Genomic DNA, 112,073 nt, shown 5'->3' on the forward strand with positions numbered 1-112,073 from the left:
GTGGTTGTGCAGCAGATCACATTAATAAACCCCCTCGATGCATCATTCTCCGGCCCTCTGGCCTGGACCGCTGCCCAGAACAAAGAGATTGAAAGTCATTTGAATCAGGGGGTGCAGAGCAGAACTTACACGAAATGAGAGCTACATGACCGCACCGCCGGTGAATACCAATCAGGCAGCGAAGGCCATCAACGCGATTGGTTGAAAGAGATGGGAGACACCGAGAGGCAACCTATTCAGGTTTAGAAAACATGCAACCCTTCGTCTTTTTAACAAAACGTCATGCAACACATTTACGTTTGAAGTTTGAATCCTGCATTCTTTACATGCATGCTTGCCAGAAGTCTTCTTTTTCACTACCTTTGTCTTTTTGTGCACGTTTTCACCACCAGAAGAGAAGTGGGATAGTTTCAAACTACAGGCCAGTTTCACAGCAGACATTTTGACATGTCGCTGCAGTGTAACTAGAGGAGGTGCACTCAGCAGAGTGCAGATCTCCGGCAAGAGTGTCTGCAACGACCACAACAGATACGCTCACATTGTAATTCATGCAGATGTCTGCACCGGCTCTGTGCAGGAGAGCGCGTCTCAGCTCCGTCTGACGGGTGTAGCCGTGACTTGAAGCGTTTATTCTGGCTTCAAGTCTATTATTTTTCCGACAATATGCATGTAAATGTGAGGTTGATGCACAAAATATAAAAAAGGTACAGATTAACTGTGTGGCTCCGGAGCAGCAGACCACAGAGCAGCGGCTGAGCGGTGGCGATGCAGTCAGCTGTGTGTGTGTAGTTCCGTTAGCCAAACACACCATCCAAAACACAAGCACTGTGTTATTTACTACCGGCCCCTACCAGCCAGGGGCCGGTTAAGAGCAGTGAGTCAGGAGTCAGCTAAGGCTTTAAAAGGTGTTTTGAGAAAGTGCGAGTCACTGCAAAGCCATTAAGGGTCTTTGAGCATGCAGCCATAACTGACTACCCAAAATATTGTGCATTTTGCTGCAGCAGAATGTGAGATCAGCCTTGGACAGACACGGAGGTGCACACTCACTCACTACATCACATGATGATCCTCCTGACAGAGACAATAATAACAACATGAATTATGACCCTGTTCTGTACAGGTGGGTCAGGGAAGGACTACATAGACCAGGACTATAATTAATTGCATCAATTACTCCTGTGTTTACCCTTCATGTCAAAATGGCTGCTGTGAAAATCGACGATGGTTTCATCTGTGTGTGCAGAATACAAACAAAATGGGGCACTTTAAGTGCTTAATTTTATTTGCTTTTATGTTTCCGACTGCAGGTTCTCTTGTTTTTATCTCTATGCTTTTAGAGACATTTAAAGACTCCATACAGCATTTGAGTTTATCTATGTAGCCCTTTAAAGAGCAAACTAACGTCCATAACAAAGACAAACACATATGCATAGAGACAGATGTGGTAATAGATTAGGTGATTCAAATAGAAACAAGTTTAACCACAATTTAAACCCGGGGAATAGGATGAAAACAAAGAGCAGTGGGTTTTTAACATGCATCAACAGACTCGTCCTGTCTTACGGCCTCTCAACAGACTATTCCAAAGCCGAGGAGCAAAGACTCACCTGTTTATAAACCAGATATAATGTCACCCATCATTAGACACGACCCTCGCTTCTCTACCACTCTAACCCCAAAACCATCAACCAAACTTCAACAAATGTTCCTCCTTAATGCTCATCCTTCTGAAATGCTCTGCAACGTGTTTTATGACCCTGATTCGGACCGCTGTTCTTCACTATCTGTGAAGGCTCGTGTTGAACTCCGAGACGGTTCTCTGAGATGAACTTTCAGCTCTGAGATCTTAAACAGGTGTGGGACTTTTCCCCAAAGTCTGTCTAATCAGCTGAATTCATCACAGGTGGACTCCAATCAAGGTGGAGAAACTGCTCAAGAAAAAAAAAATGGGAGACACCTGAGCGGAGTATACTTCTTTTAACGTGATATTTCAGCTTTTTATTTTTTAATAAACTTCCCGACTTTGTCTCGATGGTGTTTTGAGTGAAGGTTGATGAGGGGAATTATTCATTTAAATGGCTGCAACATAACAGAACTTAAAGAGTGAAGGGGTCTGAAAACTTGAAGGCACTATATTAATGCTTCCATGCTTTAATGAGGCACTTTCCCCACATATTCATTTCTAAATGTATGTAATTGTACTTCTTAAAGTGCTGGATATTTTAAACCACGGCTGCTGGAGCACAGACTCTTCTGCTTTTTAAACTATTCTAGTATCCATTAAGCTTGCTACATAAGTGCACTCCTCAGACTGTTTTATCTTCTCCAGCTCGTCATCGACTTCTACAACAAGATGAAGTGCACTGATGCCGTGTTTTTAATCCACGACACTGAAGAGTAAGTAACTAAACTCTGTGGAGCTAATTGCTCCACAAGGTCCAACACAGACTGTAATAGCTCGTTTTGACATAAACAAACACTAATTACTTACAGTAGATTTGCTAGATCTGTAGGTTTTTTTATCCAAGATATTCTTTATTATGTATCTGATTTACTTTTCTTACATCTTCACCAGCTGAGTCCTCATCGCACTTTCTGCTCAACATTCTTCCATTTAAAGTCTGCAGGTTCCTCCAGACAGCAGCCACATGTTTAATCTAGCAGGAAACCTCAGAGGAGCAGTTTAGGAGGAAGAAGAAAAGCGGTGTTTGTTTACACATGCTGAGACCGAAACCTCCGTCTGTCGCGTAAATCACAGTGTCGGCAAACACTGACGACCTAATTCAAATAAAGAAGAGGCAAATTAAGCTGATGTAATTTCAATAGTTCCGCTGCTCCAGGTTTAGTTGCTTTTCGTTAAATTGCCGACCCTGTGTAAATAACACGAGCCCCATTTTAAAAGAAAAAGATCAAACTAAATGATCTTTTTGGAATGGCCATTCATCTCAGAGTTAATTAGCAAACATTACATCCGCTTTCACGTTGCACAGAGCAGTTTAACAATTTATTATCACATGATTCAATCCAGTGAAATTAAATGGAGACTCGGGAAGGGGCTTGTTCTCTTCAGCAGACGTTGGAGATAACATTTGCACAAAACAAGACTCTTGTTGTAGATTCTCGTCTCCAAAACAGAGACACAAAAACATGTTTCAGAGCAGATAAAATGGTCTGTTGGCGTCATATATTCGGGTTTTTAGCAGCCCTTCAGCTGATTGCATCTCTTGTTTTTTTTGGTTTCCCACCGTGCTCCTGCTCTGATGTGTCTCAGGCCGCCCGCTGTGCACTCTGCTCTGATTCAGTATCACTGAGAGAGGATCCCCAAATTTATTTATTTATTAATCCAGCCCTCCCTTCCATACTGTTGCTTTGTTTTCCAAACTGACAAACGTATTATAGCTAATTGAATATGACCCAGTGACAGCTGTCTGAAATAATAAAGCCTCTTTCCTTCACTTTCTCCCCCCCCCCCCCCAGGATGGTCTCTCGCTCCTCCACTTCTGTCCACATCAAAGTGCCTTATCAGTGTTGAATCTGCGGCTGAGGGAATTGTTGATCACACTGAGAGCCCGGGCCTCCATTTTACTCTGCACTGGGGAGAGACGGCATTATGGAGCCAGAAGCCATGCTTTCAGAGTCAGGAGACAATGGTCCGACATTATGTGGGTTTTTCTTTGGTTGTTTTTTTTGTTATTTTCGATAATTCTAGCGAAACATCAGGGTGAGTGAAAGGGAATGTAGCCAAACATGTGTGAGCCGTAATGGAATCTGTTTACGATATGATTGCTTGTAAATATGTTTGTCTTTGAAGCACAAACTGGGGTCATAATTTGCTCCAAAATGTGGACGCAGCATATGATGTCAAAAGTAATCTCATTTATACTGATGACGGCTCTCTCAGTAAGTCAGCTGATTGAGAGAAGATTTCAGATCGTCAGGTAGAGTCCCTATTTTACTAAGCACATCCTCTTGCACAATGTTTTTAACTATTGTACATTTAATACTTTTATTGTTCTAAGATGCCTAAAAACATCAGGCAAAGGGACTGCCGATGAAAACTAGCTTTCCAGTTAACTCAGGGAAATTTAAATGAGTTTGAATGTTGATTAATGTACATTATCCGTTTTCAAACAAAACAAGTATTAAATTCAAAAGAATTCATCATTTTAAGCATGTTAGCATTTAGCTTAAAGCCTTGCTGTGCCCAAGTACAGCCTCACAGAGTTTGCGGTGACTGTTCGTGGTTCCCAGAGGATGATTTATTATATTGGTGTTGTCCCTCTGAGCTCTTCTCTATGGCCACTCTCTGTAACACATATCCACTTGTACACCAATAATATCAAAAATAAAGCAGATGAATTGTGAAGTATACAAAGCACATTCATGCTTCCCAGAGGATGACATCTGTCCATCGTGAACAGTCCCATGTCCTCCACAGCGGCCCAGAGTAATGAACCTCTTTCTGTACGAGCAGCTCTTTGAGGTTCAACGGCAGGAATTCTCCGGGGAAAAGCGTCCGCCATGGAAAAATTCAATTACTGGAATATATGAAGCAGTATTACGGAGCTGTGGTCGGACAGAAACCTATATTATGAACCACCATGCACCATATCGAAAAGCAGGGACTAATTGTTATTCATTTGGCCAAAGTTTGTGTTCGTGGTTTCCAGTTCACTTAACATTGAACCACAGCTTCGGCCCTGGGGTTGGTGATCTTTCTCCACTCTGTGGTTCACCAGAATATTTATAATGAAGGCTGACTGGTGCTTCCATGTGTGCTGGATTAATGCGGCCCAGTGTCATTTGTTTATAAGTGGAGATTGGCAGAAGAGGCTCTTGACATCTTACACAGTAATGAAAATGTAAATCTGCAGATGATTAGCCATACTGCTGGCTGACAGGGTTTTATAATGGCCTTCAGATTATAATGAGGTTACAGTATGTTAATGGACTGCAGTACAGCAGGGATACACCGTTCTCTTGCTTTATGATGTTATAGTGATATTAGACACTTCCTACTATACTGCAAATATTCCAACTGTAGGTGAGGAACTTTTAACTGGTTACGAAACAGACTTAATGTAATGCTAATGCCTACATAAGCAAACAAGACCATCAGCGAGAAGATCGGCTATTTCTATATTCTTGTCATTGGGTCCGACTGCCTGCAACATCAAGGGAACAATGTGTGGCATGCAGGTTCATCAGAAACTCCTTCAGCTCAGACTCCAGCAGCAACCAGCCCGCCGCGAACAGACCAAGGTCTGGTTTCGGTGCCGACTTGATGGGAGGGGAAGAGATCCGCTACAGTGCCTCCTAGGAGCCGACACCGACACCACGCTGCTGGAGGCCCAGTCCGTATTGCTGGGCCCGCTGTGGGGAAGGGAGGCACGGGAGAACCAGAACCAGGACTGAGCGGGGCAGACTGTCGGACCCTGCTGCAGCAAAATAAGTGGTTTTATAAAGATGCACTGGCAGCGTCAGATCTTCACGTCACAGACTGCAGGGGTTCTTATTAAAACTTCTGTGGTATTAGACTCTGTTTGTTTATTTCTCCAACAATCTGTTACCACAAACAGGACCCAATATGGCAAATAATGTCAAAGGAATGCTTGGTGTAAAAATCATATATTGGGATCAATACTGGTGGTTATTTTGACTCTTTTTATTTGCATGAAACTACACTCTTGGCCAAAGTGCCAGAAACCACATCATCGTACAAAGACCCCAGAATAATAATATTTCATGTATGAATGTGTTCTCAGTGTGAGAGCTGATGCAGCTCAGAACCCCCGATGCGTCTGCTGGTTAAGAAGCAGCATTGGGGACAGAGAGGAAGTTATAAATTAAACAATCAGTTTATCAGTCTGTGATTATGACAAGAAACGTTTTTTTCTCTTCTACTTTTGAACCATCTCATAATTATTGTATATTCTTTTGACCTTTCACCATCAGGATTTAATATAAGTGTAAAAATCACATACATGCCGTCCAACCCAAGGTTCTCACTTTCCACCTTGCTGTTTCACCGTCACGCCTCACCGAGCTTTCTCTTACTGTCTGCGGACAGAACATGTATTTGCATTTTAAAATGTGCTTATTCCATAAAAGATGTACGAGTCCCGACATTCACACAGAATGCAAGAAGACTTCGGCTCAGACGCTCGTAGGTTTACAGCCCCAGATATTTAGCCCACATACGGCGTCTTTTTAATAAGGGATGGGACCCACATCGGAAAGATGTGGATTCAGAGTTCGGAGCTCTCTCTCGTGAACCCCCCCCCCCCCCCCCCCCCCCAATGTCTTTAGAATTGATCCAGAAAATGCCATCCACCACCTTGCTCTTATTCTCCCTCTATTGTGTAGAAGTGTATTATTTATAGGTACTCTGGGCAAGAGAAAAGAAATACAACCCCATTCATTACTTGTAAAACTTGAGGAATGTCCCTGCCAAGCAGCAGAAATACCCTGCAGACTGTGAGCCGTGTCAGAGTGAACGGTTTCCCACACGGGGCATTTTCAAAGCACTGTATCTTATTTTATCGATTTACAATACGACAAATCATTATACAATCAACACGACTTTCAAACCTGCCCCCGTGACTCGTGTACTCGGTGGGACAAACCTCTCATCTATCCAGATATACTCAGATTGATGAGGGGATATATCCTCACGCTCTCACTACAACTCACTCTGCTTTTCACAGAGATTATTTCCCTCCGCTCAGAAGACAACCTGTGCAAGAAGGGAAGCAGGGAGGCATTCTCCGAAAGCACATGTCTGCAAACATGGCAGTGAACTTTAAAAGTAATTTATTCAGCAGACAGGAGCTGAGAAAGATTGATGTTCATATTTCATCCATCAATGGTTTTCATAATTCACTAGCCTGGTGGACGGCTGCTAGTCAGAGCTTGTCAAGAAAAGAATGGCAAGTACATTCTCAATGCAGCAGGCTTATTGATAATCAAATCTCAGCAGTGAGCGTGTCTCGTGGTACATTATGATCGGAGCAAACGTTGGTGTCTGGGGACAGCGGAGTGAAGAGGCAGCGATGCCAACAATGCAGTCAGTGACTCTTCTACAGTCTGGAACTGCACAAACCTCGACTGCCACGATGCCACGTCCTGGAGATAAATGCCTCCAATGATCAGTCAAAAGTATAATTGAATACATAAATAAATAACACAGTCAGTTAAATTATTCAAATTCATGTTAAAATGTCCCATTTTTGCAGTGGCTTATATGATAATGAGAGGTTTCCAAACGAACAGACGGTTTCTGATTCATCACTGGCTGATATTCAGTTGTATTGTAATTCATGGGCTCGTGTGGGTCTGTGATAAGACCAGAAGGTCAAGATTGTCCCAAAAATGATAAGATCTGGACTCACAAAGATCAAAAACCCCTCGGCGTCGAGGCAGCTTTTCGATTCTGTTAGTGACGCACTGCGCTTTCAACTGACTCCAGTATAAACCCACCACGTCACTATCAGACGCACAAAGGAAATGACGTCGTCTAAAGAGAGAGAGAGGCCCTCTTAGGGAGAGGAGGTAGGACGGGTCAAACAAACTCAGGACTTTAACTCAGGAGACCGTACTTTGTGTCCTGAGAAACCAAGTCAGCGCTATTTAACTTTAGATTTGTAACTTACTTAACGCGTAACCAAGTTCTTTTGTTGCCTATTTGTTTTTTTAAAGGATCTCCATTAGTATACAAACTAAACCAAATCTTGTCGTTTTGTTGCATAAGTAAAGGAAAAAGCCTGCGTTGAAAGTTTATATTGAAAATACTCTGCATGCATGTGTTTAACAGAAACTGCACATTTCCTGTGAACACGTCAGTTTATTTTGAAAATAAACTGTGAATTTAACGAGGTGAAACTGACACGTCCAAACCTGATGCTAGAGGAGTACCGACGACACGTTAGCACTCCCACATTGACACATAGCTACGCTTGGTCAGTGGCTCTACGCTTCAGACTACGAGGCTCTTCGTGCCCCTCTAGGGTCAATTTTGGACGTGTCAGGGACGGCGTGCCAGTTTCCATTCTGGTTTTATTAAATAAACAAGTTTAGGAATCAAAACCGCTTAGTTAGATGAAGAAAAGAGCGTGGATGACTTTAAGTTGACTGACTAAAGACTTATGTCACTACAGAGTGACTAACGAGTCACGTAAATGTGACTAATGACCAAACGACTCGTGACAACTTGTCAACGTTTACTTTAAGTTTCTCATGGGACACTAACGGCGGTCTCCTGTGTTTGTTTGCGTAGTTGGTAGGGACCAAAAACAGCTAAAAGTGAGAACAATTTGATTTTAATACAAAAAGTACTAAAAATTAATGATAACGTTGACATTGACACAAAGAAAACCAATCTCAGCACACTTAAGAAACTCATTCTCATCATTATAATGAACAGGGACAACGAGAAATATTGTCAGAGAAGTGAAAATGTTAGAAGAGATAAAAGAAGAAGACGCAAAACTTGATAATTCTACGCACCACATCACATATTAAATTCACTCTTATTACTTATTTATCTTTCTATTTATTTATTCAATTACAAGCTTGACTAATCAAACTGCCTATTAGAGTCACCTCTGGGACTCCATACAACCTACAGCGACCAGCCATCCCTGTTGTCTCTTGGAGGTAAAGAATCATTCTTGCCCAGATATCACTTAGAGTCAGAAATCTCTCATTTTAGGTGAATTATAAAGCAATTATGATTCAGAAAACATCTAATTGGTTGTTTTGCTGCTTTTAAATGTGCTTCAATGCAACGGTCTTATTGACAGTTTTAACCGGCCAGCCATAAATAATTATATAACAAAACAACAATCAAAATGCAAGGAAGCTCAGGCCTGTCAGTTAATATTTAATGAGCAATAGAAAATGGAATTACTGATGGAATTGTTCCCCCCTCCTCCTCTTCCTCTCTTAATTTCATAAAGGGCAAAGAAAAGCAGTCAGGAGACGACTTCCTCCTCAGCCAAACTCGGATGCAGAGAAAGTGAGAGAACTTTTGCAGGGGACGAGGTCAGCGTTCAAACCCGAGCTGTCATTGATTTGGCGATGCCACCACCGATGCCGTCTGGATTCTTGAGTTTCATATGTTCACCAGCAGCCTGTTTGTACCACACAGCAGGTTTCCAGCATCCTGGGGCTTCTCGAACAAATAACCGCCTCGATGCAATTCCCCTTGACGTTTTGTGACTAATTGCTTCCCGAATGTTCTTCCTAGCCGCTCGCTTCGATTTGTAGCCGGGCAGACACGTCCTCAGACAGTGCACTACCTCCAGATGACCACGGCTGACGGTTCATCATGGCCCACAACTTTTGTTTTCCTCGTTGTTCATACTTTTGTCAGCGATGGATGACTCAGTAAGGCGTGGAAGACAAATGATGACAAATCCAACCCGGAACTTGAATATCCTGCAAACTGCCAAGTGTTAGAGATGTTTCATCTCTTGTTCTTAATGTATGTTCTTACTTTACTTCGATAAGGAAACACAGAGATCAGTCAACTTTTAAATAATAGGATATTTAGTGAACAATGGTGGAAGAAGTATTCACATCCAAACAAAGATGTAGGAAAAACAAATACTCATCAACGTGATAAAATACTTGCTTTGCAAAACAAGCCCCATGTGACTGATTATATCATTTGATTTGTAGCATTCACCAAGAAGCATTTTACTGTTGTAGCTCAAAGAGGAGCAAACTTTGAACTACTTCATACACAATTAGCTGGTTTAGTCCAGTGGTTCCCAACCTAGGGGTCGGGCCCCTCTAAAGGGTCAACAGATAACTCTGAGGGGCCGTGAGGCGATTAATAGGGAAGACAAAGAAAAAAGTTCCTTCTTTTTGCTTTTAGCAAATATTTGCACATTTTTGGGACTTATTATAAACTTAATTTTGGGGAAATGTCTCTTTGGTGGAACTGCTAACAACTGAACAACAAAATATGACATGAGGCCTCAACTAGACAATAGGTCACAAACATGTGGGAACAACTGGTTTAATCTTCAACAATGCGTTATATTTTACAAGCTTTTCATAGGTTTTTTAACTCTTAATGTCAAATATAGTACAGTTTAAAGGGCAATGTTTCCCCATGAAATGTAGTGGAGTATAGCTGAAAAGTACAAGCAAACATGTCCTGAAGTGTACTTAAGTAAATGTACTAGAATCTAATTAAAGTAAGTAAAACAACAATGAGTACACAGTTCTCGCACTTCAGAAAGTCTTACAGATGGTTGCGTCAGATCAAATACTTGAAAATAAAAATCCGGCAGACTGTCGGTCAGATCAGCGGACTAAAGCGTTGTAAATAAAGGGAAGTAAAATGAGTTATATTAAAGTAGAACAGCTAAGTTCCTCATGCCCTGCATGTGATAACACATTTCTAGTTTTCAAATGGCGACATCGTCAAAATGTCCAACACCAAAAGAATAACAACAAGTAAACAAAGTATGTTTACTGGAGTGAAAGGGGCTTTTATTTTGACACCGCTGTAATCATCTGTAACTCCTCCGCAGGCAGGCTGTGATAACAGAGCAGTTCAGAGTGAAGGTGTGATGGGCTCCAGCTGCAGCGTGGTTGTTCTCCTTATGGACAGAGAGCCTCTGTGACAATGCACCCAAGACCATAATGCATTAGACCTGTGAAGGAGGCCTGCAGCTACTTCTCAAAGCTTAATTTGCACATTAATTCTTGCTGACAAGCATACAGATAGCCAGCGTGAAATGGCTCAGAAAATTAACCCGGTGAATTTGTTAATAGGCCCCTAGCACTTTAAAAATAATACAAGTTAATGGAACATCGCTGCACAGTATTCGTCATCCCAACTATTATTCGGACAGATAATAGCTGTTCATGAGCAAATGTGGAAAGAGGAGCTCTAACTGTGTGTTTCTGTGAAATATTTACTTTTATTTCATTTTGATGAAATCGATTTTTAATCTCTTTCAACATTTTTTACCCGTTCTGTCAAAACTCTACCATGAACAAAACTCAGCCGATTACCTTTCAGTTATTTAACATTTTTGGGAGGACTTCTCTCATAACTAGATAAATGTATTGTTCAAGCACTTAAGAAAGCCTCTCTTTACATTTTCCTGAGTTAGCTCTACGTAGTCGTGAACCAGGACAGGTGACGTCGTATGAAGAACGACAAACTCTGTCGGGAGGAGGCTGAGGTGGATTTGTGCAGAACACAGGACTTTCACCCAGGAGACCGCTGTTGATGTCCGGTCTGTCACGTTTGTCACACAACTTTCGTACTTACGTCACTACTGTTGTTATTTTAACCCAAACGCTGACTTATTTTCTTTGTAACTTTTGGACTAAACTCACTTAAATTACAACCCAGACATTAACTTATTGATCATAAGTCTTGATTGATTGAACTTCTGTACTAAACCAACAGCAGTTCGGTAGTTATTTTTATCCAAACGCGTACTTATTTTTAAACTTCCTTACTTAATTAACAACACTTGATCTTTTCCTAAACTTAACCACGATACAACCAGAGGAGTCGCCCCCTGATGGTCATTAAGGAGAATGCAGCTTTAAGACACTTCAGCTTTGACTTCACTCTTCAGGAGGTTGCCGCTCTGTGCTGAACATGTAAAGAGAAAACTGATGTATTTTCCCATCTAAATGTCATTTTATGGCAAACCACAAAAAAAAAATCCATAATTGTTGGACTATTCCTTTACAAATAACCAAGTAAAGAGAAAGACATAAACAAACATGGTAATGGGGCCTCTTGAAGGTCGTCCTGATTCCAACACATGTTGGATGCAGTTTTTAATTGAGCTAATGGTGGGGTGTGTGTGTGTGTGGGGGGGGGGGGGGGGGGGATAATGGCGTCTAACTACATTCTCTGCATATAATCACTTTTTCTAATCACAAGTCTTTAACATAAGACATTATGAAGCATTTCAGCCTCCTGGCGTCAACATCTTGTGCAGTTCTCCGTCTGCAACTTGACACATGAACTTATGTTGAAGGTACTTAAGCACATTGTTGCGTATACATGGGGGGGGGGGGGGGGGGGGGGGTCGCTTGATTTGACAGTGCAAATGTGTTTTTTCTTGCTATTTCAGTCGTTGTTTAAAACAAACTGCTTACATTTGTTCCCCCCAGTGCTCTCAGTTCGGATGCTTCAGAGTTCTCAGAGCTGCTTCTGATTCAGTTACAAGTCTAACAAATCACTTATTACATCTTTTATTTCCATTTTTCTAACTAACAAAGAATTTCCGTTTTTTGAAATGTCAGCCTCAGACTTTTAGTTCATGTAATATAATTATTCAGAAGGTTGTTACTTGACAAACTCATTTGACTGGAGACAGATTCCTCGACTCCCTCAGTGGCAACAGTTGCTTGTTCTTTTCAACCGCACGTCTGTTTTCATTGCTTAAACCAATGAAAGAGCAACCTGTGACCTGCAGCTATATAATGTAATTATTGCTTCATAATTAAAGTGTAACGTGGTGTGTTTCCCCTTTTCCTTTTCAAACTGGCTCTAATTTATACTCCGAGGCACATATTGTGCACGGAGCCATTGTATTAGCCAAGCTTATTACACCCACACATAGCTCATTCATAATTAAGCTGCGTATCTTAATAGCTCCAGTTGATTTGTCTCACTTTACTTTGTGGATTTTTTTATGGGAGTGGGGGTGGAGGTTGATGTTTCATTAGTATTTGCACATTTGATGACTTCTTGTAGCTTGAATACGGGAGAAGAATTAAGCTGTTTAACAAAATGCCAGAAAAATAGAAAGACAAAGGTTGATGGAATGAAAAGGAAATGTGCACACCAGGACGTGGCCAATAAATCATCCTCGTTAATCAAAAACAAAGAGTTGTCATAAAATCTCTCTTCTGTCGGTCGATGCTGTCAAATAAGTCAACGTGTTTTCCTGCCTGGTGCTCTGGGGTCTAAAGCTAAACCTCCATTGTAATTAGGAGATGTTTGCAACCTCCCCCGTTATTTCCCACTGATTAAAAATGTATCCAATGCTTGTTTGTGCATCTGCCTGCATAGTCACACCGAACGGGCTCTTCCTCAGCCTGGCAGCTCGAAAAGCTTTTCGTAGGCAGCAGCGGCGGGCCTGTACATGAATACTATGAATGAAGTTGGGAATGGAGTAATGGAGCAACGGTGTAGGACGAAGGGAACGGCCTCCGGGCCTCATCCCGGCGTTTATCTCTCTGCCATCAGTCTGAGGAAGTTGCCCTTCAAAGCTCTCAGGGGGCGAAGCTGAGAAGACGCGCCGATAGATAAAGCCGGCAGCTCTATTGCGCCTGTCATCCGACGCCCGTCACCGCGCGCTCTTCCTGGAGCGCCGATAAAGATGGATGAGGTTGCCGCGCAGCATCCCCAGCCAGTCAAATCACAAGTCGGAGTGACACTGATGGAGAGCTCGCTGAGGAAGATAGGACCGCTGTCCGTCTCATACAGTTGTGTTTACTCCCCTTGTTCTATATGCATCCTGACGTCACTGCTTTGTTTGCAGCTCTTTGATGCAAAGGGTCATAATGTTGGCTGTGCTGGTAGACTGTGTAGTTTACCACAGTGGATAGCAGTAAAAGTAATTTACAGTTGTTCCTTTTTAAAGAGGTGCCAACGGCTCATCTATACGTATAATGAAATCTACACGATCCCGAGAAATGAGATTTCACATAAACTCTGAGCCTTTTGCACCTGTAATCGACCGCACTGTTTTCACAACGTCAGGGTCTAAGAGAAATAACGCTCGGGTGAAAATGGTAATCCATTCGTAGTGAACGTCATATTATAAAACTTTATTGTTTGTACGCACTGCGGATTTGAACTTTTAATTGCATTTCTGGAAGCTGGTGTTGTAAATTTGACAACAAGAAAAGCATATCGGGGGTGAAAAGACATTTAGCCACGCAGAACGTTTCATTTTTATTTGGTTTAAAGATTTCTGCCAATGGGACTTCTGGCTCCACCTCAGTACAATGAAAGAAATGTCACTTGTGGAGCTGAATGCATTGAAAATTAAACAAAAACCTCGAGAGGAACAGCTTTCATGAACAACACTTCATTTATTTGTGTTTTGGATGAGTTGATTCTGCAATAACTGACTTATTTAGAAACTTGGAGGAAAGCTGGTTCCACTGCGACTCTTCCTCTCAATTAACTGTTTAGTCAGTGAGTTGATTAAGAGATGTACGACTGGCAGTAATTTACCACTTCATCACAATCACATCTGTTATACTTATTTTTTCATGCTGTTTATGATAATAGCACGGGGCTGAATTATCATCGGACTCGTTTTAACTCAAAGCACCGACTGGCCCAGAAGAACTGTTAGTAGCCTTTGAAGGAGCTGAAATTCGTTGTTTTAGAGGCCATTAAATACAAGCTTTAGGTCATATTTTATCAGCCAATACACAAAGCCCAGGTATTAATATCAGGACAGAAAGAGTTAGATGGCTGCGTCCCAGCCCAGTATCATGGCCAGCCGAAAACTTTAGTTTTTAACCTAATTTTGTCCCAAAGAGAAGTTGTTCCAATCCGGACTATTCTGTGACTATTTCACGCACTGTTGTGAGACTGCGTTGTGCGTTCATAACTCAAACCAGACATTCTTACGCTTACATGCTGTAGATTTGGGCCATCAGGCAAAAAAAAAAGCTAAATCGTTTTTTATTAACAAATGAGTTAAATTATCGATCTCACTTTGTTTTGACAAAAGCAATGAACAATGAGCGGAGCAGCTGTTTCCTCTGAAAAAGTTTGCTAATTGGATTTAGATGATTCATTGAAGCAGGTTTCTCTAATATTGTACAAACTATCAAATACAAACTAATCACCAATACTTTTAATAACAGCTGAGGATGGACGTGTGTATCTGTGTGTGTGTACAACACATTCCTGCCCAGTAATGAGAATGCAGCACTATTGATGAGCTGTTTTCTGTCCAGAACATCTGGCCTGACCTTGTATTGCAGAGACAACTAAATAAGACTGAATGATAACGATATGTTCACTGGCCCCGGTGCCCACATTAATCTCTATGAGCAGGTGCTCACACAGGCAGGCCTGTGTTTACCTGCGCTCTGTTAGCATTGTGCTAGTCATCTAACTGCTGTCTTGGGGCTGCACTGTTTATTCTCCTCACATAATGCACTGTGTAAGCTGCACTGTGGCTCTGTGGAGCAAGCACAATTACAGACCAATATTTGAGTCTGATAAGAAAATGGACCACAAGAGAATTTGCTACTTTTTGCAGTACATGTACCTGCATACTAGTCTGCTTTAAATGCAGAACAGCTTGAGTTAAAACTGTCAGGTCAGAAGTTACATTAGATGTTAAAGTACATCAAGATAATGAAATGAATGTCCCCATTTCATCTGTGGTAACAAACATTAACCGAACAGGTCCACCTGTAGTGTTTTGTTCCATCAGCAGATGGATAGATGGATGGATGGCTTCTCGGGAACAATAAAGTCATTAATACTGAACCTTTTTAGTAGATGAGTCCCTCTTGGCACATTTCAGTGTGTAGTACTGCTGGCAGCAACAAACAGGGTTGTGTTTACAAGAAGAGTGCAGATGAACAAACAACCTTTGTTACTAAAGGTCTGTCTTTAAAAGCTGAGCTACATCAGCTCTCACACAGAATCATCATACAGTACGCAGTTCAGAAGGTCTTCTGGATCCGAATTAACCAGGAAACCAAGAGAGATTCAATTGGTTTGGACTTCATGGTGTCCTCCTGTCTGAAACACTGGACCAATGACGTTGATCTGAATCTGAACTTAACGATGGTACTCGCCGAGATGTTTCCTTGCCCACACAAGTATTGACCTGGAGGTCCGTCCACTCTCCCTACGTGCTTCATGCAGAGCAAGCGACATTTCTCCTCCCACGGATATTCCCTATCGCAGCAACCAGACGCGACCGAAGCGTCTCAGGTAAAGAGAAACGTTCTTAAACACTCCAACTGGATGTTTTCAAAGGACATTTTCAACTGAGGAGACACTTCGGTGGACACGGCTTCTTAGTCTTTCTCTACACGATCCATTCTACGATCCAGGTGTTGTCATTCATCATTTTGTTTGTGCCGTCACGATGAGTGCAGAGCCACAAACTAGCAGTGGATGGAGAACAGAGGACAGGGTGGAACTCTGTCCTGGTTCTGCCAGCTCACTGTGACAAGGAGCCACATTAATCAACCCCATCCAGTAGAGATGGGGAGAGTCCAAAATGAACACGTCACCAAATTTAGCCCATTTTGACGACAGAGGTTACTAGAACCCTCCGCAGGAATACCCTGGCCCAAATATCCCTCTCTGGCTCCGTCTGAAGTGGAATAAATCCTTCACCCACGGTAAAGGTTAAGGTAATATGAAAAATAATTGGACTCTGGCACTGGAATTGTTTTGGATAATGTTAAACAGGAGATATATCTCTGAGCATGTTCTATTTTAGGAAGGTCAAATTAATTTATTACAGAAAGCTAATTAAACGGACATCGCTCCTAGTTTGACTGGCTGATTGCTGATAAAGCCCAGACACCGCTGCAGAAGACAGACAGCTCTCACACGGGGAGACAATGGAGCTCGCTGTATTGATTCAAGGTTCAAGACATGGAAAGATCTCCACTACTTATAACTCCATACTTTTTTTTGGGGGTGAAGAGGAGAGCATTGCTGCAAATCAGGTAAAGTTGTAAGTGAGACAGAACCCAGTTTGGATGCAGCGGGGGGGGGGGGGGGGGGGATTTAGCACTGGTGATGCTGGGATTTGGCTCTCATCCCACCGGCCAAAACAAGGCGTAAATTTGTCACGCCAGATTGAGCACCTCTCCGTCGACCTTATGTGCGGCCGGCACTCTGTTAGATAGTGTGTGGCCATTCATCAACCCAGACGATTCCTTAAATGAGGACGTATTGGCAGGCGCCCAAGCAGCACGAGGCGGGATGAGGGCTTCACGTCGGCTGCAACCGAGAGGTGACATCCTCTCTGGTTTTAATAAGGGAGAAGGAGCACCGAGCATTTGTGGCTAAAAACAACAAAGTCGGTAAATGGTTGTTTGCAGAAATTTGCCTCCAATGCATTGTTGCAATGCTGCACGCTGAATGCATTTTAATTATGAGTCGATGTAGAAATACAAATGATACACAAGGACATGTAGAAATATGTCATAGGCTGCCTGTTCAAATATGATAACAAGACATTTCTTCTGTATAAATCAATAACGTTTGCCTGTTCAATTATAATTCTTTTTTTGCAAAGGAGGCAGTATAGTGGCAGTCAGACGACATCACCTAGGCCACATGATGAGAGATGGGACACGCTCACAGATTCATTCATAACAAAAGAGTCAACAAAGGAAAGAAGATTGTGCGTCACCGAGTGCAGCACAGGGTCTAAATGATATTTGTTGAGATACAAACGTAGATGGATTACCTCTGTTCCCTGAACACTAAATTAAAATGCAGCATATTCACCTCAGCAGGCGCCTCCTCCTGCTGCAAGAACGGGGTTTTTTTTGCTCTCTTTTCATTTATTTGCTTATTTACTTTCCTTCAAGCGGGCAGCAGGGTGGAATAATAAGTCGTCGTCTTTGGTGGTTGGTTTAAGACTCATTAAAAATCTCTATAAAGCGCCGCAGCCAACTGAGACTGTGTGCCGTGTGAATAGCCTGCAAAATAAATATTGTGCCTCGGCCATATTTTCTTTCAGGGATTTACATTAATAAGATAGTGGGTGTTGCAGTAATCAGCTAATGGCAAGCTCGGCCATGGAGGGCTAATAGCGGCGAGGTTGTTCTGCAATTAGCTGGCGATTGCAGGCGACAGCTGAGACATCGGAGGAGGTGCATCGAGAGGCCGTAATAAGAAACAATTTCTCAGGATAATTTTGTTTTGAATCTGTTTTCCCCAATTTGTAAGCAAAATGCAGCCCATTATAGATAGTACAACTGTGATTTCAGACATCTAGATACCTCCACATAAATAACTTTATCACATTAGCAACAAGAAAACCGAGAGTTCTTCCTACAGAACAACCAGCCAACAAAGACTGAACACAAAGTGCTCTATGATCTCAAGTTTGTGTAGTTTTGCGTATTTAGCAGTAAAGAAAAGGCTGTCCGTCTCCAGACCTGTCACATAGCTCCAGCCCATCCAGCTCTTTTAATTCAGCGGTTAAACAAAGAGCCCGTCTGTGAGCAGAGGACCTGACCTCCATTCAAAAGGACATCATGTAAGCCCTCGCAATAGAACAGCGTGTAAAAATAGCAGCCTCCCGGTCCTCCTAACTCATCTCACTTTGCTGCGTTTCTCCAACATTTAGTGAGTGAGTGATGGATAAAAAGAAGAATCACCGCAGATCTGACCAAATACCCCAGATGTTTAATGTATTATCGGCATTCAGGATCCAAAATAATACTGAATTGATGTTCAGTGAACACCACTCAGCTTAGTCTCCTTAAAATCATCTTCCCATGCAACCAAACTGCCTCGTCAATTACATTTTTGAGGGAAACGTCTGCGGAGGAGGAGGAGGTTGGGGTGAACGGACGGGTCAGCACAGGACTCTCAACAAGAGACTGCTGCTCGGGTCTCGTCTGAAACCAAAAGTCAATGTTCACTCATTTTAATTCATGTCTGGAACTTAAAGAGCGTAACTTATTTAAACCAAACCATAACGTTTCTCCTCAACAAGAACAAGTGGGTTTTTGTTTTGATTTAGTACGTTAATCACATGTTTAAAACTGCCACCGTAATCCAAAGCATGCTAACATGCTAAACTAAGACAGTGAACATGACAAGCTGAACATCAGCATGTTAGCATTTTCCTTATTGCATCTTAGCATCTTGATGTTAGCATTTAGCTCAGTCTTGTGACGTTAATGTCATGTTTCACAGCAGTATCTACTGTTTGGCTTACCTAGCTAATAATAATAGTAGCAGTGGGTGTCAGCAGGGCCACGGCAGGATGCTGGACCACGGTCCAGGTATAACCAGGATCCATGGAACCCTGCAAGGGTTTCTCCTTTCTTTACACAAACCTTTTTATCCTGCTGATGGAAGCCTGTTTGGGCTTGTTTTCTTGCGCCTTCAAGTATCTAAGCTCATGTGAGCTTGTATGCGTTTGTTCATTTGTTTATTCAGAACCCCAGTCAATACTTGGCCTGTTATACTCTTCCTGGGTTCCAGACAAACATTAAACAAATATCACATGAATACATTAAAAACAAAAAAACAAAAACAAGAATGCTTCCGTTTCCGTGGGATTTTCTTCCTTTTTGTCGTTCAAAGATGTCTGCTACTTCCTGTCAGCAGGGAGGGAAACTGATTCCCTTCCACTCAAACCTTCAACTTGGCTTTAAGAGACCTTTACGACCTGACCTCCTCAGACCTCACATTAATGCTGATCGTGAAGATTGCTTAAAAACCTTTGTGGATACATGGTCACGCTTTCGATTGAGGCATTAATACAATGAGTGCATAAGACGGTCTTAATGACAATCTGGGCCAACAGAGTTATAGATTATACTAATTTATAACCCGAGCATCTGCGTCACTTCGGCTCTGATTCCGTGATCTTTGTTCCCGACGGATATTGAGGGCAAGACAGTCATTTAATGCCAGGCGTCCGGGAGGGAATTAAATTCATTAGCTTTGCATAAATACATTATTAAACCTTGAATACACTTTTGTAATGTTTTCGTTTGCATTATGTATTTTGACGTTTTTATGATCCAGCTCGACGGTGAGAGTTGAGCAGCAGAAGTTTTGACTGCTCTGCTCCAAGTGATGAACGAGGAGACGCAGCAGGGTTAGGACCCACTGAGCGGCGCTTTGCCCTCTCCTGGAGAGCCATCGAGGACGATTCAAAGACTTTTGTTTGGTTTTCATTCCTCGTTTCTCGACTGTGTATTGTTGTTTGTCTGTATCTCCAGAGGGCCATACCGAGGTGGCAGAGGTACCAGCTGCATTAAAAGACCGAGAGACGTTTCCTTTCCTTCCCCCAGCCCCTTTATGGTGGATTAATGATTTATTGCTCTGGCTTTCTCGCTCTTCTCATCTTACTTGGAGGGGGGGCAGTTTAACAAGCACGCTCATTTTCTCCCCCGGCCTTCAGATAGTCCTCACTCATAGAGAAATGTGCCACGGTGCCACTGTGTGCAGCACAGCTGTGACCCAGTTCAGAGACTTTATTTCACCAGAACAGCCTCAGCGGGGAGCAGAGAGATCCAGCAAGAAAACCAAACCCGACGGGCACGGCTCGCCCTGCAAGCTGCTCCAAAACCTCAGTCCTGCTCCATATCGCTGTGCCATGGAAACAGCATGCTGATGCACACCTTGGGCGGACACAATAATGAAAACACTTCATGAAAAAGCACTTTGAAGTAACTTAATTACACCATAATGATGTGTGAGATGGGTCCTCGTGTTACTCCGTGATTTGGAGACATAATGTTTTCTTATGCAAACTTCAGAATCAAGACTTTTCATACCCGTCTTACCCGTTTCAACTTGTGACCACTGTACTCGTTTGTCCTTGCAGTTCGTCTGTACTCCCATTACATATCATACACTCCATTGTTTCCAAAGCTCCTGCAGTTTGGGCCCTGGTCTTACTTGTATCAAGCTCAGTTGTTCATCACCTATGTTTGTAAAGTCGAGATTAATGTAAAATCAAATTCAAACACGTCTCTTTTATGTCAAAAATCCAATAACTTCTCTTCCTGTAAAACTAAATATGAAGTGTGCTTATGTAAGCTAGTACCAACCAGTTTAAACCAATCATATGACATCCATCCATCAATCACTCGACAAGGGAGGTGTGTGTGTGTAACCACCGTCTTCTGTAGCTTCGTATCAGGCTACACTCTCAGCTCGCACATTTCTAGCGGTCCAACCAAATGCAAAGGATTTGATTAAAATCCCTCTTTGTAACTACACCACTCAAATATTCTGTTTCTCTGGGACTTTAAAATCAATATGACTCATATCAACGTGCCAGTCTCAAAATCTCTTTAAGTTTGCAAATGCTACTGATTTGGGGCAGGTAGCGCCACCATGTGGTCATTTAGAAAGCACTGTTTTATATCAGAACTCCTGAACTGGCAAACTTAGGATTCCTCAGACAAAATCATGTATCTCATCATATAGGAATTGTTTTGTACTCTTTATCAAATTTGCTACAACATGCGCTTAGATAAATGAAATAGTATGCGTATGTGTGTAATACATGACATATCGTGCTCATTTTCAGGTTCATACTTCATACTCAAAAAACTCTTCTGTCTGAATGTTCATTTTAGCACCTGTCTCTTTAAGACCCCCTCCCGAAACAGCCCAGTCTGCTCTGATTGGCTTGCGAGAGTGCATTTTTCATGTTATGTCCCCTTTAAATATTATTTAAATATCTTATTTTTAATGCAAGAAACTCATTGAAACACATTTTGAACGTGTTCTCTGACTCCTCGCGAGCTTACCTATATTTATAAGACACTTACTTTTAATTTAGTTTTTTTTACGTTTACGCCTCGATAGAAAAGGAGTGCACCCAGACTTCAGCAGCCATTGTATTAAAGCTGCAATAACCTTCAGGATGTTCTCGGTGATTACGGGTGCTGCACCACCATCATAGCCATCCCATGAAGAACATCCTCCTGGCTATTTGTGCTGGAGGCAATAACAAAACTCATAATCAATACAGTTTGAGTTTACACCACTTATTTGCCTGTCAGGCGCTCATAGAAGAAAAAGTGTGTGTATCTGGAAAGATATGGTAAATATATGTGTATATATATATATATCTGTCTCACCTTCGTCAAATGTGACATATTCACATAGAACTCTGCATGCACGCCACTTATATTCCTGTCCGTCACACCATCACTTGAATTACATGAAAGAGGCAGCGATCGTCTGAGTGACAGGCGTCTCTTCAAAAGATAACGAGACCGGAATAAGACGACATGACCTTTACATGAATGTTTGAATAAAACAATATCTCTTTCTATTTTCATGCAGAGTTGATCCACTCTGGTACAATACATATCAATACTATTCCCTTCCATTTATAACTTGACCAAACATTTAAAAATGCTTGAGGTTGACTTCATGGCGCCAGCTGATAGCCATCGTAATCCTTTATATCATACGATCTAAATCAATTCGTTTTTAATTCTTTTTTAAAGCAGTGGGCCTGTTCTTTACTCTCCCGGGTATTCACTCTCTCACTTTCACTCTCTCTTCAGGCGTTCACGTCACTAATTTATGATCTGCAGTGTCTTTGAAACAGCTGTGAAATGGCATTAACTCATTTTATTCACAGCGTTGTCTATTCAACCTGCACAGTAACCTTCAATCTTCACTGAGAGAAATCACCAAAGATCCAGTGAGCAACACACACGGCTAGAAGTGGTGTCAGTCATCCAATCTGTGTTTTAACCTAAATAAATGGGAACACTCAGCTGTTAGCAAAAAGCAGTGATGTAGTTTACCACAGTAAGATAATCAATATAACTATGAATAATGTGAACGCTAGCACAAGTCAGCATTAGCTGTGCTACGTTTGGAAATAACTGAAAGGGTTGGTGAAGTAAAGTGACTGTTTTTGTCAGTGTAGTCTTGTGGCTTTGAAGACAGCGATATCACGGCTAAGCGGCTGTGGACAGGAGCAGCAGAGAGAGAGTTAAGCTGGGTTTGTTTTAAACACAATGCTGATCAGATATCAGTGATGAAACCACAATGTTATCATCAAGAATATCAATGGGAACTCATAGGAAAGCGTATCAATAGAACCCCCATTTCAAGGATGTTTTGCATGTCTGGTTTGGGCCAAAATAGTATGTTTAGGGTCACGTTTAGGGTCCGTGTTGAGAGCTGTTCAAAATGTTCCCAATCTCGTATTGTGCAACTTAAAGTAGTCTTCGGTTGATTTTTAGGTTTCACACTGGACACGCACAGCGGTCTCCTGGGGGAAGCCATGTTTTCAGACGCAATCCTTACAACTCCGCCCTCCTTCGAAATGCGACACACACGACGACTTCAGGCTGAGAAAAATATGTTTAAAAGAAATGTGAATTTTCCTTTAATAATGACGCATGGTGTTTGTCCACCTGGACTGTTAGCTCAGCTGAGCCATGCTGACAGACCTGCTTATGTGACTGTCACACGTAGAGCAGCCCACCCGGGAACGATGCCATCGGCACGGGATGTCCCGCTCGGGTTTCTTGTTCAATCACTGCTCTCGGCTGCCGGTGGTGTCGCCTGTGGCATTTTGATTGAATGTTTTCTATTCACACACAGAGCTCCCTTTAATGGCCCTTTTCATGTGACAGTGATCTATATGCAGGTAATTACAATGGGCTATGATGGATAGTGCTGTCCGATTTACCGTGATTATCCTGAGATTAAACATGTTTCAGAAATCCCAAATGTCAAAAACTGTTACAAGGTGACGGGAGGAGTCGGTTCTGCGGTTCTTCACGTTGTAATGTATATGAAATATGACTGCAGTGCTAAACATGTGTATGAATTTATCTTTAATGTAAAATATTTAGAATATTGTTTGTAAGAAATGCTCCAACTGCCACGACATCTGACAGCATGTAACTTGTGTGCCTTGTTTATGACGACTGAGTGTCTCAGCATGGCTGTCACGCTGCAGAGTGTGAAAGCACACGTTTGATGTTTAGACCGACAGGTTTCACAGGCCTGTCTGAGTGACTGAAGACTGCCAGAGCGCCGACGGATGCTCTACAGACGAGATGACGGAGCCAGCGAGTCTTCTGTCAGTATACCTACGAAGGAAACTAAACTGAGAAAAATGGATAAAGTCTTGCAAAACTTAGTTGTTCAATAATCTTGTTGGCTGTGTGTTGTTGTGTTTTAACCCAAGTTCTTTTTAGACCCTCAAGAGGCATTTATCTTTGTCATAGTGAGAAACATTCTCTTCTAATTTGACCTCCCTTGTTAAATAAAGGTTATGTGGAAAATAAAAAATGTAATATAAATTGCTGAAGGTTGTTCTCTGAAAGCTTGGCTGGGCCTGCGCCAGAGAGTTTCCTGAAGGAAGAGGACATCCCGCCAGAAAGACAAGGCCTTAAAGTCTAATTGGTCTGATTAGAGGGACTCCTAAGCCAGCACTTCTGATTAAGTGGAGTGATGGCGGTGATAAAGGCCGACTGGCAGGTGGGGCTGGACCGTTAAGTGGGCAAAATGAAGCAGGATCTCCAGCCAGCCAGGTGTGAACTTTGTCTTATATTTTATCCTCCGTGAGCAGTGAGATGGGACCGTGTCAGCCATCATCTTATGCCAGCGCTGGCTCCGTGCGTCTTCCTGCTGCAGCCATTCATAGACTGACACATGCTCAAAAGTGTGAACAAAAGAACGAGAGGGCAGAGGAACATTTCTGCTTCCAGAGTTTTCACATTTTCGTCCCCAGCCGACGTTTAATCGCCTCGTTCTTTTTCATTCCTTTACGTGTTTTCATGCTGCTGGACCCAAACATTCTCCCCGCACCTTCTGCAATATGCACAATTCAATATTTGTACTTATATATATATATATATAATAAGCAAATTAGATTTCACTTTCCTCTGGCGAAACACCAACAAGTTGAAATTCGGTTTAAAAACAATAACTGGGGAGAGGAGATGAGAGGCCCATGTGGCTCTGCAGGGCGTGTGCTGTAACTCAGTTATAACAAAGCACACAGAACCAAGTAGCACTTCCTGTTCCTGTTGTGTTCAAAGTTCACTCACTATCACAAGGCTCAACACTCTTAGGCACTAAACACTAAATATGAAAAAATAGAAGTGGATATGCACATTGGGCGAACACAAGGGGTACTTCATGTCTGAGCAGTGTCAGCCTTGCAGCGTCATTTTGGGACCCAAGTCTTGATAAGGAATTAGATTGTTTGCGCCGGGTAAGGAGAAGACGTCGCATGCCTGGAAAATATTATTCTTTATTAATGCTAATCCTCACTGCATAAACCTGGATTCATCAGTGTGGACGAGTGGGAGTCACAGCAGTCGATGCCAGAATGAACATGTTGTAAAATCACAAATAAAAAGGACGTTCTCTCATCAAACCATCTCTTTTTGTATCGGTTTGTTTGTAATTTATTTAGATAAACATTGAGTTGAATTAGTTTTATTTATTTTTCAGTTGGGACCGTTATAAAATACATGCTTGGGAATTTAATTAAATAGCATTAGCGCTCAAACATTGTCATTACTGCTATGCATAGTGCGAGTGCACCATCTAATGAAAAAGTGCAAACAAGCAATGTTCGTGGCCTTGATCAGCAGCACGTGTGTTCTTAGGTTTAGTTGAGGAAGAACATCATGATGGGGCTTTCTCTGAGCGCCTCATACAGACCCTGAAGGGTTCCTTGTGCGTCAGAATCAGACGTGGCAAAACGGCCGTGTTTTGACGAACTGGTATCAGAGACAAAAACTGATCTGCGGTATGAGACTCACACTACACTACACTCGCCTGCATCTAGTCTCATAATGGCGAGGCGATATCGCAGAAACCCAGTTACACAGCTCCACTGTTTTTGCAGCCTGGATACAATATCTCTGAATGAAGTCAAGGCAACGGCTCCAATCTGGTTTGGACTGAGCATCCGCCCTTCATCTCTCTTCTACAAACACTGTCCCCTAACCGTGTGAGGAGGAAGAAGGCTTAACAGATTCCCATGCTCATAATACACGCCAAGTCCTTATTGCCTCTAGGTTATTAAAAGTTAAAGTTATATTGACATTTCAATCACTCGGCCTTATTGCTTTCTCCACAGTGACGGTGAACGCTTGGATCTGAGGACACTTTCTTTGGACTTCTGTTTCGATTCAAAGCTTACGTTGCCAAAGGTCATCCATAGTCTTTATGGTGTTTGCCTTTGCTTTGCATAATTAGGTTTTTATGATACCTTATAGGATTTACACATTAGAGTCTCTGGGGAGAGTTTTACTTAGTGGATTTTCCATTTCCTATTTCCTCTGCAACGCATATCCAAGTGAAAGATGATAGTTTAATTGGAAATCTATCTTTTTTGTGCGTGTTTACGAAACCTTCAGCATCTATTCCGTCCTTAAAGCACCGGTTCCTCTCAGTCTCTGCCCGGTGACAGTTTCCAAAGCTGTGACATTTATTTCCAAATGGTAATTGATTCAGAGGAAGCTGTTAGTATGCAGCTACAATTTAACAAGTGTCCTGTTGGGGTTTGGGGGAGGGATCAAACCCGGGGAAAGGGGAGACAAGATTTATATATTTATTTGTTGTTGTTTTCTGTGTTTTAGGTACCCCCCCCCCCCCCTTTCTCGACATGGGAGAAAAGATTGAAAAAGAGAGGTGGCATGTTTTCCACGTTTTGCTTCCTTGCTTCCCACACACACACGCACACACACACACACACACAGCTTGTGCAGTGGGATGCTGCCGAGGCCGTTATTGATTGGAAGCCACTGACAGAATGGACTTTGTCACAGGCAGTGCTCTCCACTCGGGCTGCAGGCTGTGTTTACTGGTGCGTCCTACCTGCGAAGTCCAGGCACCAACACCAGAGTGGACGACAACAACAATAACAACAAACAACAACATGAGGGACCGACAGGCAGCAGTAATCCTCCCCAGATACTGTCAGGCCGGCTTGACACAAAATAATGGCATCGCATCCAACGTGCCGCCCGCGTGAAGGCCCCAGGAAAAAGAAATTGCCGGGGTTGTCACTCATGATTAGTGCTCGTGAGGACCGGCCGCGGACCGTTACAATTCTGACACAAGGAGAACAAATGAAGCGATGATTGGCCACATACTGTGACCCCTAGCTGCTGCCATCAGGGGGGGTTCATTGTGTGTCCTCACGGTGCGTTTTTCCGTCGGCAGTCGCTCACGCCGATGACGGTAATCACTTACCATGAAAGCCGCTTTTAAGAAAACACGGAAAAAAGAGAGCAATGGCTGCGCCCAAGGATGGTTCCGTTCATTACAGAGATTCAAGGCTTCTCCTGAACACAAACAATCGCCCTGGCATGCAATTTTGGAGTTGGGGCCGGAGCAGGAGGTGAAATGAGTTTAGCACCACAATCTTAGCCTAAACAAGACAAATGCACTCTTTTCTACAGTTTATACCCTTTAATCTAGTACCCCCCCCCCGCAGATCGTTAGAGTTGTCCAAGTGATGAAAAGGAGGAAATCATCAGCTCTCTCAGTTGTAAGGCCTCCGTTTCTTCTGGCATCTTTTATCACAATCATGCAAACCAGCAGGATAAGGATGCACGATCATGACAAGAAGTCTCTCCTTCACTGCAATAATCAGACTTTTTTGTTGTTATTTGATTTGACGTGTAGAGCAGAAATGTATCGGTGTGCTGCAATGTCCCTCTAAAAGACTGTGTTCACTCTTTAAACAGCACTTCACCAACTCTGACAGCCAGATGTCTTCTCATAAATACAGCACAAAACACCTGCGACGGTGTGATGCACACACACACACACACACACACACACAGACAGTCCTCGGCTTCTGTTTTTATATTTACTTTTCAATCATTGATCTCCTCTGAGAAAATCTCAGCAATCTTTTTCCTCCTACCTAAATTCAGCTTTTATGCAACATCTCAAAAACAGACATTTAGACAAACAAAGATGCCAAAAGTTTTAATTTCCCCCGGCCCTCCTTTGCATTCTTAAGGAATTCATTACGCATTCTTTAAGGTGCGACTCATCCAGTCACTCAGGTCCAAATTAGGAGTGTATTTTTTAATCCCCTTCTATGCATCACAGAGCAGTGAGGTGTGTTAAATAGAGACAGAACACAGCATTCGACCGGTCTCTCTGGCTGCTCGGAAAGAGTTTCCTTCGTATTTATCCGGTCTGAAGGCTGCTCCTGATCCCCTCAGACTGAACATTTTTAGAGATGTTCATTAAAACGTGGAGCTTGTATTCCTTTAATTAGGTTTGTCCACATCGTAACAGAACCATTAACCCGCACACTGCAAGGAGTATTACAAGGACTGTGAAACAGAAACGACAATAAATCTATTGAAGATTAGACCCTTGTCATTTTGGTCAATGTGGTTATTTAAAATAAAGAATGCCCAATGTTAAAAATAACCCATAATGCACTGCACAATATGCAAGTAAAAACCGTATGTATCTTCCAAGCTATGTGGCCTTCCAACATTGTTATATGTCCTTTAGGCCCAAAATCATTGCAATGATCAAATGATCAGTGATATTGTATTTGTTTGATGGAACACTTCTGAAGTGGGATGGGTTTAAAAAGGCTTACAGAATGCTCATCACTGACAAAACACAAAATCTTACCAGGTACAATTGTCTAATTACTCGTCAACATATCTTGTAGCACTTAATATGAAACACAATCACCCAACAAGTATCAGTTCAGTGAGATAAAGGGACTTGTTTTTCGACAATGCATCATGTTAAAATGTGAAAAAATAATACTTTTGACAATTATAGGCTTATTATGGTGGAGTGGAAAGTCGGCCATCATGGAGAGGGATGGGGGGGGGGGGGGGGGGGGGGGGGCAATTTTGTTTAAAAATGGGGAAAAAGGCGGAAATTTTCGGAAAGTTTACCCTGTAAGACATTCATAGTGTTGCACTTGATCGCTCACACAAAGTTAAAGGTAAAGAAGTACGTTTGCAACGTATAATAAGTTTGTTACAAAACTGGCATTAGCTAAAGTTATTTCTATGTACTGTAATAAATCATTTTCATGTTCATATAGCATGTAGCTGCATTCAAGACTAGCAAGAGAACTTCATTCGTTTTCTCAAATTCACATATCCATCTCGGGTGTGAGGAGCTCTCTCCATGAAAAAAAGGCAACAAATCTGAGTTTTTCCTCATATACATAATATTTGCTAAATAATTCATCAGACCATCATCTCTGCCACATGGGAATAAAAGTTGTGTTGGCAGGTGAGTTGGTAGAGTTGAACGAGCTCAGTCAGAGTGCACTGGCTCCCTGTTATCACTTTACATTTCATCTATTAACTGCAATATTTTGTTCTGCCTCAAGAGAGTCTTGTATTTAATAAATAACATTTTGCAAGTAAAATTGTCAAAACCTTTTTTTCTCTCTCACAGCTGACTAAAAAGCTGTCATAACTCTTGAATATTTCATGGAGGAAGCATCACTGACATAAAAGTGTTTATACGGACCCTTTTTATGGAACCTCGAAGTGTAGAAAATATATTATGAAATAAATAAACATGTGGATGAATTGTGTAAAGTGAATAGATGAACCAAACATGTGTGAAACTCAAATCAATAATGTTACTTTGCGTCAGTTGAGTTATTCAAAATTCATAATGCCACTTGACTAATCTTATGTCAGTGGTGTTGTCCCCGCCCTCTTACCTTTCAGCCAATCACACGCCCTCATGAGCTAGCAAGCTCAACAACTGCTACCAAATTTAGCCAGTTAGCTCCCGTTAGCTAGTGCTAACTACAATGCTAACGTTGCTATGAATGTACCAACTAGAGGCTGCTGCTGTAAATAAACACAGTACACAAACGCAGTTAGTAAACATTTGTAATTTTTAATCCTTAGCTTAACAACGCTACTGATGCTACCTACCTAACATTAGCTGGCTAACTAGCAAGGCTAGTTTGTGAGTCTGTATTATTAGCATCAGCATCAAAGTGTAAAGCCAGTATTAGCAGGGTTAGCTAGCTCATTTGGGCTAGACGACAGAGAAAGAACATCATTAGAACCAAAACATGGGTATATTTTAATTAACAACCTGACGTTAATTCACTTTTTTATTAACATTTTTTAAATGATTTGTACTACTCTGACCTTGATGTAGCTGAAAACATTTCCGACTCCGACACAGCTTTTAATCATTTTTTACATAACTTTTAACAACATATTCAATAAACTCAACATTAAAACACTTTTCTATCCGGTTCTCCCCAACATATTGTAAGAGATGCAGCTTTGAAGACAGACAAGATCATCAATCATCTGACTGACTGGCTGAATTTCAGGCATCAACGGAAAACTGTCTAAAACTTATTATAAAGGCCAAATCTGATTTTTGCAAATAACTCATCGGAGTTTTGGAAAATTATCAAAACTCTGCCTCGCATATCAAACAATTCATGTGTGTGAAGGTTTTCATCATCATTTAATTTCTTCTGTCAATAGATTCACCAAACTGTTCACTACGACTACCTTCAGTGCTGGCTCACCATCTGCTGCTTCTTTACCAAATATTTGTTTGTTGATGAATTTACAGTCAACAAATCTAAGTTGGGGACAATTAAGAGCACATGTTTTACATTTTTAACGTATCATTTGCATCAGGAAAAATCTGAAAATCTGGAAGTCTCTACAGGTTATCTCATCACATTAAGGTGATGATCCGAGTGATTAAAAAAAATCACCAAGCAATCTCAAAATTGTCCTGCTCAGCGGAATTGTAATTGACAATATTACAGAAGCCTTGAGTCCTATTTACTCAGATCAAACAAACCCAGCAGACCGTGTCCCAAAGTGTTAAGTTATTTTGAAGTTATGCAGGTTTTTTTTTTGTACTTTTGTTGTGTTGTTTACGTTTTACAAGCAAGTCTTTTGGTTTGAATTTACAAAGTTAGCCACGCGTTTACTGAAACACGTTAGTATGTAGGGTTATCTCCCTATGTTAACTGTTTGGTTTATTCATTTATCTGTCATTACATGCTTTGACAATTGTTATATCAGGAGACTTTTTTCTTTTTGTTAAAAGTGTTTAATTTCTTGTTCCATGATTTATTTGATATTAACTCTTTTGGGCTCCATACCTTTTATGTTCCCAACTTTACCTCTCACTTAATATGCTCTTTATCTGTTGCTCATACCTTTAACAACATACGCTTTATATGCTGATAACCTAAAAATCGTGGCTATGTCTTCAGGCCTGTGTGCTTGATGTAAAGTTAAGATTTAAATGGTACCACTTAGAGTCAACGGGTCCAGTATGGAGCGTCAGACACCTACAAGGTCGATATGAGCAGCGTGGCCCCTTTAGGGACACACATTCGTACCAAAATGGTGTTAAGATTCACTTTGCATCGAGTGTTGAGCTTTTGAAACACGTCGAGACTGCCTGGCTCATTAACAGAGGCGACGGAGCGGACCCTTGAACAGGGCCGGTGTCAGAGGAGAGCAATTCCCCTCTGCACCAGAACTGGGGCAGACATTTTGGTTGGTGCTCTGAGCTAAGCCAAATCAAGACCCACATAAAATCTCTGATTGAAAGACGAAATATAGACCGACTAGATACTAGAGAGAGAATGTGGGACAAATATCTGTGATGCTAATCAACCTGACAATTACAAGGCGAGTGCTTTCAAGAGCCTTCCCACAGCGAGTGTAAAGTGCTGTATTACTTTCCCTGTGTCATTGTTTTGTGCTGTTGGCGTGGAAAGCCACCGCCGAGCTCGAGATCTCTTAGCGTCATTCATTATTTCATTCTTCTGTCGAAATACAGTCTCATTATTCTCCAGCCAATGTCGACCCCGGCGTTACCTGTCAGCACTTTTTTGCTGAGGCCAGCTTTGTGCACTAATGGACGATCGCTCTTCCCTTTGTGCTCAACATGCTATCTGATGTGCCGTTTTGACTGGCAGAGGAATGGAGGGGCCAATTTGCAAATGCTGACTTCCAGAGCATCCAGTGTGGAAAGACATTCATCAAAAGCGTCGTGCCCTTTTTCATGTCTCCTTGTCATATTATCTGTGCAGCGCTGTCAGGGGCGTCGTGGAGTTGATCACACTTTATTTCTAAGGCCCGCTCGAGTAGGTCGCATGACTGGTGTAAAGTATGGCTGGGCAATTAAAGTCCACTTCCTCTTCTGTCTGGGATGTAAAATTACCAGCGAGAGATAAAGAACAAGTTGAGAAGGAAAAGTATAAATCCGCCAGGATTCATTATTGGAATGACTTTTGAATCCACCTGTAATAATGAGGAGCGACCCAGTGGCCAGAATCTTTTTTTTGGCATCGTATGCAAACCAAGGATACGTTGGACGACGTTTCTGAAACAAAACAAGGTTTCATATCAGCCTTGTATCACGGTTGCAGAAACGCACAATGCCTACTCGAGAATCTAAAATCCTTTCTACGTCTACAGATATTAGATATGAAAAAAACAACAACTTAATGGAGAGGATTTTCTTTTTTTCTTCTTCCCTAATTTATTCATCATCTGTATGATTGATCGTTGTTGTCACTGCTGTCGCCATTATCATCACGTCCTCATCGTCACCCATCATCACTGGTAAAATGCAGAATTATAGTCGTTTTCTGAGCTTTTGACCACATCTCGTTCGCAAATGAAACTGGCCCATCTGTCATCGAGGTGTGGACCTTCAATCATGTGATAACAGGTGGTTGTTAAAGGGTATCAAACATGGTCCTTGCTATCAGATGTAATATCTATCTTTGAAGCAACAGGACACTCCTTTACAGACAACCTGCTTGAGGAAAAGCCAGTATTAACGTGTGCTGTGAATCCTAACATTATTCAGAATTATAGTGAAGATAATAAAGCTTCCAAAAATGCTTTGGAACACTTTTTCAGACCCTTTTTTGGCGGAAAAAAGGGTCTGAAACGATGCACAAGACATTGAGAACATGTCCAATGTGTGAAAGGAACAGCCATAAAAAAAACATGAAGTCTTGTGTAAACATCGTGTAGCTTCAACAAGGAGCTGAAACAAGAAAAATGGAATATATTTGATACTTTCAGACAGTGGGGAATTAGGGAAAAAGATGGTTTTACCGCCTGTAAAGCAACTGAAGTTGAAAATGTATGTATTTGATAAGGTGACAAGCAGTGATGTCATTTCTTCTTTCAGCCAATCACATGCTCTCTGCCTCTTGAGTAAGCTCAACAGTTGTCATTGGGCTACTTTTACGTAATTGTGTAGGTAAAAATTGTTTTGGGCTATATGTGATTATTTTTACATTCATCAGTGTAATAACTTCAATGTAGTTAAATGTTGCAGAGAACAGTACGTATAATCACCTTGCCTTCTGGGGCGACATGAAACCCCTCTGCTATAAAAGTAATAACAGCAGACCTCGGTCAAACAGCATTCACCTTCATCAAATAGCACTCCGGCCGACTAAGACAAATAAATCTTGGCAGTGGTTTTTCGTCTGGACACCAGATGGATGAGCTTTGACACGCCGGATAATAACTGAGTGAATGAGGACAGCGGAGTTGAGGCAATGACAGCAAAGTATTTGAAAGTCAATTTGATATGGTTTCCTTTCGCTGTCAAATTACCTGTCTGGGATGTTTTAATGTGGTCATTTTCACCATCTGGTACAACCAGATTTACCAGATTCAAACACATTTGTGAATACGATTAAACCTCCATCCAAAAATACTGGACCTTAATAATTTCCACTCCCAGTTTTCTCCTTGTAATGCCTTTGTGGAGATGAACTGTTGCGTCATGGAAGGAACGGATGCGTTAACTGATCTATAAATTAAATGATGGTTGATGTTGGATGAAACAAGAAGACGTGTCCGATTCTCAGTCTTTGGAGGAAAATAAAGGATAAAGGCTTTTTTTTGGTCAGATGTTTGAATTCAATCTACAGAGGGAGCTGGCTTCTTCACAGAAGCCGCCGTATTTCTACAGTAGCCCAGAACGGACAACCCAAAAACTGGCCCAGATAGGGCCAATTTGAGTTTTTGAAATTTGACATTTGTTTATTTTACAGTTTATGTTTCTACAAACAAACTGTAAAAACAAGTCAATAGTAAAGGTGCTAAATTTGAAAGTCAGAGCATTTCTATTGCCTCCACATGGCGACGGCTGAGCCGGCAGCTTGAAGAGTGCTATACTTTAGCATTATCAGCTCTTTAAATACACAGTTATTTGCTGCTATAATTATTCTCTGGATATTGTGTAGAGAATCTTTAAAGTCAAATTTCAGGAAAAACCTAATTTCTGACAAAAGTCAGAATTTTGTGTATAATATCAAAACTTTTTCCCCATTGCTCTTTACATATCCAGTAATAACTCATTTTACTTTAAAAGTCAGAATAACAAAATTCCCAATTGGCATCAGACCTTTTTGAAGCAACCAAATCCTTTTCCACCTCCCCCTCGGCACTTGCATGCATGGCATTTGATTTATAATTCTAAAGTAAACCAGCTCGGGCAGGTTTTCACATTTCCCTGAACACACACACACACACACACACACACACACACACACACACACACACACACACACACACACACACACACACACACACACACACACACACACACACACACACACACACACACACACACACGAGTGGATCCAGCTTGTGTGCGCACTGATGCGTAAATGTACACCAACAGCAGCGCCTCGCCTCTTGCAGACAACTTCTACACTGTTATCTTTTTTTTTTTTTTTTTTCTTCCTCCTCCTCCGCGAGTTATCGAGTGAAGCATATGACCAAAAGCAGAGGGGGGGGGTGATGCCGATTGATAATTAACTGAGGTACCGAATTGGTGACGTGTGTGGAAGGGTGACGAGAGAGAGGGAGAGAGAGGGAGAGAGGGAGGCGGGCCGGAGAGGAGAGAGAGGTCTTGCCTCTTGTCTTGCTGAGGCTCTTTGATTCAGTGGCAGTGGCTGAGACAACCCCGTTACCGGCCACCGTTTACCCGGTAAGTACTGCTCATCTTCTGTCTTTTTTATGAGTTCATTCATTCTCAAAGAAGAAATATAGAAGTTAAAGCTCCGTTTCCACAAGTCGGATAAAAGAAAGTTCATGCGTAAAATCGAGGCGAATGAGGCAAAGAAAAACGCTGCACGGTGGCATTTGTTCCTTCTTGTGCCATTAAGGAACACGACTTGTGTCTGTTCTCGAGTTAAATAACCCGTTTTTTTGTTTGAAGAGAAATGAAAATCACAAAAAGATCGAACCTTTTTTACTTTTTGATGCTGAAGCGCTCCAAACATCCAAATGGAAACTTGGGCGCTGTCCGTGGTGCTGTAAGTGTTCGCAGGTCTAAACAAATCTAGTTTCCCCCAATTATCTATCAAACCTGCTTATTAATAATAAGGTTTCTCAGGGATACTTGGCCATGATATGAAGTCATTTATTACAGACTAAATCCCTCTGTACATGCCTCTCTTCTCCACAGCGTAACTACGAGCTTCGATCATACGCATGGTGAAGACTTCCGTGGAGGACATCGCGTCTTCATCTCTGTAGACGAAATAAAAAAAGGACATTTTGTCCAAAGCAGAACTTTTATAAGAAAACCCGATTCACGCTGGACGACAGCAAAGTCAGAAGATGCTTTGCGTGTCCGATGAGCGCAACATCTGCCAGTCAAAGTCCGTCAGTGAGAGCTTAGCACACAAAAAGGAGTAGCCTACCTGCGATGAAGAAACCCGCAAGAAGCTCCACGCGGTAAGAAGTGGAAGAGAGACACTGAGAGGGAAAGATCAGACGGAAGAGAGTGGCGGCCAAAGAACAAACACCAGCGCGTCCTCAAATGATGGGGATAAAGCACCTTCTGCTTCTTTTGATTTACTTAGACCCGCTGAATGTCCTGTGCGCCGCCGCCACCACCAACAAAAAGAGCAAAAACCCGCCGAGGAGGAACCCAAAGGTGAAGGAGGTCAACGGCAGCACCACCGCGGTCCCGCTGGCCGTTGCCGTCCCGGGGAAGATCACCCAGGTCCAGGCTCCCACGGTCCAGCACGACACCTGCATGGGCTACTACGACGTGAGCGGGCAGTACGACAAGGAGTTCAGCTGCAACAACACCGACCACCGCTTCTGCTGCGGCAGCTGCTTCCTACGCTTCTGCTGCGCGGACCGGGGAAAGCGGCTGGAGCAGAAGAGCTGCACCAACTACAACACACCGGACTGGATCAAGACCCAGCCGCCGTCGCCGGCGCCGACAGGTGACACGTACGACCCGGAACTGGACCAGACCAACACCACGGTGTACATCACCTGTGGGGTCGTGGCGCTCGTCATCGCCATTGGGATTTCTGTTAAAGTTGCCTATGATAAAGCCACCAAGCCCCCTCAGGAAATGAACGTGCACAGGTAAGTCTGTCCTTGGTTTTTTTTCATAGATGATGAAAAAGCATGATAACATGTCTAGAGCATAGGTTTCTGTATGTCAGCCTTAAAGGGACAGTTAGTTATACATGAAACTGCTCACAACAAGGTTTGTGGGTTATCGTGAGTAACCGGGTTATGATTTCTGGAAAGAGACATTGCTGTTGAGTTTTTCAAATATATATCTTTCAAGCCGAGTGTCAAATAGTCCCATCATTTTGGAGACATCTATACGGCTGATATCTCCAAAACTAAATAGCACTTCAGGTAAGAGCGGTTTTGATTTTGGGGTGAACTGTGCCTTTAAGACGCAAACAGGGATAAACCCATCATGTATTCCTGGAGCTTTGTGTCAAGTGTGGTCACTGCATTGTTTCTCATTTTAGCAAGAAAACATGTTGAATTGATCTTCATTTATAAACTGTAGAGAAATACTGTCACGTAACGCTGCATGTGTTCAGCTAAACTCGTTTTTCTGTGTAAAATCCTGACCGACACGACTCAACTGACTTACAGCGGCCTACTTAACTCGCGGGCTCAATATCACGAGTTCAAACAAGCCCATGACCTTTAACACAGTGCCATTACAATCCTGCCTAGAGCTTCCCGTTCACAAAAAATAAATCTCGATTGTAAGCCTTTCTATGGTACACACATGCCATTCAATCTCAGGAGGGGGAGCGGCTGGTGTTCGGCATCCGTTCAACCCGAGAGGGATAAAAGTAAATGGCACTGAAAGCCATTATGATCATGTTCATCCTGATGGGAGTGGTCTCTTCTACAATGACTGTATGTTTAAATCCTCAAGGCACCAGCAGTGGTCACTGAATTGCTCGATGAGCGTTAAGGCAACCTAATGTGTGTATATATATATATATATATATCCCAGAGAGCCTCGTCGGTTTTGAATTAAGTCCGTCTCAATGGATTTACACTAAATCTCCTCTGTGGCCCCAAAAAACAACTCAAAATTTCGGGCAGATTTTTCCATTTGAAAGACTCCTCTTCTTTTGATGAACTGAAGGGAGACATCCTTCCATTCAGACAGAAGCTTAGTTATATATCTGAGTTTCTTTCTTGATGACGTTAAATATTCGTGACAATCAAAGCTTGTTACTGTCACGTTATTGACAGTAACATATGCAAACAACCCCATAACTGATTTATGATGACAATGTGGCTCCATTCTGATTGGTGCTCAGAAGTATGTGACATCATCCTTTTCCCACTGCGCCCCGCCTACTTTAAACCAGTAAAAAAAAATACAAGAAAAAAAATGAACATATGCAATCAGGGCCTTTAAAAGTGGACGAATCCTGTAACCAAAGCCGGAGCCATTCAACGATTAATTGGTCGCCAGAACACTTTTTCATAAACTATTGATGATTTATTAGTTGTCGTTCTTTAACTCAAAAGGCCACACATCTGATCGTCCTAGCCTCTCAAAAATGAAGACTTGATGCTTTTCCTCGTCTTTCTTCATCGTAAACTGAATATCTTTGTGTTTTTAGACTGCTGACCGGACAAAACAAGCAATTTAGAGATGTCAGCTTGAGCTGTATAGGTGTCCGTTATGTGCAGCTTTCTAACATCTTATAGACCAGGTGATTAATCAATAATAAAAGAATAATCATTGGTTGCAGCTCAACTAGTTCAACGTCTGGCATAGACTTAAGGTTAGTGTATCGCTGAGGCAAGGTTTTTAAACTCTGGTTTCCTCCCACAGTTCATTCTCTCGATGGCATAAACGGCTTTATAAGTGTCCAGGCTGTCTTTTATGTGATGCATGCTGGGATACTCTCCAGCCCCACTGAAGCAGGTGTTGAAATTCTATTTAAAAAAGTATAAATGGGTTTTTAATTGAGGTTAGATCTGACTAAAATTGCATGTTTTCCACCCACTGATTTAGAAAGAAAAATCACTTAGTCATCGCTCTTATCCAAGAGTCACTTGAGTCACCTGCCATTAAGCAGAGGCCATCCCGGACAGAGCAGAGGAGGAGGTATTGCGTTGACTTAACAATATGTATATAATTAAGCATTGTTATCCCTCGGTCATGACACTTTGGCACCTGCTGCTTTGAGAATGTTAGAGTGGATTACTCAGCTTTCTGAGAAACACAGTGAGAAGTTCTTTCTGATAAAAAGAAATCAAAATTCTAGCCCCGACAACAACACAAAGGAGCTCTGTTGTAGATTCAATTCCAGCTCCAGTGATTGCTCTAAGTGTCATCTCAAAAGTTGGCACAGTCAGCTTTTTAATATCCAGATGGACTAGTGAGACTTTACAATACAGTATTTCATTTGAAACAACAAAAAAGAACAACAGAGCTCATGACGCAGCACTTTTTCCATCTCTGCTCGGAGAAAATGAAGAGATGGTGAAGTTTGTGTCTCCTTGCTGTGCTTCTATCCTCGCCGCGGGGCGTACTTTAAAGTGGAGCTGCTTAATGCCACCACTCCGGTGTGAGCAGGAGCCATGAGAGTGGAGCGAGAGGTCGATTAAATGAGGAGGCATGGCTTGCTGGCTGCTCAATGGTGTTATTTTGTATTTTTTTATGATTTGTTTATTTTCACCGACCATTTGGCACATAGCGCTGTAGTAATGATGTCTGCTGGAATAGAGCTCGGAGGCTGGCAGCAGACATTCACGACGACAGCCGTGACCAAAAAGAAGTAGTGGAACATGGGATTAGCTGTATATTTGGCTCGGGCCTGCTGCTAAAAAGTGGGTGCTTCTCTAAGGCAATCTCGTCTCATACCTCTGCGACTGAAGGAGGACTGTGAGCAGAATACTGAGCTGTTGGCAGACCTTTGCCGGTTGGTCTGTGACCTTCACCGAAACACAATAAATGCAGAGTGAGAGCTGAAGCCAGTGGTTTGAACAGGCTGTATTGATCACATTCTGCAGGCTAAACAGAGAGGCAATGTGTGCCGGCTAGGTGGCGAGAATAAAAGACTGAGAAACTGAGTTGAAAGGAAAGACGACTGAATGGGCAAAAATAGCTGCAGGTGACTGAAAGTTCAATGCAAAAGGGAGAGAGAAGCTCAGTTTGTATGAGAAGTCTAACTCAGAATGTAATGTCAGCTGATTTTAGCTCATCAGAGAAATAATGGTGTCAGCAAAACGTTTGGACAATAAATCACAACAGATTGCAGAGCGATGGCGAAGATCTGTTCTAGACGTCATTACATAGTTTGTCCACAAGAGAACGATGACATTTTTGTTTCTGCTTTTGAGTAGATGGATCACTCTGTTGGCCTTATCTTAACATGATACTGCTGGTGGTCTTCTGTACTATAAACAAATCCCACGGAAAGAACAAAACCAACAAAGTGTGTCTCTGTCCGAGTTCCCGTCCCTCAGACTCAATCCCATAGGTTCCTACTGGAGATCTAAATCTTTACAATTAGATTTTATGTTTAGTTTTTTCCTAAAATAGTGAGGCACTGTTATTTTTAGTGAATGTTAAACAAACAGGAAGAAAAAGCACAATTGTTGGGGTCTATTTTCAGCGCCGATTAATCCACATTTGCTGCTCTAGTGAGTATTTGTGGCAGCAGGACGTTGTGTGTGGCATTGAGTCAAAGTGTTGGTGAAGGAACACGTCACCCAGTGCAACAGTGATGCTCATTGATACGTTTGTAATAGTGTTTGCACAACAATGGAGCTCTATGGCACAGAGGAAGAAGATACATCCGACTTTGGAAACACACAATACTTGTTAGAAGGGTCAACTCATTGTTGCTTTGTTGGTCATATAAAAACTGTTTAAGGTACTTTAACACTGTTGTGTTCGTAGCTCTCAGAGGACAGCACTTTATGTTGTTATAGCAGACGTCTGTTTCTCTGTAAATCAGTTCAATTGTGGCGTTCCCCTAGGGCCCATTCTTGGCCCCTTGTTGTTTTCAGCTTGCACGCTTTTCGTCAAAAACGGTTTTAGGATATTAAAAAAAAGATTGGCTGTATTGTTGACAGACGTTTTGAACTCCCAAATATCGATACTAGTATAAACCCCCAAAATGCAGTATTGATCAGGCTCTGTTGGGATTATTAACAGTCACAGCGTGTCTGACAAATATTTCTGCAGTTTCCATGCGACTTGAAAACAATCAAAAGTGTCTTTTACTTTTTTTGGTTTTGTTTCACAGGCAAAATGTTTATCTTTCTCATTAAAACATTCAAAGTTCTGCAAACTATTGTAGCTCCTGCTGCACACGACACAGCAGCCAACTGGGACAGTGCAAAATCAGGTCGCCTCCGTCTGCGAAAAAGAAACGGCTAAAGTGTTCTCATCCTGGAAGGGAAACGCTATTAATATACTGTATATCTCCCAAAGTCACAGAGTTATAGAGAAGTGGAGTATGTGGTTGCTTTAGGTTGACATTGACACACTTAAATTGCCCTTTCATTTCCTTTAAGGAAAAACGCGGAGCCGGCACTCCATCTCACAAGCGGACACTCTTCCACCAAAAGTTGGAAATGGTGTTGGTGAAATATTGCTTTTATTTTGTGACTTCAAGAGAGACACTGACTTCTAACTCCTCGTGTGTGTGCCTTGAGCTCGAGTCCGGCAAGCATAATAGGACTGGTCTGTACCTTGTGTTCAGCGCTATTGAAAAGCTAACTCCCTTGTGGCTCTGGGTGTAATTAGGATTTCCTCTCTGCCTTGTCCCCGTACCTCAATGATTCAAATTGGAGCTGGAGCTAAATAAATTAGGAAGACCTTCAGGGGGATGACGGGGAGAAAAAGGAAAAAAAAGAAAATGTTGGTAATTGCTCTTTTCTCATTTGTGTGATTTCTTTCCAGAGCCCTGGCAGACATTCTGAGGCAACAGGGACCAGTTCCAATATCTCAGTACGAACATGAAAACATTGCAGCGATTGATGGATCACCCAAAGATGAGACGCCGGTCAGAACCTCGAAGAATCATTACACACCCGTTCACACCAAGGCATCAAACCACGGTAGGTGACACTGCTCTGCTTTTACACAGATCAATAGCTCCGACTGTGAGTGACTTGTTCAAGGCCAAATGATTTGTCTTATGTAGCTTCCACTACATAAATACAACTTTATGTTATTACGATGGTAAAGCTTAAGTATCGTAAAGAAAGACCCCATTCGCTCTCCCTAATCTGCCACAACATTCTTTGATTGACATCCACTGAAATAGATGGACCTTGAATCTTAAGCTTTTCCCCCTCAATCTTTGTAAAGACGAAACACATCAGGAAATACACAGAGAATTAAATGCAAGGCCCTGGCTCCTTACGCTGCGGTTCCCATAAGCCTACTCGGCATTGGCTCAAAATTGAGACGCAAATTATCATCTTCTGCGGGAGACGCAAGCTTTTTGTCCAGAGATAATTCTTTCGTGTGACGCCGTTCCTCCTACTTTTATCCGGTCGGTCTCCAGATCCCTGCTCCAGGGATCAGCTCGTTTGCTAAGTGCCCTAGTATGGTGTCCCAGATTGTTGTGTTTCACTCTGGTGTCACCCTGCCTCCACCCTCCTCTCCACCGCCGCCGCCACCACACGTGTCAGAAGAGAGCTGATACAGACTGTACTGAACTGCACGGTGTGAGCAACGTTTCTGCAGCATTTTGAATATGTTCTCGTTCTACCAAAGACAAGTAGATTACTCCACGCTTCGTCACCATTCCGGTTTTAAATAATCTTCTGTTTGTATTATGTCTGCGATATTTAAAGTATCATCTTTCTTATATAAATCAGATCTGCTTTTCCGCTGAAACCGCTGATGTTTTCAGATTTTAAACTTTGCAGAGTTTTAAAAAATCAATGAAAATTGTGAGGACATTTTGAGAATATGCTGTTGAGCGTTTTAACCAAACCATTGAGTTTATCTTTAACAAACCACGATGTATTCATCAAGGTGAAAGCTCAGTTTTGCCAGAATCTCTTTCCTACAACAGCAGTTTAGCCTTCAATATTAATGGGATTTAAGACAGTTAAGAAAGTCCAGGAATCAAGAAAGTTCATGTTTGTTTGCAATAAACAGAAGAAGTAAAACCACCGAGGCTGAACATACAAAAGGAGCCACCATGAATGGATTATCTAGCGGGCAAACGGTCCACCGCACCAGCGTCCCAGACCTCCTGGTCCACCAAACACTTTAAGTCGGTGTTAATTTAAGTCATTGCAAATTTGTTTGATAATCCTGCATGCACCACTAAAGCACATTATGAATTAAGATGATATGCAACACCTGCGGTAATACTTGTTGTAAAGGTCCCATCTTGGAGGTGAGTTTTGGGGTCTAAATGATTTTGAAAGCAAACGCTGAGTTGAAATTGTGCGTCTTAGTAAAAACATTGTGCTCGATCATCATATTCTACAGACTCAAGGAAACATCCTTGAGACACGTCAATGTTTTTCAATGAAAATGAGAATAATGCCGTAAAAATGATCATTCAATATCGCAACTGCAAAATCAGTCACCATTGGGTATCTTTCAAGATCATTCAACCCTCGTCAGCATTTCTGGGAAAATGCAGAAACATCATAGCATTGAATGTTCTGCAACAAAATCTAAATTCCATCCCCTCAGAATCATCCACATGAAACCTTGTACTAAAGACATTTATTACTCTTCTTTGTCCAGTGTTGAGCTGGAATCGGTCTTTATTATTTACTGGTACTGGCTCATGTTGGTGAAGTGCTGTATTATTTCTATCAGCAGCAGCACAAGTGTCTAAACTTTAAGCACATATCTGAGGAGATATGGGACACAGAGAGAGGAACAGGCTTTATGGCCATTTAGATTTTTATTAATAGTACTTTGACCTGGTGCAAATTTCTGTGCAATCATAATTATTAAACGTGATGTGTTGCTCATTGTAGTGCCGTGAGCGTAAGCAAATATCTGTGATTCACAAAGCCACACATCATTTAGCATGAAGCGCCCACAGAAAAGATGTCTTGATCGTCTGACCTGTGTCATATCAGCCTGCTGCCGTGTGCTGTGTGAGCGGGACGTGACACTGTTCGGGTGAGTGCTTTTGACGGGAGGGTGTCCAAGCGGAGATGGAGGCACTCCAGGGAAGACGTGACACCGATTTATGACAAATTCATGACAGTGATGTGAATTTAAAACAGAAGATGGCTCTGTTCTGTCTTCAGTGTGGAAATGATCAAAGCTCATTATATTTTTATGGCGGATTCTGGACGTTGTTAAAGCCGTTGTTGGGCTTCTCTTCGTAGATTTTAGTGTTACTACTGACATTTTCCAGGATGAGCTCTTATGCGCTGGGACACTGTTACTACTAAAGTACAGTATGCCAATGTGAATATGTAATCAGGTATGACAGAGGTCCGAGGTCTAAATATGTAAATTTGATTTCACACCTTCAGAATTTACTTTGGTTTTCAATGAATAGAAAGGTTAGGTGAGTAAAAGGGTTTAATTTAAAAAAATAAACATTTCCAATCAATATTGCATGTTTAACCCATTTGTGAGTTCAACACACTGGAAACAGCAGAACAAATTCTCCTTTCATGATGTTTCCCACTGAGTTGAGAAAGAATAATGTTCCATTATCCACATCTGGTTTCTAAGAGGTCCTTTATGAGATTGGTTGGTCTGAAACCATCTCCTGGGTCACAGATCAGTTAATGAGTGAAGAGGATAATGATGGATTTGTTTTTATGTAGCAGCAACAAGGAGGATAAATAATTGCTGCTGTCAGAAGCCACACTCAGTTGGTGTCCTGTATAGTGTGAAGCTTATTCCCTCTTTTAAATCCTATTTATTACTGCTCTTATATGCCCTCAGTGATAAAAAAAAAAAGGTGTCCTTAAAATAATAATTCAACAAAGACACTTTTATGGCATTTCTTCCAAATAGGAAAGTATTAACCTCGAGGGGGAAACAATAAAGAGACGCTAATGACAATGCAATGGTGGATATCTGGATTTAAAATCAAAAACATCAACAATGTATGATGTGAACTTCTCCCACTGGATGTTCCAGAAGAGTTATTATACCGAGATGAGATGCCGTTGTCTGTGGATGGTACTTCTCCAGGACTGTCCTTGAGTGGGCATTACCACTTCAATTTCCCAGAGTTCTGTTCTCTCATTTCGTTTTCTGCTCTAAAGTTTCGATGATGCTGTAAAACAAATAGGCGACAAATGTCTCCCACACTTTGCAGACAGAATGGACTCATCTCTGCAGGACACTGGGAGCAGCTGGTTCATTTGGGGTTTTAAAACCCTGCAGAAGTTGACTGACTATAAAATGACACGAGACAAACTTCGGAATGATATTTGGAAAGAATGATGTCATATTGCTGATGATAGTGAGTCTGGGTGTCTCAGTCTTCCTGTAAAGTCACGATTACAGACAAGTTCATTAGTATTGTATTAAGGGTAGAACGGTTCTGGGGTCTCGGTTTGTTTTGGGTTCAGCAGAGAAAATAATAATAATGATTAATCATTTTTTTAAATTCAAAAAGTGAAGAAATAATAAAAACACAAACAATAAAGCTGTAAAAGTCATTTCTTTATGGACTTGGCTTCATACATGGATGCAGTTTTATATCGAAACAGGAAAGTAACTTCCCCAAAAATTTGCCTCTTTAGCATTAAAGAGAATAGTTCAACATTTTGTACGGATGATGCATTGCAAACAGTTCTTCCCATTGGTTGGAGCCAGGCTTGTTTTTTTGAAAACCTATTCGTGATTTGTCAGAAACGAAACGTAAATCACAATGCAGATTATTGTATGGGCTGGATTTGTGCCGTCCACATCCGAGTCAAATATGCACAAAAACAATGATTTCAACAGTCTGGATGTTTGATACGACCATTCCATCTTCCGATGAACACGGCGAAATGTGGTGGAAAGTTGAGTTCGTAGACCTTAAGTTAACAGTAAAGTGATTTAGGGTTAACCCACGTTATATGACCCCCTTTGACATGAATGTGCACACTTCAGTCACTCATTTGAAAACTGTTCATTTTCCTCTGAAGGCCGAGTCAAATCGAAGTTTGTAAATTTCACTTTTATCCAGAGATTTGAGTTTTTATCTCTGAAATAAAACACTTCGCATTCATTTATAAATGTGTGATGAAAACTTTAACAGAATGGTTATTCCCCAACAGAAAAGGTTAGATCCGTCCTCATTATGCAGCGTCGATAAGGCAATTTTGAGGAACATTTCCGGAGATAATAAGCGGCTATATGTTTGTACTGCCACATGGGAGCAATTCATTTCACAGTCAGCGTCTCCAGCTACCTGATTCCAGCTCCACGGTGTCGTCCTTGGAGCATATAGAGGTGAATCATCTCTGCGTTTCCCCCCCGGGAGACATCACACACACACATATATACACTACTGCATCATCGGCATAGACACAACAGTGTGCTGTTAAAAATCACAAGATGCAGGGAAATACGTTTATTCCTTTTCTTTTCATATTTGCGGGATTTCTTCCAAGGTCCCACATTAACGGAGCGTGCGCCAGTAACCAGTTAATATTCTTCCTCTGGGTTTGATGAAAAGAAACAAACGGGCCGCGGTTCTCGGGTTTGAGTGCCAAACCTTGGTGTGATGAAGACCAGGCCTAAAGGTCCCAGGTGTTTCTTTTCATTATGATAATTTGAAATGCTGTTCGATATCGGCTTCCCGAGGGCCAAAGGTCTGAGTGATGTTATTGGCTTTGAAGTGGTTCCCTTGGAGAAAGAGGCATTTAACTGTTCGCCAGTTAATGTGGAGAGGGGAGAGAGGAGAGGTTTGATGAACTAAGTTTTTTGTCTGTATGTTTTCTGTTCTTTTTTTGCTGTTTTCGTCGACACTACATTCTTTTATTCCTTCTCAAGACTTGTCTGGGATTGACAGGGCAATTAAAAGGTGTCGGGGTGCTAGCAGGCACCTCGTCTTGCTGCTTTGTGTTCAGGACAGACTCTCAATTACAGCACTGGTGCAGAGGAGAGTTAACAGTGATGTGGTACAAATTGCAGGTGTATACCTGAGGTGTGTGCTATCCTCGGAGAAGGGTAACGTAAATCCCTTCTAAAATCAAGTGTATCCAACTCCAATCATCTTGCCTCTAAGAAGCCAAAAGCATTGCGGTTTTATTTTTCAATCAAATGTAATATTTCACTCACTGTGGAGAAAGCCCTGAGACCTGCAGACTGCATCTTTGGCATCTTTGAGCAATATTGACAAGCTGCTGATCCCTCCCTAGAGTTGGTTTCATCAGTTGTGCCATTTTAGCCCCGTTTAGTATTCTTGTCATCTACGGCTGGTCTGTTGTAAAATGGCAGATATTTCTGAGGAAATTGAATACAGACACTCGTCAGTATTAAGGCCCACGGAACGGCCACGATCGATGGATTTGCTCGTGGGAGCGACGTGCTGTAAATCCATCTGTTCACAACACAGTCGCTACAATAAAACATTGGCGTTGTACGTGTCTGCAAACCAAAGCTACGCTGAATCTCGAAGTTTCTGAACCAAACACTAAGCTACATATAAACATTTCCGCACATTTACATCAACGTTGTAGTGTTTTAACAGCTTGTGGTGCTTTAGCCGTTTAGAAAAACTCTTAAGCGTTGAGCCACCGTTAAAGCGGCACATGTCACAGAATTTTAAACTCAGTGACTGGATGTGTCTGATGTGCTGAAATGCACCTTGGGAGTTGTCGTCAACATCTGGGAGTAAACGGCCCACTACAGAGAAAATTCAAAGAATGTCAAGGCTTTCTGATGAGCTAGCACCGACATGTTTCTATGTTGCTAGCTAGTTAGCTTGCTATTATTCTACTTCACCAACTAGTAACACCTATTTCACAAGGATGGATTTCACTGCACATTCTGACGTGACCTTTCGGCAAAGACAAAGACTTTTTGCTGAAATATTAATTTCCCACAATCGTTTATCCCACCAGGACACTATGGGAAAGAAAACCTGCGCGGCGGAGGCCAAGACATGCACAACTTCATCTCTTCTGGGTTCGTGACACTCGGACGAGGCCACTTGAAAGGTAAAGTCCGTCCTCGTTAAGTGGTTTTCTCTTCACAGGATCCTGAAGTTCAGAATAACAATCGTTTCCCTCACAGAGCCACTGTGACATGCTGTCGTTCTCTTTCTGCCAAATAATAAAGTGACTGTGACTTTAGTTTCAGCTCAGTGGAAGTTGGACATGACAATACATAATGGCTTGAAGTGACATCTTGCAAAAGTCCACACAAACATTTATTATCTGTGATTAAATCCACACTTCCACTGACAAACTAACACTTCCCGCCAGTGTGAACGCAGCATGGCACAGTAGTAGATTTCCCGGCTATTGTCCTCCTTTGGAGTTTTAATGAATCCGAAGCAGTGTTGGAGCGAGAATGAGCTGTAAACAAGCGGCCCGTTGTTGTTGCGTTTTTGTTTTTACAGCGCAGCACTCTATAGACGAATCGGGGCAGATGTCCTGGCAGGGCGATATGGACATCCCTCTCTCCTACGGTACGTTCCACAAATGTTCCGCTTTCTGCCGGAGAACCGGCTCTCTGTTCGCACCCGATAGGAAAAGTCACTCACACTTCAACACACACCGACCAGCCGAGCGCCCTTGGCTGATAATCACAGAGCAGTCATTCGGTGCCAAAAGTCTGATATATATATATATATTTTTTTCCTGTTGGTGGTTTTGTGAGCCAAAATGTTTCCACTGGTGATTGTTTGTCAGCAGGTTTGAATGAATGCCGTAGAGTTTATCTGCACGGCTTTTATGAACAGATGAGGGTGTCAAAACAAACAGTGTTAATCTTGACGGCTGATAAACTCTTCTTAGGTGTCTGCAAGGTAAGTGAAAGTTTGATTTAAACACTCAACTTGAAGCATTTAGCTCTGCTGGAGTGACCATGCCAGTGGTGGTTTTGCTCTGTATCAATCACAGTGTTAGCTTGATGTTGATGTCTATTTCCTTGATGATATTTGAGGGCAGTGTATGTGTACCGTTACGTTTTCTTCACGGTTTGAAATCATTTTATTAAAGCTGAATACATGAGCCGATCGATCCAAATGCTGGAGGTCCTGATTCACAACTACTGAATGTATATAGGAAGTGGACGTAGTCAATGTGATGTCACCCATCGGTTTGTGGACTTCTGGTTTTGAAGCCTTGAGTTCGGCATTTCGGCTGTTGCCATCTTGGTTTTTGGTCGCCGCCATCTTGCTTTTTGCAACCAGGTAGAGACATGAAAGGGTGGAGCTAAGTACAACCGAACTCTAACAAGACATTTTTAGGCGGAAAAAATGTTACAATTAACTTTCATGAAGTGAAAACACAATGTGAAAGGGTTAAAGTTGATTAAACGAAAACACAGACAACTCGCAGACCGGACAACCATGGTAACGACCTGTCAATCACTGTGTAGCCCCGCCCTAAAGCATCCCCTTCTTTATGGTTTGACTCTAAATGGACCATAATGTACTAAATGAACATCATGCTGTATTGAAGAAGACTTGAAACTAGAGATTGAGACCATAAACTCATGTTTACAATGTTTACTGAGGTAATAAATCAAGAGAGAAGTAGAGTCATTTTCTCATTGACTTCTATACAACCAGAAGAGTTGCCCCCTGGTGGTCACTAGAGAGAATGCAGCTTTAAGACACTTAAAACTGAAGGCTGCTGTCTGACACCAACTAATACACTGATGAGCTTATATTATCGTTATAATATGAATTCATGTTTTCAACAACTTAAATGATCAGGACACATTTTGATCCTTGTTGAACTTCATAAACACGCCGTCCACCTGCAATTGAAGTGATAAAAACAAATATTTCTGACTGGTTTTGACTTCTCTCGGGTCTCTTATTGGAAAAAATAGATGCTTGTCATTTTTGTGTAGCTTCTCCATGGGTCTGTTTCAGATCAGGTCCAATAGTTTCTAAAGTTAATGTACTGTTGCTGCTGTAAGTGACATAGATACCCAGAGAACGCTGTGCCAAAAGGTATTTCTTCTCACGGGGTGTATTTTATTGAACCAATGATTGTAACATGACAGCTTTATTTTAGAGTGTCTGTGATTTACAGCAACGATCGTTGCGAGTAGAAGTTTTGCAGTCGAAATGGGTTTGCTAGATCACAAAATATGTCTGGTGTTGCTGAAAAGGAAAAAAGCCTTTCTTCAACTTGCTCCATGCGTTTTTATCCATCAATCCTCTCTGCCAGCGCTTTAGTAGTTTTACACAAGCATCTCAAACACAGCTCTTCTTGTAGGATCCCCGAAGCCTCTACTCCCCGACGTTTAGTCACATTGACTCGTGTGTCGGCTTTGTTGCTATATCTATATATATATCTATATATATATATATATATATATCTATATATCTATATATATATAGATATATATCTATATCCACCTCAAGACACCAAATAAGTGTGTTCTTCATTGATTATTTGCAGAAGACTTCTTAAAAATCTGCTTAAATGTGGATGAAATTAAAAGATTTATATTGCTATTTTTCAATGTGATTGAAAGTTTACAACCAGTTTAATTGAGGACCAAAAAACCCAAAACCATGCATTAAGAAAAGGAGGATGTATAATTGACTTTGTATAATTATCTATTTCTCAAGTTGGCCCTTTGAGACCGTTATGAGGCAAATCTGAGGACACCTATCTTCCTAAATTGACCCGCTTTGCTGATGATGAAATGACTGACATTTGCTGTTGGTGACATGTTAAAATGACTCAACCCTGAAGATAAATGACTATCACACGCTGAAGAAAGGCAAAACTGTATTTCATCCCCCTGCTCAAAACAGAAATACATACATACAGAAACTCTCGTACTCGCTGGATTAATCTCAAGAATTAAAATAAACAGAATTCCCCATTTTCAAAAGCAGCAAGGAAGACGAGTCGATGACTTGGCTGTGGTGAGACTTGGGTTATAACACGTATATATTCGTGAGGACTAAATGGTGTTCAAACGGCCTCAAGCAAAGACCAATATTTCAAAAAGGGGCCCGAGGCAGCGACCCTCTTCTTCTGACTGTACCCGTCACCCTCTCGCTGCACCTATTAGGGGCCACGCTTTAGCGGCCCGATGGCGACGGCTGTCACTTCAAAGCGGAGGTCCTGTCAGCCTCCGTCGTCGTACGTGTCTTAGTTTGACTGAATCCAGCGCTGCTGTACAGACGCCTCGTGTCTCCTGTGGATAACGTCTATATCTGCACAGGTCATGTGACTCACCTGCTCCCTCTAGGTTCGTCACTCTGCTTTTATGTGAAGAGCAGGACACTGGTTAACTGCTGGACGATTGATTAAACGTCTAAAAAATGACCTCAAAATAGTACTTAAAGATTTTGTGGGAAATATTGCACTTTGTAGACACTTTGTTGCATTTTTACTTCTTTTTTTCCTTCTGCTCTTTTGTCCTTCAGTCCTTTCAAAATACTTTCCACTCGCTACATATATCTGATGGCCGACAACTTCTATTTCAGGCTTCTTGTCCCATCTTCTTTTGCTTCATTCTTTGCTTTTTCTTCTCCCCTCTTGCATTCTTTTACTTCTTACCATCCTTTCCTTCCTTCACATCCTCTCCTTTCTTTGCTTCATCACCTTCTTGCATGGTTCCTTCTTTCTTTTTTCCTTACATACTTTCCAGGCTAGGCTATGCATTCCATCCTTTTTCCTTCCTTCCTCACTCTCTTCTATCTTCCCTTCATTTCATCCTTGATTCCTACTGTTTTTTTGACAGCAAAACCAGACTAAACCGTGAATAAATCAGCACTTTAATTTGGTGCAGAAGTGCCTTTTACGTCTGACATTTGTTGATTAAATATTAGAATTCATGACCTGGATTTGTGAAAGGGTATTTCCATATTGTGGCACATGTTCTTACATAAAAAGCTTTGAGTAGCAGCTTGTTCCGTCTGCTCTTATTTGCATTTCAGAGGTTCGGCGCTTTAGACAAACAAAACGTTTGCAATAGTTCCTTTAAAATCCACAGTTTTCGAAGACAAAGCACGTCTGAGCGCGAGCGGCTTCGACCTCAAACTCAACTGCGTGTGTAACATTTCATTGTTTGCGTGGGAGCGTCGTAGTGAAAAAGGAAAGAGCACAAACAGTACCGATTCACATGCACGTCAGAGGTACACAAGCTGCTAAGCAAAGCTCCGAGTAATGTCATTAATATTCATGCATCCGTGATATAACACACGGCACTGCAAGCTTCGTGTGGATCCACACAAACACCGCTGTTCCACCTGCTACAGTGTGTGAGGCCTTGGCAGCGAATATACGTCTGATACCGGTGAGTGTTGGGGGACGGCGGTGCGTTCGCTGGCCCCGGCTGTCCCTCCATGTTTTCCCTGTGATGGATTGTCTGTCGTGACGCTCTGGACCACAGCGATGTATGCTGACGGAAGGCGAGCGTCTGTCTCACAGGAGACCTTCAAACGGAATGAGACGCCTAATGCTGGATGAGAAAACTGTGATCTAAAGTGGTTTGAGATGCTTGAGATTCATATCTCGCCGACTGATTTGGGGAAGAAAGGAAGAATTATTTTCCTCACAAACCCCTGCATGTTCTGCATCTTTTACCCGGGGCCGAGATTTTTCCTTGAGGTCAACCAAGAGGCTTTAGAAACAGAGCCAAACCCTTTTCATGAAGGTTTACAAGAACTAGTTTTTAAAAAGCATGTTTTACAGATAGACTGTATAGAAGTGGACGTTTTCATACGTCTCTGGTAGAGACCTGTCAATCACCGTTCGATCCCCGGCTCTGGCTCTGCTAGTTGCATGTCCATGTGTCCTTGAGCAAGACACTTAACCCCAAAATGTTTAATTAAAATCTAAAACGTTAGAAAGGTGTTCAGTTAACAATCACATAACGCAGAGGAAAGCCAACCCTCACATTTGAGAAGTTGATATTGTGATTTAGTTGATTAAGGAAAATATTTGTAAAAACAAGCACACAAACGTCCGAGGTTACATGATCCTGTTGTGTGCATTTAGCGAACATCTTCCCAGATTTCCCAGATAAGTTGTGCACAAACATTCCCCCTCGTCCTCGGGGCTTATTCATCTCCCCCCTCGCCTTCTCCGCCTGTGGCATCCACTGATGTGCATCCTGCTTAATTACTTTTTCACGAGTTGCTCCCTCTTTTCGTCCTGAAGGAATTGCTCCCCCCCCTCTCATCCCAATTCACTTGAGGTGACCTTGCCTTTTTTGGGACGCATTGCTGCAGTGCTCCCAGCTCCCCGCGCTGTAATCCCTGCAGGCCGACAGAGTGTCTGTGCACGGCTGCGTAGCTGAGCGTGAGTGCGAATGGAGGGGGAGTCACAGCGCGCCAAGTCGGCATCACTTGCCCAGGTCGCCTCCATTACCGAGTCCTTATACGTCCCCCCGTCTTTAAAGCCAGTGGCTCTGAGCTCGAGCAGGCGGTGACTGACTTGAGAGTCGCAGATCGATAAACCAATGCAATGTGACATCATCAGAACGCTGCACAACTCATGTTTACCGACCAGACCATGACGCTTTCTATCGATTCAAAGAGATCGAACAGCGGTGAATCAAGCCTTTTTTTCTGGATCAAGAGCTCGCTCACTGCTGCTGCTCGAAATCCACTCTAAAGTTTCAGCTTCATGACTGTGTGCGGACGCAGAAGCGTCTGGATCTGCTAGCACGAGGCTCACTTCTGGCTGGAGCGGATCCTCTTTGCTGTTGATAAGATGTAATCATTTCCAATATCTGATCATGGTTCTTTCATTGTCTTGCTTAAATTGTAGTTAGTGTTTTAGTCCGTGTGTTGATGTGGTTGGCTGTGGCTCAGGAGGTAGAGCATGTAGTCCACTAATCTCTGGGTTTAAAGTTCGATCCCCGGGTCCTCCTGTCCACGGGTCTTGCTTCCTGGGCAAGACACCGATCCCTCATAATCCCGATGGATGAGCAACTTGCAGTGCAATACTTCGGCATTTAGACTTTAGCCCTGATTTTCCACTCGCCGAGGCAAATCGTCTTCCAAGCACTATGTTCAAAGACGCGAGTCGGTGCATTGCAGACACACTATTATTGTTATAATCAGATATCTAGCCGCTTAAATACCTGGATCTCCTGGTATGTATCCATGTGTGCTATGTGTTGCATTTGCAGCAAAGTTCTTGCGGCACCTTTGAGTAAAATAGATAGTAAAGTATTTTTGTGAACTTGTATGCCAACAACAACAAGCATGGCTATGGCCGCGGTATTAAGCCACTTCCTGTGTCACTTCTTTCGTGTTTTCGTGACAAAACGTAGTGTGGAAACCAGACATACTCAGATCTTGTAGCGTGTGACGCCCTGTCACCGGTCAGTCATGTAGTGTGAAAACTACTTCAAGCCTCTCGATTACAGGACAGACTTTTACAGTTGTGTGAACTTGGCTGAAAGAACGTAGACGAACTCAGTGATGCTGAGACCAAACCGGCTAATAAAGTCAGGAGATTGTTAGAGCTGTGTCCTATTTAACAGTCCTTAGTAAAAACTTAGCTGTTCCTGTCCTGTCCACATTAACGCTGCACCACATACAACACCAAAGAAAAACGGCTTCGTGTCTCGAGTCGATCAAAGCATCCACATGGCTCTGAGACTCAAAGACGAGGCATCAGACCGAGTGAACCAGCAGTGAAAGCTTTTCCCCCTCAGCCTCCTGTCACCAAACTATGAACTTTTCATCCCGGTGATCTGTGTGACAGGTGGAAGCTCGTCACGGCCCACGCTGGGCCCGATATGAAGCCAGACTCACATAAATCTAGTAAAGCTGGGAATTTTGGCCAAACGGCATCACTTTCGACTCTCGGATAGTAGAAAGATTTTCTCTCTAAAAATGCTGAAAAACAAGCAGGAGAGACTGAACTTGTCACGTTCGTTCCCTAAGACTTGAGGGAAAAGGTGACTTCAAAGTTAAATTAACCACTTTGTGTGCCTCTATACAAAGAAATCAATGTATATTTATTCCAAACACTAATTGGTGGATTTGCATAAAGTTTTTGGGCCATCATGGGACACATTTACATGAAAGAACCCATTAAAAGCATTGGTCTCTAAACTAGCAGCATTGCCCCCACCTCGCCAACATTTAGCCAGAAACCGCTCAAACAGTGAATTAAGTTTCCTCTGAGAAACAACTTCATGAATAAATGCATCCGTTCTCTTAAGTGTAGGATGAAGTGATGAAATACAGGCAACAGTCATTCTCAGTGAATCAGGAATAATCAGAAGGTCGTGTTGATGCAGGACTTATCGTTACTCCAGAAGAACAGCCGATATATATTAATATGAATATTTTTACAAAAATAAATATATCAAAATGTAGGCAAAATTACATTTACAAAGAATGAGAATGATGTTCAGTCTTATAAAAGGTGTTCTTGTGTAAATTCAGGCAGCTGTTCTAGTCTCAGTTTTACTTTGTACAGACGGAAATAGTCACATTTAAGTTATTTTTGTTTTAGTTGACGACGACTGAAAACGTTGTGGTCAAGAGTCTCTTGTCAGCTATTTCTTAAATAAGTCTTAGTCCTATGTCAAATGCTCTTTTCATCTAGCCAAAACAGTAATTTTGTCATTTGAATCAAACTTATTTCCATCAGATGTTATCTTGTTACCTGTTGAAACACAGGTTGAGTGATTAATGAATTTATTTATTCTAGTCTTTATCACAGTAAGTGTTCAATGACGTCTGTGCCGTATCGCCATCACAAAAAAGGTTGTAAATGAACATATTCTCAACATGATGTTAACGGCATCAACACCTCTTTTATGCACCATGCACACCTGCACAGGTGTTTTCATTTGTTGTGGCTGATTGGAGGTCTTTGGGTTCACAAATAGTGGAAACAGCTGTGAGGGTGAACTGTCGGTGTGTCGGGCCTTTAAGCTTTGCTTAAAAACACAACTCTTAACATTCACTGTACAGCAGCATGCTTTAAACATGGACATATCATCTCGTTGGGCTTCCACTGAAAATTCATATCCTGAGAGACAAATAAACTGTGTTTGGAGAACTGAGACAAACGAGGTTAAACACACACAATAAAGTTCGGCCAGGAAATAGAACATTTGGATTTCAACCATTTACATTATTTCCATCTATTTGTTAAGCTGATCTCCCACAATCATTAATGTGTTTTATTCTTTACCTATCAGAGGTTGAACATAGAATATTAGTTTTTAGTTTGATAGAAGTAAAAAGTTCAACCTGAATTGTGAAAATCCATGAAAACTCAAAACCCTCGTTCTGTCGCCGGGCAGTTTCCAGGCAGCAGCGAGCCTCTGATTGGTCTTTATCAGGTCATTTGAAGTCAGCGCAGCGTTCGCCGGAGTGGGTCATTTCCGCTTCCTTCTCAATGAGCGTGATTCGGAGCAGCGGGGAGACCGTCCTCTCGCGGCGCACAGATCCGCGGCCGCCAAATGCACAATATGAATTGATTCCTCTCCTTCTCTCGCCCGTCCATTAAATAGGAGGCTGATGAACCTGATTGGGTTGGTTAGATGAAACTCACACTCTTGAGAATCCCACAAGCCTTCGTACCACACGGCCGAGAGTGAACACTGAGATTCATACATCGCGTCCTGACACAAACACACACACACACACACACACACACACACGCAGATAGCCTCTTAACACCTCTTCTGATCCAGCCACTCCTCATGCATTATGTAGTGCATGTTTGTACACTGAAATCACATCTGAAGAGCTGACCGGACGGAACGTCGACCGGCGCCATCGCACATTAAAGCAGCACGAGCCCTCACCAAACATTCTTTATCTCAAATTGGAAATAAATATCTCATCCTCCTTCAATTTTCCTATCAAGGCTACCACATATAGTATCCGTATATATTTGTGTCAGGCATTTCAGAATATATTAGCATATTCCAGTGAATTCAAATATCAGCTCCGGTTGTTGGGGAATGTGATTTGAATCTGGACCGAAGTGGAAAAAAATTCCTCGTAAAATACGTGATTTAAAAATGTGAGTCCTTGTGTGTATTTTGAGATCACTCGTCAGTCTGGACGGTAGAGTAGCTAATTCATCTCGAAGCATTTATTGAACATCCAAATGCTTTTATTTTGCACAAGCAGGTTGGTGTGGAGGAAAGGAAGCACGAAGGGTAACCATTTCTGAAATGGCGAGAGATATTAGGAACTGGCAGACCACAGGCTGCATGTAGAAGTGGACGGAGCGTCTTCACGTCACCCATCGGTTCATGGAAACCGTTCTGAGGACTCGAGTTGCTTTTTGGAGCCAGAAGAGACCAGATAAGGACGAGAGAGAATACCCATATTATTTAAAAATCCATGCCTCCAGTTTGTAGGAGATTTGTTTACACATCTCTGTACATTGATCTTAGTGTTTAAAGTCCTGCAACATTAGAACATAACATTTGCATTTTTAGCCTCCTAGTTTGTTCACTAAATCTATTACCACTGCATTTTAGTGATATTATATCTATACATATATATATATTTTCAATAAGTTTACCTGCTCACCTCAGACAGCAAACCTGTGAACGAGTCAGGCTCCACTTTCACATCCTTCCCTCTGAAGCCTGCGCCACCGTGAAACGCTATTAGCTGTACAACAAAAGTTCCAAATTGAATGCGGCAGCGGTGAGAAAGCCCTACATGACACGTGCAATCCTGTTAGGAGGCAGATTAGTGTTATCTGCGCTGCACCTGTCAATGTCTATTATGAGAGGAGGGCAAGGACGGGGCAGAGCCGGACATGGAAATGCGTCTGTCAGCACAGTCGCCACAACCAAATACCAATACTTAAAAGAGGACGGCTTGTGTTGGTATGCAAAGCATTAGCTCTGATACAGTACGCAGAGCGAGCCTGAGGCAGCGTTGTTTTATCACAGGGGAAAGTAGTCCTTCTTTACAATGAGGACGGATTGCATTCAAACCAGGAAGCTGCCAGAAGGAGAGAATAATTCCCGAAAAGAAGCTGACACCCAAGGACGAAAAAAAGAAAAGAAAAGGCCTTGGAGAGGCGAGAGGAGGCTGAGTGTTAATGGCTGCTTGTGAAGGACAATCTCCTCATTCGGAAAACAAAGGAGGGCTCAGTTTCAGGACGCTTACATTCGCCTCGACGCAGGAGATTCACACTCTGATAGTTTGTAAGCAAAAGGTTACTACATGAGAACAGAAAACTACTAGCATACAAATAGAGGAGGTATATGTAGTGTTTTCTTTTTTACTACCGATACTCTCAATTCCATGCTATTAAACTTGTCGTTTCGGGGAGAAGTCTCCAGAATTGACCGCTTGCTAAGCAATACTGAGTATATAATTATCTTTAGGAGTGAAGGAACTACTCATATTGTAAACCATTGCAAATGGCGACTTGCCACTTCTGTTTTTTTGCGAAAACTCTGCCGTTGTCGATCTAAAATGAAGACCTCAAATGTTTTAAGAAACATAATTCAATAAATTTCCAGTTTCCAAAAATCCACCATGTTGAAATCCCGAAGCAGCTGATACGATAAACCTTTCTGTGGTGACAGCGAGCTCCACCAATCAGAATCGTTGCTGTTTAAGGATTGTGGATAAAAGAGTACTTCTCCACGACACTGTGAATAAAACATGTTTTTCTTAAAACAAGGTTGATATCATACTTCTACATACCGTCGTTTTACAATCTCATATCTCCTGGTGACGACATTATGGCCGATAATCCAATTCAGATTATGAATGGGATTTTCCCCTCGAGCTGTATTTGACAAAATGTAACTTTTGTTGACTCGATACACAAGGACAATGTTCTTATCTGGAGTGCCCACACATCTGTAATCAGAATACACACTCCACATACTCGCACCACACAAAGAGCTTGGTGAAGACACAATGAGCTCATCAGAGAGACACAAACAAATCAGCGCCCAGTTGGGCAGAGATGTGATTTCTGTTCCACATCAAACCTCCCACTCTCTCCCACTCCTCTCCACACAGCGCTGCTGCTGCCGCTGCTGCTCGAGTGTCAAATTGCGAGCATCGGCGAGCTCTCACTGCGGGCACAAGCGGCTGGTAATTGCACGCAGAACGGCATCAGAAATTCCAAATTGCGACTCATCTGCAGGTCGGCGACACCGCCGGAGTCTCTCCCTCTAAATCCTTCGTTTAGTCACTGCCTCTGAATGTGTTCTGTGAATGGGAGAAGCCGAGTGCTTCCAACACCAGCCCGCCGCCCACCAGCTTCCTGTGACCCTTTGGGCTGACCTACAATCGCTGGAGTGATGCATCCCACACACACACACACACACACACAAACCAGGCCTCATTCATAATTCTAGCTCTTTAAAACTAAAAGGCAGAGATGTGAAGGAGCCCTCGCCTGCACCACTAAAACATTCTGCATCCGTACAGCAGCACGCTGCGACAATAAGATCATTGATTTGCAGGCTCACTACTGTGTGAATCTGTGGTGTAAGACATAGGTGTAAGAGCTCTGATTAGCTCTGTGTGTTGTTTTGGTAAAGCACCCAGCATGCATTGCCCTGCCTGACGGATTGGCAAAGAGAGGAGAGCAAAGCGAAAGGGGAGCTGGTTGAATTGTGAGGTTTGGAGATTCTTTTTTTGGCGCCCTGTAATGTGAAACATCTATCAGAGATGTTTCAACAAGCAGCGTGGCCACTTTTCTCCAGCGCTCATTAAGAGTCGACACCAGCTGAGTGCCTGCAGGAATGCATGATGGTTCATTATAATATTTACCCATTTTGCTCTCATTCATCACCGGGTATAATGTGGTTAGCAGAGCGCCATCAGCATTATTATAACTGCGCGCCGCAGAGCAACTCTTGTGCCGCACGATATTAAAAAGGTTTTGGGGAGCTGGCTTCTTTCTGGATTTCCTCTGGGTGCTTTAGTTTCCTTCCATAGGTGAACCGGAGACTACGTTCTGCTCATCACCCAATGCATACATGCATGGGATTGGCTCCAAAGTACAGACATGTAGATAATCAGTATGGACAGCAGAGGTTTAGAGGCCATATCTGCATTTTTTTCCTCCTACTTAGCAATAAAAAAAAGGTATGCAGATCAGAAGTGGAAGGTCCCACTTGGAGTCTCAAGTCGTAGGCGTGCGGTAAAGAAGGTCGAAACATTTATCATGCAAATCTTTTTTTTATTAGCTATTTCCACAAAAATCTGGGCTCGTTAGCCTCGGTGCAGTTAGGTTTAGGTTATGGATGGTGACTGTCAGGGTTCCAACAGGAAGTGATGCCCACCCACAACTCCACTTTATGCCTCGCTACTATATACTTCTTGTTAACGTTAGCAATACGTTAGTCTTCTAATACGTAATTCACTGGACACTTTATATTATTATTCATATTAACGTCCTCTTCAAAAATACACTAATTTTTCAGTATTTTTTGAATCGTCATGTAAGCAGCTGGTCAGTGTTGGTAGATTAGGGTCCGACCGGTCACCAGTCGAGGTCTCTATTTTACACTCGGCCTCCTTTCTTTCTCTGTTTTTGAGTATGAGTGATATGTTAGTGTAGACAGTGATTGAGGGTGCCTCGCAGTCCAAATGCATTTCAAAAGAGTAACTGGAAAATTCTGATCCATTTTTCTTCTTCAAAGATGTCATTTCTTGCACTTTTCATAATGGTTTTTGTGCCACATCCTGCCAGAGCAGGCGGTGCTACTAAACATCTGTGGCTTGTCAGATTTGATGACACTGAAGGGTCGGCATTGAAAGAAGGAGCGATGGGTTGATAGATATTGAGTTGAGGTTGTAGTGCGTCATAAAAGACCTTATAGAATACTAGCAACCAGCTTCTGCCCGATGATAGAATGTCCAAGTAGTGACCTGAATATAAAATGTTTGAGCTTTGAACATAATTACAAGAACTACAGAAGTATTAATGTTGCTGTGTTTAACTTAATAAAATGCACTTGTGATCCTTCTACTAAAAAAAAAGGTGTCGAGTGACTTTAATCAGTCGTTGCAAGTCAGCGTCTCACCAACACACCTGCAGATGATTGCCTAATCAGAGGGTGACACCACTCCTGTAGCGTCTGCAGAGAGATACAGCAGCCTATGAAAATAAAGATGGCAAACCGAGGCCAGAGTATTGACTTGTTTTCAGGGTTTCGGAGTACTGCCATTCCAGTTTATGTGTTTTAACACGTCTGAAATGTTCATATTGCGAGTTAGTGGGAGACTCGGCCAGAGTCCAGGAGAGAGTTTATAGATTTTATGTGGAGCTGGACTTTATTTATTTGCATTCAAGACAACGTCCGACTGATATGATCTGTCAATTAACTCAACTCTTTGGTGAATTCAGATTAATTGTAAAATCTTCTGTTGAACAAGATGGAAAAGAGACGTCTCGATGGAGCAGTAATGATGCATGCGGCCCGTCTCGTCTCTGCCTTATCGTCGTGATGTGAGCTTTAATATGCTGCAGAGCGGTGGCCCTATCAGATCAGATCTGGCTCCGGGCGATTGGAGCCTTTCATGGGTAGAGGGGGATGGAGGCGAGGAGGAGAAAAAAAAGGAGCGGCTCCAGCTCGAGGTGCATCATATTCTTCCCGGTTCCAGACAACAGGCCCCAGCGAAATGACTGTGGGTGCCGCCAACTGTGAAATTAATTGAACTTGTGATCCGCGGGGTACAGACCAGCATCCGGCCCCGAGGAGGCGAGTGTGCATCCACGCTTACACTCGCTCGTGACAGAGGAACAGCCGAGCCCAGAGGCGCTGACTGACTGGATCCGTGGTCAGTTTCCTCGACAAGATGTCTCCTGAGCGCCGCTTGACTTGTGCGACGTTGCAGCAGAGTGTGCGAGACGTGCTGTCATGCTGCCGCCTCTTGTTAGAGGGCATTATTTTTGAAAAGAGCTCAGATTTGTTCACAGATCCATCTTGTCAAGCTGATAATCGTTCTAGTGATAATGATTCAGTGTTCCGGACAGGTTGGGTGGCCAGGGATTAAGGCCGGTCCGCCAAAATCCAGAGAGGGTTTAAAAGGATTATGTAATTATTTTTCGATTTGGTAGTTCAGGCCGTCATTTCTATCCATAATGATACAATTGCAATTCATTGATGGCAAGAAACGGGAGCAATTAGACCAACGAGATCTCATGGGAAGGCGTTTAAATAGCACGCCAGTTCTTGAGGACATTTTGCATCATGTCTTTGAATTTTAAGCTTTTTGCTTGCCAATTACGGCTCATTCTCGTTGCCATCTCACCACACATGGATGCACGGTTGTATTTTTGTGGTTAGCGACGTGAATTCAAAACAAAACTACTTGGTAAGGGCCAGGTAAAAGATCTGGTTGTGGATTAAAATAAGGGTGTTTGTTAGGTTGAGTAGTCGGCATCAAAAAACAGTTGACTTTTGGTTCCACATGGGACACAAACAGCAGTCTCCTGGCTGAAAGTCATGTTTGTTTTACCCACCTGACTTTAAACTACGTCACCTGACTTGTGGTGCACTTGCTCTAATCAAGAAATGTGTAGCGACAACTAGGGAAAGGATTTAAGAAACTATACAGTTAGAAACCGTAAATGGAGATTAGTATAGCGGCACTGTAAAGACTACAGTATATTACTGGCAGGTTAGCTACAGGATTAACACTGTAAAAGCATCAACCATACGCACCTGATGAAACACCGTTAACCTCACATTCTACTGCAGAATATCGTAACAAAATGAACAGTAATATACTGTTGAATTAAACTACGGCATAGACACTAACAAATAACAGCCGGATGATGGAGACCAGCTATCAATTTCAGATGTGCTCATTTATTGTTTTACCTCACAAAAAACATATTTAAATAATCTGGAAACTGAACTGTCGACCTTTTTATGAACCCAAAATAAAATGTTGTCATTCATCCTTTAAACCAGTAACTCGTATTCCTCACGTGTGGTCTGGGTTAGTTTTACGACCGCAAGATGCTTCGAAGTGCTGAAACAGAATCGGCTTCGGAAGATTATTTTTGTAATTTATGTCTGAAACAGAAAATCCATCAAATCATACCAACTGCAACTGGCCAAATGTGCCGAGGTGTGGAATTATGGGAGGGTATTAACTCTCTCTCTCAAGCTCTTTTTTGTAATCCTGCACACAGCTAAACTTCTGTCACTTTATTTGAGTACAACGATGCCGGGATGGGCTTCAAGGACTAGACTAACGGGACTGGTACCAACATGTTTGCCTTCATACAAGTCTGGAGCACGAGGGCTCTTCGCAGGCAGGTTTAACCTCAGATTAATGCTGAGTCATCGTGGATTATTTGTATTATTTTAATGAAGACGTTTAAAGAAACACCACCGGGCAGACGAGTGCACTGGCAGCAGCTGAAAGCACCTAAAGACACCAGACAGTCTCCACACATTCAAAGACAATGTGGTGGAGATCGTTTCTACTCCTGGAGCGCTCACTTGCATTAAAGCGTACTACTTTCTTGCTCATTATGTTGAGGTAGTGTTCTTTTTACTCCTCTAATTCCACCAAGTGATGAACCTTTCGTGATCCCCACTCAACTCATACCAGCAGCCTCGGGGCCAGAGCCGTGTGCAGGTAGTCTCACTAACGAGGACGAACACAGGTGGAGGGAATGAATCTCGTTAAACTTACTTCAGCGCTCCAGAGTCGAGAAATACATTACACTACATTCATTTAGCAGACGCTTACAATAAGTGTATTCAACTTCGGTTTTCAAGAGAACTACTAGTCACCAGAAGTCATAAGTGCATCTCCTTTTTTCAAACAAGCATCTAAGAGCATAAACCAGAGCAAAAGTACAGTGCAGATGCAATAAGTGCCACAAACTAATACGAATACAATAAGTGCAACAAACTAGTATGAATACAATAAATGCTAAGTAAGCGTTAAGTGGAAGGCTCAGGGTAGGCCTTCTTGAAGAGGTGAGTTTTCAGCCTGCGCCGAAAGATGGGCAGCGACTCTGCTGTCCTGACGTCAGTGGGGAGTTCATTCCACCGCTGTGGGGCCAGGACAGAAAACAGCCGCGACCGGGTCGATCGGCCGCAGGGACCTCTGAGCGACGGGGCTTCAATCGCCCCGAGGCAGCAGAGCGAAGTGGTCGGGCGGGGGTGTAGGGCTTGACCAAATAGCAAATACAAAGGTCACTTTTTTTTCACAATTAAAAAACACTTTTAAGTTAAGTTTTTCTGTTTAAGCGTAATTTAATTTGTTAGTGGCCGTTGTCAAAGAGGGTAAAGTAAAAGCAAAAAGGAAATGTGACAAATGTGCATTTTAAACAACATCTGCCTTCATGCTCCACACCGAGTGTCTTTCTGATGAAATTGAATCAATAGGGAGTAAACGAATCAATTACTTTTCTCTCATTTTATCCTTTTGGCCTGTGACCAGAGGCAGCGCCGGAACAGACCGGAGGCTCTCAGAGTGAAGAGAGTAGGCCATCTCTATCTGCTTTAAGCAGATTGTGTCCCTGAAGTTTCCCAGCTATGCACTCCCCGGCCCCGTGGATACAACGCAATCTGCGCTGCCCCAAATTAGATAAGCATCCCTCCAGCTCTCATCCAGGTCACATCGCACCGCAGAGTGCAGCGGGGCTTCCAAGGCTCTGCTGCTGCTGCTGCTCAGGTGGAGGAATCGCTGCGTACGTGACAAAGAGCCTTTTGGTCTAAGTGTTTCAGGTCAGCTCAGTTACACAAGATCTCAGTCCACTGGCTTGTTAAAAAATGTCTTGAATGAAGTCTAGCTTGATGTTCACCTCCGATGGGATTAAAGTTTCATCCTGAGTACAGCTACAGAAATGTTGTCAGCATCTGCAAGAAAATTTAGCTTTTTCTTCAATTTTGCAAAGCTGAAAACCATCTGAACACGGAGGCTTTCAAACATCCAGAATCAGTATCGTGTGAAACCAGGTCAAAGTAAAGCCAAGCCTCAAGTCCTCGAAGAAAGTCACAAATGATGTCTACTGAAGTCAGAGACGTCCTGTCTTACAAAGTCCAAATCAAGTTTCAAGTCCTTGGAAACAAGTCACACGTCCTGTCCAGACAAGTCTCAAGTCCTGTCCAACAAAGTCCAAATTCAGTCCTGGAGGACAAGTCAGAAGTAGGTTCCAATCAAGTCAAAGGTCCTTTTCAAGGAACAAATCAAGTCTCAAGTCCAACAAAGTCAAAGTTCTCGTGGACAAGTCACAAGTCATGTCCAATCGAGTCTCAAGTCTTGTCCAGCAAAGTCCAAATCAAGTCTCAAGTCCTTGAGGAGGACCAGTCGAATGTCCAAGTCAAGTCAAGTCCATAAATGACACAACATTTGAACATTTTGCTTGTAAAGCTTTGCAAACATTGTCCATTCAAAACTTATGCTTAATATTTAAAAATACAAGCTGCGAGTCCCTGAAGACCTTCGCGCTGACTCAAGTCTGACTCATTTTCAAGTCTCAAGTCATCCGCTCTGCAGCTCAGAAATCCCCACGGTCGAAAAGCAGAACGCATCTTGACTATTTTTCAAAACACTGTCAATGTTTCAGCCGCGGCTGAACCCTCAGCATGACGTTCATTTATTTATAGAAGTCAAAGTGTCTTGATATTTAATTAGAACTCTTTGTCGTTCAGATATCACAACCTTTAAAAAAAACAGCCTCCTTTGATACAAAGCGTAATGGCTGCCTGCTCCCCTTAATCAATTAGACGCGTAAGCTTTTAAGCTCATTCCTCTTGATATCTGTGATATGCATAATAATTACCTCATTACTGGAGGCGTCGCGCATTGTATTGGGGAGATTGGATGCAAACAGTTTTTTTATATTATTTTTAATTTATTCTTCAGAGGTGCTGAGGAGAAAAAGAAACAAATGGTGAGAGCAGAGAAACCAGGTGCGATATTGAAACTGAGTCATTCCAGGCTAGAACACACTTATGTGGCATCTGTACCGTCTGGCCATTGGTCGACTGCAAATGTGTATGAAAAGTCACTTTTCTTGTCTCATATAAAACATGTCACTGACAAAGCCAGCTGCCAAAGGGAGAAGAAAGGATGACCTTTGTTCAATGGAGAGCAGGCCTTGGACACGTTCTCTTTCAACTGGCCCCGTTTCCAAAGACGTCAGAGAGAGACCTCGTTTCGGTGGAAGGTTTATCTGGTAAAGGACAATCTTCCCGTTTTTGATTAGATGATTGAAAGTCTCTCTGTCCTGAGCAGAGCCTTCAACAGAGTGCAGGCTCTTTATTTTTACAGAAATGCATCCAGATTTCAGCACGATGATTCAAAGAAAAATATGAGTAGTTTCATTACACAATGAGCTCCCTGTGTCATAAAATAATTACTTATGAAATCTATAGAGGGGGCCTTGCATTCGGAGCCGTGTCGCAGATAAATAATTCATGATTTTTGTTATTTTTCTCATGCCAACAGACTGTCTGAATGTCAAACAGGGGTGTGAAAAGCACTGAGAACAGAGTGGATAAGAAGAGGAAAAATAACTCGGCTCGTTATTCAGTCCAGTGTTCTGTTACCATGAAGAGACGGTTAACTTCAGTCCTGAAGTGCCTTTAAAAACACATTTTTAACTTGATAGTTAAATTCAGAGTAATATTGTGTCTCACTGGAGAAACATGGATTATTTTGATTTAATTTAAGAGCAACACACATTGTAAAGTCAACCGCTTTCATGTGATCCGTCCCAGCTTTTAGTGTCAGCTTCCAGGTAGAATCATAACGAGGACCAGCACAGGTGTTTGAGATGAATCTCGTTTAACTCGGTTCAGGACAAGTTCATTTATACGACCCAAGAAGCCTTCAGCCCCGGAGGGTTCGTGACAACTGCTGTCATTGACCACTTCAAAGATTCTCTGGACCTCGAGTAGAGATTAAAATTACAATGCAGCGAAACAGAAATGCATTACAGCGCTCTAAGAATACACAACAGAAATAGATGTATTCAACAAAGAAGTGCAGAAGTAAGAGAAGTGGGAGCTTCTCTATGTTCCCCGGCTAAAGATCCTCTTATTGGCACATTAATGTTTTATTTTTGTTTTATGTCTCCCTGGGTCAATATGTTGAAATCACCAACAGCTTCCAGCCTTCTGATGTGATACTCCTCAAAAAATACGGCCTCCATATTGCTGCCAAAGACGGTTATTCTTGTACATTAATACGTCCACAGAGGCTGAATGGATTCTCACCATTCTAACTGCATTTGAAGCGTCCGTGTCCCTTTGTTCACTTGCTATTTGAACTGTAGGATAGCCCATCACCAATCTCTCAATGGTGGTTTATATCAAGAACACAGAGGGATGTTGAGTGTGTGGTTGTTCTGTTTCATAAACGCAAAATGTGGAATACTTTTAATTTTGCACAGGGTCCTTTTTAGATGCATCCCGTTTGAAGATTCCTCTCTCTCCTCCGGAGATCGATCTCAGACATCCCGTATTTCTGTCACGTCTCAGTCCCGTTCGACACGTCTTTACCTTTTCTCTGCATAACTCGAGGCACAAAACTAACTGCTCACATATTTATGAAACTTAAATTGTCATCACGCATTTTCTGCACGTTTAGAAAGAAACCACATTATTAGTGCGGGACAACATGATCAATCCGGAAAGCAGTTCTGACAGATTTCTGATGTTTCTGGCTGTAAAACTTTTTAATTTATCTAGAAAACTGTCCAGCAGCACATTAAATCGGTCCTATTATTCCACAGCATGAATTACATCTTTCAACAACTCGGAGATAAAATCTGATTTGTGCCTTGAAAAAATACTTAGTTGTTGTGTGTGTATCTTATATCTTATCTTCTGCAGGACTTTTTTCAGGTTTTGTAAATGTATTCGATGTCGTGGGAACTGTTTTGTGTTCGTCATGACTTGAGTTCTGCACAGAGCATCGGGTTCAAAGCGTGAGCGTGAGTTTATATGTTAATCGGAGTCTTCCCACCACTGTGACCTCTGGTGTTGGTAAAGACTCTAAATGTCCGGAGGATCTGAACGCAGCAGAAGTCCTGACGGGCTCGACTGCTGTGCACAGATGTTGTTTCCTCCCTGTGACTCATCAGGGATCCTTGTTCGCTTAAAAAACAAAGCGAGTTCCAGCTGCTCTTTCTGCTGCAGCCAGACAGGTTGGAGGCAGATGAACACTGTGGCTCCTCGTCAACCTCAGACAATACATACACATTCTCTTCAGTCGTTAGGGGGGGATACTGGACTGATGAGGGGCAGCACACTGGTTAACGAGTGCTTTAAAAGAAAAAGCATGACGTGAAGTCGGTCTATTGCCAACTTTTTCCTGGTGACCTGCGGGAACTTGAGTCGCTTTTATCGTCCTCATTTTGTCCCGTGGAGTAGAAAAACATCTTTACTGTCAGGAAATTACTGTTTCCAGTAAAGCAATAAATTAGATTATTAGAAAAGTGTCACAATAATGCGGTAAGGGTTTGATGCTCACCCTCTTAAAGAGTGATTACTTTCTGCCAGGTGAATTACAAAAAGCTTCTCTTCAGGAGCGGTTTTGTTCCCGGCAGCCACATGAACACAAGACTCTCCTTTAACTGCTGCACCCGGATGCATTTGTGATTATTACACACACTCCATCTCGTTTTGTTCTAGTTGTAGTGAAGCATCTATAATGTTCGCTTGTTTCTTTAGGTTTAAGATTTAAGCCTCATCTTAAATTACAGTAACTGAGGGAACAATATTTTTTTTCACACTTTTCACTTTCTGTAAAATGAAATGGAAATACTCAAGTACCTCAAAACTGTACAGTACTTGTGTGAATGTACTTTGTTACTTTCCACCAAGTTTCATCCACGTTAAAGTGTATATTTCTCACTACCCTAGTCTGGGTTTTGTGTTTCTTTGTTTTATGTCTTTTTTGGGTCGTTTTATATCTTTTTGTCGTTGTTTTGTGTGTTGTCGTAGTTGTTTTGTCGTTGTTTTATGTCTTTTTTTTGTGTTATATTGTCGTTTTGTGTCCCTTGGCGGTCTCTTTGCATCTGTTCCTGGTTGGCACTTGTCTCTTCGAGTGACATTTTCCAGGTGAAGGCCAGGGGGGCCCCCTCACACTCGGGGCCCCTGATGCCGGTGCTGGGTGTCCCTTTTTAGTAATCCATCCATGATCTCTCCAGATTTCAATGAAATGTAAAGTGACTTCACTCTTTGTGATCACAGTATTTCTAAATACTTGAGTCGTAAAAGAAATGTATTTGTCAGATGTTTTCTTAACACACTCCGGGAGATTTAGTCTTTTTGTAGTAGACGTGTTTTCATGGAGGAAAATGCAATTAGCCGAGCAGTCAGCGGGGATCTCAAATGAAAAGTCACATTTTTTTGATGAGTTCATTAGATTTCAGGGGAAAGCACCGCGGCAACGGAGGAACCCTTCGACAAACAACTGGCGTACATGCAGCTCGACAAAACAGAACTGGCTTTGAGTGATTAAAATATATTGGAAGAGGGATTAGAGAAGGTCAACGGATGCTCCGCTGGCTTTCACAAGATGTGCCACACACTTTGTTTTAAGAGACTCACGTGTGAGCGGTTGTCAGACAGAGAAATGTCCTCAGCCTTTAATTGGCTTTTACTGTTTGAGGATAAAACCTCTGCTGCTGTAATGTCACTATTCGTTCATATTTAGTCTGCAAATGACTGATGTCGTTGCGTCACGGTTAAAATGAGTTGTGATGTTGCACCGGCGATATATTTCAGCTATTGTGGCAATTAAAGTGTCGCAGAAAGAAGCGTGAGGACACAGAGAGGCAGCATGATGCAGATCAGATCTGAGGGAGACGAAGGAAATGAAACTCGGTCTGACAGGCGACGTATTTAACACTTGACCTCCGTGACATCATGGAGCGTGAGCACAGAGGTGCGTCTCTGCTTTGCCGATGACATGATCCTTGGTCGGGATTCATGGCCTACTTACTGCTCTAATATTAACACTGTCGAGATCAGGCATTGAATTAATAACTCAAATACCGATTACATTGCTTCTCTCCGCTTCCTCCTATATTAGATGTTTTCTCTCCCAGCATCATATAAGATTGTTTCCAAACGTAGCCTCGACTCGAGAGTCTCGTTCAACACTATAAACTTCTGACTAGTTCTAGTTTTTAACCCATCGCTAATTCTAAAAGGAAGCAAAAAAAGAAACGAGATGTAAGTTAAAATATCTTCCCTTTATCACAATTCATTACACTGAAACTAAGCTGAGAGAAAAAGGACTGCTCAAGAACTAATATTTTCATTTAGGGTTTGGTTTAAATATCCACACGTCAATCCCAATGTCATCCGCTAGAAACCACCGTGTGGTTCAACAGTTAGCTCACGTTCCCTCGGATGCGATGACATAAAATTAATCGTTTTTTGAAATGGAAAAAGTCCAGAACCAGAAGACAACCCTGCGTCAGTAAAAGTGAGGAAATATGACCCCGACTGCATTAAATATGGATTCAGATTTATTGTGTGTCATTATAGCTGATGGAGGCATGACACATTTTTACACAGTTTATTTTTTCTCATTTATTTGGGTGGGAAGGTGGTCCTCAGCATATTATTAACAATCCTGAAGTGATCCTCAGGTTACAGAAGGTTGAGAACATTTACTCCACAGTACCGACGATACTCGTTCTACTCTTTAGCTCCGATTTGGTCTCCACCAACTCCTGCGGGGAAATATCTGACTCTTAAGCGACTAAATGCTCCACAACACTCACCTAAACCAGCGAGTCTCTTGGTGCAGTTTGTAGCAGGGAAAGTCACATGAGAGTGCCGAGAGAGAACCAAACCAGTACAGATTGGGGGGGGGGCTGAATAACCAAACGCAGCTTTACACGTCATGAAGAAAAAGGTCGGCATACCGGTGTGTAATGCGTTAACCATGGCAACACAGCTTTTGTAAACGCAGTGGCCTGAAGGGAAGTTAGATACGATGCACACGTATGTGGACATAAGCCTCGTACTTCCCGTGCATGTTAATGTCCGGGCGCCCGGCTGGAGACGCCGAGCGGCCCTGAGGCGTTCTCCTTCAGTCTGTCGACAAGCTTCCTGTCAGGAGTGGATGCCAGATTCTCACGAAGCCGGAGGAGAATAAACACAAACATGGTGGGGAGGTGAGGACGGTGCCCTTAACACTGCTGGAGGAATGAATCCTTCACGGTCAGATAGCTTTAGGTGGTCTGTGGCTGGATTTACCTGGTCAAGGGGAGGGGGGAAGAAATCAAATCTTGAAGTGTGAATCGCTGAGCAAGCTGTTGTCCTCTGAGGAGAGTCCAGCTGGCTGAAGCATTCTCATTACGTCTAGGTTAAAGGGGCATTAAATGATCATGACTTTTAAGACCCAAGTACATTTGATTCAGTACAGCTCTGAATCTAGCACTTGGTGGCCAGACTGGTGATAAATGACCCAAATCTGAGCTGATCCGTATTTCTGGATGATAAAACCTGGTCTGAGTGCTGCTTGCTGGAGCTGTTTTTGGAGCCCGAAGTTGCTCAAGTCTGCATCCTCAATGACACAACCAAATGCGTCATTGGCCCACCTCCTTACACATGTCTGTACTCTGGTAGTGGTGCATTGTCAGCATTATGTGATTCAAAACTAATCACAGAATAGAAGGTCAGTTTTAGAAGATAGACATCCCAAAGATTTGCTCAAACAATAAACATAAACCTCCAAAAAGTTTGAAAATTTAAAAACACAATTTCTTTCCAAACGTCACTTTAGTGGAGATCGCAATGTTTCCAAATGAAACAAAATGTCAGGCTGCATGTTGGGCAAATGGTTTTTAAAATGTTGCATGAGACGTCTAGAATAGCTGTGTGTGTGCTATAATCTGTTTTTGCCTCTATTTGTTTTTTACATTTGGGGAACTGGCACCATTAAAAGTATGCCGAATTAGCTATTAGCGGTTCCTGTTTGCAGTGTACTTATGTGCACAGACTGCTATCACCAGATTGCTTTTATATTGAAGAAAAGTAAAAAACCTGCTGATTCTCAGGCAAGTTCAGGAGTCGTGTGGATCGAGCAGATCTGAGCTGGAGGGACGTTGTCCTCACTCGGAGAACTGAGGTTACAATGTAACCAAATGTCCTCTAAATTTAACGAAAATTTACTGGGGAACATAACGAGCAAATCACGAGTTTAAGAAGTTAATTGAAGACGGAGCTAATAGACATAAACATCATTTGTTTTCCACTGGCTGAACAAGGCTGCAGTTATGGCAGCGATTTAAGTAGCTGGGCGAGAACAGTTCCATTCAAAGTCTCCAGTTGAATTGATTCCGCGTTAAGCTCGGTCACCAGAGACAATCGGCACAAACGGGAAAGAAGGAGGAGATTGTGTCTGTAAATATTTAGCTCGTTCATGCCTCACAATGAACTTAAAGTTCAGCTGTTACTAAGAACTGAATTCCAGCACAATAATGTTTTTTGTTGTCGTATTCTTTTCTTCAGCTTTGCATTTTCATTATAAAAGTAATATTGCATCAACAGAAGAGCATCAAGGTGAAGTGATGCAGAATCGCTGGTGTTGCATTGTATAATGCGGACCATTACAGGAGCCGCAGAGACTATCATGACTCGCATTAGATTACACCGGGCTTCTCTCATTGTCCCCAGGGCCACATTCATCTTGTGGCAGTCACCAAATATTGACTGTAATGGTGACAAATGTGGTCTGCATAGTACAACACTTTATAGCTTATATTGTGCTCTCCTGTATAAGGCCAGTTCATTACTGGAATTCATTATATGTGCAGGACAGACTGGGGTGATGCTGCGAGAATTGAAAGGCACCAATTTACTTTTAACAATATGCAAGGCTCCCCTAATCCCTCGCCGTAGACCTCATCAGTGGAACGGATGGCTGTGACTATGCAGGCCATGAATCTTTAACCGCCGCCGCTCCATTTCGGTTGTTTTAAAACACCCCAGTTGTAGAAGTTGCTTTCGCTGGCAGTGCTGAAATTCAAAGTATGGAACTCCGGAGTCCAGAGTGCGGCAGCTGATCAATCCTGATCAACGTCGCAGGCCCTCGCCACGCCTTTATACATTTTATTATCAGAACCCTTTAGTTAGCGGGATCCCGCGGTGTCGCATGTTGGTTTATGTAACTCGTGGACAGGGTTTGCCGTGCGGCGTGCTACACCCCGAGCCTGGTGTGCTGCCCTAGTTAAAGGGGTATTTTAAGAGTTCCCACACGGGTTCATTTGCCCTCGTCTCCTTCTCCAGTTCAGTCTTTTTCCTTCTCCAGCATCCTTTTTAGTGTCTGAAAGGATGAGAGAAGCAGCCCGAGACAATTGTTACACCGTTGTCCTGTTGCAGAGAATAAATGACAACTCTCATCCATCTTTAGGTCATATCGGTTGTTAAAACTCCAGTTTGCTAACGCAAAGAACAGCAGGAAGTGTACTTTCACTGGATTACATTGGTGATGTCGTCCAACAGCACCAGAGCAGCCAAGTCTATGCACTACCTTTATGTTTTTTTTTTATTAATTTACCTGAGCGATGCAGTAAATGAATTGTCACAGGAGGAGAATCACTTCACATTATAGAACTCATATTAAAACGGACAAAGTGCTTCACAATAAAAGATAAAGATGAGCATGGCATCACTCTGGAAATTATGAGGTAAGATGCCAAAAGCGTAATAGATTAAAAGTATATTACAATTAAGCCCACAATTGCCAATAAGGCATTTACTTCACTGTGCTCGTTTGACAAGCGTAATTTAAATGGCTGGAAGCACATCTGGTCTCTGACCGTTTAGACTGAACCATATCACACGGAGAGGACTGTGGCTCCACATGGTCTAAAGCCATGAGTGTGAGGAGACCACCTGCTGGCTGCTCATTCTTTATTTTTTAATAGTTTTAGGGGACATTTCATGCAAGGACAACGCAGTGACGTTCGGCGCCAAAAGCACCAAAACAACTTTTAGCATCTGTATGAGACACACAGGGCTTTCGACTAACTCCAATATAAACCCCTCAACGCCTTTATTAGACGATCAGAGCAACTGACTGAGGAGGTCGAGTTGGATGGACGGGTCTGGAGGATCTGGGTGTGTCCAAGGTGGACCGGTCTCTGCTGGAGAATCTGGGTCCGTCCACGGTGGACCGGTCTCTGCTGGAGTCTGAGCTGAAGGAGTTTCTGGTGAACCTGCATGATTTCATTTGGTTTCACCAGAATCCGACCCGGTGGTCCCGATGACGAGCTTTAAGAACAACTCTATAGAAACAGACCATCTTCTCTCTGATGGTCTCGTTTACTGATGGAGGTCTGATAGAGGATCAGGACTAAACTGAGACTGGTTCAGAACCAGTTAAAAGTTCCTCACAGTAGCTTTAAGTAACTCCAGAGGGGAACCTAGAGCGTCACGGTTTGAGGCGACTGAGCGTCGATATTCAACGAGTTGAGAGTGAGAAACGTTTCACACTGGAGACGTAAAGGAGACCTTGTGGCTCACATCCTATACATCTGGTTTACGCTGTTATCTGGAACAACTGTGTCTGTGAAGTTGTGTTTGAAGACTTTATGAACAACAGCGTTTAGACCTCTGTGTAAGAAGTGCTACATTCAGTTCTGTGGAGGAGAGCAGCGACACATTGATTTAATGACGTGACCCAGCGGCGGCTCACAGTGAATGATTTTTCTGCCTTCACCATTTTTATCTTCTGATGTGATTCAGATGAATGCAATTTCAATAACGCTCCCGTCAAACAGCACTGGAGTCATTTTAATGACTTTAGCCCGACTTTTGGAGACATTTAATTAGGAGGATGTTATTTGAAAGTCTTTTCCCGCTGCGTTCTGTTATTTCTGCTTCTCTCTGTGACCCGGTGTAACGACGTATGCTACCTTTTGTTTTTTTCCAGTCTGGCTTCTTTCACCGCGCTGGAGATGAATTATGCATTTGAAATGTTTGTGGCGGATTGTTTTAATCTGCCACGGTGATGACAGGTTTCTCACCGTGTCAGCAGTAAAGGAGGTACAGCTCATAACGGAGGCTCATTACTTCACACACTCCTGATCAGCGTTTCTGGGGAAGTTGGTGGAGACCTTTTTTGTAATTAAATTTTAAATCTCCCCCTCCTTTCAATTATTTGAAGAGCTTTGATCTTGATGATTTGTCAACCAGATAATTTCAAAAGTTAATCTATGACCTCCATCGACCTCTACAATACTAATAACAGAGCAAACTGATGTGAATATTCTACCAGCGTGGAAGTATGAATTAACTGCTTGTTGTACAGCAGAGATCAAAAAAATAAATAAATTATGAACTTATAATATATTTTATAATAAATGAATGAGTAAAATGGATAAAAAATATATGAATTTAAGTTTTGGTATTTGTTTGCGACATGAGATCATTCCCTCACCTGAGCACCACACTTTACTAGTTTATCTGCAACTTGAGAGCGACAATCATTTGTGGAAACGGGAAACTTCTACCGTTTACAATCTGCCTTTTTTAATCTATACTTTTGGTGATATAGTTTATCTTTATAGCTGAAATAAAGCCCTGTGCTGCTCACTCATACAGCGCTGCCCTTCATCACGGAGCAGCTGAAATTGCAAACCGTTGTCAGGGATTCATTAGTAACAGAGACACTTATTTACGGTCTGTATATTTTGTTCTGTGAAGCAGCTCATTGGTGCCTCCTGTCCAGTGAGCTCATCTTCAGATTGCTCTTTGCAATCCTCGAAAAAAGAAGCTCCTGTTTTGACATCACGTTTCCCGTGTCGGGAGCAACAGCCGACGCCAGACAGCCGCTCGAATCGTTACATGGATTCCAATCATGCAGTGCCCACGAGGATTTCATCTCCAAGCAGTCGTGACCCCGGCGCACCCGCAGACAGATGTGTCTGGCACCCAAAATGAACAGACACGGTGGGAGGTGGGAAAACGAGCCGCTCTGAGGGCTTGTTAGTGCATCACTCCGTCTTGTGCGAAGTGCCTGGATGTTGTTTGCTCCAGCAGATCGCAGAGGTGTGTGTTTTTTAGTTGTTGTTTTTTAACTCCCTTGCACACCGATTCCTCCGGCATTTTCATCTCCCACTTTTGGCTCAGGCTCAGTTTTTATTTAGTTTTCATCTATCAGATCCCAAGAAGTGCAATTTCCTGTTTTTTTTCTTCTTCAGTATATATATATATATATATATATATATATATATATAAAGTGCTGTCTGTGTGATCGACCACAGTGTATCAGCCACGGGGCTCATATTCGCAGTAGATACACTGAGAAATCTTGCTTCGGTTAATGCAATATCTCTCACAGTGAATAATGTATTTTAGGTAAAAAATAAATAAAAAAGAGAACTTGAGAAGTGATGCAGCCTCTTCCTGGGTCTAATTAAAAAGTGAGCTGTTTGGTTAGAGGGGGAGGAAAGAGTGAGAGACATGAAAACAAAGATCAAGATGTGACTGGTGGAGGCTGACTGTCAGCAGGAGTCTTCAAGAGGAGCAGGAACTTCATTCACTCCACCGTGTGACACACAACGCATCTCTGAACCAATCAATCCCGCAAATTGTTGTTTGGTTTCTCCTCTTCAACCCCGACGGTGAATTAACGCCCCGAGGTCTCCCAGTGTTCATCATCTACATATAGAGGAGTGCAAAGCACCAGGAGCTGTTTTTATGTTCTCTTTTGGTGCAGATTATATCGAAATGTGAGGCTTTTGTGATTCCTGCAGGATGCCGGATCCCGTGCAGCGAGAGCTGGAGCTATCAAGAGGTGCTGTTTGGGCTTTTTAGGGCTAAACTTTGCCATTGAATCCACACATCAGGTGCTTAAACAGGAGAAAGAAAGCAGCTTTTTTCTGAGGCGAGAGGAGTGGCGGTAGCAGGAGTTGCTAATGGTGTTACAAATGTCATCACAGCAGGAGGTGCAAATGTTGCCCAGGAAAAACTAGCCTTCACAGGGAGATTTTGGTGTGCGATCGATTGCACAACGTTGCAGCCGCTGAAAATGGAAATGGTATTGAGACAATAAGGATTGGCTAAAGAGATTTCTGTCAGTCCAACGAGGGCTGAGCGGAGTGCTTTAGTGGGCCAAAGGTCCAGTTTATCAATCGGGGACTTTTTGTTTTTTCCGTCTCTCGGACAGAAAAAAAAAAAGTAAAAAATCTGCAGCAGTTAATATACCCGAGCGGCTTGCCCAAGTAAAGTCTATTCATGGGGAAGCTGATCAATGTTGATTCAAATAGCAAACAAACAGATTATTAAGGCCCATATTTAGGTTCATTGTTGGGTGGCGACCCCTACTGGGTTCAGTTATTTTAACTTAACTAAGTACGTAACCAGAATCACTTAACAAACATACTTATCTTAACCTAAAGCATGAGAATGTTATGCTAGATGGTAGTTCACAGCGTGCGCCCGTCGCTGCTGCTCTCAAGCGGTCAAACATGTTTTGGGAGTCAAACGATCTATTCCGTCATTTAGGTGTGAGGACGCGCTGACTGGGGATTAAATGCCAACAAATGTTCTTTTTCTTTTGAATACTACATTTTTGAATGATTGTTTTTACATCTTGTGTAGAGTCAATGACTCTGTCGTGACAAACACTGAGTTGGATTTGTTGGAAACATTTGAATGCGTATTCGTTAATGAGAAGAATGAAAAAAGACGATGCGCGCTGCTACTCATCCAAAATGAGACGTAGCTTTTTAAAACATCTAGTTATTCATAAACCAAGACCTAATCTTCGAGGAGAGGTTTGATGTTTCCCTCTTCATCATCATCACCTCTCTGATGTTGCTTAGGTCAGAAGATATTTTCCTTTTCTTTGCATCCGTCCCGTGTTTCTCATTCTCTTTGTTTGGCAGTGAGGGATTTCTTCGTATGACGGACCACCTCTTCCACCCTTATGTCTTCACTGACGTCTCCTTTTGTTCACACCAGACGGCTCTTCAAAAAGCTCCCACACAAAAGCCCGACAATCATTTTCACTGTTTCATACACATTCTCCTTCAGTCCTGCCTTTGATCTGCAGCCTCTCACCTGCTCCTTATCTCCTCTTGTTTCCTTTGAATCACAAAGCTTTAGATCCGATAGGAAGCAGCGATTCCGATTTTGGTGGGAAATTTTTATTTTTTTTTTTAATTCTTATTATTCTTTATGTCTTCAGGAATGTCCGCAAAACATTTTCTCACTTGCTGTGATCGAAACGAATCCTTTCTTCCTGTCGTGGTAATCTGATCTCACATCAGTTCTTTGCTGGTAGGCTACAGGAAACATCAGATCATTTATTTCATATCTTCAACACACACCTGCCGTAAGTCAATATCATATTTCAAGCAGAAGATTGTGCATGAGAAAAAAGACAACAGAAAGAAGCGCTTTTTGAAGATTTTCATAGACCGCTAATTAGTGGTCAGTCCTGCAGGACCGTGATGGGAGACGAGAGGACATAAAGACCTCCCTGACAAACGGGTCAATTAACTCCCTTCCTACTAAGACCGCTGCATAGTTTCCTGTCACTATGAAGGTAGTTATTGTTACCTTTAGTAGTGGGGAAATTACTGGTTAGAAAAAGGCATGAAGGTCCTTGTGTAACGGCATCGTAATGAGAGTTCACCACCTTTATATGTGGCTGTCCAATCAGTGTTGTTGGTAAAGGTGCTCATTAGAGGTCATTAGAAGCAATACATACCTCAGTGTGTAACCATGTTGACAGAGAAAGCCGAGTTCTCCTGCTCCTGGAGCCATGCCGGCGGTGCATACGTCTACCAGGATGCATTGCACGTGAGCTTCCGATGCCCGAGGCTCCCCACCGGACATATCCTCTTGCGCGGATGATGCAGCCGCAGCCTCGACCTCTCTCTGCCGCATTTACTTCTGTCGGTGCATTTGGAATTGTAGCTAGTTTGCAATACAAGCGGAGAGAATAAGGAAGTTCTGTTTTTGAGCGGCATCTAGAGCCCGGCACCCTCTGGCTGCCCCGAGGCAGAGACTACGAATCCCAGCCGAAACTAGCAGCTTGTAGTTTTTCCTTTTTATCCGACTACGTCACGTCGCCGGATGCAGGAAGAACGACGACTTTTGCAGCTGCTAAGTTGTCTTTCTCGGGCGGACATCTTTAGAACAAAACATGCTCGTACATTTACGAAGGTTATTAGAACTTTATTGATAAAACACTTCCCAATAAGACATGCAGTTGGTTAACGGAGACTCATTGCTGAAGAGTCCATGTTTTTAAAACCGTATAAATAGACCATCTTCCATCCCACATTTTTGTGATTATGCCTATGGGGTGGGCTTGATACAGGTCCGCTGAGCTCAACGACAGCGTCTTTTGTATTTTTCAGACGTTTATTCCTAAGTAATGCGGCTGCAGTCACGATTTCAGCTTTGTTTTAAAACCTTAAAGCATTTATTTCTTTAAGTCGTGCAATCCTGTCACATCTTTGAGAACAATCCAGGTCGACGCTGACATTTGTCGTCGTGTTTGGAAAGGAAAGGTCCCGGTGCCTCGTGAGACATGCAGCATGAGTGAAAGTGTGTCACGATTATTCCAGCGTGTCAAAGGAGACACGAAGGCTCAGCGTGACCCCCGCGGTCAAAACCTCCAACCACACACCTTTTTGGCCAACTCTTTGCACCTGCAGCCCACCGGCAAGCTGCGGGCACGTCGCAGGTTCAAAAAGATCCCGGAGGCTCTTCGGGCTGGAAGCCAACGTTTTAATAAGCAGCCCGACTGTGTTCCTGTTGAGGCGCAACCTGACTGGAGGGCATGTTTTGACACGAGGCTACACAATGTTCTTAACATCCTCACCCAGGGGCTTCAGGCACGGCCGATTAGAAATTAAAAAAGCACAGCGGGGGAGACGGAGCAAACACTTGATTGTATTCTGAATTTTTTAATACACAATGAAGACGTTGTTGTTGTTTTGGAAACCATTTGGGTTCGCCTTGACATTTGCAAAAGTCCCACTGCGCTCAGATTTTAACGAGTGCCAGCATTTTCACCGGAGTAGTTCATTTGAGATTCTTATGAGGGCGGTGGATATTGTGGATGACGGCATCTAATCAATTAGATCCGTCAGAAACAGATCTTATTCTGTGTCTTTATGAAGCAGTATTAATCTTAAGTCTCCTAACAAACACCATCAGGCGTCTCTCGACACGGAGCGCCTCTCGGTGTTCAAGCCATCGTTAATTAGCGCCATCATCCCCCGATTGTTTACTCGTGGCGAATGATCATTTAATTAGGTAACTTCAGATGGAGGATCCAAATATTATGGATGGATCATAACGAGATCAGTAGCAAACGGCTCCTGCAGCGGCTTAAGGAAGCTTAACTCCGTAGGACAAGTATCAATCAGATTTATATGTAAATAGATGTAATTATCTGTTCTAATCATCACACATTACTCATGAGGCAGAAGGGAGAGAAGGGGGCTCGTTGCTTTGATTCTGTGAAAGTGGCAGAAGTGTGAAGGAGACAAAGCCACTCAAAGACGTTCAGCGCTGAGCCAAGAAATGTTCCAAACAGGCTGTAAAATAACACCCACTTATTAGAAATCCTCCTGAGAAACAGAGTCACTAAATGGCGAGACATCGATGCCGTTTCTTTCTTGCTTTTCCTCGAGGAACACCAAGGTTGGTCTGTCGGTTTATTTAAAATAAGAAAGTAACCAATCTGCAGAGAAGGTCTCCTGCTAGGATTTCATGAGTCAGACTGATATTGTGTTTCCAGTATTTTTCTCACCCACACACGTAACCAATCTTCATGCACTACGAGCACATCATCGAGTCTTTTGGTCGTAATGTAAGGCCTTCTTTTTCTTAAAAGGTGTAGTGATTTGGTTTTGGCGGCATTTAGTGGCGAGGTTGCAGATTGTGTCAAACATGTAGAGAAGTACGATGGCCGACGCTAGGATGTGAAAATATTATTGTCCGTATCTATAGCCAGTGTTGTTGGTTTGTCCCTTCTGGGCTACGGTAGAAACATGGCGGCCAGCTCCGTGATGAGGACGAAAACACAATGATGTTTAGTAGCAGGTGATTAAATGTAAGTATTGATATTATATTCTATTTCTGCCAATGTATTCCTGTAATGCTACACACTTTCACTTGTTAAAGACAAAAAAATGATTTTACAATGTTTAAATAGTTGATTTGTGTTGGAATACGATTTGAAATATGTGGGAATCACCCATAAAATACTCACCAAGAGGTGAATTCACGAAAGGATTGTGCGGTTTCTGCGGGCCGCTAAACCTGCACAAATAAGACAAAAAGAAACGCGTTATTCTTAAAGCAGATAGTGTTACTCCTTTTGCTATTTGCATCTATTTAAATGTGGTAACATGCAGACGTTTAGCACAAAAAATGGACTCCTTCCCATGCAAATGAGCCTCACTGCAAAAACCAGTCCAAGTCCCAACGATGAGCGCTGTCACACTCCGTGACAGCGAGATTATTAGCGTCTTCAGAGAGTTGGTGGGAACTGAAGCCAGGAGACGACGTCGTCATGCTCCGCTGAAATTCATTTAGTTTGGGATGCAGTGGCAAGATGCAAAAAAAGTTGAAAAATGAATGAATAAAGCTAGAAAAATAAGCTTATTAAACACACAAATAAACTAATTAATTCTTCCCCCTGCAAAAAAGTGCAATCTTCTGGCCGTATTTGCGCTGTGATATCATCAGTGCAATATCTTCTGTGGATAAGACCTTGAGACGGGGCAGTGAGCGAGTCCCCGCAAGTGTGTAACTGGAGGATCAGATCTCCCCCCGACCACTGAAACCCACAAAAATACAAAGAAACATGAGCTGGTGGCTCCAGCGCTGGATAGAAATGGAGATTTTTCATTGCGTATTTAAAAAAAGACACGTCCTGGCTTTCTCTCCTCCTTTAGTGGCCGGCAGCTCAAGAGTTTGTCTGCAGGAATCTGAAGTCACAAGGTCAGCCTGAAGGGGGGAGGAGGAGAGGGAGGAGGGGGAGGAGGAGAGGGAGGAGGAGGAGGAGGAGAGGGTGGAGGAGGAGAGGGACAACAGACTGTGGCTCCTTTTGACTGGAAAAAAGAACATGTCAGGAGAGCATGCTGCACTCAGGAGCCGCGACACACAATCCCCAATCAATAAAGTAGAAACGAAGATCCTCGGCCTCGAGGGGCCCTCGAGTGGGAAGTCGTCATGCCGAGCCGCCGGCTCTCTGTTCTCTTCGGGAGAGGAGGGACGGCTGTCTGAACCACACAGACACTCACTGATCCGTCACAATTATAGAAGAGGGACTGAAAGGATGGCACAGAAATGGCGACAGACTCTCAAGTAGGAGCCGCCTCCTCTCTCCTCCGCCTTCACATCGGAAACACAACAAGTGTTCTTCGCTCACTTGTTCAGGGTGACTTTCCAGTTCACTGCGAGTAGTTCACGGTGCATGACGCATCAAAGCGCAAACTCGCGTGAGCTCAGAATTCGTCGCGTCTCATCTGAAACGCTCCCGTAGATTGAAGTGAGAGACGTAAACATTTCGATTTAGCATTCATATACAGTCGGTTACATGCCGGCAAGCAGCCGCCTCATAATTGCAAAAGTCGTTAAAAGATCTCCGTTGAACTTTTCCAGTTTGTGGCGTCTTCACAAAGTCTGCCTTCATTGAATCATTTCATCAGTTGCTTTGTGCCAAACTACCAACGCAATTACGGTGAAAACACGGAGCATAATTATGGAAATTCATTTTTTGTAATACTCTGCTGCTTTTCCTTTAAAAACGAAGCCTGATAAGAAAGTCTTCACTGAATTACTTCTGACATAATTATTGTCTTGTGTTTGTGTGAGGAGCAGGAGCTCCACTCTGTAATGTTCTCAGTACAGATGCAAGGAAACTAATCCCAAAGAAAGAGCGACGGTGTCCTTAATGACTTCAAGAAGCACTGAAACTTTGGGTGTTTTTTTATGTCGTAGTTTCAATGAGGTGCGACATTTTGTTCAGTGTTTTGCAGCCAAAAGTCTGCGGACACAAATGCAGCCGTACAGTTTGATTTACTTAAACGTGAATTAATCAGCAGGTATGAAGGTCGAGGGCTCTGTTTTAACAGAACATTCTGAACGTCAAAGACTTCTATGCACCAATTTATGACGGCAATGTCTTCCTGCATTATATTCCGTTATATTTTGAAGTCTCCTGTAGATCAACTTCTCTCATGTTCATGTTCTCGCTGCTGAGGCCACACACACGTAGACACGCTCACTTTCAACTCATTTTGATTAAATATGCACGTGGCAGCTATTCACGTCAATACATTCATTTTAATTAATTTATAAACCCCCGGACTTTAACAGGTCATGTTTAAGCAATAATGTCTGTCATTTGAAACATTTCACACATACCGAGTTCTTTTGAGAAGTCAAGAATATGACGTCGTTATTGGCGTAGTTTTCATCTTTTTTTCAAGATAAGAGTCGTAATATTCCAAGAATAAAGATGTCATTTAATAAGAACAAAGCCATAATACTTTGAAGATAAATGTAAGAATTGGAGAATAAAATCACAACTTAGTTTCATGAGAATAAAGAAAACATGGACCGCCTCCTTTATTTCAGTACATTTTCAGTTCCTGCAGCGACATGCGGACAAACCTCAACATGAATGCTGTTCCAGTTCATCCATGAGGTGTGTGATGGGGTTGATGTCCAGTCAAGTTGCTACTGGTAAAACAATTCACCCGTTTATGTTGTAGCGTTACCATCCATACTTTCAGCCATATGTTGTTGTTTTCATGTTTTAGAATGTGCAGGTTTCTCTCTCCAGACGAGGCGTCACTCCAGCATCAGCTGTCAACGTGGATCCTTCAGTTGCCTCTGTTTTCTTCTTGTCGGGCCTCTTGCTTCACGGAGTCCCCTGTTCCACGGCAAGGATAACGGCAGCTTTGTATGATGTTACTTCTGACATATCGGAGAAGACATCAGATAAATCTGTGCTTATCCTTGTTAGTAATTCACAGACTCCCCCGAGACGCCGTCGGTCCAGCTCTGTGAGAAGACCCGACGCTTTCTGTTCCACGGCTGATACAGCGCAGTGAGACAGGCAGTGGCTGTCTGTGTCACAGCTGCAGCTTGTGAGACGGAAGATGAGCTGATTCGTCGTCTGCAAAGGATGTCACCGGGAAAAAAGAAGCCCCGTGTTTAGAAGATGATTTCAGAAAGTTCATTTTAGACGGAATTAAGATTCATTCAAGTGCAGAGAGAGAAACCATAATTGAGTTAAGTGCACAAAGTGTTTCATTGAGGAGAAGAAGGCAGATGTGGTGTCCACAAGATACCAACGTGTCATTAAAGATGAGTAGATTAAAGCATCCGCTGCATGCATGACATACATTCACTTCTCTTTTGGTTTAGTAACAACAATATCCACGACAAACAACACAAATCCACTGAGGGTTTTTATGCAGAAATTGAAAAACTGCATTAAGCACCAGTGGAAATGCCGAGAATTCTGTAAAACCTAGAGAAGACTGTAACCTTCCTCACATGAAACAAACAGAAATGCAGTATTGAATTTACATTTAGCTCGACTTGCTTTAGAAACCTGGCTGTAGATTGAAAGTTTGTGTCCAACTTCAGCAATCCGATAGAAAACACTCTCTAATGTTAGCCTGATAATCACACAGTTACCATTTTGTTTCATTTCATTCATTCAGACATTAAAGGCGAGTCTGTTTCTGTCAACTCACAACCACCCTTACAGCTGCAAACATCTCATCAATACTCGTCTCCATCTTTGTGGCCAGTTGTCTCATGCTACTTTTCATGGATGTAGCTTCTTTCTTTGACATCCCTGTTCTTGTTCCTGCCTGAGCGAGGTCAATAATACAACATTATTAAAAACACAGCGATGTCTCAGGAACGCCTGGAGGGAATCTATTCAAATTTGACACAAACACAAACTGAGGACGGAGGATGGACCCAAACAACAGGGAGCATAAGGTTTACCAACTGTGATTGTAGTAAAGAAAACGTCCAGAACAAAACTTCCATGGCAGGTTAGTCCAGAAGTTCCAAACACCAGAAACGGGCAAAAAGACGAACTAACTGGATCAGGTAAAAAAGACTATAAATACACAAGAAACTTGATGGACATCCCAACTCCTCAAATGCATCGCGAGGATTGAGGAGGCCTGCTGGAGGAGCTATGAGCGAGGAAACACCGGTGTGTCCTTTGAGGAAGCGTTTTAAGCACGTGACGCACGGCTGTAATGATCTCAAACCCCGACTGGACACTACACATGTAACAGTTCCTTCTTGTATTGTATGACTTGTATAACAATGGTCAGCTGTGCCATGCACCATATTTAATTGACGTCGCTTTAAAACGATGGTCCGAGGAGAGGATTTCTCATTTGTTAAAGGCCTGTAGCCTCGACTCCTCTCGTCTCTTCCTCGCCTCCTCCGCTCGTATCTCCCTCGCTTGTAGGAAAGGACTCAAGGAGGCACAAAATCAGGAATTGAGAATGACCCAAGGGAACAGAGCAAGGCTGACGACACAAAGGTGATACGCAGGAAAATGGAGGGAAGTTAAAGAAACACAGGACACGAGAGGCAGGAAACTAAACAAAACCGTAGCTGTTGCCAACTGCACTGAACTGAACCTATTTGTCAGATAACAATATCATTTCTTCACCTCGTTAGATTGTAAATCGTTTTGATTGACCTCTTCAGATTCTGGTGCTTCAGATGTAAATTTCTCCATCAGAGGTTAAAGTCCTGAGAAGTTGGAAGGTGAAAACTCTCTCACACATAATATGCACAAGGGCATAACGAGGTGATCCGTCCCACCAGGTCCACATGGCGCTTCACCCTCTGCCAGCATAAGGACAGAGTGATTGGGGCTTTCTCTCTCTCCCCGGAGCCTGCGTCTGTCCATCAGCTTCCCCCAGAGCGAGCCATTTAAAATGGATCTGGGTCACAGCGGGGTCCCCCTCTGTCCACCCGCTGGAACCTGGAAGCGTTCAATTCATTTGTGACAGAGCCGCCGGCGTTACTACGGCCAATCCATGTGACACACTCCACCGGCACGGCACTGAGAGCTGCTGCATTATGTATTGAATGCGAGCAGGTCTACGTTCTCCTCCTCTACACACCTCGCACAGCGCTGAGCTCTGTGTCCGGCCGGATTCAGACACGTCTACGCCTCAGTGTGAATGATGAAACTGATGTCTAGAGGAGGACGAATAACATTTGCTCCACTTTTCTCGGACAGCTTTTATTGCGGCAGCAACAGTTTGAACCTTTTTCAGCCTCTGGAAAGAAAATGAGGAACTCATTACATTCAGTGTGGTGCTGCACAATGATGAGACTATTTCACTCATTATTGACATTATTTAAAGATGGCTGGCAACATTCTTATTGCACTTGGATATTTAAAACTGACAAAAGCCGGACAAAAGACTTTAATAATTATTGTCAACAAATCCCATGAGAAGACCAAACACCATTGTTGTCGAAGAACAATTAAAAACACATCAGTGAGCAGCAGTGTTGTTCCTTCATCCCCATGAACACACACACTGGAGTTCATTTTTACTTAATCCAACACACACCGTTCTGCTGCCACTAATACTCACTACAAATGTGGATTAATGAAGTCAGCATGTCATATCTTAAAGCTACAGCATACTATGTTACTTTAACCACGGTTGGCTTCAAACTTCGTGGCAATAGTTGACATAGTTTCCTCTGGTTGCTGCATGTCATTCCTCTATCCCCTGTCCCTGTCCGCCTCTCTACTGTCAACCACCCAATAAAGGTGAAAACACTCTCAAATCTGTGAGAAATACATGTTTTTCCCAGCCTGAAATTGCCTGGCCTGCACAGAGCCCTGAGCTCAACCCCGACCAACACCTCTGGGATGAACTGTGAGCTGGACCTGATCACCCAACATCAGTGCTGGACCTCACTGACGCTCTCTTGGCTGAATGGGAGCAAATCCCTGCAGCCTGGTTCAAACATCTGGTGGAAAACAAAGAAACCAACAAAGCAGCAGATTGACACCTTTTGGTTTTGGGAGGGCACGTTAAATAATGGCTGTAATCTTTTGGTGTTCACATATTTCTTTTCATATCTGCACGCCGTTTAAATGTGTGACAGAATATCTGCACATGTCACGTATTTATAGAAAAGTGCAAATGGAGAGTGACAGACAACGGAAAGAAGCTCCATCCATCGGGGCTGTTGCAACAGTCTGCAGTCTATTGCAGCAGCGGTGGTCATTTCTGGTGGAAGACGTCTGAACAAATCACATTCTGGTGCCAGTGACTTTGGGTTCGAACTCGTTATTGTCTTTCGTTGTACGTCTCCTGTCTCTGCAGTTATAATCCTGATCCTTGCAGTTTAGTTTGCATTTTCAAACGCCCCAGCCTCAGAGATAAATGTCTGACAAACTGCAGCAAGACGCCTAAAAAAGCAGAAATAACTGCGTCTGCTATGAATGTGTTCCGTCCGACTGCTTCTCTGTCTTGTGATTGTTCACTTCATCTATCGACTGCTGGGACCAGACTTCACCGTGAAATTCGCCCCTCCCTCATGAACAAAGTAATACAATGTGTGCTCGGTTTCGGGCCAGAGTTGCTGCACAATAGTAGCAATAAGAGTCAGACTCCTCACATAAAGGGGGTAATTGGATCGCACACGTGTAAAGCCTGAGCCGGAGATTATCTCGGAGAAAAGAAAAATCCTTGCAGGGTGATAAACTCTTGAACCTTGGTTAAACACTCGCTGTGCATTTTAATGTGTGGAATTTATCTGTCCGTTTCTCAGCTGTGAAAAAGAAAGAAAGAAAAGGAGTTTCTGCAATTACACAGATAGTAAAAGGTTGTTATTTATTTGGTGCAAAAACTGCTTTCATTTCATAGCAGAGTCATTTAGCTGAGCTTTCTTTAGCCGCTATACTTGGTCCCTTGATCAAACCTGTGTGATTGGAGAGCACAGCTGCTGGGAGGACGGACCAAAGCCTGGTTTTATAATTATGGTACACAGCTACGTAAATCCATTTAACCCAAGTCTTTACATTCCTCCTGTTTCCTGAACTGAATATCAATTTCAGTCGAGATTGGCACAAAATTCCAACACCACATTTAACACTGTAGGATTTATCTTTACACTGGCTTTAGATCTCAGCAAAAGTCAAATAACATATGTCAGAAATGTCACATCCACCCGCCGGGGGAGGCTTTATCATTGAAACACAGGCACTGATCTTTAACAAAGGCAGCACACAAGCCCACCCTGTAGTCAGTTGAAAGCCTTCTAAAGAGCTCATATGTGTAGGTTTAAGCTATCAGAGACATGTCTTTATCGTCTTTAGCTCTCCCACAGGATGATAAATGATCATATTTAAATGCAAATAAGGCACAACTATCACATATCCGTGTTTTGTTTGCTGCGCTGTTCAGAAACGCAAAGCGTAATTGAATAAGGGCAATATTTTCCCTCTCTGAAATTATTCAAACTCCCATAGCTGCTCGGTGATGGAGGTCTCGGATGATGTTGCTTTGTTCTTTAACCATTCAAACAACGCGTAACGATATTAGCGCAGCGTCAAATGACTCACTTACAGCCAAAGATGGATCACCATGAGGAGTAGCTGCCTCCGTGTTACCGGATAAAGAGGCTGTGATCAATCATTCGGGGCGAAGCCGCGGTACTCTGTGGATTCTGTCAAATGAAGAAACACTCTCAGTCCCATAACTGAGCCGCGACGGTTCACCGCTCACTCGAGACGCTCTCAACAAATCAAAGCTCTCATATCTGGGGGGGGGGGGGAGCAAACACTGACCGAACTGGAAGGAAAAGCCGACTGATACTCTGTCGAACAGGAGGGCAACATTTGTCAGAAACATTTTAAAAAGGGTTCTATACAGCCCCAGCAAAGGTCTTTTTATCATGGCATAACCGTTAGATAACGCACTTGATGCACCACCCAGCAACTGTGGCTCAGTGGTCGAGCGGGTCGTTCAATCACAGGATCGGCTGTTCGCCGTCTCCACAAGTCCACGTCGATGTGTCCTTGAGCAAGACACTTAACCCCAAATGACTCCCACAGGCTGTGCCAGCAGTGTGTGAATGGATGTGAATGACATGCGTGGTTAGCGCGGGGGCGGAGCTACAGAGGACTGTTGACCGTTTCCTTGAATGAATTAAACCTCGGTCACATTGTTTTGGAAAAATATGTGACCCACTGATATCCAAACACGTTTTCCTTTCTCTCTCCTCATAATGCTCTGTCAGCTTCTACGATCCACAAACGCGGTTATAAACGAACGCTGGGCCCAGCTGGTCGCCCAAAGTCTCATTTCATTTATTTTCTTTTAAACGCCTCTGACTGCAGGAAGATTCATCAAACATTTGAAAGTGTTTCACGGAAGAGAAAAGACAATGATTTGATGTAAAAACACTGGTACAATGTTTTTACATAACTTTGGCAAATAAAAAGAGATAAATAAACGATTAACAGGGACACAGGATTAAAAGTGTGACTTGACATTGATGTTAGCTGAATGTCTCGTCTGCCTGCCTGAGTTGAAGTGGCTACTACAACTATTAGTTTAATACACTTCACTACTTTTTGACCTTGAGAGTTTCTGAATTAGATTGTGTCTACTCTGTAAAGGATCTACAGACTGCAGGATTGTAAGGGCCTTTCTCATGTTCCAGTGTGTACATTCTCGATTCCTTTCCTCGCGAACAGGCGCATGGAAAGAGGAGTCGAGGCAACAGCCTCTCTTTTACGTCACAGGTGCCAAAAAGACTTCCACCAAGGACACACTAGTGTATCCTCGCTTTTAGCTCATCCGGCAAGCCTCCTTATTCCTTGAGATGCATTTCTTTCGAAAATGGGACGTCCTTTAGGATAAAGCGCTGAAATTGATTTCCAGGAGCCCTCAGTCTGTTATTTTGCAGAAGAAATCTTAAAGACTCATGATACGCTACCACAGAAGGTCAAGAAGGAGAATATATATATTTGAAGTTGTTCGAACTGACCCGTTAACATCAACCATATCTGGTGAAATGTCTGATTTTCTTCTTGTCATTCTGAAATGAGGTGTTGACTCTCTGTTCTTCTTACAATAGGAAACCATCACCATGACTATCAGCACAGCCACCTGGACCTGACCGCGCTCACACCTAAACTGGGTAAGAAAACACAGTGAAGCAGTACAGTCGTTACCTGGAGCGGTGACTTTACATGTGGTGCAAAGCGTCTCTGTGTGAACCTGAGATAACAACGATAGATGTGGGAGGCATGCAGAAGAGTAAAGCAATACACCGCACCACGCTGCAGCTGTTAAATGCTGAGATAAAGTTCTAGGCTGCTCTTACTTTAAGTGGCGGTGATTGACCCGACTTGACTTTCCCAAATGATCTGCCTCATTATCCGTCTCGAAATAAAAGTGAGCCAAACAGTTCTTGTGATTGACTTTTTTTTTCCAATTTCAAGAACAAAAGTATATCTTTCACTGGGAAATTAAAATCTGAGAAGCTGATAAAGAAGTCCTCGGGGGGGGAATGAAAAGCTAAACGAGTGTGATAATCAAAGGATCGTCTGCACGATTTGCTGCAGTTATTGAAAACTCAATTACTGTTATTGCATCCCATCTATTTCTCTAAATGTGATTTTGTGTGAAGGGAGATCAGCCTTTAGTGTGGAGTTACCGAGTGCTCCTGCATCTAAACGGCCGATGAAATAAAGGGCGGTGGAATTAAAGAGGGAATCTGGCCGGACTTCTTAAGTATATATATTTTTTTTTTTAAAAGATCTTCCTCTATGATATTCTAAAAACCGCAGAGGCCGCAGTGTCGTTGAGTCCTTAGACCAACTTTCCCACCGTTAATGGTCCACAGTCTGCCTCTTAAACAGCACGGCCCTTTTTCACAGAGAAAATGGGTTTCAAAAGCACTTACAGCACCAAATAAAACTCTTCAAACAACGCTTTTGAAGTCTATTTAGCTCCTGATGAGGGATAGTAGCGGTTATGCATAATTCCACACTTTGCTAGTTTTGGACTTCGTGTTAGCCCCCGTGGCAACGTTCTTGCAATACGGGCTTTGAACCTCCGGCGCGGGAGGTTTGGTTGAAACATTCTGTGCAAAGTTGATTGTTTTTGATCCTTTCTTTCTCACTTGGATTCGTTAGCCCACAGACAAATGAGACACGGTAAGTGATACACATACACACGGTGTTTATGTGTATTCTTTATTCCATATATATCATGTAGAGATCAAACATTCTCAACCTGCACACTGGGGATCTTTTTTCTTTTGAGTGCTTGTGTATTTATTTTTTTGCTGTCACAACAATTCACGCTGCTACATTACAGTCCATGACCTTTTAGTCCGATGTCAAAACTCTCTTCTTCACACATTATCTTTTACTCTTTCACTCCACCTAACCGGCTCTGTCTTCCCTACGGACCCACGCTCAGTGGATGTCTCCCCTCTGCACCATATGTTCCTCGGTGTTGTGTGTCCCTGTCCTCCTTTCTGCAGTAGTCACCCTAGTCCTATTTTTAAATCCAGAGTCCCTGCCCGTATCCCGGCCCTCCCCACCCGCTGCGCCTCCTCACCCATGATGACTGGGCGTCCCAAATAGTGAAGCCACGGGAGCTCCGCGCAGTGCAGGGAGCCTGCCACACACATCACTGACGCCCAAACAGAACTGGTATAAAGCGCGACGAACCGAAGTTGAGCTGCTTAGACGCAGTTAACGGATGTAATTTCCAGCTCAGAATGTGTGACGGCAAAGATTTATCAGATTAGTAGATTTTATTGATGCTACAACTCGGCCACATTCAGTGAACCCTGAAATGCTCAAAGGAAAGTCACCAGACTCCTTTCAAAAATCAAGGGGTTTAGATTTCCTCACTAGAAGAAACACTATAGAGTTTCTAAAATGTGTCTGTAACCAGTTCAAAATCGATGTGGGAATATAGAAAATTCACAATTGACCCTTCGTTAAGTCCCGCCCCTCAAACGAAGGCCAATCGCAGCGTAACAGAAAAAAAAACTTCCTTCGATTTCCTTATTTTTTAAGTATTTAAATGAGTCACAGAACATAATGTACAGTCAGCGTCTATTGTGTCAGTGCATTGGCTGTTTGTACCAAATAAACACAACAGTGCAAGAAAGTTCTCATAAAGTGCAGCAAAACTTCACGACATGAAGTTGCTCCCGACCTGCAGCCGTAGCTTTAATAACCCAACGCTCTGCTGCTGATTCTGGAGCAAATGGGTCGAGATCAAAGACGTTGTTTCCCAAAAAGCCGAAGCCCTCCAGCACGAGTCTGTCCAATCCACACGTCTTTCCCCACATCACACCTCGCTCTCGGCCTCCCTTTCCTCTCCTCTAGTAGAGACTCCCATGTGTGTGACCCATCTCTCTGACTGGCTGTGCTCTGACTGCACCGCACCGCTTCCTCCCCCTGTCCCCCCCTGTAGAGCGACCCCAGCGGATGAACAACATCCTGACCTCGGCCACGGAGCCCTACGACCTGTCCCTGTCCAGATCCTTCCAGAACCTCAGCCATCTGCCGCCCTCCTACGAGCTGGCCCTCAAGTCTGACTTAAGTAAATACTCCTCCTCTCTACACAGATTAAGTAGGTGGTCCTTCATTCGTCCTTCGTCGCCTTGTTTTTGCCTGATGCACAAAAAAAAAAAAGAGAGAGACGGGGAATGACGTCACCTTCATGCCCCTGCGCATTAAAGGATCGCCACATTCTCCGCGTCTGGCCTGATGAAAAACATCTGAATGTCCATTACAGAGACATGCATCATGATGAGCATCTCCAGATGTTTGGCGGCTCGTCATGCAGATCATCTTCTCACCTTTTTATGGAAATTAACTTCTTAAAATGCATGACGGCGCGCCGGAGCCTCCACTCTCACTCCCATCGACTCATCTATCGGCCCATCGACTGCCATCTAATCGGCGTGTAATTTGGCTCCATCTGCAGCCCATGTCATGTTGCTAATGTCTCTTAATGACATATTAACAGCTGAATATGGCGCTTTAATGTTTCAGCGATGCTACAGTTCATTATCTTCGCTGTGACATTTTCGGCTGGATAATGACGCGGATGCAACCTGAGAGCATGCCCAGTGTTCTTCACATTGGTCGCATGTTGTTGATCTATGTTCTTATTACTGACTCATCTCTGATCGAACCAGGGAGTCTCCTGAGATACATTTCCTCTTTCACAAAACAGCTACGGTAACAATAACATACGATTCATTTCCAACATTAACAGCGGGTGCAGTAAGATGAGACATACGATTCATGACACAGAGTCTCACTAACATTCTTCATGAAACGTGTTTTCAATGTGGCGTATTGCCTGATAGGTTGGACTTTTCCAATTAACACAGTAACTATCAAAGTAAATATTGTAGAATATTTGTATCTCATTTTTGTCATGCTCCTTTTGCGCAGAATATGATTTAGAAGGTTTTAAATTAGGTTTTTTGGGGCATTTAGGGTTCAATTTAAAATATGTGAAGTTTGTAGATCGGTAACAGACGCAGTCGGCCTGATTTCCTGTTGTATACCGGTGACGTTCAGTATAATGGAGTAAAAAATGTTATGCAGATGGTGTAACTCATTTATTTAATCAGAATGTTAGATGATACTGAGGTTTATGAAAAGCAGAATTGTGGGTGTATTTATCTCTTCTGCTTCAAACTGATGCAGAGCTCTAGAGGGTTTCACAAACGTGGTTCAAAACAAGCCTTTTAAAGCACCAGGCACAGACATATTTCATAAACTACTATTTTTAGTTGACTACTCGCACTTCAGATCCTCCGCTGGAGACCATGTCTTTTTCATGCATCCGAGATGACGTTGCTTTTGCGGCTGAACTCGTCTCCTCTCACAGCTTTTTACCTTCAGACTTCTTTTTAAAACACTCACGTAAACAGACGTTGAATACGAGTCATTTGTCAGGCGTTTTGACTCCAGCACGACCGTGGAAACACACTGCATGCTTGCTGGTGTATTGTGTCGTGAGTTATCGCATCCAACTGATTTGTTGACAGAAAATCTTTTCTAAAAAAATAACTTTCCCTTTTCGCCTCAAGAAGCCGTTCTGTGTTTACGGTGATTCGTCAGTGAAAACACTGCAGGGCTTTTTTCACAGCGTACGTTTTCCTTCAAAGCATTATTTGCAGGAATGAATTCAATGCATAGCAGATTTTCAACTTGCTCCGCAGTTGAACGGAGCATGCGTGAATGCACCATTCACTGTCCTTGAATCTTAAGAGACGTTACCGGCTGAAAGAAAGCCATTTAAATGTGTCTTTGGTTGTGCGATAGAAAAACATGCTTCGGTGCAATCTCCCCTCAGCGCGTTCAACATTCGTCTTTTATACATTTCTCTCTCTCTCTCTCTCTCTCTCTCTCTCTCTCTCTCTCTCTCTCTCTCTCTCTCTCTCTCTCTCTCTCTTATCAACTGTGGGCTTTGCTCTTATCTCGTTGGAGCCTTGTACACACACAGAAAACCACAGAGATGAATCATGCTGAACTACAAAGAGGCTTTTCGAATTGGAGACAGGAGCCCTGCAGAATTTGTCAAACGAGCAAGCGAAGTTGAACAAAGCACTTCCACTTGGGGAAAAGAAAAAATGGGGGGGTGGGGGGTTTAAGCATGAGTGAAGTCTTTGGAAACAGGACTAAAAGCAATATAATTAGTTATTATTTTAATTAAACCATCTGGGGAGATGATGATGGCTAAATTAAATTAGTATGGTTTGTTTCAAACGATGCGTGTGTGTGTGTGTGTGTGTGTGTGTGTGTCTGCTCTTCCATCCCGCCCGTCCTTCAGTGATGTCAACTGAGATCGAGGACGCTGCTCTGAAGCAACGAGCTCATCTCCTCCAAGGAGGCTGCACAAAATCCTGCCCGTCTCTGCCGTCTTTCACCTTAATCACCCTCAAAGGGATTAAAACACCTTTTAAGAACAAACAAGCCACCTTTAATCCTACCAAAAATTTCTCCCTGCATTTCCCCCTTTTTTTTAATTTCACCGCTCTCTAAAGATCACTTTATAATTGATGTTCCACCAGTTTCACGAGTGTTAGTGCATTACATGATTACAGTCTTCTGTGATCAATAGTTGACACATAAATATACTGTTTATATTGAATGTAATCTAGCAGAGTGGGAGCCGGGGTTTAATTAGCCGCTGTGAGCCGTTTCCTGTGTTTGCAGCACCGCCTCACGCTCGGGACCTTTGGGCCTCTCGCAATCACGTTAATTGTAAAGTGCTGCATTTTATCGCCGCCACAGAGATGAGATGGAGCATTATGCATCGCCCCTCTTAAATCTTTTCAGTCACTTAAAGTGTAAACGGTGTAACATGTGTACACTCGAAAAAAAAGCTGGTCTTAAATCAAGTGGCGGAAAAAGGCAGTTCTAGAGGAAGAGGAAGTGTATTTGTAGCTGGTCTCTTCCAGGTAGCAGAGAAACCTTCTTTTCCTCAAATAGTGGCCAAAGTCTTTATTTAGAGAGGCCTGATTTCTCCTGATTGAATATGATTAATTGATTGATTTCTTTACTTTCGTGTCATACAACATGCCGCACCCTCATGGGTTCATAAGACACCAGATATCGAGCTGCAGTGGTCAAACATTTCATTCAATTACAAAATGACTCTTCTCTTCCAGGCTCGGCAAATAGAATCTGCTACAGCAAAAGGTTCCTTTCCTGAACTCGAGTTTTTTATCATCACCCAGACAAAAGAAATCAACATAATTGGAGGTCAACCCTTATGTAAAGTTACATTAGGGAGGACTTAAAGTTTCTTTGGCTAATGGTAACTCGTCAAATACCGACGCCTGATCGGTGGCCCTACACTTCAAACTATGACGCTCTATGTTGTCATTTTCTCCTTGCATGCAGTTCCTTTTCAAAATAAACTTCCATGTTCACAGGAAACGTACAGTTTCATGACTTTAGGTTTACTGACGCAACAAAACTCCTAAAAGATTGCGGTTTGGGTTAACATAATTATGTTTCTCACGTAAAATAACTGCGTTAGAGTAAAGAAGTTATTTAATAAAACTAATGTTTAAATAACGTTACATTTTAGTTTCATACAGGACATGAACAGCCGCCTCCTGAGTTAAAGTCCTGTGTTTGTTTGACCCCTCCATCCTCCGCTCCCCCGACGCAGTGTTTCAGATCAGTTGCTCTGACGGTCTAATGATGACACGGAGTTGTACAGATGTATGGTCCCATACAGACGCTAAAGGGTGTCAGGGTTTGTTGAGTTTCTCCGTTTAAAAGAAATACCTTTTCATTCACTAATTATTTCCAGGTGCTTCTGTTTTGTTGCCATTAAGGGAAGCGAACGCTATTAGCACAGAACTGTTTACAGGAAACAGGAAAATCAATAAGCATATTCCCTCCTGTTCCTGGTCAACTTTCTACTTATTTTTGGTCCTTTTTTGACCTGCAACAGTCCCCAACTCAAGCGTCGATTTGCACAAGATCCACCCTCTAAATCTTTATGTTTGGGAAATATATCAGAATATAGAAGCGACAGGAAATTATTCCAAAACAGTATCTTAGTTATAAAGAGTCAGAGCTGCAGGCGATCAGTGTGACATGACCCACCTCCCGGTTGTTTGTTTTGTATATTTCTTCTTATCTGAGTCTTGTTTGTTTATTTGAGATGTTGGGTGTCTTTTCGTATCCTAGCAGGACATGATACATTCCTACCACATCAACATTTGAGTGTATAATCACCACAGATCTCTCCCACTGACTGGCGTTTGACCTATCAACGGAGCTATGGGCCACGGCGTCTCGATTGTCTGTATACTTGTAGCCTCTGGTTGAGTTTCGTTGACATTTTCTGCCATAATGTCACATCTAAACCAAGCCCTCGGGAGACAAGCGCTGGAGCAGAGCGCCACGGCCCAAAGATGGGCCTTCTTCATTAGGAATGCACAGAGCAGTGGACATGAAACCCCTCATGGACGGACAATAAGGTGACCTTCTGCATCCAGGCATGACATCTCTCCCAGAGAGCCAAGCATCCGTGATGTGGTGCGCACCTAAAAACCGTCCATTCAACCTCTGTGTTCTGCAATAATGAACTACTGCAGAGGTAACAACCCCTCAGCCGCAACAGTTAATCACAGAGCTTCTGTGGTAGCGTCCCCCTGTGTGCCAGCGCTGCCAAAAACAGGTAGATAAAAGTCTGCTGAGAGCTGATTGCCGCCTGTGGTTAATACAGCCGTGAATGACTTAACAATTAGGAGTGCCCAGCGGAGAGACCGACCTGCTTTCTGCCAGAGGAAGTAAACAACTGGTTGACCGTTGAGGCACAACATGAAGTGTTGAGTCCTCTCGACACGGAAGGACAACTACACAGATGAGAGTCTGCTGCTGTTCTGATTTTTCAGAGTTAACTATAACGATAACTATTCAAAACAGTTTGAATCACCTCATCCCCTGCAACAGCAGCCAGAAAGTGCAGGACAGATGTAACGGGAACGTAACCTGTCAAATATTTCCTCCCTCGTGCTTTTCAATCCCTCGTGGCCCTTGTGGTCCGAAGGGCCCGTTTCACAAAAGGGATTTGTGAGCACTGCTTACAGGCAGATTTCAAATTGTGGCGGCATCATAAATTACTGGAGCTTGTTAATTGCAGTTAGCTTTGCAAGTCCTGCAGGGCTCTTGCATGCTTATGCACGGGTTGCAGTAATGATTAGAGTGCCTACGATACCAGTATTGTAAATGCCTCCGATGCAGAATAAAATGTTGGATCAGTCTTTGCGGCATTCTGATATCTCGTTATCATATCATTTATCAGCTCATTTACGCTACACAGGAACAACATGTGTCACTCGCTACTCGATCCGTACATCCTGCCTGATCGGTTCTGCACATGTGCAAACTCTTACTACACACCAGTGGATAAACACTCTGCACTCCATTTGTTCCTTGAGTGGAGAAGAGCTAGTTAATGTTAGCCGTAAAAAATTGTATGATGAAGGTAAATCATTATTTTATCATACAAATTCAAAACTAATATAAATATATTTGGTTTTAACACAATGGTATTGTATCAGTACTCCACATCAGCCGATCAGGAAGGAAAAAATGGAATCTCTAATAATAATGTTGTATTGATTTTTGAAATGTGTCAAAAATATGCAGGAGAGGGAACTATCTCCATTTCATGACTCAAATATGTTGTGGTCTTAATGCCCCACTATGACAAAAAGACTTCCCCAAGTGTGTACTATACTGAATACTGAATAAAAAGTATAGATTTGTCTGGAATGCAGCAGGGTTGTGAGTGTTCTTGGATGGCCTTCTAGGAAATTCACATCGTACAAGTATCCACGAGTGTATTTATTCATAGTAAGGCCGTCAATCTTGATACGGCAGTCGTCTCCCCCTGATAACCTTCGTCTTCTTGCTCCTCAGGTGATAAGGATGTAGATGAGTACTACATGAGGAAGCACCACCATCCTGACTTTGGCGGCCGTGGTCCGACCCACATGGTGAAGCTGAATACAGATCCCCCGCAGCATCAGCACCAGCAGCATCAGCAGCAGCATCAGCAGCAGCATCAGCAGCAGCATCAGCAGCAGCATCAGCGTCCCCGCCGAGTCCAGAGGGCCATGTCCCAGGACCACGTGCTGTCCCCTCCCAGGACGCCACGCCGCGGGGACTACGGCTTATCTTCGTACGGCGTCATGGCGGCCGCCGCGTACAGCAGCAGCCGCCACCTCTCGGACGAGCAGCTGCTGTCGGCGGACCGCCTCCACTCCCAGGATCCCTTGCTGTCCCCGGCGATGAGGCGCGACAAGTTTCGGGAGAAGGCGATGGCGCGGGCAATGTCGCACGCCGACATGCTGATGCCCGTCACGCCAGTCATGGACCGCCACAAGATGACCAAGATGCACTCTCAACCCACTGCCTCTAACGACTCCTACAACACGCTGACGGTCAACCACCAAGCGACCACGTCTAAGAGGCAGGCGTTTGCCTCCCGACGAACACACACGGTGGACCACCTACAGTACATTCCCGGCCATCACCACACATACCGCACTGCCAGTAAGAACGAGGTAACTGTTTAACCGCTGAGTGGTTGGCTGAAGGATTCCTGAGACACACCAAGGACGTCAAGGGAAATCTCCTGAGCAGATACGTTCTGTCTTCGTATGACAACGACCTACATTTAAAGAAATGTCCTGCTTTTTAGCACAAGCTTCCTGTGTCATCCAGAATCGACCCCGGCAAAGACTTCTCTCTCTTAGAGCATCATAAGGGCTTTGCGCGTTGACACAAAGACGGATCCTTCATGTCACACGTTTGACAGCCTGAAGAAAATATTTTTTAAACTCGACATGGGACTGGCAGGGAATTGTATCAACTTTATAAATATATAAATATACTATATTTACTATTTGTATTTTCAGTCCTTGTTATAGCTTTAGAGATTGACTGATGTAAGCACTTCAAGAGGTGCCCCTTGAAATTGCCCCATTTCAGCGATGAAGTGGATTTGTGGGTTAAAAAGCACAATTAACGAATTCCCTTTTTCCGTTTGGTTTATTTTACTCTTCTTCTTTGATGAACGGCCAGAACATATCAGCTTATTAGTAAAAACAGAGATTATTTCTGTTGCATACAATAGAAGATTGTAAATAGGCTAAATTAGCGGCATTAAAACAAGAAAATCTGGCCTTTTTTGATTTTATCGTTTTGTTTTCTCCCACCTGGAATCTATCCTGGATTCCCAATTAATCATTTTCATTTTAGATAAGGTAAAAATCGACTATTATTTCCACAGATGTCTGCAAAATATGTGGATGTAATATGTATATGGGGAGTACTTTTTTTCTGTTTTACCTCTGCTTGTAGCATAGAATGATGAGTATGAAAAAAAACATTGTAATAGAATAGGAGTAGAACGGACATTAAACTGTTTTCAGAGGTAATTAGAAAAGTGCAAAAGAAAATGGTGATTGTTGTTACACGCATCCGTAAAGTGTTTTTCGCCGGGAAGAGAGCGGACGAAGCTCTGGAGACAGATAGCTAGTCCTCCAGAGCACCGGGGGGAGGCAGAGGGAATGTTGGACCCAGCGCTTGCTGCTCGGCACCAATCCGCTGTTAGGCTCATTTTCTATTGTGTAGCATTAAAGCATGGTGGAATTAGTGAGCTAGCTAACTAGCCAGCTTACCGTTAGCTTAATTCCACCATGTTTTAATGCTACCCTGGTTACAGAAAATAAGCTGAACAAATGTGCCACTCATCTGGAGATAGTTATGTGCTTTCCTACTCTATGACAAGAGTGTGTGGATGAAGCATTAAGTTGTAAAATTGTACGCATTTATTCTATAAGCTTTGTTACTTTACTTCTCCACTGCTGGTTTTAATCTTACTGTAAAACATCACCTCAGTGAGACCGCGACTTCCCTTAAGTCGGTTTAGTTTATACAGAAGTTGTTAGCAATGGCAATGATACATAAAAATGGCCGCCACTCACACTGCTACGTTTGTTTGCATGGGAATGTCTGTTCTACTCTATTCTATTTCTATGGAAACAGCCTTTTACCACTGCCGACTGGCAGCTTCAGTCTGCAAATGTAACTCCACATGTGAAATTGGAGCCCAAAAATGGTTGTTTAAATTAGATGAATTTCTGTTCACACATTTCCTTTACTTCATCATCCTCGAGGATGTCCCGCCCACTCTGCTCGGTTTGTGATTGGCCAGCTGCTTCCATCTCTACAGATCAGGTACCCGTTATGTCGGAGCTCATAGTTCGTAGTTTTGTGACGCTGTGTTGACTGAAACAATCAAAAGGACGTCATAATCGCTAGTCAGTCAAGCATTAATTAAAACTGTGAACTGTTTGTCCAGATGTTTTCATTAAAGCAATGCCTTATTGTATGGAATCTCATGTGCTCTTAATTGAACAATCATGCTTTTATCGCTCGTCTCGTTGTCTCAGCTTTTTGTTCAATATTATGGATTATAGTTTACAAGCAGTAAAAGCCCTGGACAGTGATGGATGATACAGTACATATACCTCAACAAGACTAAATTCAATTAAAGGAGTCTCAAACTTTAAGAGGAAAACAATCAATACGTACTAGAGGGTATCTCTATTCGAAATGTGTCACATTAATCACATTAACTGAATCAGCTTTGTTGTAGGTTTATGGGCTCATGGGTGCTTTTTGTTTTCAGCAGTTTGGTAAGTTCAGGCCGGATTAGAGCCTCCGGTCTGTTTAAAATGACTAATACCTGAGTGGATCCAAATGGACTCTCTATGGGCTCTGATCCAACGGTGGCTCATGATCACTGCAGGAGAATAACTTTTATTTTTAACACCGATGGATTGTGTGAGGTGCATGAAAGAGTATCATGCGACTGTTTAGACAGACAAGAGTAAGTCCCAAGTCTATAAATCCAGATTTAAAGCTAAGGTAGGTAATGTACTGTAGAAACATTTTTGTTATACTTGTCAAAATTCTTATTACATCCCTACAGGAATCAAAAAATCAAATGCTTCTACCTACCTCTTGACCATGTTTGTTGTTTATGTTCATAATGATCATTTTAGGAGTCTCTTTAGAGGAAGGCCTGAGGGGGCGGGCGGGCTGCCCAGGCCCTTAAAGAAAAGCACCGGACTTTTGATGAAATTTCGACATAGTGGCCAAACGGTGGAATTATAACTTCCTGGTCGGTTACGTAAAGCCATTGGGCCCAAAAACATTCATACACATACAAGACATCTGTAAATCAGTGGATACATTCTTTTGAAGTGAATCATTTTCCCGATACAAACGCTTGAACAGTCATTACGTCCTAAAATTTGTAAAATTAACAAATAGCTGAATCCAGAGTTACTCTCCCTCCGAGAACAAGACTAAACCGTGGGCTGGGAGGTGGGGCTGAAGGAAATTCTAGTGAGCGTGCTCCATGGGCCCGATAATGTGGAAGATCGTTGGAAGATCTGGGCAATTTTATCACTGGAAGTCAAACTTTTTTTGCTTAATGCGCCACTGAGCAACTTTTATAGCAATGAACGTGGCCACGCCTCCAATGCTGTATCTTTATATGTCTGCTGTGTTGTTGACTTTTCCGCTAGAATTAGCAACAGTTGGAGCAAGTGCTGCAAGCTACTTTTATCGGAAAATAATTGTCAACACTGGGCTGGATTTTCAGTTGGATAATGTTTAAAATCTAGCGTACTCTTGTAAGTTTCACCAATGTTACCTACCCAAGCTTTTAAGTCCCAAATCAAGATGGTGAGTCCAGAATGCGGACCCATGAAGACCTCTACTAAAGAGTCCAAAGGCCTTGACAATATGCTTGTTTTTTTTACCCTCAAACTGTTTGACAATAAACAATCTTTCAGTATGAAAATCTTTGTATTTCCTAGACTTGCACTGTCCATTCCCTAAAATGCCAAGAACAATTATGAAATCCTCTTAGAGATCAACATTCATCAGATGAAAACCTTAATGTACCAGAAAACAACAGGAACATTGCTGTTTCTATGATCAGATATTTAAGTTGTACGCTACTGTATATAAAGAATACGATAAGTTATTTGTGATTGGAACAACCGCAGGAAAGCAATGTCTCATTACACATGAATCCATGGGTATGTTGCAATAGGCTCATGTCTTGTTGCACATTTTTTCTTCATCTGTCTATGTTGTGTTTTTAATAATTGATGACCTTGTAGGGATGTGGAAAGTTGTCCAAATGATTTCAACAAATTCATTTTCTTGAATTTATCGTAACTTTGATGTGCTGATTTCCCTTTTTTTAATGCCAGGACTGTATAAATGATGTCAATTAGTTTTTTTCCCCAAATTACTGTCTTTGTACATATAATGTGTTTTTGTTTTTTGGAGGTAATGAAGTACATTTGATAGCTATGGGTGGATATCCATTCAGAGGGATATCTGTACCCTTCCACCTCGCTCAACTAATCTAATCAAACTTCTTGTCACTTAATTAATAATGATGTCATCCCAAGAGCCTTTTTATCTATGTGCAATATTTGCTCGTCGTGCAGCATAACTATAGCCACTTCTAAAATGTCGTGAGGTTCGTTCGCTGCCATAAAGGCGTTGTTGTCCTTTTTCCATTTAGAGCTGTTGTCTTTAATAGTCAAAGAGGAGGTTTGTTTTGTAATAGACCTAAATGTGGTATGAATGAAACAGGTGTCTGTGTAATTGCACAAATAACTGGAAGGTGAAAGGCTTCAAAACAACAAAATATGACTGTTCTTGTGCATTTTCTGTTTGTTTACAAACTATTAAAGCACATCATGTGTGTTGTGTACATCGATTTAATCCCTGACATATTTATGGAATAAGTGGCATCGCAAAGGACTTCCCCACATTGTGTGCAAAAAAATGTTACGGTCCAGTTTTGAGTCATAAATCCTGGAGGTGAGCTGGTATTTTTACTGTCGGCTCTGTCGACCAAATTAATTACATTTCGGACGGGAGTTTGGTTAAAAGTTTTAAAGTGAGAACATTTCTTCAGTAAGACGAAACAGGCTGGAGGTATTAGTATTCAAGCCCTTGCACAATGATGATTCTACTGTTGACTGAACTTGATTCTTTTTGTACTTTTAAATAATCTAAATTAGCTGTCAGCAGTATAGAGAGCTAAAGTTATGGCTTTCTGTTCCACCAGCTTAGGAAACTCACTGCAGATTTAAAACTTCTTTCATGTGTGTTCCTTCACTTTTTCATATATATAAGACAATTCTACATCCACTGCAGCAGTAAATAAAACCGTTATGATTTTAACAAAATTAAACAACGATTACCTTGTGAGTACAGAAACAACTTGCACCAAAAGGCTGTACGTCAGTGCCGATCGGGCAGGGGCTAGTGTAGAGTGTAACGTTAGCAAGAGCAAGCAATATGTCCGCAATTTGGCAAAATTGTATTACTGGAAAATCTGTCAAACTGGATAATAAAAGAAAGCTCTATGACATTGGTTCCCTGTATGTATTTGTTTATGTCTTATGAAGGGTTTGAACCTGAGCCAGATCTTAGCATTGAAAGCAAATCACATCCATACACGGTTAGTAATATACAGTAGTTAAAAAAAGGATAATACATATACAATTTTTTGTTTTTAACACACTGGTATTTGATCGTTATCGGATAAAATGTTATCGGAACATTTATAGATGCTACAATTGTCAATAGGATTTTGAATGAGGTTTTCCTACCTCTGGAACAGAACGCTGAAGTTTGTTTATTTAGGTTATGTCTGATTTGTTCGTAATACTTAACATTTAACATTTGTTTTGTTGGTGTTGTAACTCCTTTAGCTTATGTACGTTTATCCATAAAGGTAAGACTTGGGTTCTCAGTCATTTTTACTCTTCCCGTTGCTTTGCCTCCTCCATCACAGGGTTGTTTTTGCATTTCATCAAAGAGAGCACAGATCTTTGTTAACGGTTCAACGGAGGTGCAACCGTAAACGTAATTGATTGTGGCACTTGAGAAGTGATGCTTTTCAGTTCTCACACTATCAAAAGACTAACGGAGTTAAAGCAATCTCAGGATGTGATTGAACAACCATTTACTTAGAGGCGGTCTTTGTAAGGTTTTATCTCCAATCCCTTTATCTTGTAGTAGGTTAAAAGATGTGGTCAAAAGGCAACTTCTATTTTCTTTTGCGTTGTTGTTCCCGACATGCAGCTCCATCTGTGATCATTATGTCCAAGAATGAAAGTCGATACTAGTGACCTTGTGGACAAAGTCCCCCCCCAAGTCTCTTTGGAGAGAACAACTTTCTTCTAGTTTTTAGACCGATAAAAACTGATACGTGTTTGACATTGTGCACAATCAATAAAGACAGGAAACAGGAAACCTGTTTAAAAACTTCTGAACAGGCTTCTGCTGCGTACCTTGGTCGGTGGAAAAAATAATCACAGATTTGTTTTCACCAACACATGCAAAAAATACTGAAATGTTTTTCAAAACTGCACAAAACAACCACAAGAAAGACAGTAGTGAAGTGTGCGTTGAGAGCCATCTATTGCTTGGCTCCAGTTATTGCTGCTTAAAGCGTTGTCTGGGGGCGTTCCCGTTCGTTGCATACGTTCCAAACGTGCAACGAACGGGAACGGGAACGCCCAGCTGTAAAAATGAACTGAAATCAATAACCGCGGGCTGTAAAGCCTCACTGAGGACGACGTGTTCAAGCTCCGCCCCTGCTGCTACACGGAACGCCGTTCGCTAACTTAGTCAAAGTTTATTTATATTAGTGTGTCCGAATTGCACCAAATCCGACATAGCACTCTATGGGATCCCCAGTAAAACACCCACCAAGTGTGACGTAGATCGGGCAGACGGTTCTCAAGGTATACGAAGGACACACAGACAGACAGACATCCTTTGTTTTATCATTAGATATCCCAACCTCCTTTTCGCCTCACAAGCTAAAAACTGTTGTTGTACATCTGGTCACTGACACCATCAACTAAAAAGCATTGAGACTCCTATTTCATCTATGACACATGTATTAATACCCACTGTTCCCATCACATCCTGGGCCGTCTGAAACCTCCTTGAAATTCATAGAGGGCTGAGCGGCCAATGCCTTTCTCACAATACCAGACAAAAAACAAAATGTATGGTTGTAACAGTGCACAGAGACAAATGGGCAGATAGCAAATGGAGGTTGTTTCAATTTCCTTCAACACCCGACCATTTGCATTTAGATGGAAAAAAAAGGAGCAAGGTTATTTGGACAAATGTGGCCCAAATGGAGGGGCAACGGTCAAATGTTTGGCCATTAAAGAATTTAGTTCTTGTACTTATCATGTGAATTATGTCACTACGCTGCTTCAATGATCCTGAGCATCAGAAACGACCATTCTTTATCTATTTACTATCCAAAAAGGTGCTCTTGTGTGTATTATAACATGCGCTCTTATTATCAGTATTTTAACCATCAGAGGGGTTTGTCTGCCTCTAGGAAAAATACTATTCAAACTAAATGCCACTGCCAACAATGAAAAATATCCACATTTGTCCATAAATCTTCCCGTTCAGTCATTGTGTATCACTGAAGTCTTGCTCTGATGGGATGACCTTTCCATTTTGTATGGAAGAAAACACATGCAGAGCTCAGGGATGAAGTCTGAACTTTACGCCTTTATTTCACGTTATTCTATTATTCTTGAAATTGACTGGCAGAGTGAAGGATAAAAAAAAAAAATGGCTGCAGTTTACCTTATAAATCACCGCCGACCTGATCCGATCAGAAGCGGCAAAACGAGGCAAAGCGAGGGATAAGTTCTGCTCCGAGTGATTGATGTGCCAAACAAAGGACAGTGGGACCGGAGGAAGCCGGGTGGAACAGAGCCGGTTCAACACAAACAAACAGTCTGACCAAAAGGGGTTGAAGCTGCATGAACCAATATTGTTATGTTAAAGTTACTACAATGAACTTTTAACTGGTTATGAAACAATCTAAATGTCATACTGATGCCACTCTTTCATCAAGATTGGCTATTTCTTTATAGTTATATAGATAAAACTATTTGAGACATTCAGGATCACCAGAACCTCCGTCAGCTCAGACTCCAGCAGGGCCCAGACCCCGATCTGGCTTCTTGCCTCGCTGATTGTCCAGTCCAGAAGGGAGAGCCAGGACCAGGACTGAGAGGGTAGTCCCTATTTTCAAATTTGTGTCAATATGCTCATTTCAATACTTTCTTTCCTTCCATCTTCTCATATTTGTGAAGATGGAAGGAAAAAATCACACAAAATTAATAATGGCCGACTTCTGTTTGATTTTAGAGAATGGTCCCAAGAGACTTATTTTCAAGTCTACATGTGATACAATGTAGTGTCCCCTAGTGGCTGAATGGAAGGCACTAGGGGACGGGTGAGAGTATGTTATGAGATGCGATGTGGACATATGCTGCACATTTCGTGATGATATTCCAAATGTTTGTGTATTAGTTATGTGTATTGATGCACAAAGCGCCGCCCCTATGAAGCTTATTGGTCCATATCTTTTAAAAAGCAATGAGATATCAACAAGTGTTTCATATTTTTTGATGACATTGATCCAATAATGACACACCAAATATTTTGGTAGCAATCGGATCCAGCGTTTAGGAGTTTGCAAGTGTGTTTTTCACAAAATTAAAAATGGCAGAAAATTTGGGGAGGCGGAGTTTAGGGGTCTAATTGACTTTTTTGTTGAGCAGATGGAACTGAACATATGTGTGTCAATCGGACATACGGGGTGAGGGGCGTGGCCTTGCAAAGTTAAAATGAACTCTAGGAGGCGCTAAGGAGACATTTTTTCATACCCAAATGCGACCCCTAAAATATAAAAATGTCCTGATATGTATGCCAAAATTGGTGAGTTTCTGAGCATGATAAAGCCCCCAAAGAGCCAATTAGCTTTGTAGCAGAAGAAGAAACGCTACAGTTTCAACAGGGCCTATGCTGGCCCGTTGTCGGTGCTCGGGCCCTAAAAATGCATGATATGTTATACTGTAAACTGATCCCAGGAATGTAAAATAAAAAGTGTCTAGTACCTATGCCTACTACTATGGACTGAAAAGTAGAACATTGTCTGCATTAAAAGGGAAATGCTCAAATAATAAATGCACTTGTTTACTCTCCACTGCTGACCAAACACCTGGGCAGAAATAGAAACCATTAACTGAGGTGCAATTAAACCAACAGCATCCAACCTGAGCAGAAATTGACCAGCTCCTGTTAGTTATGGTCCACAGCTCGAGCTCCTCGCCTCCGGGGAGAAAACCAGTGGATGTGTGCATCATGTAAATGCAGGGAGTTAATAGTACGTAAACAGCGGGGCATTCACTGGTGACCGTGCATGCCACCCGGGAGTGTGATGATGAATGCAGCTAACAGGCCGAGGAAGTTCTCTACACAAACACATGCACACACATACGTGGTGCTCATAGGCGGCTGGTATCGACCGACCCCCCCAACACACTGCTTCAGCACTGCTTAAATGAGAGCAGTCAATAGCAGAGCTGTCTGTGAGACGGCCCCGAGTGTCTCTGCAGTGGAATGGATAGTTGTTGAATGAGGAAGGAAAGATTTGTCAAAACTACAGCCTAAAGAGGAAAAATCCACAAAAATCGGTCTTTTCAGACAATCTGAATGTCCGTTTTTTGGGGGGGGGGGGGTTTGCTAGAGATTGTTTTTCGAACTTTATATGATTGTTTCAAATGGAAGACATTGACCTTCATGATCGAGGTTGTTTCAGGTAATAGATTTCTTCATCACTGGCAAAAGGAAAATGTCTAAACCATTTCTCCAGAATAAATCAGACGCGTTCTTTTGACATTGAGAAATCAGTCTCCTCCCCAATATCAATGGTAAAAGGTGGAAATTGTAGTATAGCTTTATTTATTTTCTTGTTGTCTGTCTTGATGATCCAGATCTTTACTTTATTCCAACTGGAAACATTGAACTCATCATCTCCAAAGGGGTTCCTTACCAGTGAATCGTCCACCAGATGCTGGAGGTTTGGGACCGAAAACCTGACACGAATACTTTCAATTTGTACTCCTTCCAAAATGTCTAATTGCAGAGGCCGTGTCCTCACAGTGAGCTCTCTCCTTATTTTTATAACACAGTTCTTTTACGAATGAAGATGTTAATGACTATGAAGACGCTACCTGCAGGTGTGATCTATGACTTGGACATGATTTGAGCAGTTTCCTAATGAGGCTTTGCAAAGCACCGCAGTTTGCCCCTGAATGTGCTCTGGCTTCATCAGCTCGTTCGGTTTTACCCAGCGAGGGAAGTTACCGGCCCGCTGAGCCAACAAAGCATCGGGGACGAGGACTCTGACCGCAAAGTAATGATGATGATTAGCGGCATAATTGCAATCACAACAATTATGGGATTCATCATAAAATCCCTCCTCAAATATCATGAAAATATCCTCATCAGGGAACACTGCATTCAGAAAGTAGTGTGTTTACTACAGCGGCTGCAGCGCTGGTTTTATATTAAAACGCCCACTTTTGGTAAAACAAAAGGAAAAATGATGAGCTGAGTTGAGCACAGAAAGAAGAAGTTGTTACTCTAGAGCCAAGATATTGAAGAAAGTTCCTGGAAAAAAGGTAGGCCTATTTATAATTAAAACAAATATGTAAACTACTTAGTTGTTTTATTTTGTTTGAAAAAGAACAAGATGTAGCTAGCCAGGGTGTACCTCGACACTTTGAGCTACATGCTAACGTCAGCACGCTAACATGCTCCCATTAGCATTAGCCATGTCACCATTGGCATGTTTATGAGCACAATTCCGTAAAACAGTTTTTCACTTGTGGGGGTTTGAAATGGATTATCGAAACGCCTTTGCCGAAAAGATTCTGACTTAGCCAACATTTACCTCAACTCAATGCTCTTCTTCATCTCCAGACGACATGAAACATGGCGTATACTAGCTGACATAAAATAACAAGGAAAACTTGCCCAATCGAAACAAATTCCTGAAGACCGCTGTTCTTTTTTTCCGTTGAAGATGGTAAGCTGGCGACTTGTTTTGTTACGGGTTCCCCTTCTTCTACTCTATGTACTGGCAGATTTCTTAGTTGCAATAAAACCTTTTTCTTTTCTTTTTTTACCTCAAACCTGTTAAGACAAAAGTACCAATGTGGACCCAAATGTCTACATGCGAGTCACTTTAGGCAGAAGCATCTGCCAAATTAATGTAGTATAAATCGCTTTAAGATACTGGCTAAATGATCTAAGGACTATATGTTCTGCATGTTTACCAAAGACAGATATATGCCCATAATTGGGTGCAAAAGAATGAAATTTAGAAGCATAGTTTAATGCTCAGAAAAAGAAAAGTTTAATCCCAAACAAACACAGGACTTTCAACCAGGAGACCGGTGTTAGTGTCCCAATGTGTTGTTGATTTATTTTGAAGTTACGTTAGTGATGTTTGTGACGTGTTTGCTCCCGTAGTTGTGCCTACGGTATAGAAATATGATAGAATCTGAATTGTAAGTCGCTTTGGATAACAGCGTCTGCTAAATGACTGTAATGTAATGTAATGTGTTTTCCATTCATTTGTTACGTTGTTGGCGTTTCACTTATTTTAAGCATAAAAACAGCTGAAGACCATGTGATATGATAGAAAGCTGAGATTTTTACGTCAAATATAGTTAACTATGCTACATTATGACATTGAACACAACTCTCCGCTTTGTTTCTATATAAAGTCGTATTGCTACGTGCTCCACATCCAGAGAAAACATTCTTCAATTATAGCCAGAGCCTCCTGCCAGACTGATGAATTAATATCCCGCCTGCTTCGTCTTATTGACAAGCACCTTCATTAATCACAGAAGATGCACACAATTCAGTCTCCATCTGCTGCCAAGATAACAATGGCAGTGGTTTGTTAAATTCTCCACACACCGGTTTCTTACTCCTCTCTTGTCATTGTCCTCCTTCCTTCCTTCCTCTCTTCACCTTTTTTTTAATTTATTATTTTCATCTTCCGGTCAATGTCACTTTGAGTTTTTTTTTTTATTATCTCTCCCCAGTCTGGAGTTGAAGTCATGAAGCCGAGCAGAGATCCCAGACTTCAGACGAGTCCGGGCCACAGAGCGGATCAATGTGCAGCACACCAGAAATCAGGCCCCTCTCCAGAGGCCGAGACCGACTCATATATAACTCATATGTCCATTTGATCAAATGCCAGCAGAATATATAAATATATATATAAATATATAGAGCAATCTGAGCGAACACCTTGTGACAAAATGAAAGAGCTCAGGGGTTTATCAACTGCTCTATGTTGAACAGACAACCTGCCTCTCAGTTTAAACCAGCAATTTGTCAACTTGTTGAATTTTCACTCAAACTTTTCCAATGAGGGATTGCTGCAAAACTTGTGAAGTGAAATATAACTGAACAAAAGTTGTTCACGACTTATTATCACCAAATCTGCAGCTCGTTAGTTTAGATTTTACAGCATTACTGTTCGGTTCCGTGTCAGCGCTCAAAACACAGATTCCAGACACAGCAGGCAGCTGTTTTCAGCAAAACAAGCTCTGATAAACTCCACTCTGTGTGTTTACTTGCCTCAGCAGCAAACAGCAGACGGACAGTTAGAGACGAGCAGGAGAAGAAAGTGGCAGCTGAAGAGCCAGATATTTTCTAGGCGCTGGTGGAGACCAAAGCAGAGTGAATAGTGGACTTCCATTCATCATGTGGACACCAATGGGATTGTGATGAGATGATAATGTTAGCCATTCAACCTTTGCCCACTGGTTTGTGGACTGTCATTTAGAAGCCTTGAGTTTGGTGATTTGGTCGTTGCCATCTTGGATTACGGACATCACCGGCTTTGCTTTTTGCAATAATCTCTAGTCCACTCTGCAAAGCTGAAGTTGTATGTTCCGCGTCCACGGGTACGAAAGTGGTACAGAGTGGACAAGAGATAATTGTCAAATAATCCCTTCACTTGGATTAAATTTGGATTCATAATGGCGGTCAGTGATGCTGAGCCGACTGTGTGCACTGTGTGCTAAACCATCGAAGCTCCAGAGACACTTGAACACAAAGCAACCAGGACGTGTTGGGAAGCCAAAACAAAGTCTGCTATAAGGAAAAGAGACAAGTTACAAAAGGTTGAGAAGCCCTGGTATGATATTTAAAAAGTCACTGCCGACTCAAAGCAGAAGACGGGACATGTTTACATCTTCAATATTTAATCAAAAACACGATTTTTGAAGAATTCTCTGGATTTAACTAAATTAAAAGCCAAAACCAGTGTGCGAAATATCGGGGGGGGGGGGGTCCAAGATATATTCCAAAATATGAATAGTCGAAAACGTTTTTTTCCGCCGTAAATGCCAGTCAGAAACGCAACAGGTTGTGCCAAGTGAGCCTGTCTTCACGTCTGTTTGTGGACCTAAACGGACCTCCTTTTGGACAAATTTGATCCAGTGCCTTTGGTGGGAGACCTAAACATGATTCAGGACCCAAACCAGAGACCTGTACATTGTTCACCCGTCATTCAACCAGGTGTGGTACAAGAACGTAGACCTCCAGGACTTGAAAAACAAAAAAACATTAAGTATGATATGAACCCAATTGAAGTATTTAATGTTACGTATATAATATAACCTCGAGGCACACTTTCTGTTTCTCAGAGTACATGCTTACATTTGACTACTTATACGGGTCTGGGTCTGGTTTCTGGTGCTAACACAGGAACATGATGCTGTGTGAGGGAGGGAGGGAGGGGGGGGGGGGGGGGGGGGGGGTGGTGAGGTGTGATGGTGTGAGGCTTCCTACTGTTTGAACATGATGAAACGAGGATGTTCGCGACGAGATGCTGCTGATCAGACGGCGTCCTGCTGAGAACTATCTGACAGAGGGAGCCACCAACAGAGACCAGCACTTGTTTGTGTGAGTTCTCCGCACTCATTTGTCTCTATAAGTGTGTCGAGGTCTGTTTTCCACGCTATAGTTCCTATTCTTCAAGTGTCGGATGTATGAGACTTTGTAAGTGAGGGGTTTAAAACATCTTCTCCTCAACATTTTTTACATTTATTTGCAGTGAGGCTAACTCACTCTTCTACTTCACTAAAAGCTGCAGGTCGGCTCAAACCGACCACTTACAGGCAGAGATATTTAATCTGGGCAACTAGGCTGAAGTCTCTCAGAGGGATTTCCTGGAGGGCCACAGAGTAAGCACACAAAAGAAAAGAAAATACTCACCACGGCCCATTCATTTCTCAGCCAGTAAACAGCTCCGAGAGGCCTCCAGCAGGTTGGCTGTTCACATCACAAATCCATCAATCAACAGTACGGACGCTGCAGACTGCGCACCGTGACGCCCGGTGGATCACCAGGTCCAGTTGTGGATTTTACATGAGTACAAAGGACTCAGGTGAGTATTTATACAGCTGTGCA

At 42.5% G+C, this 112,073-nt stretch overlaps 1 protein-coding gene across 4 annotated transcripts; it reads left to right on the plus strand.

Annotated features, from left to right (window-relative positions):
- The first annotated feature begins 35,560 nt into the window (after positions 1-35,560).
- shisa6 (shisa family member 6) lies at positions 35,561-98,212 on the plus strand. Of its 4 annotated transcripts, none has more exons than XM_076081612.1 (8): positions 35,561-36,123; positions 40,949-41,106; positions 47,056-47,151; positions 47,556-47,624; positions 89,195-89,257; positions 90,258-90,278; positions 91,558-91,716; positions 97,554-98,212. In XM_076081612.1, the coding sequence occupies exons 1-8, from the start codon at positions 35,561-35,563 to the stop codon at positions 98,210-98,212; spliced, it is 1,788 nt and encodes a 595-aa protein (XP_075937727.1). The 4 variants fall into 4 exon arrangements, with proteins under 4 accessions (XP_075937727.1, XP_075937740.1, XP_075937735.1 ...); XM_076081625.1 differs by lacking the exons at positions 47,056-47,151; positions 47,556-47,624; positions 89,195-89,257; positions 90,258-90,278 and adding exons at positions 53,637-53,672; positions 58,027-58,051 and having other exon boundaries at positions 35,564-36,123; positions 40,949-41,110; positions 91,569-91,716; ... (1 more) ...; positions 97,685-97,815; positions 97,849-98,212; XM_076081620.1 differs by lacking the exons at positions 47,556-47,624; positions 89,195-89,257; positions 90,258-90,278 and having other exon boundaries at positions 35,564-36,123; positions 97,554-97,630; positions 97,685-98,212.
- Positions 98,213-112,073: the final 13,861 nt, after the last annotated feature.

This window comes from Anarhichas minor, unplaced genomic scaffold (assembly GCF_050575085.1).
Source record: "Anarhichas minor isolate MPS153535 unplaced genomic scaffold, ASM5057508v1 ptg000007l, whole genome shotgun sequence".
Classification (NCBI taxonomy): domain Eukaryota; kingdom Metazoa; phylum Chordata; class Actinopteri; order Perciformes; family Anarhichadidae; genus Anarhichas; species Anarhichas minor.

Bases quoted from the DNA above. Each gene is read 5' to 3' on its own strand.
- shisa6 (XM_076081612.1), top strand. From the start codon at position 35,561: ATGATGGGGATAAAGCACCTTCTGCTTCTTTTGATTTACTTAGACCCG. The intron at 36,124-40,948 runs GTAAGTCTGTCC...ATTTCTTTCCAG, and splicing joins CAGGAAATGAACGTGCACAG to AGCCCTGGCAGACATTCTGA. The intron at 89,258-90,257 runs GTAAGAAAACAC...TGGATTCGTTAG, and splicing joins CGCGCTCACACCTAAACTGG to CCCACAGACAAATGAGACAC.